Consider the following 144,179-nt stretch of genomic DNA (forward strand, 5'->3'; position numbering starts at 1 on the left):
GAAGGGTCTACTTTGTATTAGGCATTGGTTCCAAAAGGAGTGTGGACTCAGTGAGGCCAGGCCTTCTGATGTCTAGAAACAAGCTAGAAAGTTGGTCTTTATGTAAAATATCCTCATTTGACATGTTGGCGACTAATATAGTTGAGAAAATAAAACACACTTGCAAATAGATGCCACAGAAACCAGTATTTTTGTAACCAAATCTCAGAAGTGATACCCCATTGCTGTTTTTCCATGTTCCCTTTATTGGAGAAGAATCATTAAGTACAGCTCATACTAGAGGGAAGGGAATTCCACAAATCAAAGGACTGTCATAGCAATGGGACCATAAGGACTGATAGCTTCATCCTGTCTTCCTGTTTATTTCTTAGCCTTTCTTTCTGACGTAGAAATTGATAAGAGGTCTTTGAAGTTTTCATACCACCTCTTCCCAAAAGATGTCAAGAATTATAGGCTTTTTTTTCTTTTTGTGTTCAACTCACTTCCGTGTGAGAAACAAAGATCAGAAAAGCAAATAAATTTTAGAACTTAAGTTCCAGTAGGACTTTCAGGAGACATGGGCTAGATCATGTGGATGAGTAGGGCTAGTGGATTCTGAGTTAATCAAGCTGGCAAGGTTTTTCTGCTTGGTGTCCAGGTCAGATGAACTTGATCCGGTAGAGACTGCGCATCTGAGAAACAGAAGCCATAATGTTGTTACGGTTCATTCTCTGTTATATCTGTTGGCTAGTAGTTTGGGCAAACCTAGGTAATCCTGGGATCAGAACCCAAGGCACTATCTTTGTTGGAGAAACTCAGTAGTTCTGAACAGCGAGTAAGACCAGGAATCTGTATCAAGAGATATCAATTTATGAATCTGATGTTATTCCAAAAGGCAAAGGATAGGAGCACCAATAACTGAAATGGATCCAGAGAGTCTTTTCAGGCAGGAATGATACCTTGGGGTCCAAGGCATAGACCATCAGTATGAATAGGCGGAAAGCTGGCTTTGGATGGCCTGGCAGGGCCTAAGTTAGAGGTCAGAATTAGGGCAGCCCAACTGCTAATGAGACTGGGCTTCAAGGAAGGCTCCCTGGGGAGCCTGGGAAACAAGTTTGGATTTCAGTCACTGAAGATGGTTGCACAGGATGGAGAAGCAATTGAGGAGACAACTAGAGCTTATCACAGAGGTTTGGTCAAGAAGTAGGTAAAAACCTGATTACTGGGGAACGAGACAACCACAGTCAAGCTGGACCAGTAGCAAGGCATCAGAGGAGACAAAAAGTTGACCACTGCCAGAAACCTAGATTGGTCTCAGAGTTTGGCCTGGGACCGAGACTACTGGTTGAGATCAGGGAGTCTCACTGCCAGGGGTAGAGTAATGCTGGAACCCAGAGCCAGCACCGACGTTAAACTCTGGTGACCCTGTGACCAATTGCACTCAATACCCTCTGATACCTCATGGGAAAATCAGACAAACGCTGTTCTGAGAGGCAATTAGATTCATGATTTCCTTCCCCAGCCAAACATCAGCATGAAATTGGAGGCTTGGCTCCCAAGCTCCCATCTGCCCCGGTTCCCTTTCCCGCTTGCAAGGGGCAGGGTGAGAAAAAGAACATAGGACCAAGCAGCCCTCTGCTTCAACTACCCCTCCCACCCGGGAAGATGAATGAGCAAGGGGGCTGGGATGCGGGTGTGTGTGATATACCCAGTCTTTACATTTTCACGAGCTGCTCCCCCAGCTTAGGCATTGTCTTCCCCCATTTCTGAAAAGCCACATGATCCACTGGACTCAAGCATATAACTCTCCTTTTGGTTTTTCCAGGAATCTTCCCAAATCTTTTCCTTTCCTCATGACCCCCCCACCTTTACCCCTTCCACACCACCCACAGCCCTCCTTCCCCTAGCATCTGGCTTTTACTCATGATGTTTCTAATTATGCAAGTTAATTCATTTCCTTTCATATTTTCCCAACCTGCCTGTATTTTCCTACTCTGTCCCCTACTACCATGGGACAGAATACTCCCTCTGGATAGGGTCATGGTTTTTCCTTCTTAAGTAAACCTTCAGCGCCTAAGCTCAGCTCAGCCCACAGTAAATTCTCCAATAACACAGTTTAGTGGACTCCCTGGCTGAAGGGGGAAAAAAATCAAAGTGCCTTCCTGGAGCTCTTCAATCTGCTTGATCTTCATTAAATTTCTGGGCACAAGAATTTCTGCAAATTTGCAGCATTTACTGTCCTGTCCCCACTCCTATAACCCTTGTGCTTTATCATAGCAGCTGAATTAGGAATAGCTTTAGGGTAATGGTCAGAACACAAATATTTTCTATTGCTCATAGAAACTAGCACCCAGGAACCCTAATTGCTGAAGTCCTTGCTGAATGAAATGGAATTTTCCTGAAGTGAATCCTTTGAACCTATCTTTAGAGCTGAATTTTCATGATAAAAGAATCAGGAGATTTGGCTGAATTTTCCACTATTAAACTCGCTATGTTGAGGTCATAAAGAAACAACCTTTAAGAACATAATGACCTTTAAAAAAATCTATCTCTGAAGTCAGGGTTGGTCACTAGTCTATGGGCAGGCCACAGCTTACATTTTACACTTTCCTCTCTTATTCCCAGGGTGAAGGAAGATTTTTGGGGATAGTTTGACTCTGGTTATCTACCAAGTTGAATTATGAAACTGGCCCTTTTGAAATTTGCCTTGTGCAAATTAACCGATTTTTCCTACAATGAATTGAAATGACTGAAGAATGCCAAAGCATATTTTTCTCATGTAGGTCAGGGATGCTTGAAGAACACCATCACCTTGGTCCTCAAAATATTTTGTGAGATCTTTTAAGATACTGCTGGTATGCCATTGGGGGAGGTGAACATGGAGGAGGTCCCATATATCTGAATGCACTTGGCTCTAGCACAAAGCTCACATGCCAGATTTTCGGATTGAGCAGATTAAGTGTTCGGGGGTAAGGAGAGATGCTAAGGGTTACCAGAAATGCCATCTCTGGCTTCTGTCCCACCTGAGTGCCTTCTTCTTTCATCTGAGCAAGACATGAAGTCCTGCTGTTTGAGTTGGCTCTGCCCTGCTCCATGATTTCAGTTCCTTGTCTCTGTCCTCTGATGTGTGGGCTCATTTCCGTCCTTGGAGCACTATTGTTTTTCTGACTTGAACAGTCATCCAGAAAACCTCAGTAATAGGGCCTTTGTATCATTATTTACTTTTCTAATTATATATGTCTCTCCCCTCCCCAATGCTTAAAGACATCCAATTCCAATTGAAGTAACTGCATGGAGAAAAACAAGAGCAACAACAACAAACCACTTCACTCCTCTGGGTGGAAACATGCAATTGTACCAAGAGGGGTAAGGAAAAAGTGGCTCATATTTGGAGAAAGAAGTTGGAATAAGGGAGTGAGAGCAGACGAGCTACTTTGGTATCTGACGCAATGGATATGAGAAAGTAGCCCAGTGTGTTAGTTGGAAAAGTAAAGCTGTGAGACCAGGCCCAGGAAAGACCTTAACATGAAGTCCCAAAGGTATGGACTGGCTGGGATCCACTTCTGGGACTTTTGATTTACTGTCTCCTCCCCACTCCTATAACATATGTGCTTTATCACAGCAACCAAATCCCAGCACTTTGGGGACTCTTAAGGTGGTAGTAGCTGTCACCTGCCATCCTAGAGGCATGCTAGGACTTTAGGAAACTGGCTTTGTTGAAGAATCTGGGTTCCAACTCTTCTTGAGTTGAGCTTATTATGTACTTGAACTTGAATTGATCTTATTATGTACTCGAACTTGCGTATAACTGATATATATTCCCAGTTACATTGACATAAGGTGAGGTGAGATGCAGAGAGAGTCCAAGTGGGTGATTCAGTGGAAACTTCACCCATAACAATGATGGAAACCCCAAAATGTGCTGAGCAGGTGGTCCTATGCAGAGCTCCAGGATCTACCATGAATAAAATAGCTCTGTATATTCCATAGTGGACACCTGTTGTTCTTGCCTCCCAGCAGTCATCTCCCTACTTTTATTGGTACATCACCCTTATTTTCCTCTGAGAAACTGCTCATCTGCCATTCTTAGAGTATGTGAAGTCCAGATAAGGTCATAGGATTTATAGTTGACCAATCAGCACATCCAATGTGCTGGCTATCCTGATTGACTCAGGGATAGATAAAGCACATAGATTTGTCCATTGCAAATTTGGCCTTGGAGTTTTGATGATGTGGATAAAAAGATTCCTAGTGATATCATTTGAGTACTTGGGTTGAGCCATGGCTGAACTTTTCAATTATATGACGCAGTGAATGTCCTTTTTTTCATTTAAGTCAGTTTGAATTGAGTTTCTGTCTCTTTTAACTGAGTGACATATGTTCATATTAAATACCAGTCACCGATATCATCTACTACATTTTCCAAGTTGGTCTCCTCCTCTCACATAGAACTGAGAAGAGAGCAAGAGCTCCAGACCTATTGATGCATAAAAGAGCCAATGAACCAGAAGTAGAAGACATGGCAGCTAGTGGTCGAACTATAATTTTTCTGGTTCTACTGACTTTATTTTGGCTGTGGTCTAGGAAGTCGAATCCAGGTCCTGTTAAGGCCCCATTTAATTGTGGATCTTAAGGGAGAGTTTCAGGTCTTAAATAATCTCTAGTGAGCTAAAAGGAGGGTGGGTGGTCCCTGTAAGCTCTCTGTGGGAATTCCCTTATTGGTTTCAGAATGTACAGCCAAATAGGCAATTGGATTAAAGAGGGCCAATAGTTTTCACTGAAGGCTACTAAAGACACCAGATAGAGGCAATTCATGCCAAAATATTTTTTACTATCATCTTTCAGAGGCTAAATTGATACCACAACAGATGATTCCCAGGCTGAAAGGAATGGGTGGCCTTGGCCGTGAATTTTGGATACACAGCACATTTCAAGATTATAGTGTTGTTCAAATAAACCTGTAGGAATGCGTCTTTCCTAGACGACAATTACTTTGAACTCTGTGTAAGAGCAGTGCAGAAGGACCCCCACTTTAATGACTGGCTGTGTTTCAAAGGTCGTCTTGAAGACTAGATGTTACCACAAGATAATAAATTCCAAGATATTGTAAGGTCCAATCTTATAAATGGTTATTAGTTTCCTAGAGAGTTCATTGCTTCTCAGTTAAGCTTTCTCTGATCATCATCATCAAGAGTAACTTGTTTTGGAGTTACTGTTGTGGTTCAGTAGGTTGAGAACCTCACATGGTGTCTGTGAGGATACAGGTTCAATCCCTGGCCTTGCTCAATGGGTTAAGGATCTGGCACCGCTGCAATCTGTGGTGTAGCTCAAAGAAGTGTCTTGGATCCAGCATTGCTGTGGCTGTGGGGTAGACCTGCAGCTGTAGCTCTGATTTGATTGCTAGCCCAGGAACTTCCATATGCTATAGGTTTAGCCATGCACTGTGTTAAAAAAGAAAAAAAAGTATCTGTGTTAAAAAAGAAAAAAGTATCTTGTTTCCTCTTATATGTCGCACAAATGTTATGAGGTTTTAAATTTTTTTTAATTTTTAAAATCTGATACTCAAGTAATTTTACTATCTGAGAGTGTTCAGCTTATTTTTGTCATTATATGTTAATAAATTGAAGCTGAGCTTCACGTTGCACATTGTTGTATTTCTTAACAGTGTTTACAATGTGTCCCACATAGTAGGTGCTTAATCAATATTTATTCAATGTTCCGCCATTTATATCTTTTATGCCCTATGGAAAACATGGTTTAGGAAATAAATTGCCTCTGCTCAACCAGACTTGTTCACCCTCAACATTGGTTCAATGAATGATGTCTGGATATTTTTCTCAGTATTCTCTGTATTTCTCTATATTATAGGACCTGGGGACCCAAAAGCTAATAAGAGAGGTGTGGTCTTTGCTTTCAAAGAGGTTATAGTTTCAAATCACAAAACTGTGGGCCACAAGCTATGCAAAAACTCAGGTCTCTCCTGTTTCGATTGAACTGATGCCCAGGGTGGAAGGACTTGCCCAGGTCTTCAGGATGAGTAAAAGGAACACTTAAAGATAATGTGGGAAAAAGAATATATATATTTTATATGTATAAAACTGGGTCACTTTGCTATACAGCAGAAATTGATAGAACAAAGTATATCAACTAATATTTAAAAACATTTTTTAAAAAAGGAAAGGAACATCTGATGCGCTCAATTCTTCTCATATCATGAAGATTAGCTATCAGCCGAGCTTCTCCCTCCCCCGGAAGGTTATCCAACATTCCCCAGAGGTTCCATTAGGCCTTAGCAAAGACTCACTTTTAAAAGCTACCTGTTTTCCTTGTTTACCTATTTTCTCATTTATTTGTGAATATTTACTCTTAGCCTTTTCTAAATAGAAAGTCATGGTTGATCTTGCCCCCTAGGAAGCTGACACAGTGAGTACTCTCCAGGGGGAAATCAGGACACATTAGCCAGGACACATCAGGATCCCAGAAGCTCTATATCCTGGGTGAACTCGGAATGTTTCCTTCAAGGAGTGGCTGTTAAGACGGCCTAACCTCAGCCAAGCATGAGGCTGACCTTACAAGCACCCTCAGATCTCTTCTGGGCCTAGAGTTATGACCATCATTGCCAAATTGGGCTGGCTCCATTGGCATTTTCTTGAGACTCTCTCCTTTTTTACCACAATGTTGTCCTCACCTCACCAGGAGCAGAGACTAGCCAATTGTTTCCTGAGCCTATTCAGCAACGCTACTGGGATGAATAGTGTTCCCTCCAATTTCATATCTACCACGAACCTGTGAATGTGACCTTATTTGGAAATAAAGCTTTTGCAGATATGATCAAGTTGAGATGAGGTCATATTGGATTATGTTGAGCCCTAATCCAGTGACTCATGTCTTTATAAGAAGAGGGACATGTGGACCCAAAGACACACAGTGTGAAGAAGAGCATGTGAAGGCAGAGCAGGGTCTATAGACATGATGCCATGGCCACAGAACACCATGGATTGCCGCCAAATACCAGAAGCTACATAAAAGAAGGAAAGATCCTCCCTAGAGCCTGCAGAAAAAGCATGGTCCTGCTAAAACCTTAATTTTTGACTTTGAGATACTGGAATGGTGATAGAATGACTCTGTTGTTTCAATGGGTTATGGAAGCCCTAGGAAACTGGTAAGCAACCAATCACTGATTTCCACAAAAATCCAGCTCAGGAGCAACAGAAAATGGACATCAGAGGGCATTTGGCTTCTTTCTAGCTGATTTTCTTTGTCTGATCCCCAATTTCTGTCATGCATTAAACTGATGGTAGAGAATGAGTTTTAGGATTATTTATCATCTGAAAAGGTCACGGGCTATTGGTAGATTGGGACTCCTTATGGGTCAGGCTGAAATGATTAAATAAATAAATTATGTATACATATATGTGTGTGTGTGTGTATACACAGACACACACACAATTTCATGTTTCTCTGGATAACCTTGACTATTAAATTACATATATAATATATAGGGATTTATTATAAGGCATTGGTTTATGTGATTATGGAAACTAATCAGTCTTATGGTCTGCAGTAGGTGAACTAGAGACCCACGAGACATAGTTCTAGTCCAAATCTGAAGGCCTAAGAACCAGGAAAGCTGGTGGTGTAAATTCTAGTCTGAAAGCCAGCACAGGTTCAATGTCCAAGAAGAACCAATGTTTCAGGACTAGTGTACCAGCTCAAGCAGATAGGAGGATTTCCTTCTTACTCAGACTTTTCTGTTCTATTCAGGTCTTCAATTTATTAGATGAGACCCATCCACATGAGGGAGGGCAATCGGCTTTGTTCTGTCTAACAATTCAAACATTAATGTCATTGGGAAACATCCTCATAGACTCACTCAGAATGATGTTTGTCCAAAGGTCGGAGTACCCACAAGTGGTCCAGCCACGTTGACATACAAAATTGACCATCACGGCAGCATGTACACACAGGGTCAGATCCATGTTGACTCTAAGGTAACCATCTTCAAGAACACATGCTTATCTTAATCAGGATCAAGGGTCAAAAACAACTTTCCAGGGGTTCCTGCTGTGGCTCAGTAGGGTACAAACATGACTAGTATCCATGAGGATGAGGATTTGATCCCCGGTCTTGGTCCCTGAGTTAAGAATCCTGTGTTACTGTGGCTGTGTCATAGGCTGGCAGTTGCAGCTCCAATTTGACTTCTAGCTTGGGAACTTGAATATTCCACAGGTGTGGCCCTAAAAAGCAAAAACAAATGAACAAACCAACAAACCCCACTATTTTCCTCAGTGCCTTAACCTGGGATCTCTGGGACGTGAGTGTGAGACAGATACCTGAGTACAGGGACTGTTATCCCAGGGAGCAGGAGAACAGGGCCAGGTATGTGAAACACGGAAGGATAAAAAGCAATTCAAGGATGTGTTAAGGGGCTGTCACTACTGCAGGTGAGTGATGTTTGGTGCTGGTGGGACATTTGGACGAATCTGCACAATGTGTCTCAGGAGGACCTGTTCAGGGGACAAAATAGAGAAGAATCATTTTAACTCCCATTTCTTTCTGGCCAAAGGCAGCCTTGCCTGCATTAACTTTCTTGCATATGCACCAGGGAAACACAGGTTTGCCACTGCCACACCCCCAAAGTGCCAAAACAGGACGTGAGAGGTATGAAGCACAAGGCTGAGGCCATTGTGTATACACAAAGACTTTATGTTGCTGATCAGCATAGCAATGGCTAGGAAAAGAGGTGGGGCCAAGTAGAGGATTTTAGAATGATGCACCACAAGTGCCTAATGTATTTGGGGACACTGTGGTAAACAGGTGTCGTTTCATGTAAATTTTTTTCTATTTTTGGTAAGAGTGTCATAAAGCCTAGCCTACCTCTTGCAATAGCAGCTGAAAGTGTCAACACCCTAGAGGCTAAGTTGGCTGGGAAAACAAAAGAGAGCATTTGGACCCATGCCCAGATATCAGAAGGAGGACTTGCCCCAGACCTAGATGTTGAAATGCCAAGATATCACGTCAGAAATACAAACCAGGTCTCTGGTGGAACAGAAAAGAAAACCTCTCCTCTCCCCAGGCGTCCTGCTCAGTTGCTTCATTTTCTCTTGTTTCCTGATGGGGTTTCTCTGCTAAAGTTTTCTTATAGGATAAACCCCCGGCCCATGCACAGGAATACCTGGTTGAGGTCTAGAATGCAGCACTACCTTCCTTCTGTAGCTCTTAGTGCTAATTCCTGCTACAAAGCTTTTGATTGGTTTACCAATTACTTTGAGTCAGGCAAGTGTCTCACTAGCTCATGGACAGAAAACCCTGGATTCAAGTATCCATATTGGCTCAGTCTGTTATATTGAGAATCGGGGCGGGGGGGGGGGCTGTCAGAAGGCAGAAGTTATAGGCAGTTAGAGAACAGAGCATAAGGGTACAGTTTCCTTCAGAAGAGGGGCCAAAGAAACAAAAATGGAATATTTGAGTAAAGTATTGTGGTCTGAACTGGAAATCAAAAGACCTGAGTTCAAGATTTGCTTTTGTCACATGCCTCTGTTAACCAGAGACGTTAGGTAAATGTTCCTGTCTTCATATCCTTCACTTAAAAAAATAAGGGACAAGGGTCACCACTTCTAACTCTAGGATCCTAGGACTCATCCAGGACCAAACTCATCTCCATACAGAGGAGACAGAGTTATGCTGTCAAACTTTTGCCCACTTTTAGGAAGAGGGATTATCAGAAGCCCAGGGCAAGTTTAGATAAATCACCTTTTCCTGGGAGAGCTCCCTGGTGAAAATGCACTAGAAGTTCCTCATCTGCTTCTCCATGACCTGGAAGACCTCTCTTCTTTTTCCTTCCTCCTAAGAGGTATGAACGAGATGCAGATAGCTCTGTTACTAGTAATGCAGAAAGACTTCAGGACATCCCAGCTTAAACCCAGGGGTCCTCAGCTTTTAAACTCACTCTGAAGAAAATGTACATATCTGATCTTTTTAACAGTTACTCCCATTTGGGGCCAACAATGAAAGTAATTTCATAGACGGGAAGCCTCTTGGAAGAGGTGGGAGCTGTGGTCATCGGTGGGAAAAATCAGACACCGAAAAAAATCATAAATCACTGTGTTCAGAATATAAGTTTACATTCAATTATTTCAATTTTTAATGGGCCCTTTTCCCATTCTGTGATTGCTGAAGAAAGTCTTGATGAAGTTGCAGGACTCCTTCTCTCCTTTAGCTAACAGCAGCAGAGAAGTCATTTTGCTTCATCATCTGACTCCAAGAAGAACAGCACATCTCTCAACTAAAAAGCAGGACTTGACCCTTCTCCTGGGAAAGGTAGTCCCTTGGTGGCTTGAGTCTCTCATCAGCGTCATATGACCCTATCATGCAAAAGACCATCATCTTGTTTTGCCATTGATTTGAGTCATCTCTTCTTCTTTTATTTATTTGTTTTTATTTATTTATTTATTTATTTATTTATTTATTTGTCTTTTCTAGGGCTGCTCCCACGGCATATGGAGGTTCCCAGGCTAGGGGTCTAATCGGAGCTGTAGCCACTAGCCTACGCCAGAGCCACAGCAACGCGGGATCCGAGCCGCGTCTGCAACCTACACCACAGCTCACGGCAACGCCAGATCGTTAACCCACTGAGCAAGGGCAGGGACCGAACCCGCAACCTCATGGTTCCTAGTCGGATTCGTTAACCACTGCGCCACGACGGGAACTCCTATTTATTTGTTTTTAATTTTAGGGCTACACCTGTGGCATATGGAAGTTCCCAGGCTAGGGGTTGAATCAGAGCCACAGCTGTGGGCCTGCACCACTGCTACAGCAACACCAGATCCAAGCCATGTCTGCGACCCACATCACAGCTCATGGCAGTGCCGGATCCTTAACCCACTGAGCGAGGCCAGGGATGGAACATGCATCCTCATGAATACTAGGCCTGTTCTTAAATGGCTGAGTCACAAAGAGGAATTCCATATCTTCTTTGTCTTTTCTTTTGTAAGGGGAAAGACAATTTATTATGCTCTTTACAAAAATACTGAAGGCTAGAAATCCAGTGGGCTCTGGTTTCTAAGCCAGAGTAACTCACATAGGTAGCTACCTGGGTCAGCTTTCCCCCTAGTCATCCCTGCCATTCCTAACACTACACTGTTCTTTAAGTTTCTTAGGTACTTCATGGTAAGGAATTGAGTGAGTGAAGATTTCTCTTCTAGAAAGCCCAAATGTTTATGGAGGGAGCTTAATTTACTGCATCTGCTGTGAGCTCCAAGTGGTACACGCTCTCTCTCAAGAATATTTTCAGGAAATCTGGGTGGCCCCAGAAGGATCCACATGGACAATGGACACATCCTTCAAGGGTCTTTACTTGCAGAATTCCTGCCTCCAGGGACTTTCTGGGAAAAGGTGATCACAAGTCATGGGGGTCTCTTTGAATTGATACCACCCACAGAAGGTCTCACGTTGTCCTTGACTTTCCCACCATAAATTCTAAAATAAGAGGAAAAGCTGCCAGGAAATAGGTCTGATGTATTGTCTGACTAAGCAGAGGGGCAGGAATTGGTGGTGAGGTGATAGAAGGCAATCAGCATTGTCTCTGTTTCTGCTCCACCCTGCAGTTCTGGCTGAATGGACAATATCATCCCTGACAAAGCAAATTATGAGAATTGAGAGGGTCTTAAAGATCAAGTTTGTCTTCAAGTTCACTTTCCTGATATGACAGAAGCCGTGGCAGATCCTGGCTTGCAGTTCAGGGACAACTCATGTATGAAGTTTTATTAGACCATGCTGCCTTCTGTATCATGACGCCACCTCCCAAAGAAGAAAGAAGATTGGACACACAAAGCAGCTCCAGGAAGACTCTTCTTAGCTGTTGACTCTCAGTGACAATGATAAGCCTAAGTTTTTTCCCCATTGTGCACTAATAAATGCTTGTAGGTCCACAAGTTTAAGATCAAGTTTGGGAGCCATTTCCTCAGCTCTCTCCCCCACCTCCCTTCCTCCACTCTGATGAACTTTTTCCAGGCATTGGTCTCTTCCAGTGTGGAAGGAAATGAATCTTGGTGGTAGGGGCACTGGAGATGTGTATGCAGAACTCCAGGACAGTGTTGCCTGTTTCACAATTCTGCTAAGCACAGAACAAAAGGACATGAGTTAAATGGTAATAATGGTAATATAATCATTTGAAGAACGCCACAAGAAAATAGAAAATAAAGGAGACATTGCAGGGAACTGTAAGGGGCTAGACGGTTCTTGGAAAAAGTGAGGTTTTGACTGGGTCTTTGAAAATAAAGTTACCACTGATAAGTATAGTCGTGGGTGTGAGAAGAGTGAGAAAGGTGGAGGGGAACGTAATTGGTCCTCCATGTAGGACTGAGCTGGATGAATACAGTGGTCTGATCCTTATTAAGGAAACTGAAAACTTTCATCTTCCCTCCCTGCAGAGCAGGAGCCTTGTCTGAAGAGCTGAGGGAGGACCACATCATCTTGTAGGCTCAATTACTAACCACTGTGAGGTTAAAACAAAAAGCCCTTCCCTAGGCAAACCAAGGCTATGATAAAAACGGAGTCATCACTCTGGTCCCCTATCTTTCTGACCTCTTTTCTAGCTTTACAGCAATTTGGGAACTCACTCAAGTTGGGAAGTTTGAAGACCTGGGTCTGCAGGCTGGCCTGGCACAGACAGATAGGGAAGGATGCTACCTAGAATTCAGGATGGAGCGGGCTGGCCCATCAGGGGCACTGGGTGCATCTCAACAAACTGTAAATGAATGAAAAAGTCTCCAAAAAGTTTCTAGTGAAGATGGATAGGGGAAAGGGGCCTGGGCAATGAGTGTCACTCATCCTTCATCCTTTCCTCTAAGGCCAGGGTCAGTGGCCCAAATAAACATGGTGCCCCACAGAGATGGTCCTGCAGCCAAATGGCTCTCAGTGGCTTGACTCAAAATCACCTGGACAGGCCTGACGGAAATGCAGGACGGCCCAGCCCTTCCCTAATGGGTTTTCCAGAGTCGATCCATCAGTCTGCCCAGAGAAGAGGAGAATGAAAAATAGATCAGGTGCCACAGGACTGTGACTTGTGCTTCCTTGGAAATGGAAGCAGGTGAAAGAGGGGATGACACAGCTGGGGGCGCCGGGGGATGCTGGCAGTGATGCAGCCCTGGGTTCAAATGAGAAGGTTGAGATGCTGGCCTGAAGGCAAGCTGGCACTGACTGTCTCCAGGCAGGGCTCTTTCTGGGCACTGAACAAGGCCCGTGGCTTGGGGAGCTGCCCCAGGCTGGTGGTGCTGCCAGCACTCCATTCACCCTGTGAAATGTATTAATTAGTAAGCGGTTTTGGCCCAGAGCAGGTTGCCGTGGCTTCCGACGAGTAGGAGAGAAAAGAGGAAAGTCCATCTAGAGGCGCCTCTGAGAAAGCTCAAGCCCTTGTGTGCTGAGGACAGCTTCCACTAGAGAGAAAGGGAGACCCTGGCAAAGTTGGGTGGAGAAAATTCAGACAGCCATGCAAAGCAGTCCAAGTGCCCCCATCCAGGGCAGTGAAAAAAAACCAAACCCCAGCCTAACAGAATCTGTGCTGCCAATAAGGGAGATTATTGGGAACAAAACCAACCAACGAACCAAACAGCCTGCAAAAGGGGCTTCTCTGAGTTTCAACTGCTCTCTGCTTTCATTCCCTTTTCTAAAATGGCTGCAGAAACCATATTAGTCTGCTTTAGCCATGGCTCGTCAGAGCTAGAAGATGCCATCAAGACCTTCTAGGGAGTTCCCATTGTGGAGCAGCGGAAACAAATCTGACTAGTATCCATGAGGATGTGGGTTGGATCCCTGGCCTCCCTCAGTGGGTTAAGGATGCGAGCTGTGGTGTAGGTGGCAGATGAGGCTGGAATCTGGTGTTGCTGCGGCTGTGGTGTAGGCCAGCAGCTGTAGCTCTGCTTCAGCTTCTAGGCTGGGAAATTCCATATGCCGAGAGTTCGACCCTTAAAAGCAAAAGAGAAAAAGGAAAACATCTCTAGTCTCACGTGAACAGTCAGAGGGTGAACTGAGGTCCAGAGAACTGAATGGACTCTTCCCAGACACCGTGGCCGGCTAATGGCATGCTGGAAGGTAGGGGAGGGGATGTAAACAAGTCTTTGTTCCCATCCCTGGAATCTTTTCTTCACTGCACAGTGGTGCCATAAATATGTTCAAATATATCTGCCCAACTGTGTGAACACAGTGGTCTTTGGGATAAGTAGGGTAGGATCTCCAGAACTACTGATCTGAACATGTTCCTGAACCTTATGGCTGGGCAGATGGCCCACCCCTTGCAACCCCTCTCTCTGGGTTCCTCCTGGCTTTTGCCATTGACATTGATCACAACATCTGCCTTAGACTTAAAAAAGGCAACTTCTCTGGCATTCATGCCAACCTAATAGGTCTAATTCAAAGACAGATATCCTGCTGAAAACTCTAGCAGAATCTTTACAAGTAGAGAGTAAAGGTTGAGAGAAAGGCAGAAGATTAAGTTATAATGAAGGAAAAAGAGGAGAGGAGAAAAAAAGAGAGAAGGATACAAGGCAATTCACATTCATTGAAAGCTTCATATATGCCAGGCCCAGTCATATGAGGATTTCACTTATGCCTTAAAATAATCCTATTGTCATGAGCATGATTACCATTGCAGTTGTATAATTTACAGAAAAGCTCACAGTCGGAAAATGGCAGAGAAGGAGTTATACCCAGAGATGATGGCTCTACAGGCCTAGTGCTTTCCACACTAACAACGAGGAGAGGAAGAAGGATCCTTTGGGGCTGAAACTGAGGCAGGAGAGGGAGGAGGGATGGGAGCTAGGCGTGGGGCTCTGAGGCTCACCTCCATGTCATTTCTTCATGGGTGGTACGGATGTTGTCAATGTCTACTATGACCCTGACTCTGGCCTAGGCAAAAGTGTTACCATAGAGATCAAGAGTGATGCTGATGGTGGGAAGACCTCTCAATATGGTGGCCTGGGTTAAAGAAATGAGAACTTCGAGTCAGGGTAAATGTTGTGAAGAGAATAATTTAGGGCCAGATGCCAGAGAGAGCCTGGGAAAGGGAGTGGGGTCACCTTAGGGGAGGTTGTTGGGAGAGACCCTCTGGGAAGATGACATTTGACCCGAGACTTGAGTCATCAGAGTTACTGGACGTGCAATGTTGCATTAGAGAATTTCTTAGGAAATGGAAGGGTAATGTAGCCTGACTCTATTTTGGGGCCATGCAACCCATCCTGGCTGATGAACTTGGGCAGAGGTGCACTAGGGTAGGAGAGTGAAGCAGGTCTCTCATGGGTGTGGGCAAAAGGGGAGCCTGGTCTGTGGAGAAGGGACGATTGTCCTAACACTGGAGATGCTAAAATAGTCCTCCTACCACCTGCCTCATGGAAGGGTAGAGAAGGAGCCATTTGCCTGCAGGGCAGCCCAGGGAGCAGGAGCTGGTATTTGGGGATGCCTTAAGATCTTTGAAAGGGAAGATTATTTAGGAATCCCTGACCCCCTTTTTATCCTGGAAGGGAAGTTTCACTCAAGGCCGGTGAACCCTAAGGACCCTTGGGAATTGCCCCCCGAACTCTGACAAGCCCTGGAGGAGGACAGGCTACAGAACTGGTCTGGTCCCTTGGGCCTGCAGCTGGGGCCCACCTGCCAGTGCTTCCTTCTCAGAGTAACTGCTGTGAGAGGAATTTCCCATTCATGAAAGGAAGTCCATTTCTCTTGTCGGATGTCAGCGTAACTGACATGCGTTAAAGGTCTGTTGCATCAGTTCTTTTAAATAGAAATTAAACAATTGTCTGAGGGAACCAGAGTCATCCGGAGCACAGGCTTCCCTCAACCTTGGCACCTGGGAGAGGCTGGGAAAAGAAGAACAAGGAGGGGCCGAGGAGAGGGACCACGACTTCAGGAAACTGAGCAGAACACCCTGAACCGTGAAAGCACATGCGTCAGCAGAAGGAGGGGGGGAATTCCGAGAGTGCCTCAGTGAGACCAGGCGAATACCAGGCAAATACCAGACTTTGCCCATCACCTGCAGGAGGGCTGCCCCTCCCTCCGTGGGCCTCGCTCTTCCTTCATCCTCTCTCTTCCTCTCATTCTGCTTCTCTTTCCTCTTCATTCCCTCTCCCTCTGCTTCCCTTCTCTCTCGCTCTCATCTTCATTCTCCCCCAGCACCTGTTCTAACCTATTCTCTTTCACATTATCCTTTGGAAGGGTCTTGATCTGGAGTATGACCACCTGGATTTAAATTCCAGCTCCACCACGTTCTTAGCTCTTGGTCTTGGAAAAGTTTGCTGAGCGTCAGTGTTTCTCCTCTGAAAATGAAGATAATCATCTCCAGCTCAGGGTATTGAGTTTGGTGGAAGGAATCAAACAGATAACACTTATAAGCTGTGAACCACAGTGTGCCAATCCACAATAGATGTTTGACTGATGAATGAGGACAGGGAAGGGTAGCATGGCCTTTGAAACCCAAAAAGCATTTGCCACAACGTCACCAAATTCCATGAGGGAGCAAGGGATGTTGTCTCCATTTTACAGATGAAGAAACTGAGGCTCAAAGAAGTTAAGCACCCTGGACAGGTACTTCATAGAAAATCTTTTTTTTTTAAATAAATAAATTCCATCCTTGATATCACCAGCTAAGTTGCTTGGAGAAACATATACACATTAGTTTCTATTCTGCTTCCCTGATTTCTGTCCCCTCAACACCATTTTCCAAAACTCCAACATTATACAGCTTTAATTACAACCCCAAGTTATGGTAACCAAAGATTATCCTCTTCCATCTGCTGTATTGTTCTTGAAGAAGCTAAAACTCAGGGTTCTCACTGGTAAAAAACCTCAGGGAGTGAATGGACTTCCTACCCTGTACTGCTGCCCCCTTCCCCCTGGCCTCCCCTTCTCCAGGCTTAACCAGCTGATTTCCCCATCTTTCTCAGAGACTCTCCTTGAACAACCTTTTCATCCTCTTTATGGGTTCTGCCTCATTTTATTTATTTTTAAAAATTTTAAAATCTTGATGAAATCTTGCACTGTTTATATTGTTGCACAACCAATGAAAGCGTTAGTCACAATTTATGCAGCTGATTGCATGTAACTGAATTCTATGGTGTTTATTACTGTTAAGTACCCTCTCCCAGAAACTGGAGAGATGCGCCATTCGCCATGACACACACATCCTCCACCCTGTTCTTTTCCTGTGTAGCCCAAACCACAATTTGTAACTGAGTGTTTACTTTGTGTTTAATGTTTATCTCTTCTCCCAGGCTCTAAGGCATTGTGAGGGCAGGGATCACATCTGTTTTGTTCCCCCAGCTTGAGTTGTATAGCCAGCATCTTATACTCAATAACTCAATTGCCTCAACTCTGGCTGCACATTAAATCACCCAAGGAGTTAATGAATAAACAAAAATTTACTGATGCTTGTCCAGAACTTCTGAACCAATCAGCCTGGGTGGCACCTGGGCATCTGTAATTTTAAAGGTCTTGATTCTTGCTCAAGTGGAATCGTTGATTCTAGGCACAGTGACTTGCTCTTCTCTGCATTCTTGTCTACCTAACTCTTCTACTGGCACTGGTTTCCGTTCCCCCATTGCTGGCTCTGCCAGATCCCTCACACGTCCGCTTTGGCCTGACACGTTCCTTGGACCCACCCTAACACATTCCTCCTTTGCTTTAAACCGCTGTTTATGGCTTGCTACCTCCAGGACTCAGCTCCTGATGAAAACTGTCCAGGCTCTAGGTCTCCTGTGTCATTCTAGTCCTGGCCCTTCTCCTTAAATTTTTGTTTAATATTTTCCACAAGCACGTGCTTCTGTTGGCAGTTTCCTAAGTGTGATTGATCTGGACCTGCGAGTTCCTTGACCTTTGCTGTGATCCAGATACTAAGGTGGCAGGAACTGCCTCCATTCCCACAGTTTGAACTTTGTGACTTGAAAGGGAGTTAAGAGGAGACTCTGCTCAAACATCAGTGTGAGACTACAGACAGGAGGATATGGGGCAGCGTGGATATCTGGCCTATTACAAAAACCCAAGGGGAGACTGCATGTAGGCAAGAGATAAGTCTTCCTGGCCTCTTCCTGGCTTTGTGTATTTAAACAACTAGCTTTGTCCTGCCACCCAGGAAGACACACCCAGTTTAAAAGATGGATGCTCTGGGGGCAAACCCAGCTTAGGGTAAGGAAGCACCTTCCAGTTTTCAGAGCTGTCCTATAAATCACTGAGGGTTTCCCCAGAACCAGCCATCTGCATACCAATCTCTTGGTTTTTTGCCACATTTCTGCACTGCCTATACTATTATTTAGCTAATAGTTTTTGGGTTTGTTTTTTTTTTTTTTTGGCTACACCCATGGAATATTTAAGTTCCCAGGCCAGGGATCAAATCTGAGTTATGCTGTGGCAAGGCTGGATCCTTAACCCCCTGTGTCAGGCCAAGGATTGCACCTGCACCTATCAGTAACCTGAGCTTTCACAAAGATAACACCAGATCCTTAACCCACTGTGCCACAACAGGAACTCCTTTAAAATTTTAACCAAACTGTTTTGTTTTATTTAGTCTTGTCTTTAAATAAATACCTATGAAATTATAAGTTTGATGTGTAAGTGTTGATACACACATAGACATAAGGTAATATACACATACTTTTTTTCCCCCTGAATGCACAGAAGATTATACTCAAGTAAGGATGCTGGTGGGACTTGGTGGGAAATATGGTGCTTGTCTTTAGTCCCATCACAAACCTGGGCCAGTGCGATAAGGTCAGATGAATGGATTTCTAGCTTTGGGGAGGCTCCTCAGTTTCTCTGAACCTCACTGTACCCATCTCATGGGCTCTCGGGTGGAAGAGAGAAATGCACATGCATGTAGCTTGCATCTATCATTACCCAGATCACTCAGAGCCCTGGCTGTTCCTCACTTTCTGTCTCACATTAGGAAAGGGACAGGAGGTCCCTGCACAGGAAGGGCACATTTCTGGAGCAGGATCTGGTGGGAGAATAGGGGGTTGAGAGCAGGGATTACACACCAGCCTCCCACCTTAGGCTCTTGGTTATGTTTCATTTCTTTTGCGGCACTTTTATGCACACTGTGGTATATGGAGCCACTGGCCAGTGGGGACCTGCTGGATATCACAGGGAACTCTACCCAATATCCAGTGACAATCTTTATGGGAAAAGAATCTGAAGAAGAATGGATGTGTGTATATGTATAACCCAGTCACTTTGTTGTACAGCAGAAATTAACACAGTATTGTAAATTAACTGTGCTTCAATAAAACTTAAAAAAAATATATATAAAACTCTCAGAAAGTGAGCAAATGCCCACAGCCTGGGTTTGCCCCTTCCTGCTCACTGCCCTCCTCTTTCCTGTGTCTTTATGGGAACTGATCCCTCCTGGACACTCCTTCCCTATGATCTGTGATGTGTGTGATGTTTCTCTGTGTGTGTGGTGAGTGTGTGTGGTATGTGTGGTCTTTGTGTATGGAGTGTGAGTGGTGTGTATAATATGTGTGTGTACACAGTAGGTGTGTGATGTGTATGGCGTGTGGTATGTGTGGTCTGTGTGTATGGAGTGTGTGTGTGATGTATGGTATGTGTGTGTGCCCTGTGTGGTGTGTGTGGTCTGTGCATATGGCAGGCATGTGTGTGCAGTGTGTATAGTATGTGTGTGTGTACACAGTAGGTGTGTGGTGTTTGTGGTGGGGGTGTGTGGTATGTGGTATTTGTGCGTAGGTGTGCATGTGTATGTGTGCGTGTGCATGGGAGGAGTGTGTGGTATGTGCACGTAGGGGATGTTGTGTGGCATGTACATAGCGATTCTAGGAGTAAAATCCCCTGAAGGTAGAGCTTTGGCCACTTCTGGGGCCTCTGGCCTCCCTTAGTCTTTCCAGCCCATTCTCCTTCCCCTGCCCCTCCCTCCCTGGGAGGGCTGTCTTTCTGCTTTCAGCCCTGAATCAAGATCTGCTTTCCGAAGGCCCTTTCTGTTGCTGGAGCAGTGCCTCTCCTGAAGCCCAGCCCTCCCTCCCTTTCTGAAGTCCCTCAGCCGCTGGGCAGGGTGTCAGAATTTCACTTTGATCTGTTGTTCCCTGGAACCAGAATCACTTAATCTCATCAAGAGGAAAGTCAGAAAGTGTGCTGTTTACCTAATAACAATGAACTCCTGACACTTAGCTCTGAACAGCTGCATGTACACACACAAAATTGTTTAACCCAAATACAAGGCTGTTTCCCTAGGGGTCCCCCAGGTCAGAAGCATGCTTTAGGGCATCAGCAGTGCCAGGCACGGGGAGCAATTTTCCAGGGCTTTCACATGAGCTTAATAATTCCTCCACCACAGTGACCAGGGTGCTGGCTAACCACAGGTTTCCATCCAAACTTTCCCCAAACTAGGCCCTGATTTGTCACTTTCCCTCCTGGGGTGCTATGATTTTGTGTTGCTTTTTCTGTGTTTTCCCATAAATGTAGTCATGAACTATGTGTACTTTTCCCCATGAAATGCCAATAGAACTGCGAGGGGAGTGTGAGGAAGATTCCTCCAATTTGGACTCTGGGCTATAAAACAGGTTCCCAAGGAGTCCAGTCATTTAGGGGCGATGCTGTGCATGTGTTCAGAATCTGCACCTTCGCTTCAGTGATAAATTAACACAACTCCTGGAATTCATGGCATCTTCAAGTTAAAGTTAAAAAAAAAAAAAAAGTTATAGGCACAAATGTCCAGCAACTCTGGGCAGCAAATGGTTTGAAGACCTTCATTATAGCCTCTGTGAGCTTTGAGTCTCGGTTGACTATGGAAGGACCCAGAGGGCTGGCCCTGGGAGAAATTCAACGAAAAGGACAGGGACTTAAGGGAGCTTCCTGTATCTGTCAGGAACCAGACTCATTTGCTCATTAATTCCTTTGAAAAAGCACTTTGGGGAAAAATTAAGAGGCAGGTGCTCCAGTGGCAATCATAATGCAATATCTAAATGTATCAAAATCAATATGTTTTACACTTTAAACTTACACGATATTGTATATCAAATATATTTCTATTTGAAAAATGTAAAAAAAAAAAAATCAGGTGCCCTGTGGTACATGGTCACATAGTCATGGATCTTGTTGGAGAAGATGTAGAAAGTGGAAGCTTTCACACACACAAAAATCTGAATTTCTGGTTTCTTTTTAAAAGTCCTGAAGGTCGAGCCCTCTCATACCCCTAGTCAGTCAGGCTTCCCCTTCAGCTGGGCATGAAGGGCATGAACCCTTGGTTTGCTTTGGTTCCCACCCTCTGTCCTTGTCCCTGGAGTGGCCACTTCGTCTCCTGGGAGTTGGAGGTCCTACCAGAGAAGCTGATGGGAACCCCCCCCCGCCCAATGAGAGACTGATGGAAAGTTGTGAGTGTCAGAGACCAAGCGGGTTGTGTTGATGTCCAAGGCATGATAGTCAGATGTTAAGAAACTGTTTCCTGCAGCCAGGATTGTGAAAGTCTGTGATGTAAGAGGCAAAAGGAAAACTACTGAGGCCTCCATCCTTAAAGAAACTTCAAAAAGAGGAGGCCAGCTGTCTGCAGCCACAGGGAAGTCTTACCCTGAGGCAAGAAGATTTCCTCCCAGTTCCTTTCAGACATCAGATTCTTATTTTAAGAGAAGAGAATAGGAGAAAAAGAATGTATAGGGGTGTGTGTGTGTGTTTGTGTGTGTGTGTGTGTATGACTGTGTAACTGCTGTACAGCAGAAATTGGCACAACGTTATAAATCAACTATATTTTAATAAAAAAAGAACAAAAACAAAACCCCCCAAAACAGAGAAACGTTGAGCCATGCAGATGAGAATTTGCTCTGATTTCCTTTTTTTTTTGCATTTTTTTAGTGGATTTACAATGTTCTGTCAATTTCTGCTCTACAGCAAAGTGACCCAGTTACATTCTCTGATTTCTTTAGGATGTGCGTTGCCAAATAACCCTTGCTTCCTACAAATTTTTCCCTTTTGTGCTCAGCTAAAAAAAATGACTTGAAGGGTATTTTTTCTTCCATAAACCGTGGTTAGTATCATGCTGTGAAGGGGAAGAGAGAACCAGAGGGGGAAGATGTGCAGAGGAGGAAGACTGGAGCAGGCTGCTCTCAGCAAATGACACAGACAGAGCATCAAGAAAGGCAGGCATCTTTGCCGAGGAAGCACACTCTAGGGCAAAGCAGGTTGTGTGTCAATGCCAGTGAACATTGCATATTCATTGACAAAAAAATATAACTTAATTACTCTAGGGAAGAAACTCGGGCTGACCTGGATGCCAACGCATTCAAGATAAGACTGTACTACATTTTATGGGCGATCTGCTGATGACTGGGTGGAAGATGGACAGTTAGGGAGGCGGGATGGGCTTTGCATGGATTGGGATGCTTGAGGGTTCCATGGTGCTGGGGCCTCCGTGACTAGTGGAAGAAACTAAGAGATATCCAGGACCACCTCCCAGGGTGTGGAATGGAGAGCAATGTCAGTGCAAGGATGTCTGTTTTTAAGGGGAGTGAGACTGGGCTTTAAAAATATAAGAAAAAAGCAAAAGAAAAAAGGAATCAGAAGCCAAAAATCGCCATGGATACTGGTGATAACAGAGCCTGGTGCTGAGGCAGGACCGAGATGGAGAACATATGTCCCAGGGCAACTGACTCCACGCTCTCACTTCACTGAAATCTTTATAACTCTTTCAAGCAGTTGCAACCAGATAGATGCTTTTTTTGTGTGATTTTTTTTCCCCTTCTTAGCTTAAAGGAATGCACTCATGTGATGCAGATAAACTTAGAAGCAGAATAACACTAGCAATGCGTCACCAAATGGAAGTAGAGAGAGGGAAGCCTAGGGAGAAGTGATTGACATTTCAGTGTCTGTTATGTGCTTTTTCAGGCCAGATCTTTCTAGGTCTTCCTGTAGGGCTGGTGCCTCCTGGGCTGGCAGGACAAGGTGAGCCAGACTCACCAGTAAGAAGGGACAACTCAACATGGGGTGGCATAGCCAGGCAAGTGAGGCCCTGGGTATTTACCAGGAAGCAGAGAAGGTAGCATTTATTTTTAAAGTCCACTTCTTCTCTGGTTGCTGAAAGGGGGGCTCAGAGACTTGAACTTGATGTACCTGAGTCATGTGGTTGCTTGGGTCCAGGGCAAATGCAGCCTTTTCATCTGCTGAGAAGGTATTCTCTGAGTCTAACATAAGGCAGTGAGCTTCCATTCGAAGAAACACACTGCAGAGTTTCCTTCTGACGTCTGAGGTCCCTGATGGGTAAAGAGCTGAGAATATCTTAGGGACCGTGGGTGTTGCAGCCCCTGTTTCTAGGGACAAAGGGCAGCAATTGAAAACTGGACTCAGGATAAGATTACAGAGAGGCTAAATGTTCGAGGTTAGGAACTTTCAAATTGAACTCTCCATGGGCTGATGTGTGGGTTGGGTGAAGCCCTGAGGCCCCTCTCAGCTTCCAGAGCTGGTGGTTCTAGACCCCTCACCCTCTGCAAGCCAGCAACCCTGTGAATCCTGGAAACACAAGAGTCACCTTGAAGAACTGAAAAAGAAGACACCTGCCTTTTCTGGCATGATCATTCATAAATAGACTCAAGGAATTGGGTCCCAGCCAGAGGGATGGTTCTGTGAGCTGTGTGACCTCAGGCAGGGGACTGGCCTCTTTTAGCTTGATTTCGTCAGAAATGCAATGGGGGTTGGGTTGAATGATCTCTAAGCAATGTTCTGGCCATAGCACTTTATGATTCTGTGTTCTGTGACCCCTGTCTTCCTTGGGAGGCTCTTCAATCATTCTTTTCATTACTATTGCCTTTGTTCACATTAATAATTGCTTTTTATTACTGCTCCTCAGTCCAACCGACTGATTGGAGCACACAATTAGGACAAGGACAGCAGCCAGGCCTTGTCTGAGTAGTCATTGTTGAAAGAGAAATTCTAGGGGAGGCTGGAATGACCATTACAAAATGCTCCCCCCCAACCCCATGCAGGGCAGGATTCTGGGGTGAGCCCAGTCTACACAAGTGAGGCATGGCTTTGTCATTTGGGGAAAAAAGGGTCTTATGCCTTTTTTTTTGCTCAGGGGAGATAGCAGCTCATTTAAATTTTACACTTAAGTTTAATGCTGATTTGGGAGGACTTTGAAGAGGCAGCATGGAGCAGTGTTTAAGAACACATACTCTAGAGGCAGAAAGTGGGATCACACATTCCAGCTCCTTTACTCAACCAGGAGTCTCAGCTTTCTCATCTACAAAATGGATATGATCCCTGATCCTATTTCCTAGAGCTGTTGGAAGATTGACTGAGTTAGTACATGTTAGAGCAAGGCCCAGCTCCCAGTGAGGACTTAAGACATACTAGCTATCCAATAATCCTCAACTTCCTTGTTGTACAAATAATAGGACTGAGGCTGAGAGAGAGAGAGAATGACTTGACCATGAGCACACGTCTAGTGGCGATAGAGTTGCATGAATGCTTAGTTCTCCTGGTTCAGTAGTGGTCTTGAGAGTCGTGGAATATACTCCCAATAATCTTTCTACGTGTATGTTCCCTACTCCCAGCAATGACCACAGATGGCCAGACTGGCCACTGCGGTGTTGCCTGCACACATCCAGCTTTTCTGCTGCCCCATCTCTACCCTGGGATTTCCTCCCTGTTTTCTACCAGGTTCAGAGCCACTGTTAGAAGTGTGCACACTTCCCATACCCCTCTAATACTCAGCCCCCTATCAAGGCCCTTGTTCCTAATTGTCTATCCTTCTCATTTGGAAATGACGCACACCTTAGGGTGTGAGTCACCTTTGCATCATCTGCGCCAGCTAGTCCCTGCTGTCAAGAGCTTTGTGGGCAGTCTCATTCTGGGCTCAATACCTACAGATCTAACGCTCTCTTCCTGGCAGCCTCTCTCTTACTCTCCCAGTTCACAGTAACCTGTCCTAATTCTCTCCTTCTGCTGCAAGTGAGCTGGATGGTGGGAGAGCCCACTGTTCTGTCCTTACACTGAACACCTCTGCTCACTCTCTGATGAAAATCCAGCCAACAAGCCCCTCCTTCATGAGCATAACTAGAAACTCAACTCTAAATAGGAACAAACTAGTGCTCTCTGTGATTCCAAGACAGCACAATGCTCACAAACCCTTATGAGGAAACATTTATGGCAGGGTTGAAATTGAAGTGGTTTCTCCAGGGAGTTCCTATAGTGACTCAGCAAAAAAGAACCTGTCTAGGAACCATGAGGTTGAGGGTTTGATCCCTGGTCTCACTCAGTGGGTTAAGGATCTGGCATTGTCGTGAGCTGTGATGTAGTTTGCAGATAGCTGGGATCTGGCGTTGCTGTTGCTGTGGTGTAGGGTGGCAGCTGTGGCTCTGATTCAACCCCTAGCCTGGGAACTTCCATATGCTGCAGTTGTGGCCCTAAAAATGAAAAAAATAAAATAAAATAAAGTACTTCTCCCAAGCACACAATTGTGTATTTTTGCTTTTGAAAGAAGCAGATTAAGGAGCAAATGACTTTCTATTTTAACTACAGTTTTGCAATTACACAAGACATTTTCTAAACTCTTCTTCTTATCATTACAGTAAAACTGTGGCCCCTCTCACAATGGTTTGTATTGTTTTTCCTTTTCTCTCTTTCCTTTTTTTTTTTTTTAAGGGCTGCATTTGTGACTTATGGAAGTTCCCAGGCTAGGGATCAAATCGGAGAGGTAGCTGCCAGCTTATGCCACAACCACAGCAACGCAGGATCTGAGCAGCATCCATGACCTACACTGCAGCATGTGGCAATGCTGGATCCTTAACCCACTGAGTGAGGCCGGGGATTGAACTAACATCCTCATGGACACTATGTCGGGCTCTTACCCTCACTGAGCCACAATGGGAATTTCTGCAGTGTTTTGCTTCTATTCATGTAGATACTGTGCATGAATTTTAATTATGTAAGAAATTATAGTGGTAAGGAAAAGTCAGTCATGTGAATATATTTATTTCAGTATATCAAAAAATGCAGTAGTTTTTTTAAAAGCAGTGAATTGCTGGGTTGACCTAGGAGTGAACCACGGTGGTGGTGGTGGTGTTGGGTCCTCTGATGGCCAAGTACATGGCTAGTCCCCTGGGTCCCTGGCTGCACAGTGACCTTGGTGAGTCCCTCAACCATTTTAGGACCTCATTCCCTCATCAGTAAATGAGGTTGATGACACCTGCCCTTCTGATTTCCCAAAGTGACTATAAAGGTAAAATGAAATGGGCTGCAAATCATAAAGCACTGGACAGAGTATAAATCACAATTGTGATGTTAATTTATGTCTCAAATGTCATAACTTGATCCTTGGGAACTTTCTGCAGGGGAAATCTGAGACAGCAGTTCTATTGCCTGTTTCTCTTCAGCCCTTGAACCTGCCCACCTGCATTACCTCTTTCTGTTCTTTCGGCCACTGCTGACATGTATTGTGACCTCCCACAGCTGGGTGACATTATTTATTTCTCCCCACATTCTTTGCCATGTACTTGTGAGCATTTTCATTTGTCTCTGGGGCTCTGAGCCTCACCACTTGGCTTCTTATGCCTGCCTCCTCTACCCTTTGGAAAGGCTTTGTCTGTGAACCTGGCCTCTGCTACCCTCCTCAGCTTTTTCCTTCATGAGTTTGCTGGGCCCATCTCCTCTGACCTGTCTCTTTTCCTCAGTGGGTTCTTGTTATCTCAGCTGCTTGGGATGCTCATGTGACTTTCTTGACCAGGGACAGGCTCGACCTGCCTCCTTTCCTCTCCCATACTAATGGGAAACCCCCACTTCATGCTGCTGAAGATGCCTCCCAGGCCAGCGCTCAGGAGGCAGGGGCTGCAGGTGCCCCTCTGAAGAGGAATCCTGCCTCTTCCTCCCTAGGCCTCCATTCATGGAAGCCACCAGAAGGAAAGGGCCAATCTGTGTTTTTTACTCCCTTTTCTTTACACTTTATTTCACTAGTATACTGGTAGAGAAATCAGAGAAGTTTCTACCAACAGAATGGGTGAAACGAAACCCCAGGCAGCACCTTTCTCCATGGAAGACCATGAGTTGACATCAGAAGGGAATTTGGGGGTGTCTTGCTCAGCCACCTTGTTCCACAGGTGAGGAAGCAGAGACAAGAAGTGAAATAGCCTGCATGAGGTCTCCATGCCAGGCCTGTGCTAGTCCTGGGTATCCAAGGTGATTAAGATGTGGTCCCTGTCCTGAGCTGCTCACACTCACAGGGTAGGAACACATTTAACATACTGGCTGGACAGATATTGCCACCTACCCATTAATTAGTCCTCTCCCATAGCTTCCTTTTAATTAAGTCCCTCTCCTCTGAAACATCAATCTACTCTCTCCCTGGAGATCTAGCTCCCAACCAATCCATTTGTATATCTCAAAGTGTTATCAAAGGTTCCCCAGCAGTGGCTTAAAAATCCAGTGTTGTCACTGCAGGGGTTCGGGTTGCTGCTGAGGTGTGGGTTCAATCCCTGGCTCAGGAACTTTTATATAACAAGTGGATGGGGCCAAAAAAAAAAAAAAGGATCTACAAATCTCTAAACCATGTCCTTCTTACCCTCCAGCCTTCTCATATCCCCTCTGCCACACTACTCCTGGGGTTTGTGAGGATCCCCACTGGGGATAATGTTGCTGAAAAGGACACCTCTTCCCTTCTCTTTGCCAAGACTGAAGACACTCTTCCCCCTCAGGGCAGCCACAGGCAATTCCCAGCACTTTCATCAGCTCAGATTCTCTGGAAGAGAAAAAGAGATTTCTTTTTCCAAAATATGGTTGGCCCTCTTTGGTCTGTAATGTGTACGTTCTTACTATGGATTGCTTGGTAGAGCCAAGAGGTCTACCCTTCAGGGAGCCCCCTCTATTCTGCTCTTCATTTCATGAGCACTCATTTCTTCTACACGAGGGAGGAGTAGAAGCTGGTTAGAGATGACCTCGGAGAGGCTGAGAAATTGGTAGGAAAATACCTTTGGATCAATCATTGAGCTCATATCCTTAGAGGATCCTGCATCATTTAACTAGTTACTGTGGAAAAAATCACTCCAAAACTCAGTGACTTAAAACAACTAGTTTATTGCACATTATTCTGTGTGTCAGGAATTTGGACAAGGTTCAGTGGGACCATTTATCTCCACTGCCCATGGTGTCCCCTGGGGCAGCCCACTTGGGGCTGTAGGAGCCAAAATGACTTCATTTCCATGTCTGGGGACTTGATGCTAGCTGCTGGCTGGGGTGCCTTAGTTCTCAATGTGGCCTTTTTCTCCAGTAGGATAGCCAGGGTTTCTTTACCTATTGACTAAGTTTAGAAGGGAAAGCTTCATTGTGCAAGAGCTTACCATGCCCTCTGCTTGTGTCGCATTCGACGATGTCTCATGACCAAGAGAAATGGCATGACCAAGCTCAGGATCAGTGTGATGAGGACTGCACAAGGAGGCATGATTCTTTGGGGACCATAAACAACCCTCCAAAATACACAGATGATTGACAAATAGCTCCCTGTGGCAGAAACTGTAGTGATGATTGCTTATCCCCACCCCAGCTGGCAAGATTCCTTGAATCTCCACCTGTCTGTCAAGACCCACCTACCCTTTTACCCTGTCTGCTCACATTTTAAATGACATCCTTCTACTCTGGACTAAAGCAGGTTACTTATCTCCCAACACAAATCAGCAAGCGTGACTGAAGAGGAGCTCTGACCCTTTAGGGTAGGTTTAATAAACATTCTTCTCCAAAGAAAATAACCTCCAGATTTTCTATTCATGGGCACAGTCTGTCCAGAGGCTCAGGGTGAGGTGCAGAGTTATGGGCACTCAGCTAGGACCTGGCTTCAAGAAGCAAGGATATCAGGGAAATGCTATTGAAGCCATCTAAGTCATGTGGAGCCAATAATTGGCCTCAGGTTGCCAAAGAAGTGTGATTCAGAGTGCGATGCTAGAGTCAGTCCCCTTGGGACATGAGATTAAACCATATTTAGTAACTTTGGGGAAATTAAGTACCCTCTCTGAGCTGCAGTTTCCACATATGGAAGAGAAACAGTATCAATCAATCAAGATTGTTTTGAAAATCAAACGGTAAGTGTTTATCATTATGCCTGGTACAAAGTGGTGAATGGTCCACATGCTTAACTATTTTTATTGGCACTAATAAAAACTTACCCCATCTCTCCACCATTTTCCTTAAAAATGAAATCCAAAAATATGTGTACCCTTTTGTAGAAGAATAGGGGGAAAAGGGAAAAAAATGAGGAAGGGGGATAAGAGAAAAAGGTGGTAAGAGAGACTGAAATAAAGGGAAAGAAGATAAAAAGGAGACAAAAAAGGAAAAGCAGGGAAGAGGAGAAAGGCAGAGACAAAAAAGAGACCACAAGGCTGAGTACAAACATGCTTTAAGACCAGAGATCATTTTCTGAGAAGGAGTCACATCTCTGGGGTTACCCAAAGCTCACTTGGCTCCTGGCAGACCTAAAGTATTTGCCAGTGGGAGAGGCAGAGGGGTGTGTGTCAGAGAGAAAATGCATGTCGCCACCCAAGGTGTCTGTACCAACTTGGACAGGATCATATGGAAAAAAGGAAAGGGAGTGGGAACAGGGGGAAGGGAACTATTCCCCAGAGCATGGCTGAGTGGTTGGCTGGGAGTTCAAGCATGAGACCTGGCCCATTAGCAAGTTTTCAAATAATACATACAGCTTCTCCCTACATTTCCAGCTCCTGAAGGAAAAATAGAGTAGCCCAGCTCTCCATGTGCTTTTTCAGACCAAGTCTTTTTTAGTTTAACCTTCCTCTTCTGCATCACTTTGGCCCCTTTCTTCCACCTGGGACCTTAGAGATGGGTGCTGTTGTGGCTGGAAAGACAACTTCTTGTTGAGGATGAGCAGGAACAGAGTAATTTAAAGGTTCCATCTCTGGTTCAAGATCCATTTTCTGCAATAAGATGACTCCAGGGCTGGAATTGAAAACTCCATCCATGTGTAGACAGAAGAATTAGTAATGACTCAAAACTGGGATGTGGATAGTGTGAAAACCCCCTTTTTTAATTTATGGAGCCCAAGACTTGGGAAAATCTAAAGAGCTTCCCTTGGCAGATAGTGTTATAAGAAATCTCTGTGGATAGCAGCATCTCCAGACATCCCTTTCTGGTTGATGACACTGGTCATGGTGCAGGCTCAGCCATCAGAGAAGGACCATCTTCCAAAATTGTTTGTGATGGTAAATGTATTTTTTCTCTTATGTATAAGTATCTTTTAACTCAAAAAGATTTAGGATTAAGAGTACATAATTTAATAATAAATTCCTATTAATATTTTTGTATTTAGAAATTGTGCATTTTTGGTATTTTATGTTATTATCATATTTAAGGGAATTTGTTCTATTAGAATTACAGACCAACTTTGTAACTAATTTACAATAAGTGACTGAAGGATGATGATGATTTTTTTTTTTTCTTTTTGGGGCCACTCCTGTGGCATGTGGAAGTTCCCAGGTTAGGGATTGGATTGGAGCTGCTGCTCCTGGCCTGTGTACAGCCACAGCAACGCAGGATCCAAACCACTTCTGTGGCCTACACTGCAGCTTATGGCAATGCCAGATTCTTAACCCACTGAGCCACCCAACAGGAACTCCTGAATGATTAATTTAGACATGAGTTTAGATTGAAATCTTAGTTTATATAATATATATATATTATTTTTTTACGTTTATTTTTCTTTTATTTATTTTTAAAAAATTTTTATGACTCAAATGAATTTATCACATCTGTAGTTGTATAATGATCATAACAACCTGATTTCCCCATCCCCCAGGCGAGGCACATCCCCCCACCCCCCAAACTGTCTCCTCCAGAGACCATAAGTTTTTCCATGTCTGTGAGTCAGCATCTGTTCTGCAAAGAAGTTCAGTCTTTCCTTTTTTCAGATTCCATATGTCAGTGAAAGTATTGGATGTTGGTGTCTCATTGTGTGGCTGACTTCACTTAGCACGATAGTTTCTAGGTCCCTCCATGTTGCAAAAAATGCTGGTATTTCGTACTTTTTAATGGCTGAGTAATATTCCATTGTGTATATGTATCACATCTTCTTGATCCTCTCCTCTGTTGATGGACATTTAGGTTGTTTCCATGTCTTGGCTATTATAAATAGTGCTGCAATGAACATCAGAGTACATGTGTCTTTGAGAGTCATGGTTTTCTCTGGATAGATGCCCAGGGGTGGGATTGCTGGATCAAATGGTAGTTCTATGTTTTTCTGAGGCATCTCCATACTGTTTTCCACAGTGGTTGCACCAATTTACAATCCCACCAGCAGTGTACTAGTGTTCCTTTTTCTCCACACCCTCTCCAGCACTTATTGTTTGTAGACTTTTGGATGATGGCCATTATGGCTGGTGTAAGGTGGTACCTCAGAGTGGTTTTGATTTGCATCTCTCTAATAATGAGTGACGTTGAACATCGTTTCATGTGTTTCTTGGCCATCTGTATGTATTCTTTGGAGAACTGTCTGTTTAGATCTTCTGCCCATTTTTTGATAGGTTTGTTTGTTTTTTTTGGTATGGAGCTGCAGAAGGTGTTTATAAATTTTGGAGATTAATCCCTTGTCAGTTGATTCACTTGCAAAGATTTTCTCCCATTCTGTGGGTTGTCTTTTTGTGTTGTTTAGGGTTTCCTTTGCTGTGCTTAGTTTATATTGTATTCAAATAATTAATAAAAATTAGCAATCACTATTTTTAAAAGGTTAATTCATTAGATTTATAAGAATCATTTAAGTAAGTGAGAAAATTTATGATAATCAAAGTTCTTTTAAGTGAAATCAAATATATTAAATTTATCACTGCAGTGCAGAATGCTTTTAATAAGTTTGTAACTGGGACCAAACATTAATCAAAACTTCTTAAAAAATGATAGTTAAACTCACTAGCTTTGTAACAAGAATTATAAAATTTATAATTTAAAGTAATAGATTAAAGGGGAATGATATTTTTGAATGTGGTACTTTAATTAATACAATATTTGTAAAATTTAATTTTAAAATGACCTCTAGATACAGTTTTCTGCTTATAAAAGCTACCTGGAAAACATAAAAGATATTAAAGTTATTTTGATCATGATGGTTATTAGTGTATTGACTTTCTATCACCCCATTAAAAAACTATCTCAAATAGAGCAGCTTAAATGAATACCCATTATTTATTAAGTCACAGTATTCATGGGTCAGTAGTCCAGGCACGAATTCACCGGGTCCTTGTCTCAGGGTTTTACAAGGCTGCAATCAAGATTTCAGGCCAGGGTGGTGTCTTATCTGAGGCTAGAGGTCCTCTTTCAAGTTCACATGAGTGTTGGCAGAATTAATTTCCTTGCAGCTGTAGAAGTCCAATGGTTTGCTTCTTCCAGGTCAGCAAGAGAAAGCACCTCTAACTTCAAGACCCTCCTTTAAACTATTCATCTGATTAATTAATTTCTTTTTTAATTAATTCAAAACACCTAGTCAGGGAAGGAAAGAAATAGGTGAGGAAGATTAAGAGGTACAAACTTACAGTTGCAAAATATATGAGTCATGGGTATGAAATGTATGATGTGGAAATATAGTCAATATACAGTATCTTTGTATGATGACACCTTGTAACTAGACTTATAGTGATTTTTTTTGAAATGTATAAAAATATAGAATCACTATGCCATATAACAGGAACTAGCATGGTGTTGTAGGTCAATTATACTTCAAAAACAAACATGCAAAGAAGCGCATAGAAAAAGAGATTAGGTTTGTAGTTGTCATAGGCAGGGGATGCGGGAGGAGGAGTTAGATGAAGATAGTCAAAAGTTACAAACTTCCCACTGTAAAACAAGTACCAGATGTGTGATATACATGATAAATATAATTAACACTGTATGTTATATATGAATTGCTAAAAGAGTAAATCCTAAGAATTCTCATCACAAGGAAAACATGTTTCTTTCTTTAATTTTGTATCCACATGAGATGATGTTCACTAAATTCATTGTGATGATCATTTCCTGATGTATGTAAGTCGTATCATTATGCTCTACACCTTAAACTTCTGCAGTGCTTAATAATATGTCAATTCTATCTCAGTAAAACTAGAAAAAAAATAGTCTTTAAAAAAGAACCTGATTATGAGCCTTAGTTACATCTATGAAAGTCCATTCACTTTTGTCATATAATGTAACCTGATCACAGGAACCATCATATGGTGTATATGAACCATCATATTCACAAGTCCTAAGCACACTCAGGTCGGGGGGATTGTACATTCTGTGGATATCAGGAGTGAGGATGTTAGGGTCATATTTCAATTCCGTCTGCCACAGTTAATTAAAGTGTTTGTCTTTCTTTAATGTGGACCCCACAGGGCATCATGTCTAACACTCTAATGCCTTCCTTGCCGTGCTCACCTCTCCTACCTACATCGCATCACTCAGAGTAGGATCAGCCCTGTGTCCCCTCCATTTCTGGACCACATTCCTTCTTCTCTAGAACCACTGCTCCTACCTGGGTACATTTAGGGCCTTATCTCTTGCTGGCCCGTCAGTGCTACCAGCAACCTGGTTTCCTTGTGTCCAGTCTGATGCCCTCAATCTCTTCTCCATCCTGCACCCAGAAAGACCTTTCTTTAGTGAAACTCTGATCATCTATTTTTCTCAAGTTATAATCTGTGCCACAATGTTTACATTTCAAATTTCCTCCCTGCGTGTTTTTCCCAATTCAGCATGTGCCTTGCCTCTAACTTCACCTCTTTCTAATCTCTCTTGTATCCCTCACTCCTCAGGAATTTATTATGTTACTCTCAGTCCAAACTATTACAACTTCCCACATAAATCAAACCTCATACTTATTTTTGTGATTTTCTCTCTGCCTGGTGGTTCTGTGGTACTGGTAGGTCTGCGTCCATCTGATAGACCCTAAAAGACTTGTCATGAGGTACAACTTCTCTCTGAGGACTTCCCTGCTCTCTGCTGGTATACTTGACCATTCTCTATTTTTGTTCCAGTCCCTCATAGACTGTATAGACCTTATGACCCTGAAAGATATATGGGTCATAAATGTCTTTCTCCATCTTTCTCCTGGATAGCAAGACCCTTGGAGAGAGAAACAATTTTATATTTATTGTGGTGGCCACAGTAACTGATACAGTGTTGAGGATATAATAGACAATTTATGCTTTTTAATAAAGGAAGGAAGAAAGAGGTAAATGAATGGCTCCTTTCTCAGAACTTTACTTTTCTTGATGGAGGTGATATTATCTATCACTCAGGGTTACCATTAAATACTAGGGTTGTCATAAAGTCTGTCTTTGTTGCCAGTATAGCTTAGGGATGCCAGAAAAATTGACTCCATCTGTATGTACTGAATCTTTTAAAATTATATGGCATGGTTTGGCCTGATGAATTAGCAGGCCTGTAACAGTATGACAATAGCTTTCCTCATGATATTAAGATGTCACTGTGGTAGCCATGAGACTGTATCTCACAGATCTCCTGCTGGAACTTAACTGACTTTGGGCTCAGATGCCACTTTCTGAAATCCATCACTGTGTTTACTCTAAGGCTGAGCCCCTACCAGTTGCTCCCAGCTAATGGTTCAGTGTAATGAGACTAAAATAGACCCATTTCTAGGAGTGCCAGGATGGCTTTGTCAGCTCATTTTTGGCTCAGCAATTCCTAAATGGCTTTGCCAAAACTTTCTTAGACTTCAGGACAATCACACTTTCTGGTCTGAGGTCCATCCTAAGCTTTCTCTAGGTCCTTCCTGATTTCCTTCCACGTTGGTTTTTCCCCTTATAAAGTCCTTGTGTATTTAATCCTATATTGGCCTCTTCTTCTTGGATGAGCCAGACCAAAAAAACAGTATACTATAAGGACAGTTTTGTTTTTTGTGAGGTAACACTTAGCACTAACAGATAGTGTCCTTCTGGTTTAACAATGGTCAGGAGAAATGAGGAAATGAGCTTTTGTTCTTATTTGGGGGAGGGTCTCGAAAAGGGAGAGAACTGGGAAAAAGCATCTGGTGGTCATGCAAATGAATGAGAGGGCTCTTGGCAGGAAGGACACAAGATAGTGTCAGCACCCAACTGCTTTTCCTCACCCAGAGGATTTCCTTAGAGAGCACATTTCTACTTCTACCTAACCAAGCTTGTGTTCCCCAGCCAGACATCTCTTTCTCTCTCTCTCTCTCACATACACACACACCTTGCATCATTCATGGTCTAAGTAGGAGAGAATAATAATAAAGGGAGAATTGAAAAAATAACTATTTCCAGAGATCATGGCATGATTTTTAGAAAATGGAGTTCCTTGGTGGCCTAGCAGTTAAGGATTCAGTGATGTCACTGTGTCTCATGTCTCAGATTCAATCCTTGGCCCAGCAACTTCTGTATGCCATGGGCATGCCCCCCCCCGCCCCCAAAAAAGTGGTGCAGTATCCTCCAGGCTAGTCATATACTGGAGCCATGGAGAAGCAAGGGAAGGGAGTAATTACTGGAAAAAAGAGGAAAAATAGCCTTATGGGAGTTAGTCTTTAATGTAGAAATACAGCCACGTACAACATTAAATACCTTAGTATTATCTGCTCTCTTCCCTCAATCTCCTGTTGATACTCCCCATTGGTGAAATCCAACCAGAAGCCAACAAATATAAAGTAATTGATACAATCCATGCATTTGAGGATGTATAAAGCAGAGTAGAAAAGAATGGGTACCATTTATGGAGTGCAAAAGGCAGATACATCTCACATGCCCCAAATAAAAGTGTAAAATTTTGGAGGGTATGTCTGGAGGGCACAAAGACGAACAAAGACCAGGAGGTTGTCCTGGGTTACTGTTACATTTTATTTTTTAAAATGTTGAGCCACAATTGGTCAGGGACCACTTTCCAAAGATTGATATGAAAATGTTGCCATGAAGCTGAAAATGGGTGGAGTTGGTTCTATGTCTTAGGTTGACTCCTACGGTTTGTGTTGACCCCATTCTCTAGTGTATAACATTCTCTGGGTTGATCCTCACTCCCTGGGTCAGCCCCCCACCCTCTGACCAGGCACCACACTCACTTCAGTTCCAGAAGTAGCAGTTCTCACCCTTGGCTGAGAAATAGCACAGCTCAGGGTGTGTAGAAGGGGAGGCCCTCAGCAACAACCCTCCCTAGAGCATTGCTAAGACCAGTCACCTGGCTCAACAACACAGCTCCTCAGTTCACTGAGGATCACGTAGGAAGGAAACGTCGCCAGCCTGACAGGCGTCTCAGTCTTTTCACCCACCTGGAATGCTGGAAAAGCTAAAAATAAATAAGCTGCCAGGTGAGCTGAGAGGATGCAACCTGCTAAGACTGAACCCACACCAGTCTGATAATATCCTTCTTTACATCTCAGGTGGAACTGCAGTTCCACTCAGGCCTGGACACAGAGGGCTGGAAGGGGCCAGCATCCAGGATCTAGAGGGAATGGTAGAGTAAGTCAGTCCTTTCAAGAGGGCATGCCTCTGAGTGAACCTGATGCAATTAGGAAAAGGCAAGTAAAATGTTCACCACCTGCTGGGGGTGGGTTGCAGGTTAATTTTGCTGCACAGGCCAGGCCCTCTGAACTCTGATGTGGGCAACTTCTCCCTCTAATAATGGTTGTGTTGTTGTCTCTCTGTGCCTGCCCTTTACTTTGGGTTGTGGTCTCAAAGTCTACAGCTTGTTAGAATCATCCAGGGAGCTATTAAAATCTCAATGACTATGTCGCATACAGATTAATTGAATCAGAATCTCTGGAGTAGAACCCAGGCTCCATTACATGCTTTATAAATTGTCCAGGTGATTCTAATGTGTCTTGAAGGTACCAAGGCAGGATGTCCAACTTTGAAGTTTCTCCAAATCTTCCCTTATTGCTCCAGCTAATTCTTCATCCCCTGAGATCCCCTAAGTCATTTACCCCCTGGTCAGTCTCCCCATTCTGCTTAGAGCCCACATCTAGGTTTGTGCTCCTTGTCCTCCTTCTGAATTTCAGAGCCAGAAGGATCCCAGAGTCCCTCTGACCTGAAGTTGTCATTGAATAAATGGAAATTTGAGCTACAGGAGAGGACAATCACTTCCTGCTCTAATTGCTTTTCAGAACCTGGAAATTGCCTCAATGGCCATTAACCCCCTCTGGGAAAAGTGGAAGTCAGTTTGATTGACTTTCTGGGAAGACAAGCTATGATAAAGTTATAGAAGGTCTTATGGAAGGAGATCCATATCAATGATTTATTAAGAGTTAAGATGGTAGGCAATGGGGAGCCACTGAAGATTTTAGGGCATCAGGGTGCTGAGCCTGGAATTGGACTTTAGGATGATTGTTCTGACAATGGCAGTTAGGATAGAGCAAAGAGAGATTTTTGATAGTAAAACAAGTTAAGACACAAACCAAGGCAAAGCAGAGTCAAGCAATTCTGAAAGAGGTGAGAAGCTGCAGGTGAAGAGTACTAGGGTGATAGATAACTAATAGGTGTGCCTTTGACCTCTTCTCCATGTTGCCAATTAATCATGACTCAGAGTTGGATTTTCACAGCTTGGCATCTGAAAGGCCAGGGTTGACCCAAAATCTGTGGTCCTCAACAGAAATCTGGAGCATGGGGTCCAGAATCATTTGTCTTCTAATGAGGAGACAGGAGATGATGAGCTTGGACACAAACATGTAAGCCTTGGACTCTTGCGCTGATGTCTTACTGAGGGCAGGATCCAGCATTCTAGGAAAGCCTCTAGGGAAGGCTGTGTATAGTGAACTGATGGATGTTGGCCCATGGACCACCCAGTCATGTTGTCCATGGATGGATGTTGGCCCATGGACCACCCAACATGTTGTCATGTTGTCTCTGGCCTTTCCCGGGACTAACAGCTTAATCTGGAAGCCCTGCATGTGGCTCTGAGTGAATCTAAAGGACATTGGAAAGAACTGACAAAAGCATTCAGGCTACTCCTAGGTTGTTCTTCCCTCAGATTGACCTGGCAGCCTGACTCCTTCCAACTTATGGGAAGGAGAGGGATAAAAGAAGAGAAAGAAAGAGAATAGAAGAAAAAAATTTGCTTAACTCTTCAAATTCATGATTTTCAGATACAGATTCAACTGAAACTGAAGTGCTTTCTTTTTTTTTTTTGTTGTTGTTGTTGCTATTTCTTGGGCCGCTCCCGTGGCATATGGAGGTTCCCAGGCTAGGGGTTGAATCGGAGCTGTAGCCACCGGCCTACGCCAGAGCCACAGCAACGCGGGATCCGAGCCGCGTCTGCAACCTACACCACAGCTCACGGCAACACCCGATCGTTAACCCACTGAGCAAGGGCAGGGACCGAACCCGCAACCTCATGGTTCCTAGTCGGATTCGTTAACCACTGTGCCACGACGGGAACTCCTGAAGTGCTTTCTAACCTGGCTGATCACCCATTTTACCATGAGATACAACATTTTATAAAGAGATAAAAACAAGTTCACATTCTTAGAAGTGATTTCATGGTAGACCTTAGCATGAGATTTTTAGGACTCTATCCTTGAAGCCTAAGGCTGCTGGTTTGGGGGAACAAACAGAGACATACATTGCAGTTGTTCACAGTTCCTGGATTTTAAATCTAACTTAGCATCTTTCTAGCTGTGTTTCCTGGAACAAATTATTTAATATCTCTGTGCCTAAGTTTCCTCACCTACAAAGTGTAAATGAAAAATGATACCCAAGTCATTTTTACCCAAATAATCAAGATGAAATACATTGAAATAGGTACAGCACTCAGAAGCATGCATGGCACAAAGTATATGTTCAATAAATATTAGCTATTAGAATTATCTTATCATTCAGAGATTCCAGAGGTAGTATGTCACAGCAAAACATCACTGGACTGGGAGTCTGAACACCTTAGTTCTAGTCTTTGCTCTGCCGCTGACTCGTTTTCTGAATTTTGTCATGTTTAACTTCAGTGAGCCTCGGTTTCTTTATCTATGCAATGAGGATAAAGGTTGTCTAGGTTGCCATGGGATTGTGAAGAAAAAATATGAAAATGGATGGGGAAGTTGTTGACTAGAGAAACATACACAGATTGAGGGGGTACTGTTCCTATTGATTGGCCACTTGGTCCTTGGTGCGCCTCTCTTCTTTCCCACCCTCACAACTCCGTGCTTAGCTGTACACAGAGGTGGTAGACCAGAGGACGACCAACTGGGATACTCATCTCCTACTGTGGGGACCTGGACAGGATGTTTCTCCTTCAAATCTTCCATCTTGTCTTTATTCACTCCACCTTCTGGTACCCATCTTGGGTCTTTTATTGAGGCTTTTTGCTGTTGGGAAAATATCTGACATTTAAATAGAATAATGGTTAGGAACTAGTTTAAAGTCATGTATTTCACACCCTAAAACTTTAAGACTCAAAAGGCTACAACTTTTATGGTAGAATTTAGTCCTGAGAGACTGCTGGTATGATGATCTACTCACCTGGACCTGGTCAGAAGGCTTGGGTTTGAGCCCTGTCCAAATCCCTGATTTTCCCTGTGATGTCCTTCAGGAACCCACTGCACTGAATGGGTTTCCCGGAAAACGAAGGGGCTTTAGTGGATTCCCATTATTAGTCTTTTATGTATCTATAATTCTGAAATTCCAATAAAATCAATTATTACACAGTCAAGGTATTTCCTTAATTAAAAAGAACACTCTAATAGAGTTGGCCAAAGATGGAATGAAAAACCATGAGTTCTTATATCTAGAGGTTTTCAAGCAGAGATTGAACGACTAAATGACTGCAGATAGAATCATGGGAGAAAGAATGGGTGGCTGGATTTTAAGGTCCCTGCCAACTTAGAGATGAAGGGAGTCTGTGAATTTTAAGAAATAGGAGGGACCACTAAAAACCCTGATGAGAAATGTTGAGGAATGGAGTATCCTGGGTGTCCCCAAAGCTTTCCCTACTGGGAACCACATACTGAGTCTCTTCAGAAGATCAGCCTTAACAAGGAGACTCCCATTCCAGTGAAGCCCTTGACTTTGAATGGACCTCATTGAGAAAGTGGGATGGAGCCTAGTCTAGCCCTCCTCGCAGGTCTTGTGTCAGAGCGGGCAGCCCAAGTATCAAGAGAAAGCATTCCCTCCCACCTAACCTGGGATGGAAATTTCAGGGAAGGCAGCATGGGCTGGTGAGGGGGAAAATAAAGAATCAATCTTTGTAGTCATTTTCCCGGTTCATGGACCTCCAAGAAGAAAACTTTTTACTTATTAGCCTGTCTAGACATAGGAACTCACCAACTGGTCTGGCCTCTTCCTCATATAATTTTCCTTACTCTGTCACTCTTGCCGAGGATGGGAACATGGTTGAAAGCTGATACCAGCAATTATGCAAGGACAGCATGGCGGCTGTTTCATGGACCCCCAATTTGAGACTGAGATGGATCCAACACCGTGTTTTTGAAGATTTCCGACGAGGTAGAAGGATCAGTTAGGAATTTTGTTAAGTTAAATAAAATAACTTAATAAATAACTAAGTTAGGAATTCCCAAGTAAAAGTTAGGAATTTAGGAAGGTATGTGGTTCTACTTGGACTCTCTGACACATGCTCCATTTCACCACTGACATGACTTATCTGCGGGTGCTGTAAATAGGACTGTTTGAATGTGCCATGATGCTGAGCTGTGGGCAGCCAAGGGCGGTTGTCACCTGTGAAGAAAATTGACTGGTAGAAAGAACTGTCTTAGTCAGCTTGGGCTGCTACATCAAAATACCACAGACTGGGTGGCTTAAACAGCAAACCTTTCTTTCCCACAGTTCTAGAGGCTGGGAAATTCAAGATTGAGGCACTGCCAGATTCAGAGTCTGGTGATGGCTTGCCTTCTGGATTGTAGACAGCTACCTTATAGCGGTGCCCTCACATGGCCTTTCCTTGGGGCCAGGGCCTGGAGGAAGCAAATTCTCCACCTCTTCCTCTTCTACAAGAGAGTTAAGCCCATCATGAGGTTCCTACCTTGATGACCTAATCTAAATCTGAGTACCTACCAAAGGCCATACATCCAAATGCCATTACATTGGAAGTTAGAGCTTCAACATACAAATTTGGGGGAAGAGGGTGAAACAACATTCAGCTCATAACAAGGGGCTTGGTCGTCAGTTCCCAGGGTCCTTCTGGCCAGTGGTTCTTCCATTACATGAACTCATGGAGTGCTGGTGCAATGACAAAGCCTCCTCTTACACACTTACTCTCGGGGCCTCAGGCAGCCCAGAACCATGGTCTTGGAGAAAAGGCTCAAAATCAGGAGTTAGGAGGCAGGAACCCTGGCCACTTTGTGGTTGTACAGTGTCATGGTCATGTAGAGAAGACAGTGAAATGTATAGGACTGCTGGCCTCTCCATCTCACAGGGGTTATAATGATTCAGAGGGGAAGAGTTGAGGTTTTAATAGAGCCATGTTATACAGGAATGTACTTACCCATCTCTAGTCCCATTGATCTCTGGATCGAGAAACTGACTGACATTTTCAAGAGGCAGTGGTGAAATTGCAATTTGGACTATTTGCACAGACCAGGTGTCAAGAACCAAACTGGTGTAGGAGTAATAAGTATTAATTAAACATCCATTTGTAAGACAGGCACTCTGGGGCTAAACAGCGATAGCTGAACCTCAGATTAGCCCTAATCTGGGTATTGAAGAAAAAAAAACACTTGATTGCACATACTAGGCATTCTGTGAATGTTGAATTGAAAAATTCAATTGGATGGTGATTCAGTTGGGGAGGGGGGTCTAAATAGAGGAATGGGGACCCTGAATCTCTTCCAATCCTGGAGTCAGATGGCAAGGAAGGCTCTTGTGGGCAAGTCTGGAGCCACAGCTTTCAAAAGCAATTCAAATGTCATGTGGTTGAGGCTTACGCCGGAGGAGGGGGTGGGGGGGGGTCTTTTCAATCCCAGTTGTTTAGGTCCTGAAAAGAGCATGCTGGAGCAGAATGGAGCACTGGATGGGAAGTTAGGCGAACTTTTTATTAATTAATTTATCATTCACTCATTTGTGCGTTCATTCATTCATTCATTCACTGGTTCATCACTTTGATAATGAGGCACATACCAGATACCAGGTGCTGTGCTTAGCACTGAGGCTAGAGTAGCAAATAAGATAAACAGTGTCTGGTCCTCAAGAAGCCTCTAGCCCAGGTGGGAAGTGAAAATGGTTGTTTCAAGTGGAATGAATGAGGGATTTGGGCAGTGCAAGGTGCTGTGGGCTGAAATTTTTTTGGGGGGGGGGGCTGAAATTTTCATGTAACGAAGTTTTTTAACTCAAAATATGATTCAAATGAAAATTAAATGTTGTCATGAACATATATGACCATGACTTTTCAAATAAATATTCATAAATTAATCAAGATTTATGCATATAAGTGTTTTCTTCAACAAAGCCTCACTCTGGGAGCCTGTGTTCATATTTCAAAGATTCTTTTCTGGTTACTGGTATGTATTCGTTAGTTCTCACGTGTATTAGAGGTTGAGTGCTTTCTCTTGGCTCTTCTTTTACTATTTATTCTTTGATCTTCATTCTGGCTTCTGGAGTTGCTATGAGTGACTCTGGCTTTGTTTCTACCTAGCTGTGTGAGCTTGGCAAGGTCTAATTAATATGTGACCTTAGTTTTCTGAAAAGCAGAATGTTCTCTGTGATTTCATCCTGTTCAGACTGTTATCAACCTGATGTCTTATTTCAGGACTCCCATCACCTGAACCTGCAGGCTTCTGTCCAGTGGGGGAAGTCTCAGTGGCTAGCAGGTGCTATTCACCCCTTCTATGCTGAGCGACCAAGCCTGACTTCTGGGCACTTGTGCTGCACTAGCTAATGGAGGGAGTGGCTTTTTTCCACCATCAGTTTTGCTGATAATTACAGGTGCAGACCTTATCATATTTGGGGTTTAGCCAGTCTTCTATGATACATGCTCAGAGTGACTGATCCCTATCAGTCTTGGGATCCTCCCCAGATACACAAAACAGGTGAGGCAACTGCTATTTGTGATGATCTTAGCCCTAAGGCCATGCCATTCCTCCTCAGGCTCCTGAGAAAATGCAGACTGAGATTGGCTTTGCTGATGTACTGAGGGTCCCTGGACCATAACAGGAAATGAAGTGCTGAGAGCTTCAGGGATCAGCTGTAATGTGCTTTCTCAATGATCAGATAGCACATTTGTGCATTCTATTGACCAGGTCAAACACAAACAGCCTCAGAACATCTGAGCTGATGAAAGGAGGAATCTTTTGTCTTTTTTTTTTTGCCTTTTCTAGGGCTGCACCCACAGCATATAGAGGTTCCCAGGCTAGAGGTCTAATCGGAGCTGTAGCTGCCAAGCCTACACCAGAGCGGCAGCATGTGTGATCCAAGCCATGTCTGCAACCTACACCACAGCTCACAGCAATGCCGGATCCTCAACCCACTGAGCAAGGCCAGGGATTGAACCCGAACCTCATGGTTCTTAGTCGGATTTGTTAACCACTGAGCCATGACAGGAACTCCAGAAGGAGGAATATTGAAGGCCATATGCTTCTGTCTCATTGTGTGTAGATGAGGAAATAGGTGAAGAGACATTTTTGAGATCATAGAGCTCCTGGCTGTTTTGGATCCAAGTTCTCCTGAATTGATGCTCCAGTTGGTTTCCTCTCCATCACTCCTCCTGAGACTCCATTCAGACATCTGAAATTATTACCAAATGCTGCACACGTTTGATTAGGAAGTTATAAAGTTATAACATGGAGGCCTATGGGCTGTACCCAGCAGGTATAGCTGATTTCAGTTGTCAGCAGACTATAAAAATTAAGATACTCTATTAAAAATAATGACATGTTTAGTAAAAATCCAGCATCCTAGCTTGTCTTGAAAATAAGGAAAACTCTGGAACACCAAGGTAACCATCACCAGGAACCAGGTTTTATACTCTCTCTGGATTGCCTGCATCCCCACACTGCCACAATTATGCTTATTCTCTCATCAGAGTTGCATTAACAAAGTTATCTGACGGCTCTGTGAGACTTGCTTGATACCTCTGCACAAGGGTATGTTTCAGGAACCCACCAAGCCTCCACGGCACCCCCAGTCCACCTGTCCTGACCCTCTGTATCTAACTAAGCCCATCCATTCCCATCCCCGATGCCACTCTGATTGGTCCTCCCCTTCTGTCCACTGCAGAGGATCTCACCTTCCCATTTGTAGAAGATGTTCCCCTTCTAATCATTATTTCTACCAAACTGCTTTTTTTCTTCTTCACAATTTCCAGTAAGATTTGACAGAAGATATTAAATTGTGATTCATAGATAGTCTCCCAGGAGACAGAAAATTCTCAGAATTTGTATGCAAAATTTTGAGGGCATGTGCATTTTTTTTTTTGTCTTTTTGCCATTTCTTGGGCCGCACCTGTGGCATATGGAGATTCCCAGGTTAGGGGTCTAATCGGAGCTGTAGCTGCCGGCCTACGCCAGAGCACAGCAATGCAGGATCTGAGCCGCGTCTGCAACCTACACCACAGCTCACGGCAACTGTGGATCCTTAATCCACTGAGCAAGGGCAGGGATCGAACCCGCAACCTCATGGTTTCTAGTCGGATTCATTAACCACTGAACCATGACAGGAACTCCTGCATGTGCATTTTTAATGGACTTTTTTTTTCATCTTTTTTACAAGGCCCTGCAAAATACTAGTTTTCTGCTCTCTACCTTCCCTTTATGAGCCTATCTTCTTCTTGAAGGTTAATTTCCCAGTTAGCATTCTCTGTGGTCCCAAGTTTTGCTAACGGTCAATGAAAGGGGGAGGAAGAATATGGTTCTTGTTGTTACTTTGAGAAGGCTGAATGTTGGCTCAAAATCTGAAATATGACCCCCCCATTTTTTTCTTTTAATTGTATAAAAACATGTTACTCTTTGATTTAGGGTAAATCTTTTCAAGTGAATTAGCAGTGCTTCATACCCCATCTCTATTCCACACCCGGTAAACTTTCTGAATTCTCTATTGCAAACCCACGAAGTGAGAGAGGAGGAAGAGAGAGTTGTGCTCTCTGCCCGGTTGCAGAGGGGCAGGGAGCAAGACTCAAGGAAATACATGTTTGTTTGATAAACTGTTGCCTATTAATTAAGAAATGATAAAAAAACCCTATTGTCTCTCCTAGCTCTTACAAGCTGCATATTTTATGAGAAATAATCAACTGCAAGTAGCAACAATAAAACACCAAGAGTAACTTAAAGGATGGACAGTTATTGGTTACTTTGGAGATAGATGTTCTCTTACTTGACTTGGTGGTTCAACTGTGTGACCAAGGACCAAAGTCCATTTGATTTAGGTTCTCCAACTTCCCACCTGATGGTTGTAAGATAGGCAATGCACAATTGAATAGCAGGTCCTAAGGGTCAGAAAGAAAAGAAAGGGGTATGGATCTGAGATTTTTTTTCCTTTTTTAAATTGAACACTTAACATGAGATCTACCCTCACAAAGTTTTCAGGGTATAACCCAATGCTGTTACACATAGCCACTGTGTTGTAGAGCAGATCTGCAGAATATATTCACCTAGCATAACTGAAATTTTATACTCATTAAATAATATCTTCCATTCCCCTTCCTCCATCACTATTAACTACCATTCTACTCTCTGCTTCTATGAGTTTGACTATTTCATATTCCTTACATAAGTGAGATCATGCAGTATGTGTCCTTCTGTGACTGGGTTATTGCATTTAGTGTAACGTTCTCCAGGTTCATCTGTGTTGTCACAGATGGCAGGATTTCTTTTTTTCTTTTCCTTTGCTTTTTCCTCTAATGGCCTCACCTGCAGCAGGTGGAAATTCCTGGGCTAGAAGTTGAATTGGAGCTATGGCTGCAGGCCTACACCACAGCCACAGATTTGAGCCATATCTGTGATCTTGCTGCAAGAGATCCTCAACCCACTGAGATAGGCCAGGGATCAAACCCACACCTCACAGAAATAACGTCATGTCCTTAACCCACTGAGCCACAACAGGAACTCCAGGATTTCTTTTCTTTTAAGGCTGAATATTTCATTGTCTGTATATACCACATTTTCTTTATCCATTCATTCACTGATGGACATTTAGGTAGTTTCTGTATCTTGACAACTGTGAACAATGCTTCTTTAAATGTGGCAGTGCAATATTTCCTTGCAATGCTAACTTCAGCTCTTTTGGATATATACCCAGAAGTGTTGCTAGGTCATAAAATATTTCTAATTATAATTTCTTGAGGAACTCCCGTACTTCTTTGCATAGTGGCTGTACTATTGCATTACTACAAACAATATACATGAGTTCCAAATTTTCCACATCTTGTCAACACTTATCTTTTTTTTTTGATAATGTCCACTGTAATAGGTATGAGGTGATATTTCAGTCTGGTTTTGATTTGCATTCCCTTGATGATTTGTCATGTGGGGCACCTTTTTATAGTTGTTGTCTCTTTGAATGTCTTCTTTGGAGAAATGTCTATTCAATACCTTTCCACTTTTTAATATTAGTTATTTGTGAGTATTTTGCTATGGAGACATAAGGGTTCTTATGTATTTTGGACATTAACCCCTCATCAGATATAGAGTTTGCAAATATTTTCTCCTATTTCAAACCAAAGGCTGGCTTCTCATTTTGCTGATTGTTTCCTTTGTTGAGTAGAAGTTTTTTTAGTTAGTTCCACATCCCCCTTCTCTTTCTCTTTCTCTTATCATGAAAGGAAAACTTTCCCAAAGTCCTCAACAGACTTGTCCACTGGCTATAACTGGGTTCTGTGGACACCTCTAATTGCAAGGGAAGCTGAGAATGTGTGGCTTGTCTATCAGTCTCTCTTGTAGGGTTTGAAAAAGAGAGGGATGCATATAGTCAACATGGCCAAGAAACATTGTACATCATAGCTGCTGAGCTCTCTCTGGGCTAGCCCACAAAAGAACTAAGACCTGAATTAGGCAATGGAGGCAGCAGCTGCTTCACCATCAGTCGGCCGTTCTATCAGTCCCTGTCCCTTTCCTTGCACTTTGCTCCATCAGGAATCAATAACTTAATATGCCTGCTTACATTCTCACCACACTCATTAGATTCCCACCTTGAGGGAAAGGGTTATGATCTATATAACACCCAGAACCTGACACAGAGGGTTTTTTAAAAAAAAATTTAAGGGAGGAAATTACAAATTCATGAATAATTATTCATTAATTGAATGAATTAGTGAATTAATTAATAGAGGATTGAATTTACAGAAACACAATATTGCAAAAACAAAACCTTATCTTTAAGAGTGCTAAAACTGGAAAAGTAAGATCAAGACAAAATAAACAATAGAGGGATATGTTTAACAGTCTCAGAAGAATAGTAATTTACATGGTTATTTTATTTTATTGTATATATATATTTATATTTTATTTCCCCAATACATTATTTTTTTATACTGTACAACATGGTGACCCAGTTACATGTACATGTATACATTATTTTTTCTCATATTATCATGCTCCATCACAAGTGACTAAACGATAGTTTCAAATGATGCAACTGACAAGGGCTTAATCTCTAAAATATACAAACAACTTACACAACTCAATAGCAAAAAAACCAACCACCCAATGGAAAAATGGACAAAAGACCTGAATAGACATTTCTCCAAAGAAGATGCACAGATGGCCAACAAGCACATGAAAAAATGCTCAACATCCCTGATTATTAGAGAAATGCAAATCAAAACTACCACGAGATACCACATAATACCAGTCAGAATGGCCATCATTAATAAGTTCACAAATAACAAGTCCTGAAGGGGGTGTGGAGAAAAGGGAACCCTCCTGCACTGTTGGTGGGAATGTAAGCTGGTACAACCATTATGGAGATCAGTATGGAGGTACTTTAGAAAACTATACATGGAACTACCATATGACCCAGCAATCACACTCTTGGGTATATATCCAGACAAAATTTTCTTTGAAAAACATACATGCACCTGAATGTTCATTGCAGCACTATTAACAAGAGCCAAGACATGGAAACAACCCAAATGTCCATTGACAGATGATTGGATTAGGAAGAGGTGGTATGTCTACACAATGGAATACTACTCAGCCATAAAAAAGAATGACATAATTCCATTTGCAGCAACATGGATGGAACTAGAGATTTTCATCCTGCGTGAAGGAAGTCAGAAAGAGAAAGATAAATACCTATGATATCACTTATATCTGGAATCTAATATATGGCACAAATGTACCTTTCCACAGAAAAGAAAATCATGGACTTGGAGAATAGACTTGTGGTTACCAAGGGGGAGGGGGAGGGATTGGGATGGATGGGGTGCTTGGGCTTAATAGATGCAGACTATTGCCTTTGTAATGGATTAGTAATGAGATCCTGCTGTATAGTACATGGTTATTTTAATTCTTCCTATGCTCTATGTTTTTGCTTTGGCACCCAGGAAAGCAAAATTGTGTCAAAGCTTTTACAATAGATTCACATAAAAATACTACATGTGACAATTAAAAAAATACATTCACTGGAATATTTGTAGCAGCACTATTCTCAGTAACCAAGACATGGAAACAATCTAAATGTCCACTGACAGATGAATGGATTAAGATATGGTACATATAAACAATGGAATACTATTCAGCTATAAAAAGAACAAAATAATGTCATTTGCAGCAACATGGATGTAACTAGAGATTATCATACTAAATGAAGTAATTAAGAAAGAGAAAGACAAATGCCATACAATATCACATATGTTAAATCTAAAATATGGCACAAATGAACTTATCTACAAAACAGGAACAGATTCACAAATATACAGAACAGACTTGTGGTTGCCAAGGGAGGAGGGAGTGGGATGGACTGGGAGTTTAGGAATGGTAGATGCAAACTATTAAATTTAGAGTGGTTAAGCAATGAGGTCCTACTGTACAGCACAGACAGCTATATCCAGCCTCTTGTGATAGGCCATGATGGAAGATAATATAAGAAAAGGAATGTGTATGTGTGTATATACATATTTACATATATACACATATATGTATGTGTGTGTGTATAAAACTGGGTCACTTTGCTTTATAGTAGAAATTGGCACAATATTGTAAATAAACTATATTTTAATAAAAAAATAAAAATACATTGTGAAATAAACACATAAACCATAATTTTTAAAAAAATACTATGCATGATTTATGGTTCTCCAAAATCATATCTGACCTAAATGACAAATGTGTGAAGTAGGCAAGGAGAAATTTAAGGGTCTCTTATTTAATGTTATTGGACAAAAATTAAATATTGAAGATTATTAATAGTCCCATTCCTACCCCAACCTAAACAAAAAGAATCCTGTAAATGTTAGTTTCCACTTCCTATGCTGTTAGAAGAGGGAAGATCTTTTGGCTGGAAGAAGAGATAAGTTAATCTAGATATTACAGTATTCAGAGAGTGGGAAGGGAGGATGAAAATGATAGAAAGTTTTATGAGTAGGGAATGAAAGAGGAAATTTTTATTTTCCCCTTGGAGACGAAAGCCAGAGTAGCTATGATAAGGAAGTAGGTTGGAGAGGAAAGAGAATCTGAATATGTTTCTGAGAACCATGTATTTTCATCCCTTTTGATACCTTCAGAGAGTAATGAATAATAAATGAAATTTCCCCTTTATTCTTTTTTTTTCTTTTTAGGGCTACACCTGTGGCACATGGGATTTTCTAGGCTAGGGGTCAAATCAGAGGTGCAGCTGCTGGTCTTCACCACAGCCACAGCAATGCCAGATCCAAGCCTCATCTGCAGTCTACACGAGAGCTCATGGCAATGCCAGATCCTTAACCCACCAAGTGAGGCCAGGAATTGAACCTGAATCCTCATGGAACTAGTCAGCTTTGTTTTTGCTGAGCCATGACGGGAAATCCTAGGATGTTGCTTCTTAATCCTGACACTTTTCTGATACTGAGTCACATAGGTCTCTGAGTTTATTAGGGTTACATATCAGTGCTGAAACTAATGCTGAGAGGTTAAAAGACTTGCATCAAATCAATTATGTAGTTAGTAGAACCTAACTAATGTCTTAATTCCTATTTCATGCTTTACCCTTCTACTTCATCCTACAAAACAAGAGTGTATACATTTTGTTGTTGTTGTTGTAGTTGTTTGTTTCTATCTGCATTTTTTTTGAAGAGGGTATATGTTTATGGTATAATTCATGGAGACTTTCCAGTTTTCAATTTTCTTCTATTACACAAATGCTTTGTGGGGTCAGGAGTTTTTATTTTTTATTTCTTTTTTATTTTCCATATTGTTGGCACCTCATTTGAAACCAGCATGTCCCTCTGGGCTATGTGTCTTAGAGCGATAACTAAATTTCTCCAGGTACAAGTTGGGGGAAGTCAGGTTTCTGCTATTTGGTAACATCACTTTGGTGGCAGACTTGGTTGGTACCTACCTTTCTGGGCACCCCCACCCTCTCCAAGGCTGAGTCACACCCAAAAGCTTCACATCAAAGTTGGAGAGAATAAGGATCCAATGGTGATTCACTAATCAAAGGTTTAGGATTAAGAAGCACATTAGTTATCTCCTGCCTGCTCTGTCTACCCTGAGGTTCTGGGTGAGGTTAGTCTGCTTACTCCCACCTTGTTAATTCTGACTGATCTAAGGGAGAGATGCAGAGATGTCATCAGGGTGTGTTTGTGCTTCAGGTAAGTCAAGGGCATTTATTCCTGTCTGTTTAATAAATACCTGGGCCTGGGTATGGCAGGTACAGACTGTGGTAGAGATATTTGGATGCCTGGGCTCCTATTTGTGGAAAGGCATAAGCCTGGGGCTGGTAATCTGACAGGTTATTCATTTTGGAGGGAAGTCATTCCAGTAGCTACTTGAGGTCTTGAGGTTTGACTATGGGTAAGGGTATGGGAAAGATATATTGGCTACTTGCCACTCTACAGTGTTTTGTTTGGTTTGGTTGTTATTTACACAAGAATGGGGTTGTGTAAATGGGTTATTTACACCAAGTGGGGTTGGTGGGAAAGTTGCAAAAAAAAAAAAAAAGAGATTTATAAAGAATCTGAGAATTTAAAGAGGTAGAGAAAAAAAGAAAAGAAAAGAAAGAAGAAAAATACTGCCCTAGGAGGAGAGGTCATTTCAAAGCATTCCAGGAAGACATGGAGGGGACACTTGCAATGGTCCAGCTGTGATATGATGAGGGCTGAAGTGAGGCAGCAATGATGAGAAGGAGGAGGATGAGGTGGAGGGAATAGAGTGAGGAAGGAAGGAAATATGAGGACTGAAGCCTCCTCCATGGGCATGGAAAATTCAGATTAGGGCTGCTGATGTCACTTAGCATAATTTATTGCAAGCATGTGGGTATTAACACAGGGGAAGTGCTTTCACTCCATTCTCCCAGTTCCATATAATCTGGACTCCCATCTAATGGATGTCTGACAACAATAGCAGTATAGCAGCAGTTACATGAAGGAAAGTGATCCTTGGAAGCTCATAGAGTTATGTTGTTCAAGTGGAACAGAACATGGGGAATTAGATTGAAAATAACCAAAAATAAAAACAAAATAACTTTTACCTTCACACACTCTCCAGATTAAATAGGACCATGGTACATTCCTGGTGGTAACATATCCGTCATTATTATGTTTTGTTTTCTTTCTAAATGAAAGATGAGACTATAAAAGTGGAAAGCAGCAGGAAGAGAACTTGGCACATCCAGAAAACTGCAACCAGATCTTCATGGATAAGATGAAGGTCTGTGGGGAGAGAGGATGCTTGGGGGTAGAGAGAGGCCAAGCTATGAAGAGCCTACAAGTCATGACAAGGATTGTATATTTTATGTAGTAAGTGACATGTTAAAAGGTCACTGATGACTTTTGAGAAGGAGTTAGATGCTCAGATTTGCATTAAAAAAATCACTCTAGTTGCAGCATGGCAAGTGCAATAAGGAATGACAGGTGAGGTTCAAGAGGGATTCATATCTGTTACACAGCTTTGGATTCTGACCTGCTCTAATGGTCTAACATTGGGCTTGAGTCTTTCTTGAGTCTGAAATACAACTTCATTCTGAATGAAATGGATCTCTTAGAGATGGGATTAATTTAATAGCCCTTTATAAGTTCCATGACCATCTATCTAAGGCCTGAAGGTAGATTCTTCTTGGAAATACAGCTAGAAATAATGTTTAAGAAAGAAAAGTTTTGGGAAAAGCATGTCTAAGATTTTATGGACGACCACTGGATTTTGGAAAACACCTGGAAAAGGGTAATCTGTCCCTGGGAAAATCCCCACATTGCCAGTTCCATCCTCCTGAATGTTCACCCTCTTCTCATTCCAAAGGTGGAAGCAACTTGGAGAAGGAGGATCTTCTCTCACAGTTAAAAAGCTTCGCAGACTTCACAATTTATTTTTACAAGTGTGTTTCATTCCATATTCACAACTTCCATGTGAGCCTGGCCAGCTAGATAAACCCTCAAAACCTCAGTTTCCCTGTCTTTTCAAAAGTGGGAGTAATATGTGGCCCACTTATGATCAGATTACTAATTAGCATGGTCAGAAACCACTCTCAGACCTCCTGGTCAAGCCCATCTTCTCAGCAGCACTGCTGTAAAAGACAAGGCTTGATCATGCATGGATGTGTGCTTGCTTGCAAATGAGTTTGGATATAACAAAAGGGAAACAGAGTGCCTGGTATGGGTTGAATTGTGTTCCCTCCAAAAAATGTTTTCAAGTCCTAAACCCTAGTACCTTTGGATGTGACATTATTTGGAAATGGGAATTTGCAGATGAAACCAAGTTAAGAAGATATTTTTATTATGGACTCTAATATAAAATAATTTGTATCCTTTTAAGAAGACAGATATACAAGGAGGATAGAATGTGATGACAAGATGCAGCTGCAAGCTAAAGAATGCCAGGGATCAATGGCCACCACCAGGAGGTAGGGAGAGGCAAGAGAGGATTCTACCCAGAGTCTTGGAGTGAACATGGCCCTGGTGACATCTTGGTTTTAGACTTTTGGCCTCCAGAACTATAAGAGTAGAAACTTCTGTTGTTTTAAGCCATTCGGTCTATAGGACTTTGTCATAGCAGCCCTTTCCTAGGGGGATAATGAAGTACCCTTGGTCTTAAGTATGTCACAGCTGTGCCCTTTAACAACGAAGCCATCATGCAGGCAGAGCTTATGGAGGAACTCATTGGACTACCAAAAAATTCAGTTAGATGATCAGTAAATCTTGGGACGAAGAATTAGTACACCAAAACCTGCCTGTTAAGTCAACGAAATGAGAAAAAGTGCTTTTATACTAAAGTATCACACTTCTAGCTGGGTGCTGAGGTTTTCAACACTGATGTGCCAAGAGTTTCTAATGAGGGGGACAGTTACATGACCATAAACCATTAGGAATATGCCCATCATGCTCTAGGTGTTAGGGATGGGGGTGGGATAAGGAACACAAAATATGAAGTCTTTGACCTTCTAGAGACTTCATTCTAGTTATGGAGAATGGTCACTTGTTGGCTGATTAATTGAATTGGTTTCTTGTCATATTCTATAAAAATAATTTATATAAAAATGAACATTTATACAAAAATGTTCATGTATCACTTGCTCTACACATATGCTAATGGAAAAGGGCTGCTTTTTATCTAAGAGGGAATATATCTTGTGGAAAAAACTAAAATTGCATGCTTGGGCAACCATGTAGAGATTTTAGAGCAAGGAGAATCTTGTCCTCTGATATGGAGAGAAAAGAGGAGTTCTGGGCAGTCTGAAAAGTGATAGATTTGACTCTTTTCTTCAAGATCCCCTAGCAGGAGAAAGATTTAGGAAGTCCTACCTGGAGACCTGGAGATGATGTGGGGGTCTTGCTGAACACTTGTAAGGCCTGACCAGGACATCAAAATTGAGCATAGGCTTTGAACCCTGCACAACAAACCATTAGGAAAAGTCTTGTGCCTCCCTCAGATGGCTATTTAGCTTTACCATGGGGTGACTGACTTCAATATAATGGGTTTAGTGGGAAGACGGTGAATAGAAGCTATTATCTTTCCTCTCACGGAAGTCATGCAATCTAAAGTTCTCTAATGTGCTGGGGTGGAGAGAGGAAGGGGAAGAGGAGGGTCAAGGAAAGAACAAGAGGATGACTGTCGAAGAGAAGAAGTATGGAAGAAAGAGAGAGTAAGGATAAGAGTTACCATATTGAACTTCTCCTTAGAGGAAGTGTGCTCTTATGAGCTTACATGTGTGACACACACACACACACACACACACACACACACACACACGTGTTCTAAAGCAAACCTGACCAGGAGAAGATTCTCAATGTCCAGACAGAACTTTCATCTCTGGTTAACCTCCTAGTGCCCCGAGTTGCACAAGACTCTAGGGACAAGGGGGGCTTTGCTCCCTCAGGAAAAGACATTATCTCATTCTGTGTCAGGACCCTGGAGGCTCTTTGACGTCAGAGATGCTCACCCCTCCTCCTGTGGCCTTGGACAGACGCCTGCTCCCAGATCCCCTTGGAAGTCCCATCCTTCACAGAGACATTTTCACTGCTCTTGTCTTCCCACAATGCACCCACCTTCCAGACAAGAGGAAATTCAAATGCTGTGAATGACAGGGAGCCCTTGTAGAAAAATGAAGTCAGCTTTTTCCTCCCCAGGTGCAGGAGCCTGGGGCAGTTGCAAGAGTCTGGGTGGAACAAAGAGGTAAGGAAGAGCAGGGTCTTCAGCCTGTCTCATGGTCGACCAGAAGGTCGCTGGTGATCCCGTGCCCACATAGGAAAAGAGCAAAGACGCACCCCCACCTGAGATTATCCTCACTGGCTGATGGCGTAGATCCCAGTTTTCCCTGTGAGGCAGCTCAACAGAGTCTGTTTACCAAACTGTAGAGATGTTAGGGAGAAGGAAATCCTATTGAGAAAGTTCTTGGGGAACTTAGGATAAAAAAGTTTGAAAATGTGAAGAATGTTGAAGCTCATCTTGGGCAAAAAAAATAACAACATCAACAAAAAAACACGCCTCTTTGCTTTCCCCTCTAACAAATCTCACTCCTCCTTCAAAGCTTCTCTTTTTCTATTGCTAACACCAATAGCTTTGCCCCCAGGTACTCAGGCCCTTAAAATATCCTGTTTCCTCCTTAGCTCACCAAATCCTTTGGATTCACCTCTGAAATGTATCTCCTACATGTGCTTTTACTTAGCAGCTAAAAGCCTCAGTCTCCACACTTGAAAATAACAACAATAATAGTATCTACTCCATAGTGTTGTTGTAATGAAATGTGATAATGTAAATAAAACCCTTTGCATAATAGTTAGCACATAGTAAGCACTCAGTAACTGTGAGCTATGTTACTTTATTGTTATCCGCATTGCCAGCTACCTCTCCCAGCTCTCATCTGCCTCAGGGTAGCATTCTTGCAATGTACTCTTACTGAAACTCTGCCTACAATCTCTCTTCTCTCCTTCAAATTAAGCCTACACACCCCTGACATGTTAATATTCTTCAAACACAATTTTTGCCATAGTATCTCTTTGTCCAAGAGCTTCCCATGATGGCCTGTTACATTGAGTAAAGATTCCTCAGACTAGTATCCCAGGGTCTCCTTTCCTGATGCTATAATCCAATACAGAACTTCGACTGCAGCCCGGTTAGTATGTCTCCGGTATGACCGTAGCCCAGGCAGCTTATGTTACATAGTCTCTCCCCTACTTGCCTTTTTTTTTTTTTTGTACTATGTCTCTCTGTTTTTCCTTTCTCTATCCCAAAGGACCTTTATCCAGCCCAGTTGCAGTCCCAGAACCTCAATCCTATTTACCTCTCAAGAATGATCAGTTGGGATACTATGATACAGATAGAATAGACAAGTGCCCTGGTTTTACCAGTGGCATTTTATAAATCTATCAGGTGGGGTTCTAGAGGATGAATGAGTGAGTGATCTTATTCTTTATTCTTGGACGCTGATTAGTTCATCCGAATTCAGTTTCACCTTTGTCTCTTTTCTCAGATCTATATTAATGAAACCCTAGTCCTTGAATTTCAATCAATTTAATATGAGAAACTTCCATCGGACATCAAATGGGGGCTGTTAAATGAAAACTTTTATGTTTTCTTTCCTTCTTATAAAGATTTATTAGTTTGATCAGGGGAGAAAATGGCCAAATATGGGAGAGGACTATAAATCCATGATAAAGTTCCCCAAATCTTAGGGAGGAAATATCTCAGTGGGTTCTACAATTTGGGGTCGGCTATGAGAAAGGGGAATGTTGAGAAACAGGAAGGGTTGTTCCAATTTTCTTATGTGTGGTCATGTAGGACTTTGGCCATGCATTTCTAAAGAATCTATGAATAAAGGCACTTGGGTTCAGTTTTTCACTTTATCATCAAGATGTACTTATTGAAGAGTCACCTACAGTATAATTTATACCACTGATAATTTGGATTTATCCCTTTTTCCCTTTATCTCGATTTTCTTTCTGAAAAATCAGGAAAGAAATAATCATTAGAGTGACACCTTCATAATACGTACATAAAGTGAATAGATATTCACTGTGTGTAATGAAGTGAGTGAGGATGGATTTATAGATACACAGAATAAAATGATGGATCTTTAGCAAAGCAATAGGCATGTATCATAAACTATCACCTGGGATACTTAAACACTAGAATTCATTTCCCATCCCTATCACTGTCTCTGTAGGGCTTGAAACACAGAATGGCTTTGCACCTACCTAAGGTAAAGTAGCTTCCAGCAATAGAGGAAAGAGATGGATGCAATGATCCCCCTAGATCCCTTTCAGCATTGATATTCAATGACTTTTTGATCCCAAAAGAATGATCTGTCTGCAGAACAATTTTACTGCCTGCTTCTTCTCTCCTCCCCCTTTTGTCACCCCCACCCAATTTTTACCCTTAAGAGATAGAGGCTTTGATAGAGGATAATAACCTGAGATGATGCAATGCATTTGTTTTGGCCTCCACTTGTGTCTGTAGTTGTTATTAAAAGGTGTGCTAAGTCGGGCCTTCCAACTGGCTTAGTCACAGATTCAGGACCCACTCCACCAGGGCTCTGACTCACTTTTGAGCTTAGAGATCTTGAAATCATGGGCTGTGCTTGAATACTCAAGCCCTTGGGGTCCTGATGGCTCTCTAGGCCACCTGCCCAGGGCACAAAGTCATGTGTGCTCTCTGCTTACACCCTTCCTCAAGTCTGCATGTGACATGATCAGATCCCTGTATCTCTCTCTCTCCCTATGGCTGTGCACGTTTGTGTAAATTTCTGGCCATGGGGGGAAAAACTCAATTACATGACGGTGTTTCAATTAAATACAATAAATATATGCAAATACTGTTCTTTGAGGTAGAGGTGGAGTTTGTGACCAGATATAGACATGATCACTTAAAAAACTTTTGTAACAAATTGTCAATTTTAGAGGAAATAGAAAATATAGGAAAACAAAGCAATAACCACGATAATTCCATTCCCAGAGATACATATCACTAATATTTTGAGTATATTATTTCTATCCATAGACATTTTAAAGGAACATAAATGCAGGATAAAACACTTTTTGATAATCGGCTTTTTATTACTGTTTTCCTCTTTAACAATAAAGGGTAAGTAAATATTAAACATCTATAGTTCTAATCTTAGACACACTAGTAACCTTATTCTAGAACCATACTGTCCAATAATGAAATCAATAGCCATATGTGGTCTTCTAAATATAAATGAATTTTTAAAACTTAATTCTCCAGTCCTACTAGCTATATTTCAAGCCCTCAGGTGGGTTAGGGCTATAGCACAATTATAGAATATTTCCGTCACCATAGAGAAAGTTCTTGGACAATGCTGTTCTGAAAGATATACTTTCACAAAAGCCATTTTGAAGACAAATGACCCTAAGAGCATCTGTATACCATATTTCCACATAATTTGCAATCACTGATGCACAAGAAACTACTCAATCTAATCTTTAAATCACTTAATTATTTCTTCCTATTTTTCTTGATTGTGTCCATCCACCCATTGATCATAGATTAACCTATATCTCTTACATTTTAAGCATATGAAAATGAGGTTGCCAATCATATACGAGATTACTGAGGCCCACTTTGTAGAAAGCTCTTGTGAGTATCGCTCTTGTGAGTATCTCTGTGATTAAAGAAAAAGGACTCTGGGCAGAGTACTTTTTGAAAAGAAGAGGGAAATCTTGGTGATTGATTGGAGTGGGGAGTGAGGGGAAAGGAATGAATAAGCTGCCTCTTCTCTACAGTGTCCTACTATGCTGGCCACCATAACTTGGAAAGTAATTAAGATTTGTTGATCCTGGTCAAGATTAAATCTTTGCTGATACAGGTGTTGTGGAAGGACAAATATCTGGACCAGTAATCAGGAGGTCAGAATTTAATTATTGGCTTTACCTTGATCCAATCGTCCCCTTCTCATTGCCACAAATTTTCCCTCTGAAAAATACAGAATCTGTATATTTATAAAGTGCCCTCTTATAGTCACTCTTTCATTTGATCCTCACCACAGTCCTGTGAGTTGAACCCATATTTTGGGGGCATGGGGTATGTCTCAAATTTCAGATAAGTAACCATTCAGGTGGTCAACTGATTGTTTATTTTACACAATGCCAAAATCAAAACAAAGGGTCAGAAAGATTTTTTAACACCCTCCCTCATATTCCTTTCCTGCTCAACTAGTGGTTTGGTGGAATTGACTGAATCAACTTCTGGTTCAACATAGACACAAAAACTACCTGAGGACACCTGTGCATATACATGTAAGATGTGGTTGTGAAGGTGTTCCCAGATGGTGGAGACAGACGCCATATGTATGGAATGAAAAACTGTCTGCACTAAGATTAATCTAGCACATCAGTTTGCATTTGGGTATGCTAACTATGTATGTGCATGTGTTCATGAGAATGAACCCCACTCTATCAATGCTGATCAAACTCTAACGTTCATCAGAATCACCTGGAAAACTCATTAAAAAAAACTGATTCCTAGGCATTCTGATGATCTCCAGACATTCTGATGCTGTAGGTGAAGGCAGGACTTGAAGGTCCACATTTCTGTTAAGTGATGTTGCTGCTGCCTATCAAAGGGCCATACTTTGGTAGCAGTGCACTATCTTACTTTTATAATCAGAAAAATAATACACAGGCATGCCTTAGAGATATTGCTGATTCAGTTCCAGACTACCACAATAAAGCAAATATTGAAGCAAAGGGAGTCACATGAATTTTTTGTTTCTCAGTGCATATAAAAGTTGGGTTTATACTATACCGTATTCTATTAAGTGTTCAATAGCATTATATTTTAAAAATAGTTATATACCTTAAATAGAAATATTACTGCTAAAAATGCTAACATTTCTGAGCCTTTGGTTAGTTGTCATCTTTTTGTTGGTGGAGAGTCTTGTCTGGATGCTGATGGTTGATGACTGACTAGGGAGGTGGTTGTGAAGTTTGGGTGGTTGTGGCAATTTCTTAAAAAAAACAACATCAATGGAATCTACTGCATCAATTGACCCTTCCTATCATGAAAAGTTTCTCTGTAACACACAATACTGTGTGATAGCGTTTTACCTACAGTAGAACTTCTTTCAAAGTTGAAGTCAGTCCTCTCAAACCCTTCTGGATGTGCGTCAGTAGGCATGAAAACAACATGAATCTTGTGTACATCTCCACCAGGGCTCTTGAGCAGGTGTATTGTTAATGAGCAGTAATATTATAAAAGAAACCTTTTTTTCTGTGTTGTAGGTCTCAAAGAGGGCTAAAAACATTCAGTAAACCATGCTGTAAACAGATGTGCTATCAGCCAGGCATTGTTTTTTCATTTGTAGAGCACAGGCAGAGTAGATTTAACATAATTCTAAAGGGCCCTAGAATTTTCAGAAGGGTAAATGAACACTGGCTTCAACTTCAAGTCATCAGCTGCCTTGGTCCCCAACACAAGAGTCAGCCTGTCCTTTGAAGCTTTAAAGTTAGATATTGACTTTTCCTCTCTATCTATGAAAGTTCCAGATGGCATTTTCTTTCGATAAAATGCTGTTTCTCCTACATTGAAAATCTGCTGTTTAGTATAGCCATCTTCATTATTTATCTTAGGGGGATCTTCTGGATAACTTGCTGCAGTTTCCACATCATCACTTCCTGCTTCACCTTGCACTTGTTATGAAGACAGCTTCTTAAACTTCATGAATCAACCTATTACATTTAAACTTTTCTTCTGCAGCTTCCTTACATCTCTCAGCCCTCCTAGAACTGAAGAGGGTTAGGGCCTTCGTCTGCATTAGGATTTGGCTTAAGAGCATGTTACCATTGGTTGGATCATCTATCCAGATCGTTCAAACTTTCTTCATCATCTCAGGAATAATGCTGTTTCATTATATTATCATTAGTGTGTTCCCTGGGGCATCACTTTAACTTCCTTTAGAAACTTTTCCTTTAAATTCAAAACTTGGCTAACCGTTTGGCACAAGAGGCCTAGCTTTTGGCTTATCTTGACTTAATGATTTCTAGCTTTTGATTTAAAGTGAGACATGCAATTCTTCCTTTCATTTGAATACTTCAAGGCCACTGTAAGATTATTAACTGACCTAATTTCAATATTGTTGTGTTTCAGGGACTAGGGATCTGGGGGAAGGGAAAAAGTTGGAGTATCAGCTGGTTGAAGGAGCAGTCAGAGCACACACTACATTTATCCATTAAGTTCTTATATGGGCACAAGTTCGGTGCCCCAAAAGAATGACAATAGTAATATCAAAAATCATTGATCACAGATTACTCTAACAAATATAAGAATGAAAAATTTTGAAAAATTGGGTGAATTACTGAAATGTGACACAGGGACATGAAGTGAACAAATGCTGTGGAAATTTGTTGCTGATAGACTTTTTCAATGCAAGGTGGCCACAAACGTTCGACTTGTAAAAAAATGTAATTATTTGGGAAGTGCAATAAAGTGAAGCATGTTGAAACAAAGTAGGCATGTTGCTGAGTGTTGCCTACACTATACCAGATTACTCTTTTGCCCTAATGATGAATATACAGAAGAAACCTCTATGATTTATTATAACCACAGAAACTCTCTTCATGGGCTGCTGATAGATGCCAGGCACTACACTATGGGCTTTGCCCAAATTCTCCCAGGAAATCTTCCCTGTCCACCCATAAGGGAAGTACTATTAATATTCTCATTGCAGATGGAGAAACTAAAATGTGAAGTGGTTAAGTAACAGGTTTAAGGTAACTCAGAGTTTCCCTAGGCAGAACTGATATTCTAAATCAGTGGGAGTCTTACATAACAGGTAAAGTCAGTTCTAAAGAGTTAATACTTACTCAGAGAACTTCTGTTCACTTTAGGAGACTTCAACAGAGGAAAAACTATGTGCCAAGTGAGGAGAGTTTTATTCAAAGGGAGATAATATAGAAGATAATTTCAATGAAATTATCTTACATGATCACATATTTTTATGTACTAATATAATTTTATAGTCTTGGTCATTTTTATTACTTTTGAGTTATAAGAGTTCTTCATATATTTTGGATAAAAGTCCTTTATATGATAGTCTATTTTGTTGTCTATGTCTTTTTTTTTTTTTTTTGGCAGTCGGGGGTGCTGCGCCTACAGCATATGGAAATTCCCAAGCTAAGGGTTGTATCAGAGCTATAGCCACTGGCCTACACCACAGCCACAGCAATGCTGGATCCTTTAACCTGCTGACTGAGGCCAGGAATCAAACCCGTGTCCTCATGGATAATAGTTGGTTTCGTTACCCCTGTGTTACAACAGAAAGACCCTTTATCTGATATTCTTTTACAAATATTTTCTACCAGGCTGTGGTTTGTCTTCTCAGTCTCTTGAAAGTGTTTTTCATACAGCAATTTTTTTTAATTTTAATGAATTCCAGCTTATCAACTATTTCTTTCATGGGCTATGCCTTTGGTGTTATATCTAAGAAGGTAACACCATACCCAAGGTCATCTAGGTTTTCTTCTATGTTATATTCTAGGAGTTTTACAATTTTGCATTTTTTATTTATGTCTGTAGTCCATTTTGAGTTAATTTTTATGAAGAGTGTAAGATATGTGTTCAAATTGTTTTTTGTTTGTTTGTTTTGCATGCAGATGTCTAATTGTTTCAGCACCATTTGTTAAAAAAAAAACGTATTTTTGTTTCATTATATCGCCTTTGTTCCTTTGTCAAATATCAATTGACTATGTTTATGTGAGTCTATTTCTGGGCTCTTTAATCCATCCCATTGATCTATTTCTCTATTCTTTCTCCAATACCCTATTGTCTTAATTACTATAGCTTTATAGTAAGTCTTGAATTTGGATAGTGTTAATCCTCCAACTTTATTCTACTCCTTCAATATTGCATTGTCCATTCTTGATCATTTCCTTTCTATATAAACTTTAGAATCAGTTTGTCAGTATCCATGTAATTTACTCATTTTTTTAAGCAAATGTCCACAAACCCCAATGAGTTATAAAGTCCTGAACACAAAGATAAAAATGCATGTTTTCTGCCCTCGAGGCTCCTAGGTCTAGGTGCTTTTGAACCACTGTTGACTAACTCATTACTTGGAAATCTTTCTTTACCATGTTTCAGCAGACAATCCTTGAAGTCTTGTCCCACGCTCTAGGTGCCTTTTAACTAAGGACTGCAAACTCCAGTGCATAGAGGGGACAGTTAGACCATGGAAAGGGGTGAAGCCAGCTACATGTAATTCAGAAAGAGGTAGAATTTGGGCCATAGCATGCTAGGAAGCACCTGTTTGAAGGGACATTTGCTTTTGTGAGGGGCAGACTCTGCTCTGACTTTTCTCCTTTTTTTAAAAAAGAAATAAGAAATGCAGAATTTGATGTGAATTCTTCCAAATTATTAAGAACAAACTCAAGTTAAATTTTTTTAAATGTGGGTTAAACATAATAGCTGTTCAACTCAGCCTAAGAGCCACCAGTTTGCCACCTCTGCTAGGGTCCCCCAAATCTCTCCAACCTGTTTCTGAGCAAGCTCTGAACTAGTATAAGTGCATCTAAAGCTTTCAATTCCTTTTTCCTTTCTCACATCTCCCCACCCCTTCCACTAGACAGTTTTTAAGAACAATGATGACTGTTTTTGTCTAACAGATGAGCATTTTAATTTGGGTTTCCCTCCTCCTCTCTCATGAACCCTCTGTTTTCTTTTCAATTTTGTGTTCTTTTATCGAATGACCAAACTTATGTCCTAAGATGGGAAAAAAATCTAAAGAATCAGCTCACAGACTGACCATAAATCCCCAACACCTATTACTGTTTTAAGTCAATAGTCAGTTTAATTTTATGTATTGATGATAACTAATTCTGCTATGGAGGAACTTTGGCTCCCAATTTTTTCTCAAGACTTTTAGTCAAGGTTTAAGAAAATGGGATTGGCTAAGGGAATAGTTCTCAGGAACTCATTTAAAACACATTTTACAAAACAGAAACAGACTCAGGGGAGAATAGACTTGTGCTTGCCAAGGGGGAGGGGGAAGAAGTTGGATGGACAGGGAGTTTGGGGCTGGTAGATGCAAACTATTACATTTAGAATGGATAAACAATGAGGTCTGGGTTACTAAGTTGTACAGCAGTAACTGACACAATACTGCAAATCAAATATATTCTAATAAAAATAAAATTTAACCCCCCCAAGAAAACCATTCTCTACTCCTAGCACCCGCTCTCACCTGCTCTGCACAAAAATTTTCCTGCACAAGGGATATAAAAATATAGTTTTACCATCACCGTCATGATTATTAAAGATTAATATTTACTAAATGCAGCTATGTAGCAGGTATTATATTTAGATTTTACATATTTTATTCTCTTTTTTTGGCCATGCCCACAGCATGTAGAAATTCCTGGGCCAGGGACTGAATCCATGCCATAGCAGTGACCCAAACCACAGCAGTGACAACACCATGTCCTTAACTCAGTGAGCTACCAAGGAACACCTTCTTCTCATTTACTCTTCATAATAAACAATTGAGCATTTACCCCATTATTAGTTTCACTTATAACAGTTATACCCCTGCTTTTCAGTTTTGATGCCCACAGAAACATAAGAAAATTAAATTAAATTTTAGAAAACTTTGAGAGTTTGTGATATACATCTTCCGGCCTCTAGGAAGGATAGAAGCCTACTCATTACAGAACTATGAGGGAAAAAAACTATTTAAAAACAGTTAAATTTTTTTTAATGAATCCTTAGCCTCTTTCACTTACTCATTTTGGTATATAATAATCTCTACTACCAGGAGTTCTTTTATTTGATATATAGCCCACAAATCATGGGAGCTCATTTGGAATTTTATCTGAAAGTTCATCTGGAATCTTGCTTTTTTTCCAATTGAGATTTTAAAATAGGTTATTTACTTGTCCTGAGACCCTCCTTTTATAGTTCACATACCTCTCTCTGAAATCCCCAGAGTATCATTTGAAATGAGAAATTGTGTGTGTGTGTGTGTGTGTGTGTGTGTGTGTGTAGTTCAAAGATAAGTAAAAACAAAAGCAAAATAAAATATCTGCCTAATGTCTCTTCAAACCAGTAATGTTATTCAGTCTGGGATCAGAATCTGGTCATGTATTTGCCATTATCACATACTGCATATCAATCATGAACTAAGTGAGATAAACAATATCAGGGGTTCTTTTCTGTAGACTGGAAGAAAACTTGTAGGTCAAGCCCTAAAACTTCCTGTCTTCACACAGTCCTTCACTTTATCACCTCTCTTCTGTCCTTCTCTTTGTGATGGGCTTTTTAATTCCTGGGCATGAACAGCAGCCATAAAATATAAAGTGCTATTCAAATATTAATTAGCAATGAATTATCATTATATTCATCTAAGAAATTGTGTTTACATTGAGAACTATTTTTCCCACTTTGCAGATCAGCAAATCAAAGTTAATGATAGTGACATGTGCTTGTCAAGTTTTCACATTCAGAAAATGAGGGAAGATAGTGTGTGAGTGAGTGTGTGTCTGTGTACAAGTGGTAGAACATCCCTGTGTGTATGGGTTTGAGGATGATTTACAATTTCTGGTTTTTTTTCCTTTCCTCTACCTTCTCCCTTGAAGGTTAACTATCTCTTTAATCACACAAGTGGCTTTGGGTAAATATGTCAAGGACCCCTGAAACAAGCTATTGAATAACATGGACAATATTGTAAGAAGAAATGATGACTGAAACCTTGCAACTGTCTTTCTGGTTTATCAAGAAAAGACCAAAGACTGTGAGTTCCAAAGAGCAGTGGTATAAAGAAGTATCCAAGAAGCTTTTTTTCCCCATTTATTGTAGTTTTTAATTAATTAATTAATTAATTAATTTTTTATCACACGATCTTTATTTAAAAAATTTTTTATTACTCAAATGAATTTATCACATCTGTAGTTGTATAATGATTATAACAATCCAATTTCATGGGGTTTTATTTATTTATTTTTTAGAATGATTTTTATTTTTTCCATTATAGCTGGTTTACAGTGTTCTGTCAATTTTCTATCATTTATATCTGGAACCTATTATATATGACACAAACAAACCTTCCCACAGAAAAAAAGAATCCTGGACATGGAGAACAGACTTGGGGTTGCCAAGGGGGAGGAGGAGGAAGGGGGATGGATTGGGAATTTGGGGTTAATAGATGCAAACTATTGCCTTTGGAATGGATAAGCAATGAGATCCTGCTGTATAGCACTGGGAACTATATCTAGTCACTTATGATGGAGCATGATAGTGTGAGAAAAAAGCATCCAAGAATCTTGAAGCCAAGAGAAAGTGCTCAGAGAAAGAGAGAAAATGGGCAACATAGGCAAGACATACTATTCTAGTAACCAGTAAACCTGAACTAAGAACTCTTGTTTCTTGCTGGTCCAGGCCCAGCCCCAGACCTCAGGGAACTTAGAGAGGGCACTCAGTCTTATGTAGGAAGGACAACAGCGTGGAACCAGGAGGACAGTGTGGACTTACCACTTTCCTTGCAGCCAGCATGGGAATCCTAAGCCAGAGATCCTGGTTGGGTTGGGTCAAACTTAAAGAGAGAGCCTAATCTTCTGAGAGGTGGATACAAAGGAAGACAGAATTACCCTCTGTCTGAATGAAGTTATTTGTCTTCATAGGGTTACATGAGGGTGTGGAGTTATTTTTATTCCACTTTTTCTTCTCTAACTACCAACCCTGGGTCTCTGACTTTTTTTTTTCTCCTCAAACTTATTTTTAGACATTTCATTCCTTATTTGCTAACCTGAACAGATCGAATTCAGCCTGAAATTTAAAAGAAAAATTGGATTCTTCCTTCGATTCTTTGTTCAGATTCTATATTACAAAGACATAGTGGAGAGACGTGGTTAAATTCTGTCTGCTGGGTCACCACTCATATGCCCCCTTAGGCACAAGTTTCTCTCTCTTTTCATGTCCCTGGAACCTAAAAGATGTCATTTAACTCCTCATTCTCCCCTCCAGGAATCCTGGAACAACTTTTTTTTTGATAAAAGAGTGGTAATGTTCTTTGTTTTTGTTTAATAGAAACTTCTAAACACATGTTATGTGCCAGAAGCTGTTTTGAAGTACAGGTGTTAATTCATTTAATTCTCATAGCAACCCAATGAGGTTGGTACCACTATCAGCCTCATTTTACAGATGAAGAAACTGAGTCATGGGGAGGTGACTCGCCCTGGTTGTGCAGCTCATAGTGGTGGAATTGGAATTCCAGCCCAGGTGGGGCTGATTCCAAGTCCCTCATCTTGACCATCACTTCATGCTGAAGCTCGGACCTGCTTGTATTCACCTCACATATTTGTTTTTAGTCATTTGGTACGACATTGTCTTACTTATATGAGGGCTTATGTAATGGGATTCCTTTTTTTATTCAAGTACAGCCTCTGGTGTTCAACTCCCTCTTGGTTGAAACTATCTTGTATGGAAACTATCTTGACTGTGTTTTTAGTTCAAACCTTTAAGTTTAGAATCAGAGGGTGTGGTGGGTTCTGAGGGCCCTGCGTTTCTATTTTACTGGGTTTGAGGATGGATATGACCAACCTGGTACCTTCTTCTGGGCCAAAACCGCACAAGGAAAAAAGAGAAACAGCTCAATAGTCAAGGGTGCTCAGTTAAGCCACATAGTTTAGATGCTTAGAATCTGCTATCATCTGTGCCACCCATGATGAGTCACTTCCAGGCAGTCCCTGCCTTCTTATGGGCTGGAGTTTGGTCTTGACAGCAAGGAATTTCAGTAGGAACAGATGTCACCAGCTCCTTATACAGTCATAAAACCACCTCCGTCAGATTCAGAGCCATGGAGAACCCACACTGCATTCCTTCCTGTCTGTGAAACTTCCATGGCCTCCCCAACACCCAAAGAAAAAAGGAGTAGGGGAGGGGAAGAGGGGAGGAAAGTAAATCCTTTTCATTTTGCCCCAAATCAACCAACAACTTCTAGATTGCTCTTTCGGACTCCCCTCCAATATGTTTTCTACATACTATACTGTAAAGCTCCCTTGCAATCTCAGAATTCTTCTGCTTAAGAACTTTTGTAACTTCTGATTGCCTCAAGTTTAAGTCCAAATTTCCAAGCATGGAGGAAGAAGTTCTTGATAATATGGTCCCTGTTTTTTCCTCTGTTTTGCCTCTCAGCCCTTTCCATAGTGCCATATTCTCTTTCTCCTCTCCTCCCCCTTCCCTTTTCCCCTCTTATTTCCTTCTGCCTCTCTATTCATGCCCATGTCCCCCTCCATCCCTCCCCCTTACCCTCCATTCATATTAGACTGATTATAATTTTCTAAAACAACTATCCTCCCTCTTGCCTCCTATACTTAACTCTGCCTGGAATTCCTTTTCCTATTCCCTTAATCTATTGACAACTCCTCTTTAATCTCTAAGACTCCACCAAGCTTTCCTCCAGAAAGCCTATTCTTTGACTCCTCCCCTACCACTTATGCCTCACATCTACCCCCACAATGCAACATTGCACATCATCGTATTTTATTCTCCAACCTCAATATTCTTCCCTCTTGCTTCTTGAAGGAAAGGATTGGCATCCTTGGTCACATTATCTCTTCAAAACACAGTGGCTGGAACATGGAAGATGCTAGCAAACATTTGTTGAATAGATGACATCAAAAGTACATAGCTTCATAAGTTGGTGTCCATCCCAGGCAACGGGCTCAGACAACTTTCCTCATGGTATAGATTAGAAATCAGATGCAGAAATAGGTCAAATCACTTAAACAGAGCATGAAACTATTCATATTACAACTGGGACTAAAATCCAGACCATTGAATTATGAGCTTCTTGATGATGATGAAGAAGAACACATCTTATTTATCTTGTGATTCCAGTGCAGCGCATCAGTTTATAGAAAGTAGTAGATACCTAATGAATGAATGAATGAGTACAATGACACCAAGTTCTTTCCACAGCCTGGGGCAAAGTGGAACAGTAACTCAGCAGTATTATGTTTAGTTTGATAATGCTAGACAACTGACCTGAACAATTAGAGTCCTATGATTCAGATGAGCAAGCAAATTACCTGCTGTCAAGATTTGCCAGTCAAACTGGCAATTGTCAAATTGCTTTGACTTTGTGCAGTATTGACCTAAATTGCATTACTTCCTGTATTGATGCATTGCAATGACTGATTAGGCATCATGTACAGACGTGGCCCAGATATTCTGTTACCTCCATTTCAGCAGGAAGAGGCTGCCGCTATTTTTAAAGTTCCCCTGGAAGGTAGATGATATGATTCTCTTGCTAATCCATTCTGATGTCACTCAAATCTCCAGGGAGGAAAGTTCCTTTTTTACATCCTGCTAAAATTGCTTCTACCTTGTATTTGGAATGTTTCTACCTGCAGGTCAGGTGACAGCTGATAGGATAGTTGCCCCAGTCTCTGCCCAGTGTTCCTGGCTGAGTAGACAGTACAGATAAGAGAAAGTAAGCAGCCCTGCATTGCTAACACAGACTGCATCAGGTATGCATGGACTGGTTAGCACTGCTATGTGGGTAGAGTTCAATGGCTTGCAGAGAAGTTGCATAAAGAGGTCATCATGATTTTTTTTACTACAAACTTCCAAAAGTGACTGTACTGTAGTTAAGAGTTTCATATTTTAGCTTTCCATGTAAGGAACTTTATCCAAGTTCATACAGTTATTACCTTCTCTGGACATTTTTTTGCCTTCTATAAAATAGGCCTGATAATTATATAACTGTCTTAGGCATTTGTTGAATATAATTCATATAACACATATTTCATGTAATATCTAGCACATGGTGGACAATACATATTACAGACAGACAGACAAATGCACACACATACACCCCTCTCAGGGCAGTTATTCTAATGACTAAATCAACATCTGTGCATGTCTCTTTATTTGGGAATTCTCATCTGAAAATACCATTTTCTCTGTTCATATCCTCTTCATCCCTCTATTGACTCCCTTGGATGTACTGTGAGAATGAATGACCAGTATTTTCTAGTTCCCCCAGGGCTTCCCACAGCAAATCTCATGTTCCTGGCCATGGCTTGTATTTTAGCAGACTATCCTAAATATTCACTCCTAATGTGATGAAAACAAGTCAAGTTGATTCTTTTTGACATGATAATAGAAGTAGTAGAAGGGAAGATAGAGAAAGAGAATTGCATTTATATGGATGGAAGATAGCAAGAAGGTGATGGGTAACCAATCTGCCTTTTCCTGCTTGTCACTGAAGAGTATGGACCAAGACCAAGACCTGGGCTTGGGAGGCAAAAGCCATTCCTAAATTAATGGAGCATCTTAGCAAGTATTTCAGAGAAGAAAACCTTATATAGAAGACAATGGGGATAAAAAGCTTTGTACTCTATTGAGTGTTGAGTAATGATATCAGCAAAGACTGGGTAGTTAGGGTTGCCAGGGAAGAAATCCAAGTTCTTGAGTCCACAACAGGGGTCAGGAGGGCTGTGATTGTGACAAAGAAGGTTCCACTGTAGCAGGGTCTGGAAGTAGAGAAATCCCTTCTGCCCTTGGCATTGACTTCCCTTGGATCCTGATCAAGCATTTTCATCAACCCTGGGTAACGAGTTGCTGGGGAATGACTACGAGATCTCCAGTGACTGGAAGCCATATCCTTTTATACTTTGTGCTGAAATAGTTGTCAAAGTTTTATTCCATGTTTGAAATGCAGCGCTAATAAATACTTTTGTCAACTTTAATAACTTTTGAGTAGAACAACCTCTCTAGCTTTGTTCAAACTAAGAACACATTGAAGTAAAGATTTTTCTACCCAGAACAAGAAAAATCAGGTTTAGCAGCCTTCTTTAATCTGTGCAGCATCTTGTCTTAAGAAAAAATAATTTTCTATTGCAATCATCATATTAGATTTCTAGGTCAAGACGGTGATCACCTTGCTGCTTACCACATAAAAATCTTTTCTACAAAGCGATATAAGGTAGTACTGCATGGATTCTACCTCCCCAACTAGATGTCAATGTCTTTACTAGTAGAACGTTTACACCTTCTAACTTCTAACTAGAACCTGATCAGCTTTGCAGTGGATGTAGAGGAGCTGGAAGAGGTGATGGGAAATACCTGGTCTCTCTCTCCATGGGGACTTTGTGGAACAGGATTTTCAGGCCCATCTGAACCCCAGATACAATGACTCTGAGCAGGCATTTTAGTGTGGTGTACTCACTCAAGAGTTCCACACCTCCTAAGTGGTGTGTAACATGAAATTCAGGGTACTTAGAGAAGGTCACTGGCTTAGTCCAGCTATTTTACTTGTTTTCCATAATTCTCCCCACCAGAGAACAATGTTGGCACAAAAGTGGTGTTATCTCTGTGGGTCTGTTTGCTGCTGCTCCTGGCTTTGAACCCATCCTGCCTCTTTCCAGGGATGGATTTCTGACTAGGGGAGTAGCTTTGGCAAGATGGAGAGGAGATGGGAGAGGAGGCTGGCTCTTCAGAGCAGGGCAATCTGGCAAAATTATTGGACCCATTAGGACACACAGAGGGGACTTGGTCCACAAATGTGACCTAGTTTCAGTGTTGCCAGAGATGCTTGTGGAAGTAAGGGAAACAGGTTTGTCTAAGAGCTCAGACTTTTCCAAATTCCTTCACACTCAGAGCTCCATGTGTGAACAAATCAGCCTTGGACTACAATATTCCCCATGTTACAGGTGAAAACATGGAGTTCAGAGAAGTTAAGTGATCCCTCCAGGCCCACACAGTACATTCTTAGGGACTGGAGTCTCTCAGTGATATGTTCATGACTTTTAATGTTTTTATCCCTAATACCTAACACAGAACGAGGCTAACAGAAGTTTGTTGAAGAGGCTGGGTTGAAAGCCAGTCTTCTCTCTGATTGGGTTCACCAGATTAGACACATGAAAACACAAGAATGCCAACTAAAACTGATTTTTAGGTAAACAAAAAATGCATTTTTTTTGGATTATGTATGTCCTATATATTTCATCCCATGGAAAAATGTCTTCTCTTTTGCTCTCTCACTCTCATAATTTGTTTAGTCCCCACCTTTATTTTAATGGGATATGTTTCAATGTCTTCCCATTTGTAATCTTCATCATCAACAATTAAAATTCAATAAAAACTCTATATACTGATATTATATCATTGAAAATGATAAATCTTCATTTAATTGGCCTTCTACTCATTGAAGACCTTAATAAGACACTTTCAATACATTTTGAGTCAAATACAAACAAAATTTAGAAAGCTTGATCTCAAAAAAACCTAAAGGCCTTTAAGTTGATTTACTAAATTACTCCCTAACAGATTAAATATTCCTAAACTCTGACTCATGAGAATAGCAAAGAGTAAATGTGTGTTCTCCACGCTAAATCATTGTTTTGTACTCAGTGTCAGCTCTTTCACAAAAATTTGCAGTGGAATTTCTCTGTGTGTATATGAAAATACTTCTAAATGCTTCCCACTACAACTGCTATGTTTAATAAACTTTTCATTTTAGAAGAATCTGTGGAAATGTTTCCCACCTTTTTTTTATTTTAATGATTTTTATTTTTTCCATTATAGCTAGTTTACAGTGTTCTGTCAATTTTCTACTATATAGCAAGTTGACCCAGTCACACATACATATATACATTCTTTTTTTCTCACATTATCATATTCCATCATAAGTGACTAGATATAGTTCCCAGTGCTATACAGCAGGATCTCATTGCTTATCCATTCCAAAGGCAATAGTTTGCATCTATTAACCCCAAATTCCCACTCCATCCCACTCCCTCCCACTCCATCTTGGTAACCACAGGTTTATTCTCCAAGTCCATGATTTTCTTTTCTGTGGAAAAATTCATTTGTGCCATATATTAGATTCTAGATATGTGATATCATATGGTACTTGTCTTTTTCTTTCTGACTGTTGTAAAAGTTGCAAAGATGGTACAAAGAGTTCTCCTATACTCATTCAAATTTTCTCATTGTTAATATCTTACAAAATCTTGGTACATTTGTCACAAAGGAAACCAACCTACTATTAAATGAACTCTCTAAACATTAAGATTTAGCTAGTTTTTTGACTAATATCCCTCTTCTGGCCCAGGATCCCATCCAAGCCACCACATTACATTTTGTTATATCTTTTTAGTCTCCTATGGTCTATGATAATTTTTATTATTCCTTCAGAGGTTTTGGATCCAGAATGTCCTTCAATTTGAGTTTGACATATTTCTTATGATAAGTCTGGGATTGTGGGTGTTGGGAGGAAGACAGCAGAAGTGAAGTACCCTCCCCATCACTACATACATGTACGCATACTATCAACATGACATCACTGGTGAAGTTAACCTTTGTTGCTTGATAAACTTAGTCTTTGCCAGGGTTCTCTATGGAAAAGCATCTTTTTTCCCTTTCCATGGTCTAGTCTTTGGAAATCAAACATTAAGTGGAACTCACGCTCAGTGGCAGAAGTAGTGGGGCGTTACGCTCCTCCGTAGAAGGAAGTATCTAAATAAATTATTTGGAATTTTATGAGAAATATTTGTCTTCTATTCACCACTTATTTATTTAGCCAATCATTTATTTATTTTGTACTTTGGATTATAACCCAATATTGTGTTATTTACTTTGTTGCTCAAGTTCTAACATTGGACATAGGGAGCCATTTGTGTTGACTCCTATGTTCCTCTCATATACCCCCATCATCATGAGCTTTTTTAGCAGGTCTTTATTTATTTATTTATTTATCTATTTCTGAAGCATGCAGGGGCTTGATGAGGGATCTCAGTTCTCAGACCCAGCCACAGCCACAGTAGTGAAAGTACCAAGTCTTAACACTAGACAATGAGGGAACTCCAAGTTCTTATTATTTGGTTCTACAAAAATATTCCAGGCTACAGTATTGTGTTTAAATGTTGGTGATGTGGTGTATGATGTTGATTGATTTGCATATGTTGAACCATCCTTGTGCACCTGGGATGAATCCCACCTGATCATGGTATATGATCTTTTTCATATGTTGTTGGATTCGGACCGCTAAAATTTTGTTGAGATTTTTTGTGTGTATATTCATCAAAGATATTGGTCTATAGTTTTCTTTTTTGGTGGCATTTTTGTCTGGTTTGGAATTAGGGTGATGGTGGCATCATAGAATGTCTTTGGGTGTGTTCCTTCTTCAACCTTTTGAAAAAGTTTAAGGAGGATGGGTAGAAGTTCCTCTTTGTATGTTTGGTAGAATTCACCTATGAAGCTATCTGGTCCTGGACTTTCATTTGTAGGGAGTGTTTTTATGACATATTCAATTTCACTTCTAATGCTCAGTCTGTTCAGTTGATCCTTTTCTTCTTGATTCAGTGTTGGCAGGCTATAAGCATCTAGAAAGTTGTCCATTTTTTCTAGGTTGTCAAACTTGTTGGCATACAATTGTTCATAGCATTTTCTCATAGTTTTTTTTTAATTTCTGTAGTATCCTTTGTGACGTCTCCTTTTTCAATTCTTATTTTGTTTATTTGGGTTTTTTCTTTCCTCTTCTTGGTGAGTCTAGCCATAGGTTTGTCAATTTTGTTTACCTTTTCAAAGAACCAGCTCTTGGTATTATTGATTTCTTCTGTTGTTTTTTAAATTGCTATTTTATTGATTTCCTCTTTGATCCTTATGATTTCCTTCCTTCTGCTGATTTTAAGTTTCATTTATTCTTCTTTTTCTAATTCATTAGGTGTTGGGTTAAGTTGTGATTTGAGATTCTTCTTCTTTTTTAAGGAAAGCCTATATTTCTATTAAAGTCATTTATGACAAACCCACAGCAAATATAATACTCAATGGAGAAGAGCTGAAAGCCTTCCCACTAAAATCTGGAACAAGACAAGAATGTCCATTCTCACCACTGTTATTCAACATAGTATTGGAAGTCCTAGCCACAGCAATCAGACAAACAAAAGAAATAAATGGCATCCAAATAGGAAGAGAAGAGGTAAAACTATCACTGTATGCAGATGACATGATACTATATATAGAAAACCATAAGGACTCAACCCAAAAACTACTTGAATTGATCAACAAATTCAGCAAAGTAGCGGGATATAAGATTGACATTCAGAAATCAGTCACATTTCTATATACTAACAATGAAATAGTAGAAAAGAAATACAAAAGTACAATACCTTTTAAAATTGCACCCCCAAAAATCAAATACCTGGGAATACACCTGAACAAGGAGGTAAAGGACTTATATGCTGAGAACTATAAAATGTTAATCAAGGAAATTAAAGAAGATGTAAAGAAATGGAAAGATATTCCATGCTCCTGGGTTGGAAAAATTAATACTGTAAAAATGGCTATACTACCCAAAGCAATCTACAGAGTCAATGCAATCGCTATCATTACCCACGACATTCTTTGCAGAGCTAGAACGAACAATCCAAAAATTTATATAGAACCGCAAAAGACCCAGAATTGCCAAAGCGATTCTGAAAAACAAAAACCAAGCAGGAGGCATCACTCTCCAAGACTTCAGGCACTATTACAAAGCCGCAGTCATTAAGACAGTGTGGTACTGGTACCAAAACAGACATACAGACCAATAGAACAGAATAGAGAACTCAGAAATACACCCAGACATCTATGGTCAATTAATCTTTGACAAAGGAGGCAAGAATGTAAAATGGGTAAGAGACAGTCTTTTCATCAAGTATTGCTAGGAAACCTGGTCAGTTGCATGCAAATTAATGAAACTAGAACACAGCTTCACACCATGCACCAAAAAAACCCCTCAAAATGGCTTAAAGACTTAATTATAAGACAAGACACCATCCAACTCCTGGAAGAGAACATAGGCAAAACATTCTCTGACATCAACCTTGTAAATGTTTTCTCAGGTCAGTCCCCCAAAGCAACAGAAATAAAAGCAAAAATAAACCAGTGGGACCTAGTCAAACTGACAAGCTTTTGCACAGCAAAGGAAACCAAAAAGAAAACAAAAAGATAACATACAGAATGGGAGAAGATAGTTTCAAATGATGCAACTGACAAGGGTTTAATCTCTAAAATATACAAGCAACTTATACAACTCAACAGCAAAAAAGCTAATAACCCAAGTGAAAAATGGGCAAAAGACCTGAATAGACATTTTTTCCAAGGAAAATGTATAGATGGCCATCAAGCACATAAAAAAATGCTCAACATCCAGATTATTAGAGAAATGCAAGTCAAAACTACCATGAGATACCACCTCACGCCAATCAGAATGGCCATCATTAGTAAATCCACAAATAACAAATCCTGGAAAGGATGTGGAGAAAAGGGAACTCTCCTGCACTGTTGGTGGGGCTGTAAGCTGGTACAACCACTATGGAAAACAGTATGGAGGTACCTTAGAAAACTATACATAGAACTACCATATGATCCAGCAATCCCACTCTTGGGCATATATCCAGACAAAACTTTCCTTGAAAAAGACACATGCACCCACACGTTCATTGCAGCACTGTTCACAATAGCAAAGACATGGGAACAACCCAAATGTCCATCAACAGATGATTAGATTAGGAAGAGGTGGTATATCTACACAATGGAACACTACTCAACCACAAAAAAGAATAAAATACTGCCATTTGCAGCAACATGGATGGAACTAGAGACTCTCATCCTGAGTGAAGTAAGTCAGAAAGAGAAAGATAAATACCATATGATATCACTTATATCTGGAATCTAGTAGATGGTACAAAGAACCTTTCCACAGAAAAGAAACTCATGGACTTGGAGAATAGACTTGTGGTTGCCAAGGGGGAGGGGGAGGGATTGGGATGGATGGGGTGCTTGGGGTTAATAGATGCAGACTATTGCCTTTGGAATGGATTAGCAATTAGATCCTGCTGTGTAGCACTGGGAACTATGTCTAGTCACTTATGCAGCATGATAATGTGCAAAAATAGAATGTGTACATGTATGTGTAACTGGGTCACCATGCTATACAGTAGAAAAAAAACTGTATTGAGGAAATAGCAATTAAAAAAATAAAAATAAGTAAATAAAAAATAAATAAATAAATATTGGAATATTGAAGTTTGAACAAAATTGTGAATATCTGTACATCTCAACCAATTTCAATATATGATTATTCCACTGACTTCCTATTTTGGTAATAACATTGTTATTACCATGACATTCTCTGCATCTACTTTGGAGTATAGAATATATATATATATATATGTATATATGTATATATATATATGTGTGTGTATGTGTGTGTGTATTCTTAGAGTATACTCCAAAGAGTATATATAATTTGTATTTAAAATTTGTATTTATACTGGGAGTTCCCGTCATAGCACAGTGGTTCATGAATCCAACTAAGAACCATGAGGTTGTGGGTTTGATCCCTGGCCTTGCTCAGTGGGTTAAGGATCCAGTGTTGCTGTGAGCTGTGGTGTAGGTTGCAGACATGGCTTGGATCTTGCGTTGCTGTGGCTCTGGTGTAGGCCGGTTGCTACAGCTCCAATTCGACCCCTAGCCTGGGAACCTCCATATGCCATGGGAGCGGCCCAAGAAATGGCAAAAAGACAAAAAATAAAATAAAATAAAATATAATAAAATTTGTATTTATAGGATTTGCATTGTATAAATAATACAATGTAATTTGTATTTATAGAATCATAACAAAAATTTACTTTATCTTCTTTGTTTAAAAATTTTTTATTGTTATTTCCCCCATACAATTTTTTTCTGCTGTACAGCATTGTGACCCAGTTACACATACATGTATACTTTATTTTTTCTCACATTATCATGCTCCATCATAAGTGACTAGACTCAGTTCCCAGTGCTACACAGCAGGATCTCATTGCTAATCCATTCCAAAGGCAATAGTTTGTATCTATTAACTCCAAGCTCCCCATCCATCCCACTCCATCCCCCTCCCCCTTGGCAACCAATATTGCCCTTTTAAAGCAAATTTATAGCAGCATTCACAATTACATCAGATGTTTCACTTTTAACAGAATGAATTTTTTTTTGCAATGCCAGATCCTAGCTGTGTCTGCTCTGCAACCTACACCACAGCTCAAGGCTACAACGGATCCCTGACCCACTGAATATGGCCAGGGATCAGACCTGCATACTCATGGCTACTAGTCAGATTCCTTTCGGCTGCACCACAATGGGAACTCCAGAATGAACTTTAAAGAGTTTTAGTTTGATTCCATGAATTGAATTTAAAAACTCATAACTGGAATTCACTGATTTTCTGTTGGAAATATCTATGACATTTATATAAAATTGCTTTCCTTTAATCATTGGCCTAGTTTTCCCTCTGTTAATGAAGCCAATGTCCAATAGCCTACTTTCTTTTCTCATAAACACATAAGGAAATTGGAATCAAAAGTGAGGAAAATGAATTTAGAAGAATCAGTTAATCTAAATGAAAATTATGTTACTCCGAACGATATATAAATACACTGTAACTGCATATGTTAAATTTCCATCTCTAGGCACATTCTTTCTAAAATAACCTCTAACTTTTGAGAGGGATAACAAGATTTTTCAACAGATCTGTGTCTTTTAGTTTTTGTGTGAGTCATGATGTCATTTCAGCTCTCATTATGAATGATAACATTGACGAACACTCTGTGCACGTTTTTTGTTCACTGTCAAACTTCCTTAAGAAATGGAAATTTAATCCCTAATTTTTCATTAACCTTACACCCCTAATTTTGACTTTATTGCTGCCAAAGTGTTTTTTGTTAAAGGAAAAAAATAATGAATCATAGCAATTATCTCCTTTAAAATGCTGAGAATCCCTGCTAAAGTTCATACACTGGTAGAGTTTCTCTCTCAACCTTTCAGTACCTGGAACCTTGTCCAGGTAGGATGTTGTGCTGGGTTCCTGAAAAGAAGCACCCAGGGATTCTCTGGCAAAATGTTGTCACATGTGAACAGTATTCTGTCCCAAATCATCTGAGCTGAACTGAACAGCATGAAGATTTGGAAAATGTCTCTCCGTTCTTTGATTCTTCTCCCTTAGTGCAAGATCTGTCATAGATCTTAAGCTGCCATTCCAGGTAGAGGACTCTGTGTGTGTGTGTGTGTGTGTGTGTGTGTGTGTGTGTGTGTGCGCGCGCACGTGCACACACATAAGTTTGTCATGTTCGGAGACAGGATAGGGAGAAGAGAACATATACCACCAATATTCATGAATTTACTTAACATGTTATAGAACATCAGAGGGCAACCACTAGACTACTTCTTGGAGATAAAAGAGTACAACACATAATCCCTGACTGGAGTTCATGTTTAAATCAGAATCTTTCCTTCTATGACAGAAAACTGAAAATTAGACTTGCCAAGTCCAATCACAATAATGTCCACATTTTCAGGAAAAGCCCACGGTTTTGAATCTGAACAGGAGCCAAACAAATCTACCAGCTTCACGCTTATCATGCTCATATTTTTGGTCCAACTTCAGATGCAACCTGGGAATAGCTGCCTATAAGAAGCAGTAATGCTGAACCAGGATATCTTGGTTTACGGCTGGCGCTTGGTGGTTGGGAAAAATCATGGATTTTGGCTCTTGTGGTATCTGCTCTCTTGAGTGCATATGATGTTATGACAATCAATGAAATCTTTATGACAGACATAAATAGTAGTAAGAGATATATGTTTTTGTTGGTATAATTTCCTCTCATTTTCATCTTTAGGCTTCTTCTGGTTTGGGCCTTATGATGACTTGGTGCCAGGCCCAGATCATGTTTCAGTGAGTTTGCTTCGGAAATTAGGGATTGTTCCTTCACTCCACTAAAAAAAGTAAACGCTTGTTACAGGAAGCATGGGTCTAGGAAAATCTGGTCTGCAAATGTGACTGTCCATATCCTATGTAAAAACTGTTGTTCAGGTAAGTGGACCACTGTCTGCCTTAGGAACAAAGAAAGCTCCAGAGTAAATCTATCATCAGGGGCTATGTTATTCAGGCAAGAGGCTTATTAATTTATCCATCAAAATTGCCAGTCATGCCTTGTTCTCAAAATCTCAATTTCTCTTTCACTCAAGTTTTATTGCTATTATTTTCCCTCTTTATCCTTTGAAGGCCAACACTAATCTGGGTCCAAGTGAATGCAAAATAGAACATCACCCCATGGTCTTTACCCCTCTGTCATCAAACCCAAGTCTCTTCCAAGGGTCTATAGTCTGAAAATGACAGCATGAAAACAATTCTCCTGAGCTAGCAAATATGAAACCTGCAGTAGACCTGAGTGGTGGGAGGATAAAAAAGAAATCATGGGAGGAAACAACTTGAAAACTGACAAAGCTGCCCATGCTGCTGCTTAGAATAATCAGAGACGGTGACACAGCATACTCTCCTCCTCTCTTCCTCCCATTATTCCCTCTTGTCTTCTGTTTTCCTGATCTTTCACTGGCCACTGAGGTCAGGCCATTGTGACGTCCAACCCCATGATCTCTGGGTCCAACAACACAGCCAGCCAGGGTTCGATTACACAGCTCTGGGTCCTGGGCTGGGTGCTTCCTTCAGCTGCAGTGAATCTGATCAAGAGTTCCTCTGAGACCAGCTCAGTGGCTGAAATCTTTGTCTCCCCCAGTGTTTGCTTCTTTGTTTATTTGGTCATGAACACCCTCAGATGGCCTGGTCCCTGTAGGTCATGGCCATCCTCCTTACCTCCTCCACTAACACTCCTTGTCCAGTTCCTTAAGGCATTGGAGCTGAAACTTCTGACTCAGATCTTCCTATGCGGGGAAGGACTGTCAGGTGAGGCAGTGAGTGTCATGCTACTGGGCCAGCATCTGTCCAGGCCCTAAGGGAAGTTATTCCTAGTTGAATACCAAATTGGATTCAGAAGCCCTAGTCTCTGAATATTTTATAGGTGAAAATTTATTTTTGTTATTGAAATATGATTGAGATACAATATTATATTAGAATCAGGTGTACTACTTAGTGATTTGATATGTGCATACATTATGAGATCACGACTTTGATAAGCCTAATTATCTGTCCCTTGCAAAGTTATTATGATGTTATTGACCATATTTCTTAGGCTACATGTTACATCCCTCTGTTCACTGAAACATTATTTACAAAGCCAAGATCTGGAAGCCACCCAGTCTCTAAACTTTTGATAGTCACTCAGGAACTTCCTGGGGTACAATACTGGTTCTACTACTCACTAACTCTGACCTTCAACAAGTTAACATACGTCTTTGAGGGAAATTCTTTACCCACAATGTAAGGGTGCTAATCATCCCCTCCTTAGATGGTTGTTGCAGAGATTTGATGAGTTATTGCATGTGAAGCACATAGACCAGTGCCTGGCATATAATAATCTTTCAGTAAAGTTAGTTATATCTATCCTTGTCTTTTCCTTACATATTTGCTGAGTAGGGATGGCCCATCAGCAGTAAAAGCTTTATGGAGAAATTTCAAAGTTCATTAAATACAGAGTGGCCTGAATGCCTTGCTGAGGATGGACATTCCAGCAGAACTTTCTTCCCAGCCTTAATGCCTGGTCCCTTCTTGATCTCATTCATTTGTAGGCTTCTCCAGGGAAGAGTGTGCCACCATCAATGCCTTTTTTGAGAAAATATTTCCATAGGGGGCAGGGAAGAGAAGAATTGTATTACTTACCACAAACTTTGTGGCATAAAGACAAGAAAATGATTTCCTCACAATTCTGAAAGCTGAAATTCAAAATCAAAGTGTTGGTAGGGCCACGCTCTCTCTGAATGCTCTAGGAAAATATATCTCCTTGCATCTTCTTAGCTCTGATGGCTGCTGGCAATCCTTGGCATTCCTTGGCTCAAAAGTGTTATTCTGTTTCTTTGACTCTCTTCTTTTTGTGGGCAATAATAATAATTGGCATCTTGCAGATTTTTTTTAGATTGGAATAATTGGGTTCATCATTCCAATGCCAGTTGGGTATCTGCCTGTTAGGGAGAGTACAAGAAGAAATTGTAGGGTTTCTAGCGTACAGAATTGATGGTGGCATTGGAATGCTGTAGTTGCAAAATTAGCTTACTGCTTTGGGGACTGCTGCCATGTTACCAGGCATGGTGGATTCTCCCAAATTAATTTTCAGTCTGATTCATTCCTTGGCTTATTTCATGGTATTATCTGGCTACTGAGACTTGGCTATGACTTCCTCCCTTTGTATTTCCACATTTTTTCTCCCAGTTTGGTATTCGTCTTATTCTAATCACTTAGGGTTGGAGAACATAGCAATCTCTCTTTAATCCACCATGGATATGAGTATTCACTGGGAGAAATGGTGGCCAGGTGTTCAAAATCTGATGAGGAAAGTCTGAGCTAACTGGCATTGTCCACTTGCCAAAGTGAGGATAGCTTCCAGTCCGCCGAAAATTTTCCATTCAGGGGTATTGATGGACAGCTTGCCACCAATGGAATGCAGAAAGGCTGGTCAATGACAAATGGCTACCAGCTTGTAGGCGTTGAAAGTGATGGGAGAAATAATGCACTGATTCTGTCAAAGTCACTGTTTCCTTCTCCCAGGATTCAGTTTTCTATCCTTAAATCCTGATGGACATGAAGCAGGACATTGGAGTTCCAGGCCACCAGACTCTTCTTCCTCTTTCACTCTGTTCTTTTTCTTAAATGATTCTTTTTTTTTCCATAATACCCCTTTTTTTTTTTAAAGTAAGATTTATCTGGCTTTACTCACATACATGAATGGTGTATATTTGTGAGTGTTTCTCCCGAACTCTTTCTTTGTAAATATCCCACCTGCTTGAAATACTTATAGTCTCCAAGAGTTAGGTGGGCTTGTATTTGGCCTTAAACTCTGGGCATTTGCTGAAGAGGGTTCTCATCTGACCTTTTCTGAATGTATATGGTCTGGTCAATCAGATTAAGTAAGCAACTGTTATCCCACATCTCCTTTGCAAATCTTTCAGCTATGATGAGAAAGCCTGTGGCATTGAACCTTCAATTCACAAGGGGGTGTTTTCTCTTTCTCCATCTCTCACTCAGTAGGACTGAATGGGACCTATTGGTTACATGGACTGTGAAGCACCTGTACCGCAAAATCTGAGTCAGGAGAGAAGCAAATCTCTCCAGTTCCATTCTGAACAGTTCTCTTAGCATAATTCATGCAGAGTGGACACTACTGCTGCTATACCTACCAGAAGTCCCTTTAATATTACCAAGACACATAAGGGAAACTCATGTTAGTCTATCAGCATCTTCTCATTGGTCTGGGTACAAAATGAAAAGCAAGCTACAGTGTAACAATATTTTCTTCTTTTTCCTTCCCTTTCCCCACCATACTGTTTCCTCTGCTCTCAGCTTACTCAAAGTGCAGGCATCATGAAGTTCTTTTTTCAGTCCTTGCTCAACTCTGATAATCTATATTGTACTTGGGTTGAAAATGCAGTACATACAATCTAAAGATGATGGCTATTAAGGTATTGTACTATCAATCACAGTCAGGAACCATCAGGAAGATCTCTCTGTCCTTATCCCTGACATATTGGGAGTTATGGGACAGTGTACTAAAAGATGGTGCATGGTGTCACCCAAGATGTAGGAAGAAGACAGCAAGCATGGGAGGCACAGAGCTATAGGCAAGAGAAACAGGTGAGCTGACAAAACTGTTAGTCCTCTAAATTCTCTGTAATAGAATTTCTTACAGCTCTTCAATTTCTTGAGTCTTTGAAAATGGCCATTCTAACCCTTCTAGGTTGATGACCACTTGTGTTCCTGACAGCTTTGATGCATCTCAACTTGGATAAGAGTCCACAACCACATGCTGATTGACTGAGAATATGTGTAACCATTCTACCAACGGTGCTTCCCAGTTTTCCTTAAGTACCTTTTGGGTACTCATTGAGATTAGGGAACCAGATGTTTTTGCACAGCTCCTCACTCTTCCTCCATCCAGCTTTCTCTTCTGCTTCCAAGTTGGGGTAAATATACTACCCTGGCCTGTGCTTCAGTAGAAAGCCTGCTCTCAGTCCAAATGTATGTGCTTGCACTCATCCAAATACATATGTGTGCAAACAACGACATTGCCAATCATCAATCTCAGTTGCATTTTGCTCTCACTTTTGAATGAATATAATTATAATTTCATGTTTTTAGCTCTAGGTCTCTTGCTGGATATACCTATACTAGTGTGATGCTCTGTGCTTGAGTAGAGAGGAGTTAGGCAGAAGGGAATTCAAATGTCCTCACCCCAACTCCATGAACAATTCCCAATCTTCCTAATCCTCCATTCGCAGTTTGGCTGGCTTTCTCTAACTGCCTAAAGCACTGTATCTATACAGCTCAATGTTTCCTTGAGCAAATTTTGAATTAAGAGGGCTTGATGGCATCTGCTTATAAAAAAATAAATTAGAAAGCTACAACAGTATTAGTATTCTAGAGAAGAAAAAGTAATTTTATCATAATCCACAATCCTATCCCTCATTTGTTTGAGCAGGAAAATATTCTGTAAACCTTAGATTTTTAGACACAAAATGGGTACCTACCTTCCATTCCAGAATTTCCACCCCCTAAGCCAATAAGATATCACTATGCCAGTGCCTTTAACTGATATTTAACATTCTGCTTAGTGATATAACCCGGATATATCTTTAAAAATACGTTTCTATAAATAATTCATTTACCCAAATATCCTATATCCAAAAAGTTGCTGTTCACTCTTTTGGAAGAAATGTAGATCTTTTTGTCTAAGCAGTTTCTCATAGGAGGCCAAGTTATTTCAATAGGAACAGGAGTGCCTTGTTCATCTGATGCAGGAAAAAAGAATATGAGGTGGCAAGGGGGGACCTCAACCTGGCCCAGGTCTGGTACTATTGAAGAGAGAATAAGCCAGAGTTTGACAAACATACTGTGGCCCATTGTTATTGTGCTCGGATCCAAGTCTTGAGGCGGAAGGGGTAGTTGTGGGGAGCCACGGAGTTTCCTGTGAAGGAAATGGACGTTCCTATAGAATGATTTCATTTTGCTTTACTTGCACTACTGGTTCCTTAGGAAAACACATCCTGTAGCCAATTTGGGGAAAATCAGGTTCCTCACTGAGAGTTAAGCATTCAGAAGCCAGTACCAGTGCAGCCACAATGAAGAAAGGCCAGGCCATAATCATTTGGCAAGTTATTTCATGAACAAAATTCCTATTCCTGCCATACCTTCAGCTTCCACTGCCAAAAAAACAAAACAAACAAACAAAACAATTCTACCTTGCAACAAAAATTGGCTCTTCTGGCTATGACTGGCCTAACACAAACATTTTGAGCACCTGTCAGAAAGCAAATGAAAGCTTTTTTTTTTTTCTTCCAGCAAGCTTTCTATGTGTGTAGTTGGACTCCAAACAGTATAAATCTTTGAGATAGTGAGTAACTTGGAATAAAAATGTTAACACACTTAACTTTTATGAAAGATATGCATTCCCTCCTATCTGTGATCTCAATCTAGATAATGTCATGTTTCATGAGCAAAGATTTATGTATGCATTTCATATCTCATGATACCAGCGAAAGCCATTCTATGTGTACCTCCTTTCAAGTGAGAGGGTGAGTAAGACAGAGAGAAATGGGGCACAGATGGAGAGAGACAGAGACAGAAAAGTCAGTGATATACCAGCTGCATTGATATTGAAATAAACACTGATAATCACCAAACACCCCTGCAGATAACTGAGCCAGCTGCTCCAGTGTAGGATGGAGCTGGGTTTCATCCATCTTGCTCTTTTTCCCAGCACCTAACTCAATGTATTGTATGTTGTTTAAACAGCTGCTCAATAAATGTTAAATGCTGAATGAAGTCCCCTAGGAACAGAAGTAGCTGTTTGGTGGATGGGTGGAGGAGTGCTTGGAGAAGGGTATGGATGTGCATGCAAATATGCTCAGAGGAAAGAGGATCAAGAGGATGACTTTTAGCTCCTCTCTTCCTTTTCCGTCAATGCACGCCGCTTAGGTGTCCAAATTATTTCAGCAATAGATCCTTCCTCTTTAATTCAAACTATCAATGGTGTTGTGTTCTTTGCTGTTCCCTTATCCCACCTCCACAGTGGGAACGCTTAGGATAAGATAGGACATCCAAAAAAGAATCTAATAAATATTGGAAAGATGGAGGGAAACACAGGAGTCCGAATATTTCATAGATTGAGAGCTTCTCTTACCATCCATTTTTCCTTTCATTGTTAGTCCTCCAACCAAGAACATACCATTGTATGGTTGGGAAAGGTGGTATGTAGAGGAGTTTATAGGCAAGGAGAGGGAGGGAGGGAGAGATAGCAGAAGAGAGACAGAGAGATAGAGAGGGAGAGGAAGAGAGACAGAGAGAGACCCTAACATAACGGACAAGCCAGAAAAGGCACTTAAGACCAGAAATACACCAAGAGCAAAAACAGTTTCCCACACCACATCTGGGTTATAAACTGGTATCCTTGAAGGCATCTCTTATTGGTCCCACTTAAAAGACATCTCCTTTCTTTACTCTCTCATTCCCTGAAGTGCTTTCGTATCTACCAGGAATTCTTCCCATGGCTGCTCCTAACCATGTTCACTATATAATTCAGGAGACCAGTTTAACTAAGTCCTTTCTTATGCATCTGACTTTCCACTTCTACCCTTTGGACAGTATTTTATCTACCATGATACCAGAGACCAGGGCTACTGGTGAGTAGAAACTGACTTCAACTTCAATTCTTGTTGAAGTAATAAACAAATGCTCTAAAATTTACTTAACATCTAAGATAACCCTGCTCCATCTAACCTCACTCCATCCATCTAAACCTTACTTCTCCCTGCTTTTCTGCTCAAGCTCTGTATTTCAGCCAGCACTTCCCTCCTCCTAAACACCCTATGGCAGATCATGCCATTAGTAGTTTTCCCATCTTCAATGCCCATTTAATTTTTCCACTAAAAGCCCTCACACCAACTTAGGCCCTACTCACTTCTCTTTTGCTCCTTAAAGCTTTCAAGGTCTGTATGTCCTCAAAGAACATTCTCTTCTTTCTCCTGTGCACTTGTAGTTGTTATAACTCATTGGCACTTAATCATCCATAGACTAACCTTATTACCTGCTTTATGCATATCATTAGCCTTACGTCCTTGACTCAGTCACAACCTCCCTGGAGGCAAGGGGTAAAGCCTGCATTCATATCTAAAATTCATTACACCCAGCATTGCCCAGGCAATAAATCCACCAGAAATGAGTTGCCTGTTTTCTTGTGCAGAGGATGGCTTGACAGGCTCATTCATGGAAGTTAATGTGATCTGGACTTACTCTGTTAAAGCATGGGTATGAGGTCTTTGTCTCAGGATGGCCTTCTGAAATGGATTGGGTGAGTGCCTTACTACTGAGCAGCACCACTGCACCCAACTTGTCCAGATACACTGTTATAGACACTTAGACAGCCACATGGAAAAAGAATCATAGCTAATGGTTTCTGCTAGTCCAGAATGTAGGAAAAATGAACCAGCAAGGAACACCTGACAAGGTGTGGGGGTCAGGTAACTTCTTAACAGGAGAGGAAATATTAAAAATTGGTAGACTTTTGGAAAGATATTTAGCAATATCTATGAAAATTTAAAATATGGGTAGCCTTTTACTCCCTATTTCATGTCTTAGTATCTTTCTAGAAATAAACTCACCTGAATACACAGGAGTCACCAGCCAGTGTGTTTACTGCAGTCCCCTTTTATAAGAAAAACCTAAAATCCATTATGAGGGTCAGTGCTAGACAAGTAATATAATAGAGTGCGATGTAGCCTTTTCTTTTTAATGAAGTAGAGCTTTGTGAGGATATGGCAAAACTTCAGACAAATAAAATTTAAAAAAAGACTGTAGAGCAATACATATGATATGCTACAATTTTTTTTTAAATACAAAATGAGCCCCAACTCCCCTGTGTTGTCTGTATACATTTTTCATATATTTAGGTATGCAGAAATGTTTCTGGAAGGATTCATACTAAATAGTAACAGTAATTACTTCTGGAGAGAGTTCTGGAAGGATAAAGATCATGGAGAACTTAAGGTTTATCTGCTGGGCCTTAATTCCTTATAAGGAAAGTATTTCCACATGTTACCTTTGTTAATTAAAAATAAATTAAGCTATAAGAAGAGATCACCTGAGATCATACCTAAGACTATAAAGTGAGGGCAGTTGAAGAGATTTATGCATGTGGTTTTCTGAATCATAGTCACACCTCTTGGTGGAGGTGCAGACATGAGGTGGGTGGGTTTAACCAAATGTGGTGGATGCGATATAATTTGTGACTCTGTCTCTGTAGGAAGATGCTTCCATCCTCAGTTTTTCCTGGATTGGATTCAACATGTGGAGTGGAAGTGGGGAATTTAGGAAGAGAGGAGGTGTGAACAGAGGCTCAGAATAGAGGCTGTCCCATTCACTCTGGCCAGTTCAAGTTCACACCAGGAGCAGAATCTAAATTCATGACTCTAAGCCAGTAGCCCTGCAATGTGAGTGTGCACAGAATTCCTTGGCAGGGGGCGGGGGGTGGTTGTTGGGGTTTTGTTTAACCTGAAAAATCCTGGGCTTCACTGCTGGGCTGGTTCTGGTTCTCAAGGGCTGGAGTGTGTGGCCTGGAAGCATTTTAAAGTGTCCCAGAGGATTCTGATGTGGGTGATATGTCTGCCACAGGCTGAAAGTATGTGGAGCAGGATGAGGATGGCCACCATTCCTCTCCGTGTGAGCTCTGCTTTCCCATTCACTTCATGAAAAATCTCCCCCTTTTCCCACTCCCAGCTTCCCAAATTCAAATGTTCACATAGCCGTAAGAATTAAATACTGAATCCCTAGGCAGGAGGGACTGAAGATAGAAAAAGCAGTAAGGAAAAAAATGAATTCAGAGGGGGAAATGGGGAAAGAACCCAGGGCCAGAGTGAAGACAGTACGTTTAGGTGGGTCATTGGTTTGAAATGAAAATTTTTGAATAAAAAATGGCTGCACAGGGCTCAGACACTGACAAGATAGAGTTTGAAGTTCTGAAATTATGCAGCCGGAATCAAAGCTATAGGCTAAAACGTGTAGAGATAAACTGGAAAAAAAAAATAGAAATTACCTATTCCAAGGCTCTGAGCAGAAATGCATTTTGGGCAAATTCAGTATCCCAGATCTTATCCTAGAGGAGAGCTAGGGCTGATCCTGAGGCAGATGGGCAGAGAAGTGAATTTACAGTAAGAGTGACTGCATTTATTTATTGAGCACATACTCTATGCCAGACAGTGTTCTGAGCTTTTACCCATTTAATTCTCACAATAACTCCTGGGGTGAGTATGATTTTTAAATCCCCATTTTATGGATGAATGAAATAAGGAACAGAGAATTGGGTAACTCTCAAAATCACACAGTAGAGGCAGGATTAAAATCCAGGCAGTCTGACTCCAGAGTTCATGACTCATCTGTAGAGCTCTTATGTTTTAATTAAGTATATAAAATCCACTGACAGAGTCATCACATGGAGAAGAGACAACAGAGAAAAGGGAAGGTCAGATGTTGTGAAGAAAGAGGCTATGGAAGAGGCGATGTCTCAACTGGATTTTGAAGAATAGATAAGAGTTTTACGGGAAGAAACAAGGAAGAACTTCACAGCATACAGCAGAAATGATAGGTTACAAAGGCCCAGAGACTGTGTGTTGGAGGAACCACAAGAGATATGTATAAGGAGAATGAGCATATCATCCCATAAAAGAGGATGGAAGGTGAGAACTGGGATGTTTGGTATGGGGACAGGAGAGAAATGGCTGGGGTAGAGGGTGGGTCAGTGCATCGAATTAAGTTGTTGGGAGTTAGGCTTAGGCAGTGGGAAAGATTTTAGACAGGGGAGGGAATGATCCGATTTGCCTAATTTACTTCATAAAGTGGAGGAATAATTAGCACAGGAAAAGATAGAGACAAGTAGCTGGTATTTGGAGCTTATGTCAATGCAGGCCAGGACAAGTGGCCCTCTGGGGAATTAGGAAAACCAAATAACAGGCCCTTCTTACTTTCAAGTTCTTCCTGAGTTAGCCAGTTTTATGTGTTAAGCGTTTCCTTCACTTAGTCATTATAGACACAGCATATGGAGTGACCTGTAGACATTCCAAAACATAAGAACTCACTTGTCAGAGAAGACTCATTGGAAAGCCTACTGCTTTCATCTTTAGTAACACTGAATGCCCTGTGGGAGCAAGGGGCAAACTCTTTACATTTTGCAACAGGGAGTAATCAATAATTAGCTGTGACTTTCTTTGTATCCTGAGCACTTGGACTCACCTCAATAGAGGTGGATCTAGGAGATGAAAATGTCATCAGTAAAGGAAGGAAATGGACCTACCCAGGGGAAGAACAAATGATCATTTCCCTCTGGAACACCTGCTGTGTAAATGAAGCACTGAGCTTCTGAGCTGTAAAGTAATCACCTCTTCATTCGTCTAGTCAAGATTTTATAATTTGCTGAGAGCGTTCACATGCATGATCTCATCTGAGTTGGGTGGAAGCTGCCATTCGCACCTCTGTCATCGGGACCAAAATACCTTGTGACTTCACTCAGCAGCTGGCTGAGGGGTGTGAAGAACTCAGCTGCACAGGTGGCTGGAAGAGTGGGGAGTGGGGAGGGGGCCCTGGAACTGTCTCTGTAGTCTGGGTGGGCAGAGAGGGGGAAAATAATGGTAGTGAGTGGAAAAGAATATGAACAAAATCTGGGAAACTGTCAAATGGAAAACTCACTGGGGCTCCTTAGGCCACTCGCCCAATGTAGCTCCTGGAACCATATCCAGTGGAAATGGAAGGGGATGCAAGGTGCTTCAGATCCTGGAGCTCTTTTGGGGAGAAAGGTGATTCTGCCTCCATAAGGAATTTTGATGTTTAACAAAAAGTATTTTTTTTTAGCCTCTTGCTGTTTTTTATTCTGCTTTGATTTCTTCTTCAAGATAACAGCCTTTATTTTTTTTCAAGCCAAATTATTAAGTTTTCACAAATTTCTTTTCTAGGGGAATGTTCATATCTGCCATATTTGATACTTCATGGTGATGAGCTACAACCAGGAGCAGGGAATGACAGTGAAAAACAATAAGAGAGACTAGAATATGAGCCCCCTTGAAGGCAAGGAGGGTCCATAATCACCTTGGCATTCATTACCCAGAGTCCAATTCCCAGTAAATTCTGGCTTAATATATATGTATTATATGGAAAATTAATGAATGCATAGATAGAGGGGATGGGGAGAGCAGATCAGGGATTAGAGAAAACATATGATATATTTAAACTCATAATACCTTTATTTCAACACATTGCCACTCTAATGGATTATCTCATCTATCACCCCACACCTAATTCCCCAAAAGCAATCCACACAGGGAAAAATAAGAAAACAACAAACCCAATATGACATAGTCCCACCTCTGAAGACCTAAACCAGGACTAGGAACCACACAAACAAATGCACCCTGCACACACCTTCCTTGGCATTCAGAAGTTGAGTGCCAATCTCCAGTCTGCCCATATGCCTTCATAGTGTAGGTGATGTGTTATTGCCTAGAGAGAACTCCCCATATCTCTCAGTGAAGAAGAATCAGGATTCTTCTCAGGGAAAGTCAGGACAGGATTGAGGGAACATGAGGCAGGCCCTTGAGGAACTGAGCCCTGCCAGGGTAAAGGTGGCATTTCAAGAGAGTTATGACTTCTTCCATTTCTAAGTTCTGGTTTAGAATTCTTGGAGCACTGTCTCTAGGGAACACAGCAAAAACAAGGACTCTTACTTAGCAAAAGGCCCTCAAAATCTGAAGAACATTCCTTTGAATTTCTTTACTGGTAGAATGTCTTTATCCCTTTTGGGTGAGATTTGATTTTTTGGAGAAAAAAGTCATTCAGAATCAAAGTTGGTGAATAACATTAATGACTGAGCCGTGAGTTGCACTTTAGAGAAAAAACAGTGTGTGTTTGTGAGTGTGTATGTGTGTGTGTGTGTGTGCATGTGCATGTGTGTGCCTGTATGCACACACACACAGTCATTTCATACTCTAGAGAAAGATTTGAAAAGATTAAAAAATGGATTGTACCAGAGCATCATGGAAAAAATATGTGCAGAACTTCCCATGTAAGATGGAAGAGTGAATTTGAAAGAATGCACTATTAAAACTAAAATTAATCTCATGACACAAGTATAAGCATAAGAACACATGGGTAACTATAGTATCAATTATTTTGCACACTTAATGCAGTGTAGATACCTAGCAGCTTTCAGAAATTGACAGACACACTGCTCTTGAATATGACCAAGTCATTCTTCTTTCCCTGATACCACCATAATGTCAGCCAGTATAGGTCCACCATCACTGAGTCTTTCCCTTCTGTGTATTCCAAATATATATATTTTGTGAAAGCCCTAAAGAAAATATTAAGGATTCATGAGAAGAGCCACAACAAGTATAAATTATTCAGCAGCCTTTTCTCTCTGTCCTATTCATATCCCATTTTCTTTTCTCTGAGGAATGCCAGAAAATGTTAAATTATTATATTAAATAGTAATTCCTGACTTTTGGTTCTTGCTTTTTGACCATCTTGGATATAGTACTGTGTTTGCCCAGGGAAAATGGGTCACAGATTGCTAAACTAGCTCTTCACCCTAAAGTGGTTAAGAGCTGTTTGTTTTTCAAATACCTTAATTGTATGGTCTACCAGAAAAGAGCAGCACTGGAAATTATACCTCTGTACTAAATGCAACCAGATGGACAAAAACAACAAGGCGTTTGAAAAAGACAAATGCCCCCCAATCCCCCTGTGGTTGGTTTTATCGCCAGTTAATTTTATAATGGCTTCTCTTGGAGCAGGGGGATATTCCCCAGGGCTAGGAGTGATCCCTCAGCAAAAGCCAGGCAGTCTTCAGAGGGAAGGGTCCTCTTTGCTGCCTATTTGGGTGGAATTGGAGTAAACGTTTTGGTTTGGGGGCTAAAGTAATGGGTGGAGATGATGGGAGAGTAGAATTCTAAGCCCAAGAGCAGAAACACACCCCTCTTTGTTTTAGATTTCTTATTGGTTTTAATTTTGCAGTGACTTTTGCTAAATATAAAGCAAGAGTTTTTGTCCAGAAAAGGTGACTCAAACTGAAGATGTGAGAAGTATAGTTTTAAGTGATCTGGCTGATTAAAACTCGGGAAGCCAGAGTTGCTATGGGAAGAACATCCCCTGTTGGGTGAAGATCATGTGGGCTCATCCATGGACTCAGGGTGAGACTGAACCCTGGGTCTCTGTTCCTCTTGCCAGCACCACAGTGTCCAGGCTAAAAACCAGCCCTCGGGGGCATGCCTTAAAATCCAGGCACATGGGCTGCTGGACTATTTTCAAGCCATGAGTAATTATATACCATTTATCATAGAATATAATAAACATATTGGATTCATGTTTGGATGGTGATGGAGATGTGAGGAGAAAGTCCAGAAAGAAACATAGATTGAAGGCCTCATTGACCCTCTTCTTATGAAAGAGCTGTGATTTTCTGAGATTGGCTGAAAGATCTCATCATTTTGGGGAGGAGTTATCCTTGTCCCATCCTATCTCCAACTCTGCCCCCATTGCCACCAACTGGAATCCCTGAAGATGGAGGACAGGGATGTATGGTTATCTGTGTGATAAAAGAGAAAACAGAAGAGATGAAAGAGTGAGGCCTGGGATCTCCTAAAGCTTGAGTAAGCTGATAGAGTTAAAACAAAATGGTCAATTAATTACCACTTCTTCCTCTTTCGTTCTAGAACAGGTTCAGCTATAATCTTTGGGCACCTAAGCCTATGTAATTTCATAGTTGCAAGTCTCCTGTGATTAATCCATTTAAACTTCTCATTTCCTCTAAGATCTTTTCTTTCCCTAAAATCTCCCTTGATATCTTGCTTGTGTGTTACTGTCCACCTGAAAACATCAACTTATGTACTTTAAATATCTCTAGTTTATTATGTCAATTAGATATTTATACAGCTGTTTAAAGAGAATTCTAACTCTCTTATTGCTTTCATGTTTTGTTGCAGTCTTTAGAAATTTTTAACTTTTAAAATCATGTAAAATTTATATACATGAAGTACATATCACTTCACTATAAAATGTGATGAGTGTTGGTAAATGTATACATCCATACAGCTACCATTCCAATTAATATTCAGAAAATTTTAATCACCTTCAACACTTTCCTCACTCCCCTCTAAGAAAAACCTTAAACACTTCTCATTTGTATCACCATGTATGTTAATTTTGACTGTTACTAAACATCAGAAATTTTATTAATGGGAGTTCTTCTGAGGTTCAGCGGGTTAAGGATCCGGGGTTGTCTTTGATTCCTGGCCCAGGAATTTCCATATGATGCTGAGGCAACCAAAAAAAAAAAAAAGAAGAAAGAAAAAAAAGAAAATATATTATTAATTATGTAGTATTTACTGTTTTAAGCCTATCCTTTCTCATTCAATTTAATGGCTTTAAAATTTATTCTTATTGCTATAGTTATTATCTTTTATTACTTCATAGCATACCACTGTATAAATATCCTACAGTTTGTTTATTGCAGTTTGTTTATTCATTCTTCTGGTTGTGGACATTTGGACTAAATCTAGTCTTTGGATGACATGAACAAAGCTGACATGAACACCCTCATACAAGTCTTTTTGCAGACACATGCTTTATTTTCTCTTGGATGAGCACATAAGAGTGGAATTGCTGGGCATAGAGAAGATGTATGTTTAACTTTTTTTTTTACTGAGATATACTTTATAAACCATAACATTGACCCTTTCAAATGAGTTATTCGGTAGTTTTTAGTATATTTACAAAGTTGTATGATGATCACCACTATCTAATTTGGAATATTTTCATCACCCCCAAAATAGCCCTCATACCTATTATCAGTCAGTCCTCATTCCTTTCTCCCTCAGTCCCTGACAACTACTAATTTACTTTCTGTCACTATGCATTTGCCTTTTCTGAACATTTTATATAAATGGAGTAATACAATATGTGCCCTTTTGTGTCTGGCTTCTTTCACTTAGTATAATTTTTTCAAGATTCATCCATATTGTTACATGTATAAACACTTCATTCATTTTATGGCTGAATAAGATTCCAGTGCATGGATACACCATATTTTGTTTATTCATTCATCAGTTGACGAACATTTGGGTTGTTTCCACTTTTTGGCTATTTTGAGGTGGACTGCAATGAATATTTATGTACAAGTTTTTGTGTGAGTCTATTTTTTCAGTTCTCTTGGATATATAACTAGGAGTGGAATTGCTGGGCCATATGGTAACACTATGTTTAACTTTTTGAGGAAATGCCAAACTGTTTTCCAAAGCAGCTGTACCATTTTACATTCCTCTAGCAACACAGAGGGCTCTAGTATTTTGGTTATAGCCCACTTAGTGGATGTGAAATAGAATTTCATTATGGTTTTGATTTATATTTCCCTAATGACTAGCAACATTAAGCATCCTTATATGGCCATTGGCCATTTATGTATCTTCTTTGGAAATGTGTATATTTCAAATACTTTACCCATTTTTAATTAGGTTATTTACTTATTTACCTCTTTATTGTTGAGGTACTGTAAGAGTTCTCTATATATTTTGAATACTAGACTCATCAAATATGTGATTTACAAAAATCTCTCACAATCTGTGGATGGTATTTTCATTTTCTTGGTAGTATCTTTTGAAGTCCAGTTTATGCATTTATTTTTCTTCTGTTGCTTGTACTTTCAGTGTCATAGCTGAGTAATTATTGCCTAATCCAAGGTAATGAAGATTTACTCCTATAATTTAAGAATTTTAAAAAATTTTTAGCTTTTTTGTTTAGTTTTTTATTTATTTTGAGTTAATTTTTGGATATTTTATGAGGCAGAGGTCCAGTTTTATTATTTTTTTGTATGTGAATATTAAGTTGTCCCAACATTATTTATTAAAAAGACTATTTTTCCCTCATTGAATTGTTTTGGCAAACTTGTTGAAAACCAATTGGCCATAGATTTATGGCTTTAGTTCTGGATTCTCAAATTTGTTTCTTGGTTTATATGTTGACCCTTATGCAATAGTCACACAGTCTTGATTACTGTAGATATGGATATGTAGTGATTTTTTAAACTGGGAAATATGAATCTTCCAATTTTGTTCTTTTTCAAGATTATTTTTACTATTCTGGGTCCCTTGTATTTCCATATGAGTTTTTGGATTTGCTTGTTTTCAACGAGAAGGGATCTGGGAGCTTGATAGGGATTGCACTGTATCTATAGATCAACTTGGGGAACATTGCCCTCTTAAAAGTATTCTATCATCTGGAGATTGGCACTTGCCATCTATCTGTACAAGGATTAAAGCACAAAGCTGCTGACCCTCAAAACCCCCTGAAAGCATTCAGGATGGAGGTCAGGCATGAGGGACTTTGTGCTCTGGGAAAACTGGCAGAACAGATCTTAAGATAGTTAAATATTTTCAGGAGAAGATTTTATGATCCTAATTCTTGTATCTCCTCATAGCTAGAAAACACTAAAATCCTTCATGGTGATGCCTGTTCCTTGTGACTAGCAGCAGTCTTCATGAAATAGTAACAAATTTTCTCCAAAATGTGTGCTTGATTGCATGCACCTCCCCCTGCACCAAAATCAGTATACACAGACCTTACCCACACATCTTTGGAGCAGTTTCTCAGAGCTATCTGAAAAACTATAGCCTCCCAGGCTATAGTCCTCATTTTGCCCCCCAAAAACCTTAACTCACGACTTTCACATTGTATGTTTTTTTTTTACAATCCAGGAACACAAATATATTTTCATTAATTTAGATCTACTTTAATCTTTCAGTGATGTTTTATAGTTTTCTGTATACAATATTGCACTTATTTTGTTAATTATATTCATAGGAATTTAATTGTTCTAATGCTATCATAAATGGAATCGTTTTAATTTTATTTTCATATTATTTATCATTAGTGTACAGCAATGCAACTAATTTCTGAATATTGGTTTTTATACCATGGAACCTTTTGGAATTTGTTAATTACCCCAGTCATTTGTGTATGTGTGTGTGCATGCATGCGCATGTATTTCATAGAATTGTCTAAGTACAGTATTATGTCATCTGCAAATACGACCTTTTCCTTTCTAGTCTAAACATCTTTTATTTCTTTTTCTTGATTAATTTTCCTGGCCAGAATTTCCAGTGCAAAGTTAACAGAAATAGCAAGGGTGGACATCATTGTCTTGTTCATTATCTGAGAAGGAAAACTTCCATATTTCATCATTAGTGTGACATAATTATAATGTTTTGGCATATGCTGTTGATCAATTGAATAAATTCCCTTTTATTCCTAGTTTGTTAAGCATCCGTATTATGAAAAGATATTGGACTTTGTCAAATGATTTTTTTTCATTTACTTACTTGATATGAGAATTTTGTCCTTTATTTTATTCTACATATTACATTTATTGATTTTCATATGTTGAACAAAGCTTGAATTTGGAGCAGAAATCCTGTTTTATCATAGTGTATAATCCTTTTACCTGTTTCTATATTAAGTTTGTTAGTATTTTGTGGAGGACCTTTGTATCTGTATTCATAAGAAATACTAGTCTGTGTGATTCTTTCTTTGTAATATTTTTGCCTAGTTTTGGTATCAAGTTAACACTGATCTCATAGATTATGTTGAGAAATGTTCTTCTATGCTCTTCTATTTTTTGAAAGAGTTTGTGAAAATGAGTGTTAATTCTTTAAACATTTGATAAAATTCACTGGTGAAGCAATCTGGTCCTGGGCCTTTCTTTGCATATGGAGGTTCCTAGGCTAGGGGTCTAATCGGAGCTGTAGCTGCTGGCCTTCGCCAAAGCCACGGCAACGCGGGATCTGAGCTGTGTCTGTGACCTACACCACAGCTCCCAGCAACGCGGAATCTTTAACCCATTGAGCAAGGTCAGGGATGAAACCCTCAACCTCATGGTTCCTAGTAGGGTTTGTTAACCACTGAGAATGGGAACTCCTAGGAAGTTTTTTTAAATTAATTCTACCGCATTATTTGTTATAAGTCTATTCAGATTTTCTATTCATTCTTGAGGTACTTTTGGTAGTTTGTGTGTGTGTGTGTGTGTGTGTGTGTGTGTATTTTTTAGGAATTTACCCATTTCATCTAGGTTATCTATGTTTTGGAATAAGATTGTTCATAGTACTTTTTTTTTAATTACTGCAAGATTGATAATAATGTCACTCTTTTCATTCCCGATTTTAGTAATATGAGACTTCTTTTTTCTTTTCTTTTTTTTTTTTTTAAAGTATCACATCTGCAGCATATGGAAGTTCCCAGGCTAGGGTTTGAATCAGAGCTGCAGCTGCCAGCTTATGCCACAACAGCAACACAGGATCTGAGCCATATCTGCGACATACACCACTGCTTACTGCAATGCCAGATCCTTAACCCACTGAATGAGGCCAGGTATAGAACCCACATCTTCATGGATACTAGTGAGGTTTGTTACCACTGAGCCACAACTAGAACTCCATTTTTCTTTCTTTTTTTGGATTTGGGAATATTTTATTTTATTAGCTTGTTTACAGTATTCTGTCAATTTTCTACTGTACAGTGTGGTGACCCATGAGGCTCACAGCATAACTACTCAGCTTTGCTTCTACATTTTTTCTTGATAAGTCTAGCTACTGGTTTGTCAATTCTACTGATCTTTACAAAAAACTAACTTTTGATTTTGTTAATTCCTTTCATATTTTCTATCCTCTGTTTCATTTATTTTCATTCAAATATTTATCACTTACTTCTTGTTTCGGATTTAGTTTTCTCTACCTTTTCTAGTTCTATGTGGTAGAAGACTAGGTTATTGATTTTAGATTTTTGAAATATAGCTATAAATTTCCCTCTGAACAATGTTACTCTGCATCCTTTAAGCATTGGTAGATTGTGCTTGTTCTTCATTCATCTCAAGGTATATTCTTATTTCTCTCATGATTCCTTGTTTTGTCCACTGTTTACTTAGAGTATGTTGTTTAATTTCCACATATTTGTAAATTTTTTGAATTTCCTTTGGTTACTGATTTCTAATTTCATTCCACTGTGGTTGGAGAAAATATTTTGTATGGTTTTGATTTTGTTAAATTAATGAAGATAGTTTATAGCCTCCCCAAACTATATCCTGGAAAATCTTTCATATGCCCTTAAGAAGAGTGCATATTCTTTTACCGTTGTAAAAGATATCTGTTAGTTCCTATTGGCTTATGCTGTTGTTCGAGTCTTCCATTTCCCTGTATATCTTCTGACTATCAATTTCTCTATCTATTAAACCAAGTGGAATTGTGAAATGGTCAATTATTATCAACAAATTATCTATTTCTCCTTTCAATTTTATTGTTTTCTGCTTTTTGTGGCTTTGTCGTTAGGTGCATAGACAGGTATAATTATTGTATCTTAGTAGATTGTCCCTTTTCTCATGATAACATCTCATTTGTTTCTAGAACAGTTTTCACCTTAAAATCTGTTTTATCTAATGTTACTATAGCCACTCAAGCTTTCTTTTAGATATTGTTTGCATGGTATGTACCTTTCCATTCTCTTACTATCAACTTATTTTGGTCTTTGAATATAAAGTATGTCTCCTGTAAATAGCATATATTTTAATCATATTTTTAAATCCATTCTGCTAACCTCTGCCTTTTAATGGAGTGTTTAATTCATGTATATTTAATTTAATTACTGATAAAGTAGAGTTTATGTCTGCCATTTTGCTGTTAGTTTTATATGTCTTTTGCCTTCTTTTCCCTTCTGTTCTTCCATTATTGCTTCCATAGGCATTTTCTAGTATACCAATTTAATTTCCTTGTTATTCATTTTATATATATTTTTAGTTTATTCCTTTTTTATTATTTTTACTTTTTATTACTCAAGTGAATTTATCACATCTGTAGTATTTTTAGTTTATTCTTAGTGATTACTCCTAGGATTCCAATTAATATCTTAAATTAATTAATCAATTAATTTCAGATTAATACCAACTTAATTTCAATGGTAGACAGAAATTTCTTGCTATATAGCTTCATTCTTTTGTGCTATTATTGTCATAAAAATTATGTATTTATACATTGTGTAAACATCAGCAGAGTTTACCACTATTGTTTTATGTAGCTTTATTAGAACAAAAGAGTTACAAAAATCCATTTATACTATCTTTTATGTTTATCTATGTAATTAAATTTACTTGTGCTCTTTGTTTCTTCATGTGAATCTGAGTTTCTCTTGTGACCTTTCATTTTATCCTGAAGAACTCACTTTAACACTTCTTGTAGGATAGATCTCATAGCAAAGGATTATCTCAGTTTTTACTTATCTTACATCAATTTCTCAGACATTTTTGAAGGATGGTTTTGCTGAATATTGAATTTGTGGTTGAAAGTTTTTTCTTTCAATACTCCGAATATGTCATCCCATTGATGTTTGGCCTCCACTGTTTTTAAAGAGAAACAAGTAGGTAATTATATAGAATATAACTTAGGTATGATGAGTCATTTCTCTCTTCCTGTTTTCTGTATTCTCTCTTTGGTTGTGGCTTTCAACCATTTAATTATGTGTCTTGGTGTGTATTTCTTTCTGTTTATCCTGTTTTAAGTTCATCACGTTTCTTAGATGTGTACATCAATCAAATTTGGAGAGTATACATGTATGTGTAACTGGGTCCCCATGCTGTACAGTGGGAAAAAAAAGTGTGTTGGGGGAAATAACAATAAAAATAAATTTTAAAAAAATTTGGAGAGTTTGGGCCATTATTTTATTTTATTTTATTTTATTTTATTTTATTTTATTTTATTTATTTTTTTAAAAACTGCCCTTTTATGTCTATCTTCTCCTTCTGAGTTCATATTACTACTGATGTCTCACAGATCTATGAGTCTCTGCTCCTTTTTCTTCCTTCTTTTTTCTTTCTGTTCTCTAGGCCAAATAATCTCAAGTGACCTATTTTCAAGTTTCTGATTCTGCATTCTGACTACTCAAATGTATTGTTTAAATCTTCTAGTTTTTTTTCTTTCTTTTAGTTTTACTTTGCAAACTCAGAATTTATATTTGGCTCTAAATTTTTAAATAATTTCCATCTTGTTATTAATATTCTCTGTCAATTTTAATTTCCTAAAAAATGTTTAGTTCGTTGAATATATTTCACACAACTGAATTAAAGTCTTTGTCTAGTAATTCCAATATTTGTACTTCTTCAGTGACAGTTTTCATTGACTTTTCTTGTGTATGGGCCATCATCTCTTTTTTCTTTGCATGCCTCAGGTTTTTTTGCTGTTCTTATTATTGTTGAAAACTGGATGTTATAGATAATATGATATAAAACTTGGGAAATCAGATCCCATCCTTCTGCTGAAGGTTTGTTGTTGCTGTTTGTCATTTTTTGTTTGTTGTGTTTTGTGACCTAATTGTATTAAACCTATATTCTTGTTATGTGGAGTCACAAAAATCTATGTTTAGTTATCTTAGTGGTCAGCTAATGATTAGACAGAGATTTATTTAGATGCCTTGAACCAGTGAGCCTCCTACTGTTTGCCAAGGTGTTCTTCTGCATGCATATTTGAACATGTCTTCAATGCACAGCCAGGCAGATTGCACCTCTGTCTAGCTCAGCCTTCTTCACTTTCTGCAGGCTCACAGCTCAAGGCCAGTCAAAGATGAGAACTTAGGGCCTTCTCAGTCCTTTCTGAGCACACACACAAATAAAAATGATTTTACTTCTTTCTTTTCCACCTGTGTTTTTAAATTCCTTATCTTGCTCATTATACTAGATTGGAGCTTCAGTATAATATTGAGTGAAAATGGCTATAGCAGATATTATTGCCTTGTTTCCAATCATAGGTAGAAGCTATATAATATTTCATAATTGATATGGTATTAGTAGTAGAAGTGGGTTTTTTTTCTTTTCTTTTTTTTTTTTTTTACTTTTTTGGGAATACTAGGTGAGGAGTGTTATATATCAGGTTGAAGAAATTCCCTCTTTCCTAGTTTTCTGAGAGTTGTTTTTTTCAACCACAAATGAAAAATAAACTTTTCCAAATAATTTTACTTTTTAATCTATGGAGATAATCATGTATGGGTTTTTATTTGTTTTGCTAGTTCAGTGAATTTTGAATGTTAAACCAAACTTGCATTCTTAGGATAAACATCACGTTATTTTTGTATATTGCTCAATTTAATTTACTAATTTTATATTAAATCTGCCATTTTCAATGATTTTTGTATCTATGTTCAGGTAGGGGTATAGTGGTCAGTAATTTTCCTTTCTATCACATTCTCTGATACTTTTGATAGTTTTGACATCAGTCACACTACTCTCCTAAAACAAATTAGAGAGTGTTTCCCTTCCTCTATTTTCTGAAAAGATAACACTGATAATAAAATACTGATATTATTTCTTTCTTAAATTTTTGATAAAATTCACCAGCAAAAGCATCTGGGTCTAGGATTTTTTTTTTGTTTGGTGGAAGTTTTCTTGTGAATTCACTTTCTTTAATAGTCAAAGAACTATTCAAAATTTTTGTTTCTCTTTTGGTCATTTTTAATAAGGTATATTTTAAAGATACTTGTACTTTTTTAAGTTGTAAAATCATTGATATATGTTTGTTCATAATATTCTTATTGTCCTTTTAATATCTATAACATCTGTAAGATGTCATCTCTTCCAATTCTGATATTAGTAATTTGTTTATTGTTTGCTTTCACTGTATGGTAAGGGTCTTATATTTTAGTTGGTTCATTTTCTAGGCAACCCAAATAAATTTCCAGGATAAATTTTTTTCCATTCAATGCAATTAAGCTCAGTTCATCACAGTGAATCTTTTTTTGTTTGTCACTTTCTTTGGTTTAGGACATGGAGAAGCATGTGGTGTGGTGGAAAGTCCTCTGATCTTGGATCCAAACATTTCAGAACTGTTATATAACCTTCCTTATCCTCAATTTGTTCATATGTAAATAGGATTATGGTGATTACATGAAATTTATGTGAAGTGCCTGGAACATAGCGATCATTCTGTGATGGTTGTCCTCAGGTCCAAAGAAATGCCTCATTGTCTATGCAGCTTACAGACCAATAGCTTTTATTGAACATGTAATCTGATCATACATACTTCGGGTATATATAATCTATGTGAGAAATAATTCTCAAGATGAAAACCTTCCCAAAGGTGTTTATAAATACTCTCTATTTCTTATTTTCTTTTATAAATACCATCTGGAGACTACTTAAAGAAATAATACTGAGAATTCTATAAACATCAGCCCGAAGTTCAAAATGACTATCTTCTTTTTTGTTCAATTGTAAAAATCTCTTGCCTTGGGAAAACTTTTCTCTCTGTAAGCTGGTTGCATCAGTCAACTCTTCACTTGCAAACTTAGTAGAACAAAACAATAACTACTTATTTAACTGAGTTGTGGTTAAGCAATTTAAGTTAAGCTCAGCTAGGTGTTCCTCTGCTGGTATTAGCTGGATTTACTCTGGGTTTTTAGCCTGCTGTTGGTCAGCTAAATAAGTCTGCTTCTGGGGTTTGTCTGATTGTTGTTGACTGGAGCAATGACAGAGATCGTGCTCTTGTCTCTTACCTTCCAGTAGGATAACCCAGGCTTGTTTATATGCCAACTCTGGATTCTAAGAGAGCAAGAGAACAAGCTCCAATATGCAAATTGTTACCAAGATTGTGTCACTTTTGCTAAGATATCATTGGTGAAAACAAGTCACCTGGCCAATCCTGATTTAAAGACATGAAGAATGGACTCTACTATTTGATGGGAATCAATTGCAAAGAATTTTGGCCATTTTTTTTGTTATCTACTACAATGGTTCTGGATGCAGTAAGGGGTATATCAGTCCAAGAAGGAAGTATCTCTCACAAGTAGCTCCACGATGTTAAATGAAGGGGGTGGGCATGCCATGTGTCAGAAGGAAGATTGAGAAACACCCTGCATCATCATCCAGCTAAGGCTTTAATCCATGAAGAGTTTTCCTGGCAAATCAACAGATACATTCCACTTAGAGACTGCTAGAAAAGCATTTGATTCTCTGGATAGCAGAAACATAAACTTTTCTTTGTTGTCTTTCCCTTGTTCTTCCTCTTTCCCTCAACTACCCTACCCTCCAATCTATTTGATGTCTTTTTACAAAAGCCTGCCACTGACTGTCCTGGACTCGGTCCCTGTGAACTGTTAGGAAAAGTGCCAAATACCTGTTACTTTATCTAAAACAGGGCATGAGGCTCATAAGCCCCCAAAATAACATCAAAGAGATCTGACAGGCCAGGCTAAATTCTCTAATCCAATTTTAGATCCTTATAGGGTGAGACCACAGCTTGATTGCAAGTGTACATACCTGAACACTCACCGTACCTCTGGCCATGAGTACCTTCAAATACACACAGATTAAATCATATAAAGATTTGTTTCAGAAAATATGCTGTATAGGATTGGGTGAGGGTGGATGAGCAGAAAGGAAGCAAAAGGAGAAAATGTTTTCTCTTGTACCACAGTGTCATATCTCCTTCTGTTACAGAGACTCTAAGGCAAGCTGTCTTGCTAGCCTTTGTGCTTACTCTCCCAACAATCCTCTTCAATTTCATCTCCTCATTATCAGTCAGATATTGTGTGATAAAACCCAGCTGCTTGAATCCATAAAGATTAACCATGTATTGCAAGTCTATGGATTGGTTGGGCGGTTATGCTGACCTGAGCCAGCTTCAGCCAAGTTTCTTCAGATTCATGGAGTTGTTACCAGCTTCAGATCACATTAGGATGGTCTTGGATGGGAAAACTTAGCCTCACCCATGTGTCTCTCACATTCCTCCAACAGGTTAGCCAAGGAACAAGAATGCCAAGGAAGCAAATCCCAGGTTACAAGTGTTTGCAAGGCTCTGCTTGCTAACTCCCATTGACCAAAGCAAGTCACATGGCTAAGCCCAGAGAGAAGGAATAGGTTATAACATCTTACGCACAATGGTCATGGTGAAAAACTGGAGACATCAATGCAATCAATTAAGTATCCTAGTTCCGTAGAACTGGGAAATTTAAAAAATATCCACAGACTTACCTGTCACATCATTGAATGGGCCACAGTCCTAGCCTTGCCCTTCATGGTACTTGTTCATCTGGGTCAGTCATATATATATCAATGTCAGTGTTTTTTGTTTGTTTATTTGCCACACCTCTGGCATGTGAAAGTTTCTGGGCCAGGGATTGAACCTGCACCACAGCAGCAACCGGAGCCACCACAGTGAAAATGCCAGATCCTTAATGTGCTGTGCTACAAGGGAACTCTAATGTCAGTGTGTTTTTCTGAGACTCAAGTCAGCCTCGGTTGGTAGGAAGTGAGGAGGAGGGAAGTGGAGGTAACCCGTTTTTTAGTATTCCCTTGTGGATGTATGAGTATAAGAGTCTTGAATTGGTGTTAGCCCTGTGTCATCTTTCCTTCGACTACATGCCATATTTCAATCCAGAGGACTTATTTGTAGAAGAAGGGCTCTCTGCTTTTGACCAACAGAACGAGTTCTGCTAACTTACAGACTTTCTTCACTCAGCCTAGGGCTTTCTGCCTTGGTCCCCAATTTCCCAAAGTGGATAATAGAAAGAATTAACTCTCAGAGGGTGCTAGAGATATAGGTATATTTTTAGGGAACGGTAGGATATTAAGCTGAATATGGGGTACTATGTCAAGTGTAAAACAGTGATGCACTTATGAGAATTTACCCTGCCAAATATTTCTCCAACTTATTTCTGCCCAGAAGGTGTGACCATGATAGAATAAATGCAATAAGAAAGGATTAGATTAGATTAGATGGTAAAATGATCTTGTGGTAAAAAGAGTATCAAGTGCAGAAATATATCCTGCTGGAATGTTGGAGGTCTCTCTTTGGATGATTTCGGGCCCTGAGTCCTAGCCCTTTGTCCAGCTTAGAATCAGCACAAGGGGTGGTTTAGACAAAGGGGGGCAGTGCTGCACAGATCTTGTGAATTGTATATACTGTGATTAATCTCTTCCACTTTCAACAGCTTCCACTTTCAACAGCTGCTTTTCTCACCAACCGCCACTCCTGACAATTCTTGGGCTCTGTGATGGCCCCAGAGTGACTCTCCCTCCATCTCTCAGAGCATAGAAAGGGCCCAGGGTTCCCACCCTAGCCCTCAAGCCAACTGTGCAGCAGCTGAGATCCTTGTGTCCTCAGCCTGCCTTTGGAGTGAGGTCACAAGGTATTTCAGTCCTGTGACTGAGGTGTGAACCACAGCCAAAGGGAGGAAGTGCTTCCAAAGCCTGGGTACCAAGGTGTGATAAGATTTCAAGGTTTCGCCAGTGTTTTTGTTTGCTTGTTTGTTTTTTGTTTTGTTTTCTATTTTTCTTTTTGTATCTATTTCTTTTGTGTGAAAAAATTTGTCCAATTACTTTCAGGAAACCATTTCCTTTGGAAATTTTTAAAGTGTTTAACTTATTTTCAACTCAGAAATAAATGCATTGCAAAAATTTGCTGAGAGTCTAAGCATATCTTTTTCATCTTCTGGCACCATGGGCACTGGGAAATGCTTAAAAGCAGATTTTTTTTGTGTGTGTGGGGATTCCTCAATGTCCTGAGATATATATTCCACAATATTTACACCAAAATTCTGCACTGTCATCCATAAACACGTAATTACTGAGCTTATTGTGAACGCCACTCTCTAGTAGAGTAGATACCATGAATGATACACAGGAGGTCAGTACATGGATTTCACCCTCAGAGAGTGTCAACTCTACTGAACATATCATTGTATTCAGATCATAGGATTCCAGAGCTAGAAGGGGCCTTAGAGCACTGGAAGCACTTATTTTACATATGAGGAAACAGAGTCTCAGAAATTTCACTTAGCAATTCAGTTGTGGAGTCAGACCTGAAAGTCTCCTCACTCTCAGGACAAATGGTATGTCTGAGGGTACGGCTGTTGCACAGAAAGAAAACAGTATGAATCTTAATGCCATTTGTGGCAACATGGATGGAACTAGAGACTCTCATACTGAGTGAAATGAGTCAGAAAGACAAAGACAAATACCATATGATATCACTTATAATTGGAATCTAATATACAGCACAAATGAACATCCCCGCAGAAAAGAAAATCATGGACTTGGAGAATAGACTTGTGGCTGCCCGACGGGAGAGGGAGGGATCGGGAGCTTGGGGTTATCAGATACAACTTAGAATAGATTTACAAGGAGACCCTGGAGTTCTCGTCATGGCTCAGTGTTTAACGAATCCGACTAGGAACCATGAGTTTGCAGGTTCGATCCCTGGCCTTGCTCAGTGGGTTAAGGATCCGGCACTGCTGTGAGCTGTGGTGTAGTTTGCAGACGCGGCTGGGATCCCGAATTGCTGTGGCTCTGGCGTAGGCTGGCAGCTACAGCTCCGATTTGACCCCTAGCCTGGGAACCTCCATATACCGTAGGAGCGGCCCAAGAAATGGCAAAAAGACAAAACAAACAAACAAAAAACAAGGAGATCCTGCTGAGTAGCATTGAGAACTATGTCTAGATACTCATATTGCAACAGAACAAAGGGTGGGGAAAAAAATGTATACATGTAAGAGTAACTTGATCCCCATGCTGTATAGTGGGAAAAAATAAAAATAAAATAAAATAAAATAATCTATCCCTGCTTTCTCCAAATTAAAACTCACTCTTCCCTTATTGTGGAGGACCCTAGCTATCTTGAAGAAGAAAGTCACTGAGTGAAGTTAATTCAGACTAAGGAAGGGGTATATTTTCCACATATTTCAAATAAGATTTAGTTTACCTTTTTCATCATAGAGCTTGCATATACTGTCCCAACTTTGAGGAATAATTGACAAATAAAATTGCATACATTAAAAAAAAAAAACAGTATGAATCTTAGCAGCAGGGGGAGTTGCCATGAAAGCCTTTTCCTAATCTCAAAAATCCTGGATCTATGCCAAGTCTTAACAGTGAGGAGAACTAATGCAATTATAGGGTGCAGGTACATCCTGGACACCTACATTTCTCTCTGCTCACATACCTCTGGAGAATGAGCCCTTCCACTCATTCTATTCCTCATCTCTCCAGATGATTTGCTAATCAGTGTTACCATGAAAGTATCACATGGATGTGATCAAACTTGGCCTCTATGCCAGGATGCTTGGCTTAGAGCTGGCCACCTGAACATAGACTATTGGAACTGGAACTGAGCAGTCAATTTCTCTCTACCACACATAAAGCTCAGAGGTTGTTGGCTGGCAATTGTGTGAGAATGTGTGTATGTGTATTATTATTTATTTTCCTTTTGGCTAGAAGAAAAGCAAAAATTGTCTACTGAGAGAGGAAAGAAGCAGATATTTAGAGAAAAACAAAAGTTAAGACAGGAAGACAAGCCTGTGTATTAAAGTCCTTACTTTCAATTGTTTCTAATGTCCAGCCATGTTCCTCTTTGGGGGTTTTGATGAGACACCCGAGTGCATATATAGTAAATGGCCTTTTATGCTTAAGCTGTTGTGAGGGAGTTTCTACCACAAATAATGAGTGCAAGGCCATGAAAGATTATTTAATTCTATTAGAGTCTCCCAATAAATTAACATATTTTAGAGAAAGAAGTGGGGGTTAGTGTGTGGTTGTGACATAGAAAACAGTTTGTTACAACAAGCGCCAGGTAATGATGAACATACCTGGAGAGACCTTCCTGATGTTAGTTTGTTGACCTAATGAGTGTGGAGCAGAAGTGGAGCAGCTGTGGGCTCGGCTCCTTAATCGATGAAGGAAGAAGATATTTTTCCACTAGGTCATTGCATCTGACATTAAGGACAGCCATGCAAAGATGTCCAAATTCAGGTTTGGTTTAGGTTTGAAAGAAGGAAAGAATGTCCTTCAAGAAGCTAGGACCATTTTTATACGGAGCTGTAGGTTGGAAGTTAGGGAGCTTCTGAGAATGGTTGTGTTTGAGTTGAGCCAGGAAACATGGCAGGGCTACTGCAGAAATGATGGTAACATCCATCAGGATACCAGAAAATAGGCCCCTATCACTTCTTTACTTTGAGATTCTTACCTTCTGCCTTAGGATCTCAGAGATAAGAGAGATGAGCTGGATGAGTTTCCCTGGAGGAGAATGGCCTCCAAGGGATCTGATTCCTCATGTTAAGCCTGTGTTTAAGAAAACTTAAACTAGAACTAGCAATGTTTCACTCCCACAATCCAGCACAATCTCACTCCCTGTTTTCCTCCTGCCCCCTTCCTCTTTTGTCTCAGGCTCCTCTGCTCAGTTATTCAACAAAATTACTGTTCCTCTTTTCTCCCTAAACTGTTTCCAGGCAGAATACCATCCCTGAGACATAGCTCTCTAATTTTTTTCTCTTTTATTTTTTTTTCCAGAACGCTCCAAATAGAACCCTCTTTCATAAAGAAAACAAACAAACAGACAAACAAAAAAAACAAAAAAATAAAAAAAAACCTGTCTCCTAAGATTGATCATGGAAATAAAAAGTGATAATTCCTTCCCCCTCTTTTCTGTCTGAATCTACCTTTCCCTGCTTACTGCTTTATCCTGCCTAAACATAAACCACTGACTTAGATAATTTGACCCAAATTATACCATCATCTATGTTTTTTGGTTGAGATTTTGAGTCCCAGAGGCTTGTAGCCCCATGTGACCTCAAGAGGAAACTATTTCCTAGAAAAATCTATATGAATCCACATTGGATGGATTTGGGGACTGCTACTTGCCATAAGACAGTTTGTAGTTCTCATATAAACTCTAATTATGGTTTCACACACATAATTGCTATTTCTAAATACCTGGCATTTTGATGGTTTCTACTACATATTGTATGTTGTTTCAAAGGACAATTAGATATAGTACTAGATTAGAAATCAGGCTCACTGGCCACAGGCAAAATAATAATAGCAGAAGATTTTAAAGAGATTTAACAGCTTCTGTGTTTTATTTCCATTTTTTTATGTTTCCTTGAATTGTTTATTTGGTAAAATTTTTATTAGAGTCTCATCAGCAAGCATCAAGTGCCCGTGAAATATCACTAGTATTGCTTTCAAATGCAAATTTCAGTGTTTATGAGAGAGAATTTCATTATCTAGTGGTAATATACATGCCAAAGATCTGATTTATTCAAGAATGTAGATTTCAGTATAATATCATTCTCTTACTTTTTAGCAATTCACACTTACAGGTATATATTTCATGACCACATAATATTAGAGACTTCCTCCCCCTTTAAATAAATGTCTTTTTTTTTCAATACCTAGACAATATAATTTACTTGGTACCTACAGAGAAGCTCTTATGAAATCCATATATGACATAATTTATGTACTTCTGCAGGAAAATTCCACTGAAAATGACTTGATAACACTTGTCACATAGTTAAGATTCTCATCACTTCTTCAAATAAGTAAGTTTGATCAAGCAAGAATGAAACATTTGTAGCATTTCTTCTACATCTATTGTATATATTATCAGAAGTTCTAGAAATAAATTATACATATGTAAGACATACTTAACTTCATGAGGATGGAATGATGATTAATTCCTTTTCAGCAACAAGTCATAATTTTGAGTCTGAAAATATTAAAGATAAATATTCATTAAAAACATTTACCAAATATCCATACTGATGAAATCCACACCAAATATTTTAACAATATAATACACTTTTTGCAAAAAGTTGATAAAATTTCAGCCACAAATTCACCAACAATAGTTTAATGTAAGTGAAACAAATAAAAATGTCTCTTTTTCATAAGCCCGGAGTAGATCATATTTTGTATCTTGATATGTTGGAGTTAATAAAGCCTGCTTTCACATATATATCATTCTGTAGGATAAGAAACAAACAAGGACTCATGTCTCTTTATTCTGTTTTAAGGAGCTGGTATATTGACACCAAGAACCAGGAGATGGAACATTTCCATTGTGAAGAATTTTCCATTATGTATTTTATCTAGGATTTTCATGGAATTTTAGGTGGTGTGGATATAGGAGGGAGCTAGGGGATGCTATTAAGACAACTTATAATGGACAGAAGGAAGTACCTGACAAGCTTTGCATAAAGACTCCTGAGCTTCTGAACGCTCTGCCGTAGGAAAGATAATAGCCATCTGTCTTCTTGTCCACTGGGGAATGAGCAAGAGAATATTGGTTAATATTGTGGCTGAGAAGATTCAGGATACACAATGAATTTCACAACTGACAAGTTTCTTGGACACTGGAACTGTTGACCATGTGCTCTGTGAGTGGGGTGAAATGCCCTTCTCTGGGGGCCATCAAACACATCTGTCCAACAGAATATAAATGCAGTGCTAACCGGAGGGAGAAGAATGGACAGTTGATGGCTGGATTTCTGCATTCAAATCTGGCAAGATTTATTTTAAATCCCATTCCTGCCCTAAGAAGGAAATGTAGATATCTCACCACGATTTTGAAAATGTCCTTTTCTTTTCATTTCACTCTCTTGAAAAGATTGAAGAGTGAAGGGACTTTTCATGGAGAAAGTGTGATTTCTTTACAGAAAATGCCTTATGGCTCTTACTTCAGTTATTCACACAAACACCATGTATTTAAAGTCATAGAAATTCACATTGGAAATGAACTCAATTTTTTCCCCTCACAAAATGTGAGTGACATAGGAGTTTTGAGTTATCTCTCAATGCATTTTAATGGTAACTGAAGAAAACAGATTTAAAGAGATTTAACCCAGACTGAAATGACTTGAAAGCATCTTGAAAATTATCTGTTGGATAAAGAAACTGAGTCACAACAGGTGGAATAAACTGAGGGTCATAGGAATGGTTCCAGTTTGCATTAAAAGAAAAACCTGATAATTTTTACCCAGAGTAAGGAAAGGTAGCAGGAAATTTAGTCTCATAGGATGAGAGTTAAAATGCTGCTTTAAAGGATCAATAGGGAGAAATAGTTCCAGTGGACAGCAGGGATTTGCAAAAACTGATGGCATAGTTTCCCAATCAAAGATGCAAGACAGATGAAGAAGGAGAGACACGAGCAATTGAATCATGTGCCACTGACGAATGAAAGTGTCATCTTTTTGTTCACAACACGTCCAAGCATCAATTCCGTTGGGAATGATTATGGCTACCTTATGAACATTTAAATCCAAACTGTATTGATTTTATTGAGAGATAGTACACACTGTCTCTAATGTACAAATTTTCCAGAGGGTTTTCTTTGCTAATTTTATTTTACATTTTTTTCTATAATGGTAAATGTTTCACAACTCAACTTTTAACTCCCATGCAAAGTGTGAATTCACTCCAATGGTTAATTTCTCCAAATGGACTGATAATTAAATGGTCAACCTTAATCCATTCAATATAAAATTAAAACAAGAGATTATTTCCATTTAATGGAGTAAGAAGATGTGGTGCTCAGGCATAAAAAGAACAAAATAATGCCATTTGCAGCAATATGGGTGTAACTAGAGATTTTCATACTAGGTGAAGTAAATCAGAAAGGAAAAGACAAATACCATATGATATCACATACAAAGAATAAAAAATGTAGCACAAATGAACCTATCTAGAAAACAATCAGACTCATGGACATAGAGAACAGACTTGTGATTGCCATGGGTGAACGGGAGGAAGTAGGATGGATGGGGAGTTTGGGGTTAGTAGATGCAAACTATTACATTTGGAATGGATGGGCATTGAGGTCCTACTTTATAGCACAAGGAACTATGTCCACGATGCTAGACCATAAGATAAACCATGATGGAAAATAACATTAGAAGGGAATGTGTGTGTTGTGTGTGAATGGGTCACTATGCCATACAGCAGAAATTGACTCGATGCTGTAAATCAACTAATAAAAATAAATTTAATTAAAAAAAAAGAATCCCTAGTTTGCCAAGTATATTCACAAAGTTACCATGAGGATATCAGTCTGTGTTGACTAGTGCTCTGAGTTGTATTAGCCAATAAGTCATCCCTCTGCCTACTGAAGGGTGCTGACCCATTGCTGGGCCTCAGCTGAAGCCTAGACCACCTGTGTTTATGTACATACACCTTAACACTCTTTTCATGTTATGATGGCTCAAGAGTCAGGATATTGTCAGGCTCAATCATCAACACTCTGTGTGATGCAGGTAAATAATTAACCTGAATAAGGGCTTCTCTTTGCCTACTCATCATCTAAAACAATCCTGAAACATTTTCCACAAAGTCCTAGCTGATGATTATACACCCTCTATCAGAGGCCTCTGTGGGGCCCATTCAATTTTTGGTTGAATCTGGGTGATTGCAAATTGGAATGCAAAGTAAAACCAGAGATTGTATAGGACATTGGACAGGGGATAAACTTTGGAATCAGAACTTCCTTTTGACACTTACTGGCTGTGCTATTGTGGGTAAATATTTTACACACTCTAAACCTGTTTCCTCAAATCTAACCTGGAATAATAAACTCTCTTCATAAATTTGTCGTATGTTTTAACTGAGACCTTGTTTAAAAAGTGCTTAGCATAACCTGGCACATTGTAAATAGTCAGTAAATAGTTTTTGCTATCTTGATAACTGATTTTCAGAAACATGAGGTATATTACTTCACATGCTCCCCTACTGCCAATGCTCTCTTCAACAATCTTTCAAACATGATTCAGATCATGTTTGGCTCAGATCTCTCCAATGACTCTCAATCTCATTCAGAGTAAAAGCCAAAATCCTTACAAATGCCTCTCAGCTACTCTCATCCCTCTGACCACATCTCCCACTACCCTTACCTTTGGATTCCTACGATCCAGTTACCTTGACCTCACTGCTTCAGGTCCTTCTCCATCTCCAAGGAACATCTTTCCCTAGATACCCTCAAGGTCAGCATCCTCAATCCATCAGGTATCAATTTAAAATCTTGTTATCATCAAGGCCATTCATCAGCTCATATAAAATACTCAGAACTATGTATTCCAGCACCCTTTACCCTCTTACCATGCTTTACCTTTCTCCAAATAACTCATCACTAGATAAAACATTCTATCTAACTTCTTTGTTTCTAGTCTCTCCTCTACTTGAAAATAACTTGATAGGGGCAGACACTTTATTTATTCCCTGCAATAGTCCTCATGCCCTCCTTATGCCTGCTATGTTGGAGTTACTCCATATATATATTTTTGAAAGAGTAATGAGAGATTTTTTCTAGCAGGCATGTGGTTCATCTTTGATAGGCTCAGATACTGACTCTGAGTTGATATAATCCCCCCCCTCCACCTGGCTACCACAACTCTTGCCCAGAACTTGGGGTAACTCAAATATCAGAAGCCCAAGAAAAGAAAGGTGGGGCCATAAACATCTGGTCATGATGGAGAAGGAAAGCTTTCCTAGAGCTGTTATGTAAGACTCGTTCTTCTCCCTCTTCCTGTGAATATATCATCCTTTGTGCAGTTTATCATGCCAGACCACCAGATTCTTCATTGGTCTCCATTCTGCCATGTATCCTTCCTTCAATCCACCCTACTGCTGCCCTCAGATCCAATACTGTATTCATGATCACCCTCATCCTTTTGAATTGGGCAGGTCCTCCCTATTGCTTACAGCTTCGGGTCCAGATCTTATGCCATGTTCATGAGCTTCCTCAATCTTATCCCTTTTTCCCTTTCAGAGTCAGCCCCAGTATCTTCCCACTTCAGTTCCATTCTGCATTTTGCACGTATTCCCTGTATCCCTGCTTTTGAGACTATTTCTTCTATCCTTCCAGAATGTTCCTTTTCTCCTTCTGCCAATCCGAATACACTCCAGATCTCAAATCTTAATCACACATCATCCAAGAACTCGCCCACCAATTACTACACCAGTTGCCACACTTAACTTCACACCACTGTTTTCCTGCTATTAATAACTTGTCTATCTTGAGTTACCTACATGGTTTAGCCTGTAGCTAGTCTTTGAATGTATCACATAATAACAGTAATAACTGCAACTACAATTACAATTCATCTAGCTTCTATTATGTTGTAGACATAGTAATATGAGTATGTAGTACTCGTATTAATCATGCAAGGTAGGAATTATTATTCCTATTTTGTAAATTAAGAAACTAAAGCTCATAGAGGTTAAATAGTTTGTCCCAGATCATATTGTTAGTAAATAATAGAGCTAAGATTCAATTCCAGTGTACCTGATTATGCTGGGTTGTTGCGGGTTTTTGTCTTATACATGCAGACTCTTGGGAGATTTAGCAAAATATGTGCATGCAGTAGGTACTCAATAAATACTTGCAGGTTGCTGAAACAGCCAGGATGATACAGGTTGATTTAAATGACAAAGCCTCACCTCTCATGAATGACGAGGGGAGGAATAAAACATTCGCTGTACCTTCACCTCTCCCTTTCCTTTGTACCAAAAGAGATAATGGCTGAAGAAGAATGAGATAAAGGCTGTTTCAGGGCTCAAAAGAGGCAGGTGTGTTCCCTAGGATCAACTCTGTTTCCTTCCAAAGAGCCTTCCTTTCAAAGATTCTGCATTTTCCCTTCCCTGGCCATCTCCAGCATCCAGATCAGCTGCGTCATTGCCACCTCAGGTTGAGAGCTTTCCAGGCAGCCCTGGGCTTGCTGAAGGCACCAGTAACATACTTCTAGACTCCAGGCCAGGAGGGCCAAGGCACACAGGTGACTGAAAGGAGAGTAGGGCAGAGCCTGCCAGGGTGTGCCAGAGCTGCCATTCCCTGGCAGGCTTTAGCTCCATGTCCTAAGGTTGCCGAAGAAGCTGACACCTGTCAGCTCCCTTCTCTGCATTGTGCCAGACACCATGTGAGACACTTCAAATACCCTGTCTCTTCAAAATCCTCACCACAACCCCACTGACTTATCTGTGAAATGGGCATATTAGGTTGCATCTCACCCAAAAGTTGTTCAGTCTAGAGGAAAGACTCTGATATAGGCCCATCTGTCTTCAACAGTCCATCATGGGTTTTCTAATATACCATGGCATCTATCTGTCCTGGGAGCCAGGAGACCTAAGTCTACTCTAGCTCAGCACACCATACATCTAAGGAGAATTCAAAGTCTCTCTCTATCAAACACACACGAAAATCGACCTCCTCTACCTTCTAATCTTTCCCATTTCACAGATCACTTTTTTTGGGGGGGAATTATCATTTTATTGCTTTGCCAGTCTAAGGATGCCACAGCAGGCTGATGCCTTAAAGACTATACCCCCTTTGGTAGAGAATATGAAATGGTTTTATAGTTTGGAAGTAGAAAATAGGGCCACAGATAAGGATCTATGTTGAGTCAAGCTTGTATTGTTTTTCAAAACTGATGTTTAGTGGTCCCATGACTGGTTCTGGTAGTCTTCCTTCTTTCTGAAATGAAGAATGTTTCAAGTAGTTAACATCTTCCATTCATTGGGGGTTTTAGTTCTGCAGAAGAGCTCAAAGATATTGTTATGTATATTCCTTGAGGAGGAACCAGGTTCATTTTTGAATCTGGTGTCATCATATGCAAATGCATCAGACATCTGATGGGAACAAGAAATGGAAGAAATGACTGTTAACTTTCTGTTTATGCATCTGCACATCTACATCTCTCTCCCTCCAATACCTGAAGATATTTGAGGTAGAAACTCTGAAGTATACACTACCCATGGCCCTCCCTCCACTGCCTACAAGTCCCTAATAGCTTGAGGCATAGGGGGAACTCAATAAATACTAAAGCTGTGCCTGCTCAGAATCTGATAGGATGCTAGAATTTGTTCAGACTAACCTCTCTCCTTGGAAATCAAAGCTCATATCAGCCAGGCTGGGATCAGAGGTCTTTGCTTGCTGTTTCTTAGCTAAGAACTCTCTACAAAACCACATTTATCAGTAGACTTTTCCAGACAGCAGAAGCCAAGGATGTAAAAGGAGGAATCTAATTTCGGGTATGAGCTGGTATCTTACTCTGAGTTAGTAGATCCTTCATTTTATAAATTTGTATGTTTTTTACTAAAATTTTGTAATACTTTATAAACTAGTGCCAGTTAAGATGTCTAATGAATTTGTAAGGGGGCCAAATAAAACCAGATACCCTGATCTTTTTTGTTTTAAATTCTAACATATTTAGGCCTTAGAGGGAATTGAAGATTCAAGTTATTTAGGGTCTGACATGACAATGCTCATATTTCAAACCCTAGAGCACATTTTAACATTATTACATATTTTTGCATTATTTCATTTGCTCTTTTCCAAAATGCTGTAAGCTAGGCAGGACATGGATTATCTCCATTTTACTGATCAACACCCCAGGGCTCAGACAGTGATGCAGCTGTCAACCCATGGCAGACCTCTCCCCTGATTTCCAGTCCAGGTCATCTGGCAGGTGGAGTAGGCTGGTGGGAGGTGGTGGTTGTGGTGGGGTTTTGGAGGGCAAGCCAGGCGTAAGTTGCACTGGAGTAATTGTGGGGGTCCTGCAGTGTGAGTGCTACTGGCTGAGCAGGACCCCTCCTCTGCTCCACATCCCAGAGCCCCTTTGTCCCAGTCTGCTTGCCTGCTTTGAGTACCAGCCCAGAAGAGCTCTGCGGGCTTCTGAGCTGGCCCGTTTTATCGGTAGGGAGTAGGTGCCAGAGTTTTCTGCTGGTGACTGCTCTTTCTCAGCACTCTCCTGTGCTATCATATTTTCTCAGCTTGTTCTTAAAGTCCTCTTCCTAACCCTTCCAGTCCTCGCTGACCCTTTCTCAGGTCACTGAAAGTGAGTTCACTAAGGACGCCAACATTGCCTTGCCGGTACATCTCTCTGGAGATGCACCCATCTCATTTCCTCCTCTGGAAAAGACTCAGCCCAGTCCCTTCAGCACCTTTCCTGCCCCCTCATACTCCCATTCTTAGCTCATGGACCTCACCAGCATAGTAAAGACTATCTAGTCACCATAACTTCATATCCCAGTTCTATAACCAAATGAGTTTTGTAGGTTGACTTAGTCCATACCCATACTCTCTCCCATTTTATCAGTGTCTCAGAGATATTAAGGGATTCTTGCCCAAGTTCTAACAGCCAGCCAATGGTCAAGCTATTAGAGAACCCCTCATTTCCCACATTAGTTCTGTTCTCTCGACCCACCACTGCCTCATCATCTTCTCTCCCTACTTTTGTTCATGTTCTCACTCTCTCTTGTGCGACTTCAGTGAAATCCTCCTAAGGCTCTATCCTCTGCTCCTAGATAGTGTTGCTTTATTCCTGTACAGCTTTTGCCATGAAGTCACCTTCCTGAAAAGGAAGGATAAAAGAGAGAATCAGGGGGCCACGGGGAAGAAGACGATCATTTTATAGAACACGTGGGAACATGAGGGGTGAGTGAAATATGACAGTCAAAGAAAAAAGATTGTGGGAAAGTAAATTCATGACCCCACATATATTTCTACCTTCTCTCATGTTTACCCCCTTTCAGTGTATCCCACTGGGAAGTGACCAGACCAGATGTGAGAAAATACAGATCATTTCATATCAAACTTAGTCTCATGCTGAGGATTCCAGGATAAAGTTTATGCCCCTCAGCCTAACTTACAAGCTCCCCTACCATCCTGTCCCTGTGTATCTTCAGCTCCATTTCATTCCAATTCCCAGCATGTGTCTTATGCACCAGCCATGCCACCCTCTTTGTGAAATGCTTTGTGTCTCCTGGGGATGGGCTTCCAATGCCTTTGCATGTTTCCTTCTCTGCCTGGAATGCCTTTCCTGGTATCTTCCTTGTAAAAAATTCCCATTTAAAATTTTCTCTGGCATCACAGCTTCCCTGAAGCTGCCACCTACAGAGTGAATTATATAAACATCTCTAGCTTTTAAGTGTATATGTTTCACATATAGCATTTCACCACACTGCATTTTGTGAAGTGTTGCCTTGTTTTTCTCATTGTACTATAAGCACATTGAAGGCAGAATTTGAATCTTCTTTTTTCTTTTTTAGATCCCCACCATCCCCTCAACAAAGTTGGCTAATATTCAGAACTCCGTATATGTTGCTATGTGACCAATTGGCTAAGCAGTGTATGAAGGCTTCACATTAGAGAATTTGGGAGAATCCACTGAAGGAAGTAAATTCACTCATGGCCAAAGTTTTCACCACTATCCTATTAAGAATATCCTATTAACTACTAACCTGGTTAACACAACAAGTACAAATGACTTATAGACATATCATTCCAGTGTGGTTTCTATTAATCAATTTAGGAATCACTGTTTGTTATAATATAAATGTATAAATTTTGTATAATTTGAGTAAGTGATATTTATTATTGTAGACAATATATAGGTGTTTTTCATTGAGTTATTACAACTACCTTGCAAGGTGAAAATAATAAATCCTTATTTTACAGATGAAGAAACTGAGGCTCAGAAAATAAAACCGATTTTTAAAAGAGGCAAATGAATACAAAGAAGCAACTAATCATTGTATCCAAGACTCTGGTGCTCTAAATGAACAGAACAGGTTAATAGTTACTCTTACCATCATCTGTTGCCCAAAGAGGGCTCATTTCTATTTTGCTTTATAATGTTATTTATATGCAGCATGCTTATAGCACTTTATTAGTTATATATTATTCCCAAATGGATGTAACATTTATTGATTATAAAAGTAGCATGTCTTCACTGTGCAACATCCTAACAATACGGAAAAGTGTAAAGAAGGTGGCTATACATGACTATACAATGATTTCAACACCTTGTGATAACCGCTTTAATAGTGTGAGGCCGTCCATTCAGGTCTTTTCCAGTGCACATGCACTCATCCATATATACATTTTCCTTGAGTAGTGCCATGCCTATTTGGCAACCTTCTCTTTTTTTCTCAGTATGCGATAGCTGTATTTCAACTGTTAAGGCTTTTAGATCCATATTATCATTTTTAATGGATTGTAGTATTCTAATAAATGTGTATACCATAATGGGGAATAAATGTTGTTTCCAAGATTCTTCTATTATAAACAATGCTATAACTTTTTTTTTCTTTTGTCTTTTGTCCCTTTTCAGGGCCGCACCAGCAGCACGTGGAGGTTCCCAGGCTAGGGGTCTAATCGGAGCTGTTGCTTCCAGCCTATGCCAGAGCCACAGCAATGCCAGATCTGAGCCATGTCTGTGACCTATACCACAGCTCCTGGCAACACTGGATCCTTAAACCACTGAGCGATGCCAGGGATCGAACCAACAACCTCATGGTTCCTAGTCAGATTAGTTTCCGCAGCACCATGATGGGAACTCCACTGTAACTTAAAAAATTGTGAAAATTCATCTATTCCTTTTTGACCAGGCTCAGAAGTAACCCTGAGAGCCCATCTTAACATTTAAAATTTCTTCAGTCAGGGAGTTCCCATTGTGGCTCAGTGGTTAGCGAACCTGACCAGCATCCACAAGAACGCAGGTTCGATCCCTGGCCTCACTCAGTGGGTTAAGGATTCAGTGTTGCAGTGAGCTGTGGTGTAGGTTGCCGACTTGGCTTGGATCTCGTGTTGCTGTGCCTCTGGCATAGGCCAGAAGCAACAGCTCTGATTAGACCCCTAGCCTGGGAACCTCCATATGCTGCTGGTGTGGCCCTAAAAGACAAAAAAAAAAAGAATTAAAAAAAAGATAAAAAAAAATTTCTTCAGTCATTAGTGAGGTTGGACATCTGTTCATGTATTCACTGACCTAATGTAGTATTTCTTTTGCAAGTTACTTTTTTTTCCCCCTTTGTCTATTTTCTTATTTGGGTGTTTCCCATTTTCTTCTTTTGATATCTAGGAGCAATTTAATTGAGTCATCTCTTCTCTGTCACATATGTTAAAAACATGGATAGACGTAACCTCAGAAATCTTTTAGTTTAACCCTTCCATTTTACAGATTAAACTCTCTGGAGGAAGGAAATGACTCAGCAAGTTCTCAGAGTTTGGCCTCTGATTTTTCCAGTAACTCAGTAAGATTTATTGACTCAGATCACTTGTATTTCTAGTATACCATCCTCCCTTTTCTCATAAAGCAAAATATACTTCTAAACTGACCAGGATTTTTTATCATAGAGATCTGCCTGTGAAAAAACAATATTAGAAAAACATTAATTTTTTGGTCTTCTCTGTCTTTTTCCCCTTTCTACCCAAGAATTATTTTTTACTAGAGAACAGAAGAATGAAACGCTGGGAGGAGAGATCAACATTATAAACCAGTGCTGATGTAGATGTTCTCCTCTTTGGAGAAAGGGAAATTGACATGGCAGCCCTCAGAGGCATTTGCAAGCTTGTTGGAAACTTCTTAGATTTCATGGTTTTTTTACTTAATAAAACTTTTAATATTCTTTGGAAGGTTATGTACATGGTTTCATGGCTGCTGTTAACTGAAGTGGATGACATTGGGTGAGGGCTACTCTAAGCAGCAGCTAACTGTGTAGTGCCTTTGGCTTGGAGGCTATTTGAAGACTGCTGTTTTGATGTGATGCATATTTGCATCTGTTTTTCATGCCTTTCAAAAATGGAATTCCATTTGCTCCCCCCTTTGTCACAGGGAAGTTAATGGCACCCTCCAAAATTAAGAATCACGATGAACAGCATGCACACGTGCCTATCAGCTTTTATAGATAGACATCTTATGCCTCATTTATTATGGGAGAAAAATATTATTAGTATGAGAAGGGAAAAAGCTGGGTTGAGGAAGCAATAATAGAAGTCAATTAGAAGAATGAAAAAAAAAAAAAAAGAATGGTAGGGGTAGGGAAGCCATCAAAGTGCATCACTCATTAATAGATGCTTCCAGACTTCCTTTCTTAAGAAAGATCAGGACATGCGGAAAATCTGCATGTCCGTTTGAGCACTGCAGAAAAGGCAGGTCTCAGACTCCCTACAGGGAAAAAGTCAGGGGAGAAGTAAAGCAGATGTTTCCTGCTATCTGTGCCTCAGAGGAGTGCTCAGAACCTGAGAGGGAGTTTCCCACAGCAGCACAAATCGGAGGAAGACATACTTTGCTACCAGCCTTAATGCAGAAGTCAGGCATGTCCGCCATCACTTCCCAGACTTCCTCTCTCTGTCTCCCTCAATCACTGACAGAGTCTACCTAGCTTCAAACTAGGAAAAAGTTAATGCAGATGTATCATATAGACAGTTTTTTTCTATCTTCTTTTCTCAGATTATCTGCTTTTGAGGGTTTATTTATTCATATCCATCTTTATTGTGTCATTCCTTCTTCTAAAATAAAAATGAAAACAAAATGTAAAGGGAAATATCCAAGTGAAATATTACCTTGAACTTTGACAGCATGATGCTATAAGATACTGGGTCATTTAGCTCTACAGAATAGGTTATTTAATCCTCTAAAAAATTAGTTTGAAAATCAAGACATTCATGGGAAGACAAACTGTAATATTTATATTAATATGTCATCTACAACTTTTAAACTATCTCTTTACTCTGCTGTCTCTTTTGCCCCCCTTTTATCTCTCCCTGTCTCTGGGACACTCTCTCTTTCTTTTTTCCTTTCATTCTAACAGTGAAATATCCAGGAGAAGGGTAATACAATTGGTGTGGGTGTGTGTGTGGGTGTGTGTGTGGGTGTGTGTGTTTGCCATGCCTCCAAATGTTGGAAAGCAAAGATTTTAAAATACATATTTGTACATTTTAGATTAAGGGAGAGTAAAAAGAGGAAAAAGAAGAAGAGGAAAACAGTTGTATAAAGGGAATAAGGGAGGAAAAAGTTGAAAGAAGGAAAGAAGGAAAGGAGAGAGGTAGAAAAAGATGGATGTGTTGGGACACAACTACAAAGTGAAAACGCAGTATATCATCCAGATGTTTTGTCTACAGCAGACCAAACATCAGGCTTTTGGGAAACATTTGGAAGATACAATGCTCCTTTCACTGCACAGACAACTGTTGACAGTCCTATCGCCTCTTTTTTTGTGTGTGTGTGTCTATCCCTTTCAAGCCTTTTTGCGGTTAAATTATAAAGGCCTGTTCAGTGGGTGGGGTGACGTCACACTGACCACAAAAGCTTATATTTCCTGCTACTAAATACACAGCTCCTGCTGACGAAGTGGTCATTACAGAGCAAGCTTGTTCTGCGGAGGTCACCCTGAGTGGGGATAAAGGTGGGGGGAGGGGGCCCAATTGAGAGTGCAGGGCCATTATTCCCAAGGGTGTCTGTCTGCCTGCTGATCCTCATCTTGCTAGAACTGAAAGATGAAAATAGAAGTCCCTTTGTGCTTCCTCCAGACCTTTGTCTCTAAGGATGCTGGGGTAACTAGGAGGCAACATGGTGGAGAGAAAGGAACAGATGAAATCCAGGTCTGATTCCAATCTCTCCATTTATATGCTGAGTGATTTTACGTTTCCAGGGCTAATCATTACAATCTCCATTTTACCAAAGAGGGAAGAGCCTCATGTAGGAACTAAATGAGATCATGCCTTGTAAAACAATCACAGTTGGTTTTATTTTTAGGGTGTCATTCTAATCTTTTTTTTTAAATTGTTATCTCCCCAATATAATTTTTTTTTCTACTGCACATAATGGTGACACAGTTACACATACATGTATATATTCTTTTTTCTCACATTATCATGCTCTGTCATATGTGACTAGACGTTGTTCCCAGTGCTACACCTTCAATCTGTCTACAAGAAAATCACCTTAGGGCAAAGGACACATATAGATTGAAAGTAAGAGGATGGGAAAAGATATTTCATGCCAATGGACAAGACGGAAAAGCAGGAGTTGCAATACTCATATCATTCAAATCTTAATATCATTGCTTGGATGCCCTCACTCAATTTCTTTGTGATAAATTAGAACTAATGTTATCTCTTCTGAAGGGAGAGAGTAAAGGGCCAATTTTATTTTTGCCACTTTCTTTTTATTTTATTTATTTTTGCAGAGGTCACAGTGAAGACAATTTTTTTAGCAAAGGAAAATATGTAAACTTAAATGGTGAAAAAAAAAAGACAATGGTTTAAGCAAAGAAAGCCACACCAAATTCTAGGGGGGAAAGAGGTATAAAAGAGGATCCAGGTGAGGTCTCATAGATGAAATAGCATTTGGGTTGGAAAGAGTGTGTAAGAGTTTGGCAAGCAGAGGTGGAGAAAGGGTGATTATCATCACCGACCAAGCCCATAAACTCTTAGGTACCACCTGCCATTAACCAGAGTGAACTGATGGCTAATGCTATAGTCTTTGGCAAACCAAACCTCAGCTGTATGAATGTCCCCTTTAAAAAGTATTTCATACAATTGGGTTAATTGCAACATTGAGAGAAGTGGAAAACCACTGCTTAGCCAAGATCATACAGAATTTTCCCTCTCTCAGTTCTGAGCTTTTGACAAAGCGGGAATCAAATTCCCAACATTTTTCTTTCTTTTATTTTTTCCCCCTTCTAGTGAAGGACTATTACACATAGGAGCACAAACCCAAAGAAGACTTTGGAATGAGTCCACATTCAAACACACAATTTTTAAAATTAGGAAATGAAATGAGTGACATTCAGCAAAAGGAAACTTTTGCCATTATCCATATAATTTAGGTGGTCTGGATGACCAGTCTGGATATTCCAGCTGCTGTAAGCCAGGGTTGACCAGGTTGGTTCTCATATAAACCACAAAAATCGGAAAATTGCCATGTTCCTTTGGGCCATGTGTGCCACCCAGCCCTTATTGGGGCACACTTCTGCCAGGGCCACCAGCTAACTTTAAGGGCCTCCAGTAGGCCGAAGGCCAGGCAGTTCACCTGATCTGAGGCTATGGCTTGGTTGGCACATCTTAGTTATTCCCCATGAGCTGCCACCCCCTGGCTCAGGCATAAAGAATTAGCTCCATTAATCATCCTTTTCCTGGAGCACACTAGACGAACTCCTGGCTTGGATTAGAACTATCATTTTCATTTCCTAATTTTAAAAAATGTGTGTTTGGTAACAAGGAAGACAGGCCAGAAAGGCAGCTTCAAAGTCCCACCATAAGGAAAAAATGCAGAGAAGGTCCTGCGGCAATTCATTCTGAACTCACCTCCCCTGTAGTGCTGGGGAGTATGCCAGAATATGAGGTCTGCATTGGGAGCAGAGCCTTGCAAGAGTACAGCCACCATCAGTTCGTGGTGAGTTTACCTGTTAAAGGTAGGGCTCTGAAAATACAACTGAAAGAGCCAAGATAGAAGTCCAATTGCCATGTTAATCTAACAAAAGAGTCAAGGAACAGGGAATGTATAGAAATTGATGTCCAGAGCTTAGTAAAATATAAAAATCACAAGAAGAAATATGACTTAAAAGATAGAAGCCAAGCAAGAAAGTTGATCAAAGCCAAGTCAAATAGCCAAGGTAACTTCAACAGACTCAATATACCTGACATTAAAAAGGACCTAAAAATGGAGCAATGATTTAGATGGATCAATTCCAGGAAAAGCAAGATTCCTGGGAGGAAAGATGAGATGAAACTAGAAAGCAAAAAGTGAGAGTTTCCATTGGTCCACGATGGAGTAAAGAGCCATGGAGCCTAGGCCAAATGTTAGAAGGACAATGGAAGGAAGAGGATCAAAATCACAAAAGTTCTGATGTGGTAAAAAGTGGAAGTTATGCATCCAGAACTCTGAATGTAGGTAAATTAACAAGAGATGAGCAGAAGGGGAGAATCCTTAATTATTTCAACTGGCTCTGTCAAAATCAGTTCTACAGCTAGAGACTTCTTTCATAGGGATTAATTGCTGTTGCAGGTGTTTGCTGCTTCCAGAGCTAAACCCTGTCTCAGAAATATGACCCTCTCCTTCTTTCCTCCTGTAGCAAGAAGTTCAGCTTTACCCAATCAAGTAATTCATTTCTGTGAAATAATCTGAGCTATTTTCTCCCTGTTTGTCTGTCTTTCTGTCTATCTATCTATCTATCTATCTATCTATCTATCTATCTATCTATCTACCATCTACCTATCATATATCTATATATACCTATTTTATTTATTTTTTATGGATAAGTACATCTCATACATAATTATGATACAAAAGGAATCATTTTCCACACAATATTCAACGTAATTGTTGAAAAGTCAGAAACTCAGGCCTTTAAGTCTAGGGTTTGATTTCCATGATTCTGAGCAACCTCCTTGATTGGTTATTTTCCCTGTGTTGATCCACATTTAGCTGAGTTAACTTGGTTGACTACTTTGGCATTTGTAGACACTTCTCCATAGACACAATCTGTTGGTTGATGTTACTCAGACAAACTTACAACTTAATTGACAGTATTTTTGCCTTTTGCCAATGATGTGATGGTATTATGTAGATCCATTCTGAATTTGTGAGAGGTTTTTCAGTGTACTTTTAGCCTACGATGAATTTTCCTGAAAACTTGTGAAGTCCAGAGCAGAGACAATACCCTGGGTGCTGCCCAGTAAATCTCAGTCTGGAGAAATCTCGGGTCTAAACATGAACCTTGTCAGATGTCAGGCTTTTCAAAAGTACACACAGAAGTCTCCTATTTGTCTAACTCCTGCTGTTTGCTCCTGACATTCACATTACCCATGTTGTTTTCAGAACTCACAGCCTAAATAATCTCCTTATTTATTCTCAGAACTTTGGGGGTAAGCCTCACTTACTTTTAAACATTTTTTTCAAATTGCACACATATTCCGCCACATTTAGCATAACCCAAGCCAGCATTGGAATACTTGTTTCATAACCAATCTCTCTGTACATCACCCATGATTGCATATTGTGTCTAAGACACAGGCTTAGAACATACACATGATACAGCTGTCCACAATTGTCAGTCAGTGTAATGTCAATACTGACCCTTGCTTTATACTTTGGGTAAGTAGAACTAGGTCCATGTAGTAGTCTAGTGCCCTCTTGTGGCTTTCAAACTAAGAGTCTTTAGTTCCTTTCTAGAATTAGAGCTATTTATGGAATCAAAGTTTTGAGAAGACCATTGTAAACCCTAAGTCATACATTCTTCCTTCTGTCCCTCAGTAATACCATCTTCTGCAAAGCACCATAAATGTGAGTAGACCCACTCTACTCTGAGCAAAGAAGAACACCTTGGAATGTGTGTTGGACATTAGAACTTTGTACACTGTGGAAACAGTATGTGATCAGTAAAGGCTGACTGAAATCCCTACACCCACCTGGCGATACCTGCCAATTTTTCCATTCACCTTCACACTTATTCATTCATTTACAATAACTTGGTATACCTAATTTGAAAGAAATAATTATGAAGTAATTATGAGGGATGTAATAAGTAACCTGAAAAATGTGAGGATTTGTCCTGTGAACAGATCTGATATTCTACATGGCCCCTGAGGTACATAAATGAAGCTTATACATACAGGTTTACCATAAGAAGGAATTTTTAATTGTTTCAACTGTGTGACACTGGATTATGTCTGGGGGTAGTTTTCCATCCCCTAAATCACTTTAGCAAAGGTGGGTTAGTTTGATATGAACAATTTACAGGGGGATTTCTCCATTGGACTAGATCTTTGATAACATTTTCTTAGGGAAATAACAATAAAAACTTTTAAAAAAGATTTTTAGAATTTGAAAAGTTCACAAATACATCCAAGAAAGACTACAGCTTCCTTTGACTACTCAAATTACTCTCATTGTTAGGAAGTCCTTCACTGTTCAAGGCGGAGCTTTCTCAGTGCATAGCAAGTTCATATCTGATATCACCTTTTCTAGGAAATCAAAATATGTGTGTATGTATGTGTGCATATGCATGTGTGTTTATCTAAACCCATTCTCGTAACTTACCTCATTCTAATTTTCTAGATTGTAGTAAGATCTTCGATGTTTTCTTCCAAATCTGACATCCTGTCACTTAACTGCTTTTTGTTTTTAGCAAATTTTACATTTGCGACTGTGTATGATGGTAATTTAAATATTAGAGAAAAATAATCATGTTTGCTTGACACTGATTATATGGCATATAATGAGTATTTTAGTACATATTTATTAACGCAATTACTCATCCATAGCACAGCCAAAGATACAGGTAAAAACTTTAACTCGAGAAGATTTTTTGTAAAAGGTAAGAGTTTGGTTTTGTTACCCTAAATTGCAGGGACAATGAAAATCATCATCACTCTCTAGTTCATATTGGCTTAACTGGAAGACAGAGTACATGACTTACATTTATTTCTGGCATAATTTCTTAAATTTTAAATTATTTTAGAGGTGCTTACTGAGTTGAATTTTTGTTGTGCTCATTGTTTGGGTTATTTATTTAGTCAAAGGAATCTCCGTTTTCATTGGTGAGTTTTTTAATTTGTTTGTGTGTTTTGGTTTTTGTCTGTGCCCTAAACATCAGAAAAGTGAAACAGTGAATTCATCATGTTTTGCAAAGGACTAACATCAGTTTAAAACTAGAAGCCATTGAGTCTTAATGTTTTGGACCTATAATTCAAAGGTAGGTTAGAGAACTCCCTCCCCCTTGCTCCCTCTCTCCCAAAAGACCTCATCACATACTCTACATTGGGACTAGAAGAGGAAGGTGAGACGTTTGGGGGGTAAAATATTAATCCGTTCTTGCTGGGTCAAAACTCCACAGATCTTGAGGTTTGAGCAAAGTTTAGGTGTAGAGCTCAAGTTAGTTTGAGATTTCCCTCTCTTCCTCACAGCCGTTCACCCACACTGAATCCTGACAAAGGAGCCAATGGCCCACTTCGAGACCTTGCTGATGGCCCTAGGCTACAATGGAGGAATTCTCATCCCTTCCCATCTCCCCATCTCCATGGGAGAGAGACAGTGGATTATCTCCAGCCTGTGAAATAAACCCACCTGGTTCATGGAACCATTTTGAGTCCAGAAAAGCCAGCCTTACTCAGCTGTGCCATATGGGAGAAAAGAAACAGTGTTTTTACACCATATGGATTTGTCACACATTAATAAGAGGCATTTGCTCTCTGTATCAGCCAAATGCCTTGATTCCTAAAACACAGGAGAAGACGTGCTTGGCTTAACTTGCCAGGGAACTGGATATGTACTTTACAAAGTGAATTCAAATGAAAACTATATTGGGCCCTTCTGTACCTAACTCATTGGAGAGATATCCCTACAAATGGACAGCTAATCCCTTTAACGAGCAAAGTGCCCCAAGGCTCTTCTGGGGAAAGAGGCCAGTGTTTAAGTACCTCTTGCTGCACAGCTACAGAACACAGCTCTGTAGGGTGGGAAAGGATCTTAGAGATCATCAAATCCCCTTCCACTACATTTTCCATGTGAAAACTGAGGCTCAGAGAGGGGAAGCAACTTAGGCAAGATGACTCAATTGTCTTGTGGCATCTAGGATTTGTCTCCAGGTTTTTTCACTCTTAATTCTCTTCTCATGGGTCACAGGTTTTTTTGTTTGTTTGTTTGTTTGTTTTTTATCCTTTCTTTCTTCTGATAATTTTCTTACAGTGCATTTGCTGCTGGGTTCTTTTCTTTCCTTCACGGACTTCTAACCCACTGCTCACAAATTCAGTGGACAAAATAATACAATTTCCTATCTTTCTCTCAATGATAACATTTCTATTGATGTCTCTATTCTTTTCTTAGCTTCCACCATCTTTATTTGTCACTACAAAGTGAAATATGAGACAATGGGACAAAGTGCAGCATTAGTATTAGAGACCTGGACCCTGGCCATAGATTCTTCCTCAGATGATACAAGAAGGTCATACCCTTTGAACAATAACTGAAAGAACAAATTTCCAAGTTAGGTGTTTCACTGTTGGTTCTTTTCTTTGTTTCTGACATGTATGGAAAGTTTTTTTTTTTCTTTCTTTCTTTTATGGGTGCACTTGTGGCATATGGAAGTTCCTAGGCTAGGGGATGAATCAGAGCTATAGCTGAGGCCTATACCAAGGCACAGTAACACTGGATCCGAGCTACATCTGTGACCTACACAGTAGCTTGTGGCAACACTGGATCCTTAACCCACTGAGCGAGACCAAGGATCAAACCCACATCCTCACCGACACTATGTGGGGTTCTTAACCCACTGAGCCACAATGGGAGCTATTACGGGAAGTATTATATCCCTCAAAATGTCATGCTAGAAGCACAAGTTAAGTCAAGCAAAGAGCAATACACAGCTTTCATGGCTATAGTCTTCTCAAGGAAACAAAGAATTTTCCAGGAGTTCCCGTCATGGCGCAGTGGTTAACGAATCCGACTAGGAACCATGAGGTTGCGGGTTCGGTCCCTGCCCTGGCTCAGTGGGTTAATGATCCGGCGTTGCCATGAGCTGTGGTGTAGGTTGCAGACGCGGCTCGGATCCCGCGTTGCTGTGGCTCTGGCCTAGGCCGGTGGCTACAGCTCCGATTAAACCCCTAGCCTGGGAACCTCCATATGCAGTGAGAGCGGCCCAAGAAATAGCAAAAAAAAAAGACGAAAAAAAAAAAAAAAAGAATTTTCCAAAGGTCCCTATCAGGATTGGTCCTTAAATACTAGTCTGAGCAAAATCCTTTGGAATCAGAGGCTTCTGTATTTGGACATAGTGCTGAAGCTGTGTCTTTGCAGGGGAGACAGTCTCTGGATTTTCCATAAAAACCCTTCATTTGAATCTATTCTACTGTGTAAAACACTGACCCCTGCTTTATTCATAAAATAAAGATAAGGGTATCTATGTCTTAAGGTGATTGTGATCAAAGGAGACGCATAGAACAATCATCATAGACTATTCAAAATATGATATCTAGCTTCCTTTTCTTCATTCTAGAGTAATTTAAACTTAGTGGCTGCTTCATCAGGGTAGTTTGATTTACTAAGGTACCCAAAATAAATTATCTTATATGAAAAGACTGGTGGGATGAAGACTTGACCTCCAATGAATTGTCCCAGAAAGCTCATTATCTCTGGAATTCTTCCTACTTATCAAGAGTTCCTATCATAACTCCTGTATGAAGGTTAGTGGAATGGAGATGTAGGCTGTGAAAACAGGGAGAGAAGCACGGCAGTGGGTTTATACCACTAATATTTATTAATTAATAAATGCTCCCATAATAATATGGGCTACCTACTGACAGGTTGTGTGTGTATGTGTTGCAAACACATGAGTATAGGTAGCTGAGTACCTATACTGCCTCTCTTAAACTTGCTCTCAGAACTGTTGTTTTTTCTTTTTTCTCTTTCCTTGTAACATATTTGGCTTCCACAAAATCAGGGTTAGTGGCCATATTCAGCCTCTAAGGAGAGTTGGAAGGGTTAAGTAATTAAATACAAATGTGAAGGCATAGGCACCCTCTCAATTAAGAATCTAAATTTAAAAGTCAAAGAACGTAGAACAATATGAAAGCAAAGCTCAACCCTTGGGAGCAGGATCATATTCTACCACGTCTCCACTTTATTCAGAAATACTTTGACCTGTGATCTCATAGAATCTCTACACTCAGGTCCCTCCTCACTACTACTTCTACCAGGTGCCTGTGTGGCCAGGAGGAGTACAGTGGATTCCTGGGTCAGGCTTTGAGGCACAGAATCTCTAGTTCTCTAAATCAGTCTTCCTGGAAGGAGGCAGCACTTCCTGTTCCATATCCCCATGATGACAAAAGAGAGAGTAAAAGACAAAGTAGAGAGTAAAAGAGAAAGATAGAAATGTAGCCCATCCTTTGAGGTGGCACCTCTAGTTTTCTTATCTTTATTTGTGTCCCTTTCAGGGGCTCACAAAGTACTGAGGATGTGGTTGATGCTGTGTGAATTCACCTGTTGATACCGTTGGTAGATAAAGGTAAATGGATAAAGTATACACCAACCAGGTGGGGTCCATTCATGATATCCTACAAGCAGATTGTAGTTGTGCTAGTAATTGAGCCCTCACCTAAGCGGCGCTCTAATCAATGAAATAATGACAGCGTCTTATTGGAGATTTGTCTTAGGAGCAGAAGACTCATAAAATTCCAATGCCTCATTTTTTTAGGTTGTCTCTGTTTCTCTCATTTCTAAAAATGAAGCTTGGAGCAGTTAAGTGAGTAACTTCTTCAAGACCACACACCTAGAAGAGAGCCATCCATCAATGGGCATCCAGAGCTACCTGTCCCTGTTGTTACAATGAAGGCGAGTGGACAAACATCACGAAAATAGAGCCAGAGCTAGTTTTTCTAGAATCTGATTTGGAGACTTTGTCTATTGCCAAGAAACACAGGGAAAGACTTGGAGAAGCATGGTCTAAAATAGTGCTTCTCAAATGTCAAGGCAGTAGGAATCACTTATAAATTCTTATTCAATGTAGCTGGGGTTGGACTTGAACCTTTATATTTCCTACAAGCTCCTAAGTCATGCTGAAGCTACCAGCCTACACTCTGCAGAATTCTTGACTGTGTAAAATGAAGATGGCATGGCACCTCTAGTGGAGGATGTTTTTGAAGATTAAATGACTGAGCATTGTCTCTTTCTTTGCACATCTGGGACATGTGGAAGTTCCCAGGCTAGGGGTCAAATCAGAGCTGCAGCTGTCAGCCTATGCCACAGCCACAGCAATGCCAGATCCAAGCTGCATCTACAACCTACACCACAGCTCATGGTAATGCCAGATTCTTAACCCACTGAGTGGGGCCAGGGCCTCATGGGTACTAGTTGGGTTTGTTACCACTGGGCTACAATGGGGACTCCTGCATCATCCCTTTGTTACAGCAATAGCATTCCCACTCTTTTCCCACACCATAGATTTTATTCATTGCTCTGTCAACATCTTCATTATAAATATACAAATATAAAAAAAAACCCTCAGTGAAACAGTAAAGTCACTAAAATCTACACACTCATTGAACTTCAGGACAAGGACTTGTTCTTTCAAGTGGTTATTCAGCATGTCTTTTTAGAATATTTAGTAGTGTTATTTGGTAAGGACACTTTTTTTCTGCTTGATTCTTCTTCCCTCATCCCCAGTAGACTTCAGAGTACTGATGGTACACAATTTCATCATATTTTCTTATTATATGAGCCTTCCTAACAAAGGTGATTCTGGAACTGATCTATAAAAAAGTCTGTAAGAAGTATAATGTAAAATTTGACAAGAAATAAAAAATTTTGCTCTAGTGATGATGTCCTTGTCTGTAAAATATAAAAAATAATAATAATAATGATACCTAACTCAGAGGATTGTTGTCAGCTTTAAAAGATGTGCTATACCTTAAGTCCTCCACGTGGGGCCCAGCAATAACGAATATACTGCATCAAAAATAGTCATTGTAAATACTCTTTGCCCCATGTCTTCTTTTTTTTATTCAGATGTCTAAAACTTTGGATTGTAATTCAAAATTGAGTTTTTAATAGCTTTACTGATATTTAAAAAGCCCATATTTAATATATACAATCTGATAGATTTGCCTGTACTGTGTCCACTTGTGAAACCATCACCACAATCAAAGTAATGAACATATCCAGCACCTTCAAAAGTTTCCTCTGTGCCCTCCTTTTTGTGGTAAGAAGACTTAACCTGAGATCTACTCACTGGAATTTTTTAGAATACAAAGAGTGTTGTTAACTATAGGCACTGTTGTTCGACTCATCTCTAGAACTTATTCATCTTGTTTAAGTGAAATTTATACCCACTGGACAACAATCCCCCACTTCTCCCACCATTTCTTCCGTCAGCCCCTGGTAAACACTGTTTTTTCCTCCAATTCTATGATTTTGAGTATTTTAGATATCTTACATAAATATCCTTCTGTGACTGGCTTATTTCACTAAGCTGTAATGTCCTCCAAGTTCATCCATGTTGTTGCATATAGCATGATTTCCTTCTTTTTTCTTATCTTTTACCCCTATTTTTATTGAGAAATAAGTGATGTACATCACTTCATAAGTTTAAGGTATACGGGATGATGGTTTGATTTAAATATATTGTGAAATGATTACCACAATATCCATCATCTCTATAAACATTTTTGAGAGTGTAATTTTAAGAAGAGTCCTAAGAATAATTTCATTGTATGCATATATATTGAATATGCATATATATATATATTTACATTTTCTATGCATCTCTCTGTTGTTGATGGGCATTTAGGCTGTTTCTATATATTAATTATTATGGATAATGATGCAGTAAACATGAAAGTATACCTCTTCAAATCCCGATTTTGATTATTTTGGGTATATACACAGAAGTGGGATTGCAAGATCCTATATGGTGGCTCTAGTTTTAATTTTTTGAGGAAATTCTGTAATAGATATTTCTCTACAGAAGACAAACAAATGGCCAACAAGCTTTTGAAAAAGTTGTGAACATCACTAATCATCAGGAAAATTAAAATCAATGAGATTATCACTTTACACCTCTTGGCATGGTTATTATTAAAGAAATAGCAGCAAACAGGTAACAAGTGCTGAAGGGGATATGGAGAAATTGGAGCCCTTTACACTGTTGGTGGGAATGCATGGCATGTGAGTGTGTGTTTGTGTGTGCGTGTGTGTCTACAAAGCTTATACTTTCATGCACTTATTTTAGAGGAAAAATACCAAGTCTTGGGCTCTCTTGAATTATCACAAAAATAAAACCCAGGATGCAAGTATGTCTGTCTTTCTTTAGACTGATGAATTATGATTATTCTGTAATTTATTTCTATTTTACTTGGGCAAGTGCTATTATCTTTGCTTTCAAGTTCATCACAAGGAGTCTCTGTGACAACACTGTGTCCCATCAAAATTTTGGAGAGTATCTAATTTCTCCACTTCTCTTTCATTATCTTATATATTTTCAGTTGCTTCAAGCACACTCTTTAAAGCATCTGTTTTTAATTACTGACTTATGTTCCAGTTGCTACATTCAATTTTTTAAAAAAGGTATATGAATTGTGATGGCAAAATAACTAAGAGTGTTCCATACATTTGGGTAATCAAGGAAACCACCAGATCAGGAAAAGCAAATATTCACAGTCATATGTCTATAAACAACACATTAAATCAGGAACAATACTGGTAGGAAAATGAAATAATTTGTGAAAGCCAATGGTGTTACATTGCAATCAAAATAAAGAAGAACAAACTCTGGTTTATAAGGTGAAAACTCAACATGTGTTTGACATGTACACAGTACAAACATATAATTAGCTGAGCAGGTGTATCAGTTAGCTTTTGGTGCATAACAAGTCACCCCAAAACTTAGTGGCTTAAAGCAACAACCATTTATTTAGCTCATGGATTTGTGGGTTGGTGATTTGAGTTGGGTTCAGCTGCACAGCCCTACTGATTTTGGTTGGGGTCTCTGATGAGGGTGCAGTCAAATGGAGGCTCAGCAGGGACATTGAGTATTCTCTCCTTTTCTATGTATTCTTAGTTGTCTCCTCTTCATCTGGCCTGTCCACATGATTCCACATGGGTAGTAGGACTTTGGACATGATGGTTTAGGGTTCATCAAATTGTGCAAATGGAAACTTCCAGGGATTCTTAATGGCTGGACTCAGAAGTCCTGCATGGTCACTTCTGTTGCATTCCACTGGTTAATGCAAGTCATAGGTCAGCCCAATTTCAATGTAGAGGGAAGAAGCACTAATAAGGGTAAGAATATCAAGAGGTGTGACTTATTTTATTGGGGCCATTTTTGGAGACCAGCAATCACTTTTCCTATATTGAGCTAAAATTTATTTCTTTTTTCCTCAATTCTGTTTTACATTCTATATAACACAGAATAAGTCCATGCTATATAACAAGCATTAAGGTGACATGAAATAATTATTGTGCTTCCTCTTACTCTAAACTTCCAGGGAAAATTTTCCCAGTTCTCTCAGCTTTGAATTTTCTAACTACTGCGGTCACTCTCCCAGAGATTCATCCAAGTTCATCAAATAGAGCCAAGGGTGGATTCCATCACTGAGCAGAACAGTTCAGATGAGAGGGCAGTATAATAACCCCTATAAAGATGGTCATGCCCTAATCCCCAATACTGGAAATAAGTTGCCTTAAGTGGAAAAAGGACATTGCAAATGTTATGAAGTTTCCAGAGTTTAAGATGGGGCATTTATCCTGGATTATCCAGATAGAACCAATTTGATGACAATTTAATAATGAGAGAATCTTTCCTCATAGTAAAGAGAGAGATGCAATGATGGAAGAAGGGTCAGGAAGATATGACATGGAAAGGACTCAAACTGTCATTTCTGGCTTAAAGATGGAAGAAGGGGCCATGAGTCATGGAATGTGGTGGCCTACAGTAGCTGTTGATGGTCCTCATCTTACATGCATCATTAAAATGAGGACCTTGGTCCTTCAAATCCAAGGAAGAGAATTCTACTAACACCCTGAACAAACAGCAAATAAATGCTTCCATTATTTTCAGAGGCCCAGAAAACAATGCCAACATCTAGAATTTAGCCTGGTGAGACCTGTACTGGAATTCAGACTATAAGAAAATGATTTTGTAGTCTTTTTAAAAATTACTCAATGAATTTATTACATTTATAGTTGTACAATGATCATCACAACCCAATTATACACTATGTATATCCCAAACCCCCAGCACATCCCCCCACCCCCCCAACCAGTCTCATTTGGAAACCATAAATTTTTCAGTCTGTGAGTCAGTATCTGTTCTGCAAAGAAGTTCATTGTGTCCCTTTTTTAGATTCTACATGTAAGTGATAGCATATGATGTTGGTGTCTACCGTCTGACTAACCTCACTTAGCATGATAATTTGTATGTCCATCCACGTGACTTCAAATGCCATTATTTCTTTCCTTTTAATGGCTGAGTAATATTCCATTGTGTATATGTACACATACCCTTTATCCATTCCTCTGTCGATGGGCATTCTATATAACAGCATTATAGGTTGTTTCCATGTCTTGGCTATTGTATATAGTGCTGCAATGAACACTGGAGTACATTTGTCTTTTTGAGTCATGGTTTTCTCTGGATAGATGCCAAGGACTGGGATTGCTGGATCAAATGGTAATTGTATTTTTAGTTTTCTGAGGAATCTTTATACTGATTTCCACAGTGGTTGCACCAATTTATATTCCCACCAACAGTGTAATAGGGTTCCCTTTTCTCCACACTCTCTGTAGCATTTATTGTTTGTAGACATTTTAATGATGGCCATTCTGGCTGGTGTAAGGTGGTACCTCATAGAGGTTTTTATTTGAATTTCTCTAATAATGAGTGATGTCAAACATCTTTTCTTGTGTTTTTTTGGCAGTCTGTATGTCTTTTTGGAGAATTGTCTGTTTAGATCTTTTGCCCATTTTTTGATGTTTTTTATTTTAATTGAGCTGCAGAAAGCATTTATAAATTTTGGAGATTAATCCCTTGTCTGTTGCTTCATTTGCAAATATGTTCTCCCATTCTGTGGGTTATCTCTTCATTTTGTTTAAGATTTCCTTTGCTGTGCAGAAACTTTTAAGTTTAATTAGGTTCCCTTTGTTTATTTTCATTTTTATTGTCATTACTCTAGGAGGTGGATCTGAGAAGATATTGCTGTGGTTTATGTCAGAGAGTGTTTGGCCTATATTTTCCTCTAAGAGTTTTATAGTATCTGGTCTTATATTTAGGTCTTTAATTCATTTTGAGTTTATTTTTTATATGGTGTTAGGAAGTTTTCTAATTTCATTCTTTTACATGTGGCTATCCAATTTTCCCAGCACCACTTATTGAAGGGGCTGTCTTTTCTTTTCTCCATTGTGTATTCTCGGCTCATTTGTCTTATATTAGTTGACTGTAGGTGTGTGGGTTTAATTCTGAGCTTTCTATCCTGTTCCACTGATCTATATTTCTGTCTCTGTGCCAGTAGCATGTGGTTTTGATGACTATAGCTTTGTAGTATAGTCTGAGGTCAGGGAACCTGATTCCCCCAGCTCCATTTTTCTTTCTCAGGATGGCTTTGGCTATTCTGGGTCTTTTGTGCTTCCAAACAAACTTTAAAATATTTTGTTCGAGTTCTGTGAAAAATGTCCTTGATAATTTGATAGCGATTGCATTGAATCTGTAGACTGCCTTGGGTAGTATATTCATTTTGATAATACTGACTCTTCCAATCCAAGAGCATGGTACATCTTTCCATCTGTTTTTGTCATCTTTGATTTCTTTTATCAGCATCTTATAGATTTCAGAGTACAAATCTTTGGTCTATTTAGGTAGGTTTATTCCTAAGTATTTTATTCTTTTTGATGTGATGGTAGATGGGATCGTTTCCCTACTTTCTCTTTCTGATCTTTAACTGCTAGTATATAGAAATGCAATCTATTTCTGTGTATTAATTTTGTATCCTGCAATTTTGCCAAAGTCATTGATGAGCTCTAACAGTTTTCCGGGAGTGTCTTTAGGATTCTCTATGTATAATATCATGTCATCTGCAAATAGTGATAGTTTTACTTCTTCCTTTCCAATTTGGATTCCTTTTATTTCTTTTTCTTCTCTGATTGCCATGGCTAGGACTTCCAAAACTATGTTGAATAGAAGTGGCAAGAGTGGACATCATTGTCTTGTTCCTGACCTCAGCAGGAATTCTTTCAACTTTTCACCTTTGAGAATGAAGTTAGCTGTGGGTTTGTCATGTATGGCCTTTATTACATTGAGGTAAGTTCCTCTATGCCCACTTTCTGAGGGGTTTTTATCAGAAATGGGTGTTGGATTTTGTCAAAGGCCTTTTCTGCATCAATTGAGAGTATCATATGGTTTTCACTCTGAAGTTTTTTTAATGTAGTGTATCACACTGAATGATTTGTGGATATTGAAGAATCCTTGCATCCCTGGGATATATCCCATTGATTATTATGTACCATCCTTTTAATGTATTGTTGGATTCAGTTTCCTAGTATTAAGGATTTTTGTATCTATTTTCATCAGTGAAATTGGCCTTCAATTTTCTTTTTTTGTGGTATCTTCGTCTGGTTTTGGTATCAGGGTGATGGTGGCCTCATAGAATGAGTTTGGGAGTATCCCTTCCTCTGCAATTTTTTGGGCCAGTTTCAGAAGGATAGGTGTTAGCTCTTCTCTAAAAGTTTGATAGAATTCACCTGTGAAGCCATCTGGTCCTGGACTTTTGTTTGTTGGAAATTTTTAAATCATAGTTTCAATTCAAGTACTCATGATTTGTCCATTCATCTTTTCTATTTCTTCTTGGTTTAGTCTTGGAAAATTGTACTTTTATAAGAATTTGTCCATATCTTCTAGGTTGTCTGTTTTATTGGCATATATTTGCATGTAGTAGTCTCTTATGGTGCTTTTTATTTCTGTGATGTCCATTTAACTTCTTTTTTGTTTTTAATTTTATTGATTTGAGTCCTCTCTGTTTATATATATATATTTATTTTCCCACTGTAGAGCAAGGGGATCAAATTATCCTTACATGTATACATTACAATTACATTTTTTTCCCTACCCTTTGTTCTGTTGCAACATGAGTATCTAGACAAAGTTCTCAATGCTATTCAGCAGGATCTCCTTATGAATCTATTCTAAGTTGTGTCTGATAAGCCCAAGCTCCCCATCCCTTCCATTCCTTCCCCCTCCCATCAGGCAGCCACAAGTCTTTTCTCCAAGTCCATGATTTTCTTTTCTGAGGAGATGTTCATTTGTGCTGGATATTAGATTCCAGTTATAAGTGATATCATATGGTATTTGTCTTTGTCTTTCTGGCTCATTTCACTCAGTATGAGATTCTCTAGCTCCATCCATGTTGCTGCAAATGGCATTATGCCATTCTTTTTTATGGCTGAGTAGTATTCCATTGTGTATATATACCACATCTTCTGAATCCAATCATCTGCTGATGGACATTTGGGTTGTTTCCATGTCCTGGCTATTGTGAATAGTGCTGCAATGAACATGTGGGTGCATGTGTCTCTTTTAAGTAGAGTTTTGTCCGGATAGATGCCCAAGAGTGGGATTGCGGGGTCATATGGAAGTTCTATGCAACTGACAAGGGCTTAATCTCTAGAATATATAAACAACTTATACAACCCAACAGCAAAAAAGCCAACCAATCAATGGAAAAATGGGCAAAAGACCTGAATAGACATTTCTCCAAAGAAGATATACAGATGGCCAACAAACACATGAAAAAAATGCTCAACATTGCTAATTATAGGAGAAATGCAAATCAAAAGTACCATGAGATATCACCTCACACCAGTCAGAATGGCCATCATTAATAAATCCACAAATAACAAGTGCTGGAGGGGCTGTGGAGAAAAGGGAACCCTCCTACACTGTTGGTGGGAATGTAAACTGGTACAGCCACTATGGAGAAGAGTTTGTTTTTTTCTTGATAAGTTTGACTAAGGGTTTATCAATTTTGTTGATCTTTTCAAAGAACAAGCTTTTTGTTTCATTGATCTTTTCTATGGTTTTCTTCGTTTCTATTTCATTGATTTCTGCTCTGATCTTTATGATTTCTTTCCTTCTGCTAACTTTAGGTCTTGTCTGTTCTTCTCTCTCTAGTAGCTTTAGATGTAAAGTTAGGTTGTTTATTTGAGTTTTTCTTGTTTCCTGAGGTAGGCTTGTATTTCTATAGACTTCCCTCTTAGAACTGCTTTTGCTGCATCCATAGGTTTTGGAGTGTTGTATTTTTGTTGTCATTTGCTTCTAGGTATTTTTATTTTATTTTATTTTATTTATTTTTTATATAATGATTTTATTTTTTCCATTATAGCTGGTTTACAGTGTTCTGTCAATTTTCTACTACACAGCATGGTGACCGAGTTACACATACATATATATATTATTTTTTCTTACATTATTATGCTCCATCATAAGTGACCAGAAATAGTACGCAGTGCTACACAGCAGAATCTCATTGCTAATCCATTCCAAAGGTAGTAGTCTGCATCTATTAACCCCAAGCACCCCATCCATCTCACTCCTTCTCCCTTGGCAACCACAAGTCTGTTCTCCAAGTCCATGATTTTATTTTCTGTGGAAAGGTTAATTCATGCTGTATATTAGATTCCAGATATAAGTGATATCATACGGTATTTGTCTTCTAGGTATTTTTAAATTTCCTTTTTGATTTCCTCAGTGATCCAATGGTTGTTTAGTAGCGTGTTGTTTAGTCTCCATGTGTTTGTGCTTTTTGCAGTTTTTTTCTTGTTGCTTTACAGTCATATAGAATTGTGGTCAGAAAAGATGCTTGATATGATTTCAAATTTTTTTCTTTCTTTTTTCTTTTTTTTGTAGAACCACATCTGTGGCATATGGAGATTCCCTGGCTCGTGGTCCAATTTGAGTTACAGCTGCCGGCCTAAACCACAGCCACAGCATCATCACATCTGAGCCACGTCTGTGACCTACACCACAGATCATGGCAATGCCAGATCCTTAACCCACTGAGAGAGGCCAGGGATTGAACCCGCAACCTCGTGGTTCCTAGACAGATTTGTTTCCACTGTACCACAACAGGAACTCTGATTTCAACTTTCTTAAAGTTACTGAGGCTTGATTTGTGGCTCAGAATGTGATTAATCCTAGAGAATGATCTGTGTGCACTTGAGAAGAATGTGTATTCTGATGCTTTTGGATAGAATGTCCTATAAATATGTTAAGTCCATCTAGTCTAATGCTTCATTTAGGGCTATTGATTTTCTGTCTGGATGATCTGTCCATTGCTGTAAGTGAGGGGTTAAAGTCCCCTGTTATTATTGTGTTATCATTAATTTCTCCTTTTAAGGTTGTTAGCATTTACCTTATATACTGAGGTGATTCTATGTTGGGTGCATATATATTTACAATTGTTATATCTTCTTCTTGGATTGATCTTTTGATCATTATGTAATGTTCTTCTTTGTCTCTTATAATATTCTTATTTTAAGGTCTATTTTTTCTGATATGAGTGTTGTTAGCCCAGCTTTATTTTGACTCCTGTTTTCATGAAATATTTTCTCCCATCCTCTCAATTTGTATGTGTCCCTAGAAGTGAAGTGGGTCTCTTGAAGACAGCATATGTATGGATCTTGGTTTTGCCTCCATTGACCCAGTCTATGTCTTTTGGTTGGGGCATTTAGTCCATTTACATTTAAGGTAATTATTGATATGTATATTCTTATTGCCATTTTATTAACTGTTTTGCATTTGTTACTCTTTTTTCTTCCCTTTTTCTCTTGATCTCTCTTCTTGTGGTTTGATGACTATCTTTAGTGTTATATTTGAGTTGATTTTTCTTATTTGTGTGTGTATCTATTGTAGATTTTTGGCTTACAGTGACCCTGAAGTTTTGATATAGGAATATGTGTGTGTGTGTGTGTGTGTGTGTGTGTGTGTTTTAAGTCATCGGTCTCTTAATTGCAAGTTCATCTCCAGTGTCCTGCATTTGTACCCTCCTCTTCTCATGATTTCTGATTTTGGTAGCATATTTGTACATGGATGTTTTCCTACCTTCACTGTATATATGCCTGTACTTGTGAGCCTTGTCATTTTGTTTTTGGTTGTGGCCTTTTCTTTTCTGCCTAGAGAAGTTCCTTTAGTATTTGTTGTAAAGCTGGTTTAGTGTTGCTGAATTCTCTCAGCTTTTGCTTATCTGTGAAGGTTTTGCTTTCTCTTTCAAGTCTGAATGAGAGCCTTGCTGGGTAAAGTAATCTTGGTTGGAGGTTTTTTCCTTTCATCACATTAAGTATATCATGCCACTCCCTTCTGGCCTGCAGAGTTTCTGCTGAAAAATCTGCCCATAACCTTATTGGGGTTCCGTTGTATGTTATTTGTTTCCTTTCCTTAGCTGCTTTCAATATTTCTCTTTGTTTTTAATTTTGGTAAGTTTGATTGAGGGTGTTTCTCCTTGGATCTATCTTATATGGTACTCATTGTGCTTCCTAGATTTGAGTAATTGGTTCCTTTCCCATGTTAGGGAAGTTTTCAACTATTATCTCTTTGAGTATTTTTTTCTGTCCCTTTCTCTTTCTCTTCTCTTTCTGGCACCCCATAATATGGATGTTGGTACATTTAACATTGTCCCAGAGTTCTCTTAGACTGTCTTCATTTATTTTCAATCTTTTTTCTCTTTTCTCTTCTGCATCTGTGATTTCCACTAGTCTGTCCTCCACCTCACTTATTCATTCTGCCTCCTGTATTCTGAGTTTTTATTTCAGTTATTGTGTTTTGCATCTCTGCTTGCTTAAGTTTTAAATCTTATATTTCTTTGCTCAATGTTTGCTATAAATTATCAATCTTTGCATCTAGTTTCTTTCCAACATCTTGCATCATCTTCAGCATCATCAATTTAAAGTCTTTTCCCTGGAGGCTGATAATCTCCAGATCCCTTAGCTGTTTTTCCGTTTTTTTTTTTTTTTTTTTTTTTGCTACCTTATCAGAGTTTTGTAGTTCTCTGCCTTTTCATTTTTATAGGTTTTTGGGTGTGGTCTTCTTTTTGCAGACAATAGAGTTGTAGCCTCTCTTACTTCTGATGTCTGCCACCCTTGTGGCCAAAGTTGGTATAGGGGCTTGCTGTAGGCTTCCTGATGGGAGGGGCTAATGCCTGCCCACTGGTAGGTGGGGCTGATTCCTATCCCTCGTGTGTGTGTGTGTGTGTGTGGGGGGGGGGGGGGGGCTTTATCTCTGGGTGAGATTAGAGGTGGCTGTGTGCCTGGAGGATCTTTAGGTAGCTTGTTTACTGATGGGTGGGGCTGTGATCCTACCTGGATTATTGTTTGGCCTGGGGCTTCTCAGTGTTGATGGGTGGGGCCAGATTTTCCCAGAACAGCCACCTCTTGAGGATCACAATCTGATGAATATTCCTGAGACCTATGCCTCTAATGTCCTTCCCCCATAACAAGCCTTGGTCACCTCCTGTTTTCCCAGAAGATCTTCCAAGAACTGCAGTCAGGTCCAACCCAGATTTTTATGGAGCCTCTGCTTTGCCTTGGGACCCAGTGCACATGAAAGCCTGTGTGTGCCTTTCAAGAATGGGTCTCTTTTTCCCTCAGTACCATGGAGCTTCTGCACACAAGCCCCACTGGCCTTCAACGCCAGATGATCCAGGGGCTCTTTCTCCCAATGCCAGATTCCCAGGTGTGGGGGCCTGATGTGGAGCTCAGAACTATCACTCCTGTAGGTGAGTCTCTGTGATACAGTTACTTTCCATTCTGTGGGATGCCCACCTGGTGGGTATGGGGTTGCTTATATTGCATAGTCACCCCTCCTACCATCTTGATGTGGCCTCCTCTTTGTCTTCTGGAGTAAGATATCTTTTTGAAAGTTTCCAGTCCATTTGGTTGAAGGTTATTCAGCATTTGGTTGTAATTTTGTTGTTTTTATGAAAGAAGATGAGCTCCAGTCCTTCTATTCTGCCATCTTAATCCCATCTCAATAAGTTTGTAGTCTTTTTTTTTTTTTGTCTTTTTACCTTTTTTTCTAGGGCTGCTTCTGTGGCATATGGAGGTTCCCAGGCTAGGGGTCGAATTGGAGCTGTAGCTGCCGGCTTACACCAGAGCCACAGCAATGTGGGATCAGAGCTGTGTCTGCAACCTACACCACAGCTCATGGCAATGCCAGATGCTTAACCCACTGAGCAAGGCCAGGGACTGAACCTGCAACCTCATGGTTCCTAGTCGGATTCGTTAACCACTGCGCCACGACGGGAACTCCTAATTTTGTAGTCTTAAAGCTAGATTTTTTTGTAGTATTTGTGGCAAATTTTTATGATGGCAGCAGAAAACTGATAGAGTCTATTATGAATAGTTTTGAACAGAAAGGTAAACATATCTTGTATCTTTGCAGAGAAATATGACCTAGGTACACATCAGCTTTTTTGGCAATGATGGTGTTGATTTAGATGGAGCTTACATTCAACAAAAACACGGGGTCTTTTTCCCATAAGCAGCTGTGAGTATGAATATTTTCCCTTTAAAAATTAAATGCTGAATTGTACATTTAGCCCAGTTCATTTCCATTCTGTTAGATTCAGCCTATCATTCCAGCTGGTTAAGATATTCTGGAGCATGATTTCAGCTATGCCCTCCCAGTTC

Source organism: Phacochoerus africanus, chromosome 3, assembly GCF_016906955.1.
Source record: "Phacochoerus africanus isolate WHEZ1 chromosome 3, ROS_Pafr_v1, whole genome shotgun sequence".
In the NCBI taxonomy this organism is placed as follows: domain Eukaryota; kingdom Metazoa; phylum Chordata; class Mammalia; order Artiodactyla; family Suidae; genus Phacochoerus; species Phacochoerus africanus.